General features: G+C 40.7%; 2 protein-coding genes and 1 non-coding gene across 10 annotated transcripts; 2 read left to right on the top strand and 1 right to left on the bottom strand.

Moving 5' to 3' along the window:
* The first annotated feature begins 25,508 nt into the window (after positions 1-25,508).
* On the top strand, positions 25,509-108,677 carry SLC2A12 (solute carrier family 2 member 12). 3 transcript variants are annotated; one of them, XM_077893765.1, is made up of 5 exons: positions 25,512-25,805; positions 44,032-45,363; positions 64,378-64,500; positions 68,779-68,911; positions 107,939-108,677. In XM_077893765.1, exons 1-5 carry the CDS (start codon positions 25,703-25,705, stop codon positions 107,970-107,972), a joined length of 1,725 nt encoding a protein of 574 aa, XP_077749891.1. In that variant the 5' UTR covers positions 25,512-25,702; the 3' UTR covers positions 107,973-108,677. The 3 variants fall into 3 exon arrangements, with proteins under 3 accessions (XP_077749901.1, XP_077749891.1, XP_077749881.1); XM_077893755.1 differs by lacking the exon at positions 107,939-108,677 and adding an exon at positions 78,545-80,740 and having other exon boundaries at positions 25,518-25,805; XM_077893775.1 differs by lacking the exons at positions 68,779-68,911; positions 107,939-108,677 and adding an exon at positions 65,669-65,968 and having other exon boundaries at positions 25,509-25,805.
* Positions 67,215-67,321, top strand: LOC144289675 (U6 spliceosomal RNA). The gene has a single exon (XR_013357540.1). It is a non-coding gene; the product is annotated as a U6 spliceosomal RNA (small nuclear RNA).
* Positions 81,001-120,504, bottom strand: TBPL1 (TATA-box binding protein like 1). 6 transcript variants are annotated; one of them, XM_077893798.1, is made up of 8 exons: positions 120,367-120,482; positions 91,471-91,614; positions 91,018-91,196; positions 88,581-88,663; positions 88,357-88,420; positions 85,669-85,772; positions 85,466-85,560; positions 81,001-83,008 (listed from the first exon to the last, which is right to left on the bottom strand). In XM_077893798.1, exons 3-8 carry the CDS (start codon positions 91,150-91,152, stop codon positions 82,929-82,931), a joined length of 561 nt encoding a protein of 186 aa, XP_077749924.1. In that variant the 5' UTR covers positions 91,153-91,196; positions 91,471-91,614; positions 120,367-120,482; the 3' UTR covers positions 81,001-82,928. The 6 variants fall into 6 exon arrangements, with proteins under 6 accessions (XP_077749924.1, XP_077749932.1, XP_077749941.1 ...); XM_077893806.1 differs by lacking the exon at positions 120,367-120,482 and adding an exon at positions 119,306-119,448; XM_077893815.1 differs by lacking the exons at positions 91,471-91,614; positions 120,367-120,482 and adding exons at positions 113,658-113,740; positions 119,306-119,445.
* Positions 120,505-144,179: the final 23,675 nt, after the last annotated feature.

The raw sequence follows: 144,179 nt of genomic DNA, 5'->3' as shown, positions 1-144,179 counted from the left end.
GAAAAAACTTAAAAGCAAAAAACCAAAACTACTCTATAGAGTGGTCGAGATCCTACTCTAGTTCTTTCCCTCCCATTCTCTTTTGAACCAATTGCAAAGGGCTCCTACCTTTATCATTCCACCAAAATTGTTCTTGCCAAGCTCACAATGATGACATGTTGCTAAGTTCAATAGTGAAGTTATCATTTTTCTCAACTCATTAGCAAATAAAACATAGTTTTAACATTGTTGATCACTCCCTCCTTTGTTTTTTTTTAATTTATTTTTTATTGGTGTTCAATTTAGCAACATACAGAATAACCCCCAGTGCCCGTCACGCATTCACTCCCACCCCCCGCCCTCCTCCCCTTCTACCACCCCTAGTTCATTTCCCAGAGTTAGGAGTCTTTACGTTATGTCTCCCTTTCTGATATTTCCCACACATTTCTTCTCCCTTCCCTTATATTCCCTTTCACTATTACTTATATTCCCCAAATGAATGAGAACATATAATGTTTGATTGACTCATTTCACTCAGCATAATACCCTCCAGTTCCATCCACGTTGAAGCAAATGGTATTTGTCATTTCTAATGGCTGAGTAATATTCCATTGTATACATAAACCACATCTTCTTTATCCATTGATCTTTCAATCGACACCGAGGCTCCTTCCACAGCTTGGCAATTGTGGCCATTGCTGCTATAAATATCGGGGTGCAGGTGTCCCGGCATTTCATTGCATCTGTATCTTTGGGGTAAATCCCCAACAGTGCAATTTCTGGGTCGTAGGGCAGGTCTATTTTTAACTCTTTGAGGAACCTCCACACAGTTTTCCAGAGTGGCTGCACCAGCTCACATTCCCACCAACAGTGTAAGAGGGTTCCCTTTTCCCCACATCCTCTCCAACATTTGTGGTTTCCTGCCTTGTTAATGTTCCCCATTCTCACTGGTGTGAGGTGGTATCTCATTGTGGTTTTGATTTGTATTTCCCTGATGGCCAGTGATGCAGAGCATTTTCTCATGTGCATGTTGGCCATGTCTATGTCTTCCTCTGTGAGATTTCTCTTCATGTCTTTTGCCCATTTCATGATTGGATTGTTTGTTTCTTTGGTGTTGAGTTTAATAAGTTCTTTATAGATCTTGGAAACTAGCCCTTTATCTGATATGTCATTTGTAAATATCTTCTCCCATTCTGTAGGTTGTCTTTTAGTTTTGTTGACTGTATCCTTTGCTGTGCAAAAGCTTCTTATCTTGATGAAGTCCCAATAGTTCATTTTTGCTTTTGTTTCTTTTGCCTTCGTGGATGTATCTTGCAAGAAGTTACTGTGGCCGAATTCAAAAAGGGTGTTGCCTGTGTTCTCCTCTAGGATTTTGATGGAATCTTGACTCACATTTAGATCTTTCATCCATTTTGAGTTTATCTTTGTATATGGTGCAAGAGAGTGGTCTAGTTTCATTCTTCTGCATGTGGATGTCCAATTTCCCCAGCACCATTTACTGGAGAGACTGTCTTTCTTCCAATGGATAGTCTTTCCTCCTTTATCGAATATTAGTTGCCCATAAAGTTCAGGGTCCACTTCTGGATTCTCTATTCTGTTCCATTGATCTATGTGTCTGTTTTTGTGCCAGTACCACACTGTCTTGATGACCACAGCTTTGTAGTACAACCTGAAATCTGGCATTGTGATGCCCCCAGATATGGTTTTCTTTTTTAAAATTCCCCTGGCTTTATTCGGGGTCTTTTCTGATTCCACACAAATCTTAAAATAATTTGTTCTAACTCTCTGAAGAAAGTCCATGGTATTTTTTTTTTTCTTTTTTTTTTTTAATTTTTATTTATTTACGATAGTCACAGAGAGAGAGAGGCAGAGACATAGGCAGAGGGAGAAGCAGGCTCCATGCACCGGGAGCCCGACGTGGGATTCGATCCCGGGTCTCCAGGATCGCGCCCTGGGCCAAAGGCAGGCGCCAAACCGCTGCGCCACCCAGGGATCCCAAGTCCATGGTATTTTGATAGGGATTGCATTAAATGTGTAAATTGCCCTGGGTAACATTGACATTTTCACAATATTAATTCTGCCAATCCATGAGCATGGAATATTTTTCCATCTCTTTGTGTCTTCCTCAATTTCTTTCAGAAGTGTTCTATAGTTTTTAGGGTATAGATCCTTTACCTCTTTGGTTAGGTTTATTCCTAGGTATCTTATGATTTTGGGTGCAATTGTAAATGGGATTGACTCCTTAATTTCTCTTTCTTCAGTCTTATTGTTAGTGTATAGAAATGCCACTGATTTCTGGGCGTTCATTTTGTATCCTGCCACGCTACCAAATTGCTGTATGAGTTCTAGCAATCTTGGGGTGGAGACTTTTGGGCTTTCTATGTAGAGTATCATGTCATACGAAGTATGACATGCTCGGCGAAGAGGGAGAGTTTGACTTCTTCTTTGCCAATTTGAATGCCTTTAATGTCTTTTTGTTGTCTGATTGCTGAGGCTAGGACTTCCAGTACTATGTTGAATAGTAGTGGTGAGAGTGGACATCCCTGTCTTGTTCCTGATCTTAGGGGAAAGGCTCCCAGTGCTTCCCCATTGAGAATGATATTTGCTGTGGGCTTTTCATAGATGGCTTTTAAGATGTTGAGGAATGTTCCCTCTCTCCCTACACTCTGAAGAGTTTTGATCAGGAATGGATGCTGTATTTTGTCAAATGCTTTCTCTGCATCTAATGAGAGGATCATATGGTTCTTGGTTTTTCTCTTGCTGATATGATGAATCACATTGATTGTTTTACGGGTGTTGAACCAGCCTTGTGTCCCAGGGATAAATCCTACTTGGTCATGGTGAGTAATTTTCTTAATGTACTGTTGGATCCTATTGGCCAGTATCTTGTTGAGAATTTTTGCATCCATGTTCATCAGGGATATTGGTCTGTAATTCTCCTTTTTGGTTGGGTCTTTGTCTGGTTTTGGAATTAAGGTGATGCTGGCCTCATAGAACGAATTTGGAAGTACTCCATCTCTTTCTATCTTTCCAAACAGCTTTAGGAGAATAGGTATGGTTTCTTCTTTAAACGTTTGATAGAATTCCCAAGGGAAGCCATCTGGCCCTGGACTCTTGTGTCTTGGGAGGTTTTTGATGACTGCTTCAATTTCCTCCCTGATTATTGGCCTGTTCAGGTTTTCTACTTCTTCCTGTTCCAGTTTTGGTAGTTTGTGGCTTTCCAGGAATGCGTCCATTTCTTCTAGATTGCCTAATTTATTGGCGTATAGCTGTTCATAATATGTTTTTAAAATCGTTTGTATTTCCTTGGTGTTGGTAGTGATCTCTCCTTTCTCATTCATGATTTTATTAATTTGAGTCTTCTCTCTCTTCTTTTTAATATGGCTGGCTAATGGTTTACCTATCTTATTAATTCTTTCAAAGAACCAACTCCTGGTTCTGTTTATCTGTTCCACAGTTTTTCTGGTCTCGATTTCGTTGAGTTCTGCTCAAATCTTTATTAACTCTCGTCTTCTCCTGGGTGTAGGATCTATCTGCTGTTTTTTCTTTAGCTCCTTTATGTGTAAGGTTAGCTTTTGTATTTGAGTTCTTTCCAGTTTTTGAATGGATGCTTGTATTGCGATTTATTTCCCCCTTAGGACTGCTTTTGCTGCATCCCAAAGATTTTGAACGGTTGTATCTTCATTCTCATTAGTTTCCATGAATCTTTTTAATTCTTCCTTAATTTCCTGGTTGACCCTTTCATCTTTTAGCAGGATGGTCCTTAACCTCCACGTGTTGAGGTCCTTCCAAACTTCTTGTTGTGATTTAGTTCTAATTTCAAGGCATTATGGTCTGAGAATATGCAGGGGACGATCCCAATCTTTTGGTATCAGTTCAGACCCGATTTGTGACCCAGTACGTGGTCTATTCTGGAGAAAGTTCCATATGCACTTGAGAAGAATGTGTATTCAGTTGAGTTTGGATGTAAAGTTCTGTAGATATCTGTGAAATCCATCTGGTCCAGTGTATCATTTAAAGCTCTTGTTTCTTTGGAGATGTTGTGCTTAGAAGACCTATCGAGTATAGAAAGAGCTAGATTGAAGTCATCAAGTATAAGTGTATTATTATCTAACTATTTCTTCACTTTGGTTATTAATTGGTTTAAATATTTGGCAGCTCCCACATTCGGGGCATATATATTGAGGATTGTTAAGTCCTCTTGTTGGATAGATCCTTTAAGTATGAGATAGTGTCCCTCTTCATCTCTCACTACAGTCTTCGGGGTAAATTTTAGTTTATCTGATATAAGGATGGCTACCCCTGCTTTCTTTTGAGGACCATTTGAATGGTAAATGGTTCTCCAACCTTTTATTTTCAGGCTGTAGGTGTCCTTCTGTCTAAAATTAGTCCCTTGTAGACAGCAAATAGATGGGTCCTGCTTTTTTATCCAGTCTGAAACCCTGCGCCTTTTGATGGGGTCATTAAGCCCATTCACGTTCAGAGTTACTATTGAAAGATATGAGTTTAGTGTCATCATGATATCTATTCAGTCCTTGTTTTTGTGGATTGTTCCACTGAACTTCTTCTTAAAGGGGAATTTTAAGAGTCCCCCTTAAAATTTCTTGCAGAGCTGGTTTGGAGATCACATATTCTTTTAGTTCCTGCCTGTCTTGGAAGCCCTTTATCTCTCCTTCCATTTTGAATGAGAGCCTTGCTGGATAAAGTATTCTTGGCTGCATGTTATTCTCATTTAGGACCCTGAATATATCCTGCCAGACCCTGAATATCTGGCCTGCCAGGTCTCTGTGGAGAGGTCTGCTGTTACCCTAATACTCCTCCCCATAAAAGTCAGGGATTTCTTGTCTCTTGCTGCTTTAAGGATCTTCTCCTTATCTTTGGAATTTGCAAGCTTCACTATTAAATGTTGAGGTGTTGAACGGTTTTTATTGATTTTAGGGGGGGATCTCTCTATTTCCTGGATCAGAATGCCTGTTTCCCTTCCCAGATTAGGAAAGTTTTCAGCTAGGATTTGTTCAAATACATATTCTGGCCCTCTGTCCCTTTCGGCGCCCTCGGGAACACCAATTAAACGTAGGTTTTTCTTCCTCAGGCTGTCGTTTATTTCCCTTACTCTATCTTCATGGTCTTTTAATTGTTTGTCTCTTTTTTCCTCAGTTTCCCTCTTTGCCATCAACTTGTCTTCTCTGTCACTCACTCATTCTTCTACCTCGTTAACCCTCGTCGTTAGGACTTCTAGTTTGGATTGCATCTCATTCAATTGATTTTTAATTTCTGCCTGATTAGCTCTAAATTCTGCAGTCATGAAGTCTCTTGAGTCCTTTATGCTTTTTTCTAGAGCCACCAGTAGCTGTATAATAGTGTTTCTGAATTGTCTTTCTGACGTTGAATTGTAATCCAGATTTTGTAACTCTGTGGGAGAGCGGACTGTTTCTGATTCTTTCTTTTGAGGTGAGGTTCTCCTTCTAGTCATTTTGCTCAGTGCAGAGTGGCCAAAAAGCAAGTTGTATTGGGAAAAGGAGAAAAAGAGAGGAGAGAAAGAAGGAAAGAAAAAAGAAAGAGAAAAAAAAGGAAGAAAAAAAAGAAGAAAAAGAGAAAGAAAAAGAAAGGAAAAAAAGGGTGGGGGAAGCAAACAAATCAAAAAGCAAAACAAAACAAAACAACAACAACAACAACAACAAAAAACAAAAAACCCACGGGGGAGTATCTTCTGACTCTGTATACTTTAAGTCCCTTGACTTCCCCTGGAACTGGTCCGTCTAGCTGGTCTTCTGGGGGAGGGGCCTGTTGTGCTGATTTTCAGGTGTTAGCACTTGGGGGAGCTGCTCAGCCCCCTGCCTGGTGCAGGGCTCAGTGGGGGTTGTTTACCCCGTGAGGCCCCAGGAGGAACAACAACAATCCCAGTGGCGGGGCCAGCTCTGGAGCCCTGGAGTCAGCCCCCGCAGTAACTCCGGAGCTCTCGGTCTGCAGGGCCTGGAGGCTCCGGGGCGGGGCCGCTGATCTGCTCAGCTGGGGCAGGAGCGTCCTTGCTGTCCTGGGCCCTCCTGGCCTCTGCCTGTCCCGGTGGGAGGCCGGATCCTGGGCTGTGTCCTGGCGCCCTGTGCTCCGGGGCCTGCGCTGTTAGATTCGGGATCCGGCCGCGCAGCCCCCTCCGCGGAGCCGCCGCCCGAGCCCCTCCGAGCTGCTCCGGGTCCCGCCGTGCGCGCTGCAGTCTTTTAGGGAGCTCGGCCGTGCGGTATGGCACACTCTCCTGGGGTCCTGCTCCAACTCCCTGCGAGCCCCTTTCCGCCCGGGAAGGTTGGTGCAGCTCCTGCTTCTCCGGGACGGGGCTCTCGTGTCCTGGGGACACTCGCCCCGGCCTCAGCCCGGCTCCTCGCGGGGCCCCTCTCCTTGGAGGCCTTTGGTTTCTTTATTTCTTTTTCCCCGTCTTCCTACCTTGATGGAAGCGTGAACTCTTCTCACTGTAGCATTCCAGTTGTTCTCTCTTTAAATCTCAGGCCGAATTCATAGATTTTCAGGATAATTTGAAGGTTTTCTAGGTAATTTGGTGGGGACAGGTGACTTGGGGACCCTACTCTTCCGCCGTCTTGCCCCCCCCCCTTCACTCCCTCCTTTGAATCATATCCTTTACTAGACAGCCAAGACATCATGGTATTGTAGTTTTTCCCCCTACTTCATGGGAAGTATTTGCAGGAAGAACAGGCAAGGAAATCTTCCAGAGTATAAATTAAGAGATAAAAAGTATTAAAAATAAAAACTGCAGGGGGAAGAAAAGGCAGATGAATGGTGATGCACATGGGATGCAGTGGACTAATGGTAGGTGGCTCTTCCATGATCCCCACCTCCTGGTATTTACACTCTGGTATAGTCCTCTCCCCTTGAGTGTGGGTGGATCTATAAGTTTCTCTTAGTGACTTGACTATGGCAAAGGTGATGTATGTCACTTTTGTGGCTACACTACCTTATACAAGATCTTTTCTTACTCAAAGACTGATGCTAGGGATTCTCTCTCCCCAGCTACCTTTGAAGAAGAGAATAGCCAGCCATGTTGGGATGCCTATGTGGCAAGTATCTGAGGGCGGCCTTGGGGAGTGGAGGGGAGTCTTGAGCCAAAAACCCCAATAAGCTGGGGCCCTCAGTCCTATGGAAATGAATTGTGCCAGGCTTGGAAGCAGATTCTCCCCCAGTCAAGCCTGCAGATGTGACTACAACCCAGTTTACAACTTGATTGCAGTCTTTTGAGACCCCCAGCAAAGGACTCAGCTGGACTGTGCCTTAACTCCTTACCCATGGAAACCATGAGATAGTAAATGTGTTTTGTTTTAAGCTGCTGAGCTTGTGGCACTTTGCTATAGAGTAATAGATAACCAATACGTGAGAAATGAACCCAAAGTGTGGTTAAGGGGAGTTCTAGAAATAAAAAATAGAGAAAATAAAGGTAAGGAAATAACAAATTATGCAATCCAAGAATTTCTAAAATATAAAAAAATTAACAGGGCAGCCCCGATGGCCCAGCAGTTTAGTGCCACCTTCAGCCCAGGGTGTGATCCTGGAGACCCAGAATCAAGTCCCATGTCAGGCTCCCTGCATGGAGCCTGCTCCTCCTTCTGCCTGTGTCTCTGCCTCTCTCTCTCTCTCTCTCTCTGTGTCTCTCATGAATAAATGAATTTTTTTAAAAAAAATTAATAACTCTGATTCAAAACTGTAGAGAGATTTATAGATGCAAGGGGGAAAAGATTTATACCAAGATATGAAATTCCAAAATTCCAGGAATAAATAAAAGAGTTTAAGAGATTTTGAGAGAGGGAAAAGAATACCAGTTTCTTTAAAAGGAATGAAAATTAGGTGCGCAGCCTATTGCTTGATGTCTTCAGAGTTCTGAGGAAGAATTATTATAACCTAGAGTTATATATCAATCTACACCTGTACTCCAACATGAAGGGAAAACAAAGGCATTCTAAAATATGCATAACTCAAAAGGTTTTCTACTATTTACTCTTTGAGGAAAGATGAGGATTTACTTCAGAAAAACTTAAAATGAATCCAAGAAAAAAAAAGTATGAGGTCAATAGAGAGGAGACTAACCCATGATGAAGATTATGCAGCAGAGCATAATTCATAATTTGAAAAGCAACCTGTTCAAATTAAAGCAAGAAATCCAAGCAGGTCAGTTAATTTGCCTCCGCAAGTATCTTTAAGAAGTCAGATAAAAAAAAATAAAAAATAAAATATAAAATAAAAATAAAATAAATAAAAAAATAATTTAAAAAACGAAGTCAGATGACCAAGGGATCCCTGGGTGGCTCAGCGGTTTGGCGCCTGCCTTTGGCCCAGGGTGCGATCCTGGAGTCCCGGGATTGAGTCCCACGTCCGGCTCCCGGCCTGGAGCCTGCTTCTACCTCCTCCTGTGTCTCTGCCTCTCTTTCTCTCTAAGTCTATCATAGATAAATAAATCTTAAAAAAAAAAAGTTAGATGATCTTAGTGAAAAATATGTATTTGCTTCTTTTAGGAAAATATGAGAGCAATTAGAAACAAAAAGTAAAACAAACATCCATAAGAAAATCAAAGTTCAAATATGAAGCAATAAAAAGTGTATGTCACTTTTGTGGCATACATAACTTTAAGTAATTGGTAGCGTATAAGAAAACAAATTATTTGATTTTAACATCTGGACATACTTTTTCTATTACAGCTTTTAGTGACACGAGTATATTTCTGTATGTATCTCACCACATGACTTCAATTAGTTCGATAGTGAATAATGCATTTATAAGTATCCTATTGTAAATGTGGTATGATGAATACCAGTTTTTAAAAACAAGCTATAGGCAAAGTATGAATAAATTCATTAGAGCTGAAGGCACTGCAAACATAAATGCTATAAATATTAAGAATGTAAGAATTAGTTTTAGAACTTGGAAGCTACTATAGTGAGAATTGGACACATGTGGGAAAATCCAGTTGAAGAATTAAAAAGACCTTAATGAACTGGTAACACAGTTTGAGATTGACAGGTTTGTCTGAGTGAAGGAACCGGTAAGGAAGGAGGATGCACTCTGCACTCTGTTCATCAACCCTGTGTATGAGAGGGCCAGCCTGGGGCCTAATTCCCACAAGGACTGGTACAGAGAGGAGGAGCCTCCGGGTGGACCTAGGATCCATTCCTGAGCTTCTGACAGCCCTGCTCCAAAACGCTCCAGACCGCGTGGATCTGTTGGGACAGAGGAGTGCTGCTTCTCTGCAACACTTCTCGTGCGGAAATCGCAAAAGCCCCCATTTCCTTCCCGGTTCTGGAGGAGAGCTCTGGAAAAACATTCCTCCCTTTTAGTTGCTTGGGTCTTTTCAACCCTGAGCACTCACTTCTCTTGCTCTCCCTCTTAAACAACCGAATTCCCCTCCAGCAGCCGAGGCCTGGGCAAAACAAAAGCCCGGAGGGGGATGTCTTCTGGGCTCCTGGCAACCGCTGCTTCCTGCGGCGCCGCACAAAGGCTCTGGGCTGCTTTGGAACACAAAGGCCTGGCGATCCTCTGGGACGGGGGAATAAACACGACCTACCAGCAAGCCCAAAACACAAACTGATCTTTTCAAAGAATGGTCTTATAACATTCTTCTCTACCTCCCATCTCCTCACATAACCTTGGAGTCTCTGAAAAGAAAACAGTTCCCTATCCCGTGGTCCCTCCAAGAGGACCAGGTCTAGGCTCCCCAGGATATTAGCTCCCCAACTTGAAGCAGTTCATCAGTTGGTGAGGGATCTTCCTCCTGTTCTCTGGACTACTAGGCAGGGGCATCTGGGTCCCCAGCAAGTGGATCAAAAGGCAATTCCCCAATTCATTATGTGCCCGATGCACATAATTTTCTTAGGCTCTGAAGCTCCTAGTAAACCTCAAGTTTGGGGAGCAACATTTGGCTTAAAGCTAGCTGGAGAGGAAGAGAGTCAATTTTTGATAAAACCAGATCAAATATCCTAACGGGGTGTGCCCTCTTCTTCCTCACTATTCTTTTCCCCATTTTTAGGACCTCTGTAGTGTGGAGTAAAAAGGAAAACTGAAGAAGCCAGCTAAGCCTAATTTCTTGTTGTTTGTAGTGTCTCCACTCCTTGCTGCCTACCTGATTCTCTACAATTGCTATCAACACACCCTGATTTCCTCTATTTAGTTGTACATTCATTCCTGGGTACAGTCCACCATAAGAAAAGCAAATACAAGCCCATTGTGCTTCCCTAAACCCTCAGCGGCTTGCTTTGGATCTTCCTACCATGGGACCAAGCAGGGCTCCTTGTCTCCGCTGGAGCCTACTGCATGTTTCTGTGGCTCTGCTTGGGTTCTGGGCCACTCCATCAAGGACCAAGTCAGAGCCATTTGTTGGGGTACCAGATCAGAGGATACTCTATAGGGTGCCTCAGCACTGGGCTCCCTGAAAGGGTGCCCGCACCAAGTTCCCCAAAGTCTGTCAGGGAAGTCAGGGCTTTTCGTTGCTGTGCTAATTTTCCATCTACCACAGGAGGCAAGATATGGGCCACTGAAGCCTTGCTCTTGCCTTCAGGTGAGTAGCAATAGTTTCCTCACTCCGCACCTCCACCCTTTCCTTCACCCATTTCAGTGGGTAGGAGAGCACTTGGGGCCAAAATGTCTAGTAAGGGTGAGACTGAGCAAGGTAAGACACTCTGTTTTGCACATACCCTGTTTTAAATGAGCAAATTCTGAGCTACAGGTGTCTAACTCTCCTGGGCCACCTTCTGCACCAGAAACTCTAATCTCAGTACAAATATAGACCCCGGCCTTTTTGACAGCCTTCAGATGGGTGTTCAGGAAACTGACCTGCAGTCTCCTCTAGTTTTCAGTGAATTCTAAATCCTCTTCTAAAGTTCGTAGACATTTTAATGCAGTGTCGAAAAGAAAGGTTGCTGAGAAGAGTTCTTGTTGTGCCTCTTCCCCAATTAACATATTGAAACCCTAACCCCCAGGACCTCAGAATGTGACATTATTTTTTTTTAAGATTATATTTATTTACTCGGGAATCCCTGGGTGGCTCAGTGTTTTGGCACCTGCCTTTGGCGGAGGGTGTGATCCTGGAGACCTGGGATCGAGTCCTGTGTCGGGCTCCCTGCGTGGAGCCTGTTTCTCTCTCTGCCTGTGTCTCTGCCTCTCTCTCTCTCTCTCTCTCTGTCTCTCATGAATGAATAAATAAATAAATTAAATAAATAAATAAATAAATAAAAAAGATTATATTTATTTATTCATGAGAGAGAGAGAGAGAGAGAGGCAGAGACACAGGCAGAAGGAGAAGCAGGCTCCCTGGGGGGAGCCTGATACAGGACTTAATCCCAGGATCCTGAGATCACAACCTGAGCCAAAGGCAGATGCTCAGCCACTGAGCCATGCAGGTGTCCCAGAATGTGACTTTATTGGAAACAGAGTCCTCATGGATGTAATTAGTTAAGAAGAGGTCATATTGGAGTAGAGTGGGTTCTTAATCCATTACAACTGATGTGCTCTTTTTATAAGGAGACAGACACACACATGGGCAACACCAGATGAGGATTTGAATTATTGAAGCCACAGCCAAGAAATCTTCAGAAGTAGGCAGAAAGGTCTAAACAGAGCCTTCTTTCTTTTTTTTTTATTTTTATTTATTTATGATAGTCACAGAGAGAGAGAGAGAGAGGCAGAGACACAGGCAGAGGGAGAAGCAGGCTCCATGCACTGGGAGCCCGATGTGGGATTCGATCCCGGGTCTCCGGGATCACGCCCTGGGCCAAAGGCAGGCGCCAAACCGCTGCACCACCCAGGGATCCCCTAAACAGAGCCTTCTTTGGTACCTCAAAGAGAACATGGCCATACTGATGCCTTCTTCTTAGCCTTTTAGCCTCTTGAACTGTGAGAAAATAAATTTTTATTATTTAAGCCCCTCAGGTTATGGCACTTTATTATGGCAATCCTAGCAAACTAATACAGCTGGGGTATTTCATGGGTGATATCCTTTCTGGCCTTGGACACCTGTCACCGTGAGATCATTTACTTAATATCCTCACTTCTGTCAGACTGGTAGCTACAGCCACTTCCTTCTGATTGTTTCCATCAAATCCACCCAAATCCTAACAGCTTAGCCTGTAACTCAGGTGGCATGGCCAGGTTGGGATACACTGGGGTGTTCTTAGAATTCATACAATATTCAAAAGTTGGTGGGGGAAAATATGCTCTTGGATGAATCTTTAGATGTGTATTTTTCTATCTCCAGGTATATATGAATCCCACATATCTGGTGTCATCACCCACTTATAAGGGCTCAAACTCAGAAATAAGCACCCGAAAAATAGCTTCAGCTACTCAAGAGATCTCACAAAGTAGCTGAGACTGGTTACCACGGTTTGCCATATCTGTAAACAGTGTAGACACAAAGAACAACAGCTTAAGGGCTCGGAGCTGGCTTGCTGTTAACTTTGCTGTTGTATACCTGCCTGCCTCCAGATTCAGAAGCCAACTCTGCCCCTGCTGGACCTCTAGCAGGGCTTTCCTGGGTACATCCTTGTCTTTAATTCCTGAATCCTTAATCTGTAAAGCCCCAGAGAAAGATATTTCCTTTCCCACCCACCCAATCTCACCCCAGACCTCAAAGTTTTCACTTTTGGATTCTAGATCTGCCCCTTCTAGAATGATTGTGGAAATTTCCACTTTTGCTGCCTGGAATTGCATCCCCCGTTCAGAGGGGTTGGCCTTCCTCTTTGGGCCTGGCAAGATAAGAGTATCCAGACACAGCCGACCAACGTTGCCACAGTTCTCCAGGCCAGAGTAATTTAGCCTGGTACCACAGCACCTGCCAGACACTCACATATCAATTCACACTGAGCTTGGTCAAATCTAGTCCAGTTGGGGATTTTTTAAGATTTTACTTTTCACAGCAAAATTGAGCAGAGATATGAAGATTTCCTATATTCCCCTTGGCCCTACAATCACCATCCCCCACCAGAATAACTGATAAACCTACAGTGACCCATCATTACTACCCAAAGTCCATAATTTACATTAGCCTTCATTCTTGGTGTCATATATTCTATATATTTTGACAAATGTATAAAGACATGTATCTAACATTACATTATCACACAGAGCAGTTTCACTGCCTTAAAATTCCTCTTTGCTCTACCTGTTCATATCTCCCTCCCCCTAGCCCCTGGCAACCACTGATCTCCACCATATTGCCTTTTCCAGAGTGTCCTATAGTTGGAATCATACAGAATGAAGGCATTTTATGTGGCTTCTTTCACTTTAGTGATAACTATTTAGAGTTCTTCCATGTCTTGTCATTACTTGACAGCTCTAGTTGCTGTTTAACAATTTCTTTATTATGAGATGGATGTTGGGCCTTCCTCCTTCTCATGCAAACTTCAGGTCTCAAGTCTCAACTTGTGGCAAATCTCTTTTTCTTTCCATCTTTCATCAATCTATTTTAGAACAAGAATTCAGAAATGAGAAGACTGTCACAGAAAAATGCACACCAATGTGGTTATTTGAACTCAAAAATGAGTTTAAATGTTTTATAGTGAAAAATAAATATTATTTGACTGTTTTGTTTGACTCTGAGGCCTATCATGATAGGTGACAGGTGTTATTCACTGATTGAATCCACATGGTTCCCTGCGTTTAATGAATATATTCCAAGATAATGTAATATATTATGCAGTGTCCTGGAAAATACAGACTTTACAACTCTTTAAATTCATATAGGGACGCCTGCGTAGCTCAGTGGTTGAGCATCTGCCTTTGGCTTAGGGCGTGATCTGAGGATCCTGAGATCGAGTCCCACATCGGGCTCCCTGCAGGGAGCCTGCTTCTCCCACTGCCTGTGTCTCTGCCTCTCTCTCTCTCTCTCTGTCTCTCATTAATAAATAAATAAATTCATAGTAAAATATTTAGATGTCAGCTTAGAAATGTATGAAGAGGGATCCCTGGGTGGCGCAGCGGTTTGGCGCCTGCCTTTGGCCCAGGGCGTGATCCTGGAGACATGGAATCAAATCCCACATCGGGCTCCCGGTGCATGGAGCCTGCTTCTCCCTCTGCCTATGTCTCTGCCTCTCTCTCTCTGTGACTATCGTAAAAAAAAAAAAAAAAATTAAAAAAAAAAAGAAATGTATGAAGAGGTACAGAATTTCTCAAGAGTTTTTCAAATTCTTTTATGATGTACTTGAACAAAGAACAAAGGGTCTTTGAGGGTCACCAGCTAGAAGCCACTGCATGAAGGAGCAATGGTAGCTTCATATTTCTCACATCAGTTACTCTTCAGGACATCATTGCATGACAACTGAATACAGTCACTACCCAGAATAACCCAGGAAACATTCCATCTGGTTCCTACCCTATGTCAGCTAAAGCAGGGAAGTATGTAATGCATATCAGGATGATGATTCAAGTGAAATGTCTCTCAGAATGCTCATCAAAAACTTCATTCATCTAATTGGCTAGCCACTTCAAATTTGGCCATTTTTAGATTTTTTTTAAAGATTTTATTTATTTGGGAAAGAGAGAGAGCATGCCAGTGCACGAGCTTGGGGAGGGGAAAAAGGAAGAGGCAGAAAATCACAAGCAGACCCCCTGCTAAGCAGACCCAGAGCCTTTAGATCATGACCTGAACCCAAACCAGGAGTTGGATGCTCAACCAACAATGCCAACCCAGTGTGCCTTTTTAGATTTCTAATTGCCTTCCGTGGTATTTAAACGTTTTGAAATGTAGAGAAGGAAATTGAAAAGAAACACCTGAGAGAATAAGGACAGGGAAAGTTATATTTACTAGGGCTTGATGTGAATCTTTGTCCTGTTCCTCACCTGCCTCTTGACCTTGGATAAGATTCCCTCTTTGCCAGTCCTTTGCTAGGTGTGAGACAAAAGGAGAGTTGCCTCATTCATGTTTCTAGCCCTATCACTTTGTACTGGCTTATCACTGCTGTATTAATAAGCACACAATAAATATTTGTATGGATGGATGAATGAGCTTTTGAATGCCCATATTCCAGTCACTCCAGGGCCCAAAGACACCTGGGCAGGCATAGATGCAGCACGAACAAACTGCTACCCGGAGCCACAAAAACCACACACAGCAGATGACACCAACAGTCGCACAATTAGTGAGGAGCTCGGGCACCTGGGTGGCTCCGTGGTTGAGCGTCTGCCTTCGGCTCAGGTCGTGGTCCAGGGGTCCAAGGATCGAGTCCCGCGTCGGGCTCCCTGCAGGAGACTGCTTCTCTCTCTGCCTGCGTCTCTGCCTCTCTCTATCTCTGTCTCTCATGAACAAATAAATAAACTTAAAAAAAAAAAATTAGTGAGGAGCTCTCTCTTAGTAGATCCTGGCGGCCTCTTGTTGCCATTTCCTCAGCCCCATGCAGAGGGAAACCTGCTCTTCCCTCTATCTATCAGGAGGGGGCAGCAGAGAGGAGCAAAGTCAGGTTGAGGCCTCTAAGCAAAGCTCACCCCATTGCCTCAAGTGTCTCAATGCAGATTTACCAAGCTATGTCCTTCTAAAAGGTGATGCTTTTGTTTTGCAGAGAAATTACAGATCTGAAATCAAAGAAGTTGGCAGAAATCTGCATTAAAAGTATTTAATGTCTATATGGAAAATTTTCTTAAGAGTTTTGGTGTTCTAAGAACAGCATACCCTGTGAACAATTTCTCAAACTTTCTGGATCATGAAAGAGCCCCCTCATTTTTTAATTCCTAAGAATACTTATCAACATCTCAAGGGACACCAAAACTCTGTAGAAAACAAATTAAGAAGTGCTGTACTGGCAAATCTGTTGTCTTGATGCCCAGGTTGATTCTCTCAGCCTTAACAGTGAGAAAAATCTTTATTTGGCAGAGGAGAAAGGAAGGACTACAATGCTGCCCTTTTGCTATTTTGATGAGTAAACTGTCTAAAGATGGAGCTTGAAAAATGTAGCCACACCCTCAATCCTTTATACTCAGCCCCTTCCCTTCTCACCTTCTCTCCTGGGAAGTTAGGCCAGCCCCCAGATTTTCATGTGAAAGTTAAAGATCTCACCAGGGGCCTCCAGTTGGGTATGTGGCTCTATGAAATGCTGAGTCAGGTCATGCTATTGTAAAGGCTGGAGATTCGTAGACGTTTCTGGTTTATTTCCACTGTATCCATTGCCAGTCTACTGTCATATGCTGTTTCTGTCCTTATTTAGAAATGGAGTGCATGATTGTGTTGGATAAACAAATAGATTTTCTTCCACAGTTACTATCACTGTTGCATTGGTGGATAAATTATATTTATATAGCACTTAATGGTTTTAAAGGCACTTTGAAATACTTTATCTGACTTTGTCTGAACTAAAATCCTTTCAGAGAGTTTCTGTTAGAAATCTTGGACTCTGGCCAACATTAGCCCAAAATGTCGCTTAGTTTTGGAGTGGTTTATAGAACTAAGGGAGGCAATGGCGAGGACAAAGTCTTGGGAAGAACCAGGAAAGTTCTAGAGAAATGGGTAAAATGAATTAGTGAATGGCTTTTTCTAAGTTCTGCCATCAGGAATGATGACTACTCAATCCAGGAGTATAGTCCTTGTGTCACCTCTCAAGACACACATTCCAAAGGCAGAATATCTCATTGCCATGGCAGACAGTTACAAACCTACCCCTTGGCTGAAGTGTGGTGTGCAGTAGTTGGCAGGTCCATCAAAGCAGTGTGTAATTTTCACAAAAGAAAATTACAAAAATATTGCCAAAAGAAGGGAGTTTGGTTGCTGGCAGAAGCAGCTCTGGCAAAGTAAGTATATGTCTCCCTGTCTTCAAGATAAGGAAACTGAGGGTGCCTGGGTGGCTCAGTCATTAAGCATCTGCCTTCCTCTTAAGTCATGATCACAGGGTCCTGGGATCAAGCCCCACATCGGGCTCCCTGCTCAGCAGAGAGTCTGCTTCTCCCTTTCCCTCTCCTGCTCTCACTGTTTCTCTGTCAAATAAATAAATAAAATCTTAAAAAAAAAAAGAAGGAAACAGTCTAGAAGGATGATGTGAACTACCCACAGTCATGTGGATAATAAACAAAAAATCCAACATTAAAATGTATATTATCTTACTCTAACTAGTATTTTTTCTATTATTGTCCTATATTTCTATGGGGTCCCTTGGATGTAAATAGTGACAACTGCTACTGAGTGGACTTAATATTATGGTTTATTATGACTCATTAAGGACCACTGCCTTCAGATATGGTTCTAAATACTTTCTGTATATTAATTCAGTTCACCTTTACAGAAATCTTAGGAGACAGGTGCTATTATCCCATTCTAGAGATGAGGAAACAGTCTCAGTTCCCAGTCTTGCTTGCAATCAAGCTCTAGATATCAGTTATATGCCTCTGGATGAAGGCAGATATGATGGGGAGGCTATTTTTTCTGCCTCTTCGGGGAGTTTCTGCTAGCTTATGGGATGGGGCATATATGAGACTTCCCTGAGGCAGCACTCCAGCACTGATAATATCCTGAAGAATGCAGTGAGGGGGAAGGTTAGGATCTGACCCATGGATTTAAGCAACACATTCTTGAACTCATGACTATGTTAGCTTCTGTGTGCTTAGAATCTGATTTTTCAGGCCTACTTATGATTTTATAAGCTTCATCTCCCTGTGTTAAGTTCATTCCTGCTTAAAATTCCTACACTGAGGGCAGCCCCGGTGGCGCAGTGATTTAGTGCCGCCTGCAGCTGAGGACGTGATCCTGGAGACCCTGGATCGAGTCCCACTTCAGGCTCTCTGCATGGAGCCTGCTTCTCCCTCTGCCTATGTCTCTGCCTCTCTCTCTCTCTCTCTCTCTCTGTGTGTGTCTCTATGAATAAATAAATAAAAATCTTTAAAAAAAAATTCCTACACTGAACTCTGACTAATATAACCAGTCCCTAACTTAATTCAGAGAGAGAAGATGAGAAAGAGAGGATCCTGGCCCATTCTGTTGGCTCCCTGGACAAGACCAATCTGCTCCTGGCTTAGTTATTTGTGCTGAGGTAGGATTGGAACAACCACAGAGGGGGGTGCAACAAGACCATCCAAGAGGGGATCAAGTCAAGGAGGCATGACTAGCTGGCCCACTGTTGAGTCTGAGATAGGAGGAGATTGCAGAGTTCAAGTCCAGCAGGGGGAGGAGATGGGTCTGGAGATGTCAGCTTGAGCCAGACTGTGCAGGGTATCTCAAGTCTCATTAAGAAACTTAGACCAGGGGCACTTAGCGGTTGAGTGTCTGCTTTTGGCTCGGGTCATGATTCCTGGGTCTTGGGATCGAGTCCTGCATTGGGCTCCCCACAGGGAGCCTGTTTCTCCCTCGCCTGTGTCTCTGCCTCTCTCACTGTGTTTGTCATGAATAAATAAATAAAATATTAAAAAAAAAAAAAAAAGAAACTTAGACCAATGCTAAGAACACTGAAGCTGCTGAAAGGTATAAAATAACTGGAATCCACATAAGGGTCTAGAAGTTATAAAAGAAATCTTGGAGCTATATGGAAATGGTCTCGGGGAACCCGCTGGAGATTCTGACCCCCACCCCGCACGGCACAGGCAGTCAAGTGGCCTGGATTCAGCAGAGAAAGGGAGAAGGGAAGGGATCTGAGGGATGGCTATTAAGTGTGTTCATCTGGAAGGAATTCTATTCCCAAATGTATTCATGAGGTCAGATGCAAGTTTTGTGGGGCCTGAAGTTTTTAAAAATTGGGGGGCTCTTACGTTAAAAAAATAAGAATACAAAATGAAGTACGAAAGTGGATATTTATTTAGCTAAATTATGAATACTAAAAAGCTGCCAAGCGTTACAGACATCACACAATCCAAGAACTGCCTGATACATCTCAAAATGTTTTTCCCCCATCTCCTCTTCATCCACATTTTTTTTTGGTGACATTATTTTCTACAGGGAGAATGGAAAGAATCTAGTCTGTCCTCCAGAGTGGCGGCCCTCCACGGCCCACACACTCCTGGTGCCTGGAGCTATAGAACAGGTTCACATTGAGAGACAACCTCAGGTTCTGTCCCTTTCATCATTGTGCCACATGAGTGACAATGTGGAATATGTGCAACATGAATTGTCATAATGGGTAGCAGGAGAATTCCTAGAAGTCCTTCTTTGACAAGGAGAGCTAGCAAGAGCGTAACTCTACACCAAAGTGGGTGTGAGCCATCTAAATGAAACCCAAACCAAGTATCTTTCCAGAGTAACTGCCCCTAAGCTGGATCCCAAATATTCCAGGGCCACTATGTCACCTGACACAAAGAAAATGTGACAAAGAGGAGGGAGGTCAGTGTTATGGTGCAAAGAGTTAGTCGTCTCAATTCACTGAAATTAAATATTTTACTTTTGCAAATTTTACAAGAATGTGAAAAATGATCAGGGATGCCTGGATTGCTCAGCAGTGGAGCATCTGCCTTTGGCCCAGGTCGTGAGTCCTGGGATCTAGACCGACATTGGGCTCCCTGCAGGAAGCCTGTTTCTCTCTCTGCCTGTGTCTCTGCCTCTCTCTCTCTCTCTCTCTGTCTCTCATGAATAAATAAATAAAATCTTTAAAAAAACAAAAAAATGTCTGATCATATGAATGCATTGCTGGAAGGACCAATGGGAGTGAGAGGCGCCGAAGCCTAAATTTTGTTAGCTTTGTTGTCAGTCTGCCTCTGCACACATGAAGATGGACTCCACTAAGGGAATTCAGGAACCAATTCCACCTGGAGACTCTGTAGTCAAAAATAAGTACCAAAGTCCTGCTCAGAGCTGATTCGGCTGACCCCAGGCACATACCTCCAGCGTAGTATGTAATAACCCTAAACACTGGCCCTGGCAGTCACAGCTATCATCACCATTATTGCCTGAATGGGGCCTGAGACACTTACTACTTATTACTTCTTGCCACCAGCTCCTGAAGGAAAATCCAAAGTGTGTGATGGGCTCGGCAGAACCTGGCCTTCTGTGTAAAGGACCCTATGTGAAAAGGGGCCTTCCTAGCTTCTATGTGCGAGGCAGTTGATTTTCTACTCAATGCCCTCCTCGTTGACCAGCAAATGAGGAGAACTGTGATGTAGGCAGACCAGAACTTTCAACCCGATAAAGGCTGCGGTTGTCACACAGGATTGAGCAACTTTTTCTGACATCGTGATATGAATGGAAGGATAACCTAAAGGAAAGGCTTAGTCATTGAATAAAGTTTGTGGATGCCTCCATCCAAAGACCGTGTAAGAGTACTGAGGAAGATTTAAAAATTAGAAATAATTTATATGGAAAAATAGTTGATCGAATGAAGAAGGGTGCTTATTTATATAGCTAAGCAGGACCAAAGCAGATGTAGGCTAGACTAATCAATAAGACAGTGTAATTTATTTTTATTTTTTTTAAAGATTTTATTTATTTATTCATGAGAGATAGAGAGAGAGAGAGAGAGAAAGAGAGAGAGAGAGAGGCAAAGACCCAGGCAGAGGGAGAAGCAGGCTCCATGTAGGGAGCCTGACATGGGACTGGATCCCGGGACTCCAGGATCATGCCCTAGGCCAAAGGCAGGTGCTAAACTGCTGAGCCACCCAGGGATCCCAAGACAGTGTAATTTAAAGGAAGATTATAAAGTGGATAGCCCTCATAATTGCTCAAATGCATCTTTGTGCAAATTAGAAAAAGCTGTCCCTGTCTCATGACATTTTAGTATCATTTTCTGAAAAAATTATTTTATAATTAAACAAACCAACCTGTGCTATCTGTGAATGGAAATGGTCCACCTATAGCTGTGCAATGTATAAATTGCATAATGGTATATGGTAGGTAGCCCTAAATTTGAAGTTTTTCTTCAGACTTATACTCATAGCTATACAATCTAACAATGTTAAGAAAACATTTTTTTCTGAAAATGCTTTTTACACACGATTTTCACATTATTAGGATGGGTCTAAATTTCTTAATGTGGCCTAAGATGACCTTTCCAATATTATTAGTTATTTTCAATTTTTCCAAGTTCCCTTCTAGTCTCTACCAATATGTACCTGTTTTTAAAAAGTTTCATAATGGTAATCAGCATTCAATTTTCTACTCTGATTTTCCCACTTACAATAATAGCATAACATTTTTTATTGCTATATTCTTTCTTTTAATGATGTATTCTATAATTTTATATCAAGCAAATATATTATAATAAATTCAACCACACTCCTTTTGTAATTTGAGGAACTTTAATCTGTATACTATGGTTGGTAATACTGAACACATAGGAAATAAAGTTATATTGAAAACCTTTAGATAAAGAAGTTAATTAGATAGTATAAACAGGTAAAATAACTATCCTTCGAAAAAAATCATACCAAGATGAATATTCTATTGGACTATGGTTAATGAGCTAAATTTGTATCTGGATATTTTTTGTCTAAAGATCATATTACCTCATTTGTGTTTACATTGTTGAAAATGAGCCATTTTAGGATTAATAACTCAGGAGGTACATTCCACATAAACATAGTGCAGTGAGATACACTGCAGAGAAGCAACGGGGTGTAGTGGAAAATATGTGGGTTTTGGCATCAAATGGATTTGGACCACTGTGCTTTGAAATCTTATGTTCCACAAAAATGGCTCATACCAGAATGCTCATAACAGCTTTATTTATAACACTCCAAACTGGAAACAGCCAGGTGTACATCAATAGGAAAATGGATAAATAAACTGTGGTATGGTTTAAACCCATGGAATACTATTTGGCAATAACGGAATGAACTTCTAACACACACAAAAACATGAGTGAAGCTCAAAATTATGCCCAGGGGAAAGAAGGCTTACACAACACTAGATAGTTTGTGATTCCATGACCTGAAGACCTAGAACAAGTGAAGTTAACCCATGTGAAAAAAAAAAAAAAAAAAAACAGAACATTGGTTGCTTCTAGAGGTTGAGGTGGGAATTTACTCAGAAGAGATATAAAAGAACTTTCTGGAATGACAGACATGTTCTGTAACTTAATGGAAGTTTGGATTGTACATAGGTATGTGCTTTTCTGAGATCATGTCATGACACCCTTAGGATCTGTGCACTTCATTGTATGTAAAATGTCACAAAGAAAAGAACCTAAGCAAATAATGAACTCTAGTTAATGATACACATACCTAAGTATTTCAACTTACTTTGAAATTCATAAGAATTGAGATGGATTGGTGGGTGGAAAGAAAGATTGAGGTACAGACAGGTAAAGAGCAAGCCTGCTGTAACATGTTGGTTACAGAATCTCGGTTTTCCTGTGTTATTGAAAATGTTCATGATAAAACATTGGAAAGCCTTTTTATTTTTTAAAGATTTTATTTATTTATTCATGGAGACACACACACACACACACACACAGGCAGAGACACAGGCAGAGAGAGACACAAGCAGGCTCCATGCAGGGAACCTGACATGGGACTTGATCCCGAGTCTCCAGGACCATACCCCAGGCTGCAGGCGGTGCTAAACCGCTGTGCCACGGGGGCTGCCCTGGAAAGCCTTTTTTGATCTTGGGCATTGCTCATGAACTTCTCAAATTCAATTTCTGCAAAATGGGAGTAGTCGTATTTATTTCACAAAGTTGTGAAGTTAAAAAAAAAATGGCCACAAAGATAGGCCTGTTAAATAGTAGACATTCATGTACCTGGCAATGCAACTCGCCTTCTCTCTGGTCCCCTCTTACCTGTCTTGCCAGTTTATAATATGTAAAAGATATGTCTTAGGATTCCGCAGCACTGCCTACAACCAGGTGGTTGAAAATAGCACAATTATTGGTGTTACGGGCAATGAATGGTCTACTGCCTGGGGATGATATCTTTTTTGAGTGGACAAACAGCTTTCATGGGTAGCAGTGGCTTAGACTCCACAGAGGAGGGACAGCCTGTGGTGATACTTGTTCCAAAGAGATTATTGGAAGGGAGAGAGGAAGGACAGAGTGGATTTTGACCAGTTAAAAAACAAAATAGTTCTTTAGCTCACTAAAAGCTCCATTTGTGAGCACCCACTTATTTCAGAAATGTTTATCAAGGGCCTACAGCATGCCTGGTATTGTGCCAGGAGCTGGGGGTGTAGAGATGGACGAGGCCAAGCACAGACTAAGTGCCTCTCCTCTTGGAGGTTACATTCTAGCAGGGCTAAAGTTGGTTGGATGTACAGAAATCATCTGTTAGCTTACAAGTATTTATCGACTATTCACTCGGTGCCAGCGCTTAGAATACCATGATGAACCAAACATGCTCACACTCTCCTAGAGCTTACCACCCAACAGAAAAGGCAAATTTGATCAATCCTCAGCAATTCACACAGTATAAATTATAAATGTGCAAAATACTATCAAGAAGTACAGGTTACTTTAGGAAATTTAGGCAGAAGACTATTCCCCTGTCGCTTGGGTGAAAAGAATTTCCCCACTAAACTTTTCTCAGAGTTAAGAGAGTAAGGTGAGCACAGAAAGACCAAGCCAGCCGTGGCTCACAGCAGGTCAACGATGGCCTGAAGAACAGAATCAGTTATACCACGGGGCAGTATAGTCAGTCACACTGTTTGCTCGTTCCTTTCGACTTCTTGTTAGTTTATGCCTTAGGAGTTCCAGTGTAATTTGGCCACAGAAAGCCAGGTGAGAGTCGCTTCTAGCCACTCTGAGGACTTCTAGAATTAAGTTTTTCTTATGTTTGATCAAAGATGACAGCAAACGCCCTGGCACTTCTGTGGTGCCAGCAAGCTGCTGGAGGAGACACAGGGCCTGGGATCATTCCTCAAAGCCATTATACAATTTACCTACTGTGAGAACATGACCCCACCCCCCAGTGAGGTCACTGGCTCTGGGCAGAAAAGGTGCAAGCAAAGAGAACATGGAGAGCTGATGAGAAGTCTGCATGTCACAGATTAAAAACTGCTCTCCTACAATCATAACATGTGCTGGGAACAAATAAACACTGAAGCATCACTGCACTTGAGTGGGGACAAGCTGATCTAGGGGATTCTGAAACACTCACCCCTGAATCAGGATGGGGCTGGGCTGTGTTTGAAAAACTTCCCATTCCTAGCACGATTGGCAGACATACAGCAGGTGGACAGTAAGTGCTAATTGAATTACCACAGGTTTCTTTCCATTCACTACCTGATTTCCTGGATGGATAAGAAAAATATAGAAATATCTAGTGATGAGCAAAGACAATGGACACATGGTAAGTTCATTCAGAGTTGTCAAGAAGTCAAAAGTAAGTCCTGGGTGGTTCAGCTTCTGCCTATGGCATAGATCTGCCTCTCTGTCCAGGGAAGTGACCAGGACAAAAGGGAATATTTCCTGACAGCTTCTTAAAATCAAGAAAGGTTGAAAGTGAAGGAAGCCAAGATAATCTGAGAAGGACAAGGATGAAAAACTAGGATTTCAAAGAGCTATGGCATGAGACTGCCTGGCTTCACAGTCTCAGCTCTTCCACTAACTAACGCACTATGAAACTTTGGGCAACCTAGCCTCCATTGTCTCTTCTGTAATATGGGTACCTGTTCACAAGCGTTTTTTTTTTTTTTCTCAAAAGAATTGTCTTTAAAAAAAAATCATCAGAGTTAATGCCCTTAGCACAATTCCTAGCACGTAATAAATGCTCCATAAATTTTAGTTTTCACTCCTAATGATTTTTTTCAAATGATCCCAATTTCCTCTCTAAGATTTTTCATTAAGCATGATTTGCTAAATATGTAACTGGAGATAAAATTATCACAATTCTGAAAGACCATTAGTATAAATATATTCAAAAATCACGGGGGGGGGGGGAGGGGGCGGGGGAGGGGAATCCTTTTTCTCACCCCCCTGATTTTTGTCTCTGATATCTATGGCCACTACCTCCACACAATGGGTCATTAGTCTGGTCTCTCTGAGTTGGAAACACCCTCCTCCCCCAAGCAGACTGTCACACAACTTGACTGGAGATTCAGGGTTGGATCCTCTCTCAAAGACAACTATGTGTGAATAAACTGGATTGCTTTGCTATGGTTCCAGAGTACCACAGGTCCAGAGAATGTGCACGGTCTGGGTCCCTGCGGCGGGGTCTGGGGCCTGGGGCCTGGGGCCTGATTTGCCCGCCAGGCCTTGCAGAGAAAGAGTAACAGACCACATTCACCCAGAGCAAAATCAGGCTGACACAGTGAAGATGTTTTATGCTTTGTTTAAACGGTGAGTGTCACGACTCCTGGAATAACAATCTGGCTGAACAACTGACACACACTTTTCCTTCTGGTATGCCTTTGCAGAAACTGTTCCCGGTGCTGCAAGATTAACTGATAGCATCTGTGGGCATTCCGGCCCCGTCCCTCTCCTCGTTCCTTCCGACCTGCAGGCTTCTCTTCTCCGCCTGTTTGCAAAGGTGCAGGGGCCCAAGAGCCGCTGTCCCCTCTGCCCCCCACCCCCGGCTTGCGGCCAAAGCGCGGGTCCGAGCTCCGAGCTCCGTTGCCAAGCCTGCTGACCCCTCGCTTCCAGCCCGGCCTCTGAAGGCGAAAACAATCCTCAGAGCCCGGCCCTCCCACTGCCGGTGATAGGCTGCCTGGAATAGCTACGGCCCGTGTCACCGAAAAGGGCAAAGCCTTCGGAAATAGAAACAAAGTTGGTTGCAAATCTCCCTGGCTTTGCCCAAAGCTCCCCCCTCCCTCGTTAGCAGGCGAGCATGGGGAACGTGACCGCTGCTGTCAGAGCGGGCCGCCGGGGTGGCCGGGAGCCGCGGCGGCCGCGGTGACTTCCGCGCGACCATGGTACCTGCGGAGAACCCCGAGGGCCCCGGGCTGCTGAGCCCGCGGGACACGGCGGCGGAGGCGCAGCGCAGCGGCAGCCCGCGGCCTGCCCGGGCCCGAGGTAAAGCGGGGCGCTCTCGCTCCTGTGTGTGCGTGTGCGTGTGTGTGTGTGTGTGTGCGCACGTGCGCGTGCGAGGTGCGTGCACAGAGAGAAGGGGACAGCGTCCCGTGGGAAGGAGCGGGCAGGAGGTGCAACGTGAAGATCCAGAAGCCCCGGGGCCGGCAGGTCGGGTCCACCGATGGGTTGACAGAATGTGTCACTCTTTCATTTGGGGAAGAGTCACTGGCAAGAGAGTCCCATGTGTAAACACACACACACACACACACACTTTTTCATTTATTGCCTCAAGTGGACAGTGTGTCACAAGTGGACATTCAGAACCACCAGGTTTTCAATCAGTATCTTAAGCAGGCTTCAGAAAAGTAGTTACGTAATCAATGAACACAACTTTCTTTTCTAAAGTTCCCAGCCAATGCTTGTCATGAATTTGTAATGAATTTCCAGCCTAAAACCCCTGCTCGATTTGCTCCCGCTCTCTTTCCAACTGGCCTTTCAAACTCAGGTTCCTTTCATACTTCTTCCTTCGGGAGGTGAAATTTGACAAAGTTTTAATTCATTTCAGTGGTCTTTTGCTATACCAAGTGCTGGCCGTCGCTTCCACATTCACAACTCCCACAAACACGGCGCAAGCTCCTGGCTAACCTCTCCTACTCTGTTAGTCAGTTCCCAAAGGAATAGAAAGAATCATAATAGGAAATTAAATCAACACAGATAATTCTGTGTAAGGCCTTCCCCAGCTCTGCTCCCCTTCACCGTACAGTAAGTAGATTCCCAACCATCAGTTGGAATTTCATGAATAATCCAGAACACTAAGTGACACAAAAGGCATGTACCTTCCACCTTGTGATGGCTTTATAAAGTCATGTTTGCATCCTGGGTTTGTCTGATCCGGGGCTTGAGTCCCTGACCCCCCCCCCCCCCCACCCAGAAGGCCTGGAGAGGCTCCTCAGCAAGGAGCCTCGGTCAGCCTTCCCAGCCCTGATTCCTGCTCAGCTTTGCTCCAGCTTTCCCACTTGTGGTCAGGAATGAATGCCTGGGGTCACCCTTCAGGGTGGCCAAGTCCTCTCCTAAGCAGAGCTCCTCTTCTCCACGTGTGCTTTTTGTCTCTGAGCAGCCCAGGAAGGCTTGTATTTGAGGGTTCAGGGAGAGAGCCGCAGTGTTCTCTTCAACTTCCTGAAAGATTGAGCTGCAGAGCTTGTTGAGGTGCCCAAATCAACAAAAGTGTTCACTAAATAGTTGGTGATAATGTCACAAAGAAGAAAAGAAACTCTGTCCTGAGGGGGCCTCTACAGCAACAATGAAAAATGAACTATTTAATTTCGATAGGGCTTTGAAAGCACTGTGTACTCCTAATAGGTTAAACTGTGCAAGTGCACAATTATCCTGAGGTGGGGTCACGAGTATCTGTGTTTGGAAAGATTGCAGATATGCACAAAATGCAATTAATTGCAACTGTTTATGTTCTAAAGAAGTGAAAGATGAATAAATACTGTAAGTTATTTTAAAATTTTTAAAATTTAATTCTAATGAAACTTCATTGCGTAGAAAAGGAAGCTGAAGTGTTTTCCCCAAATCTTAAATGAACAAAACTTTGATTTGTGCTATAGTTTATATTTAGATGAATACAAAACATTTTAGTACTACTTGTGCAAATTTTCCTAAGTTGTCTGAGATGGACCCAAAGGTAATGTTACATATATCTGTATCGACCGAATGCATAGTGCAAGCTCACTCTGTGGTTTGGGATTATACTTTAGTCTGTTTTATGAAGATGTTGAGGCTTAATGAAATAACGCTCGTCAAATACTTCTTTTCACTTCTTTGTATTTTAAACTTTCATAGTTTCATCCAGGAAATTCAGAGTATTTAAATATGCTCAATAATTATCATACTTGCCGTGCATTTGAAGATACAGGTTTTTCTATATTCCTACATGGGAAAATTAAAGCACAAAGAGGAAAGAGTCCTACAACTCAGGGCAAGATAATTAAATCATTTGGGATGCCAAAAAAACAAATCAAAACAAGAATTTCTAAACTCCATGATAGCACCCGTTAATGCTTCGATGTGCAATGAAAAGTGTTGGCAGATCTCATGCGGCCATCCCTGCTTAAACTGGAGAGAATGCTTTGTTCCAATGGCTAGAAGCTAAAAACACTTAAATTCCTTTTCAAAAAGTTATAATTCAAAGTGCATATATTTTCAATAAATTTTTCAGTGCTTACAGACATAAACGACCTCCTAGGCAGGACTGAGCTCAATCCTGATGCCTAGAGCTGACCACAACATAGGTGATGTTAGGAAAGTGCAGGGCTAGAACATCTCACACAAGGGAGAGATGTGTGGTTGGCGCAGGTCTACTCAGTGCTGGCACAAACTCACCTCGGTGTCTCTGGCCTGGGAGGCCTGATGCCTGCTCTTCCATCTCAGGAAGTGGGTCTCTCAGGCTCTTCCAATTTCGTGTTTCAAAAGTCTGAGATTTAAGAGATGCTCACTTGTGTTAATCAGATGAATAGCCAAAGGCAGTTGTTCTCAAATTTATTTAAATCTGTGAAACTCCTTTTTACAAATGAAAAGCTGAAGAGGTGATCTATATGTAAGAGAGGTAATCTTAGCACATCTCTGGAGGACAGAGGGGAGGCAGAGCAAGGAAAATCCTGTGGCAGGTGGCTCCCTGCTCCCTTGTTTTTTAAAAATATATTTATTTACCCATGAGAGACACCCTGCTCCCTTTCCACCCATGTATCGCTGAAGGCTGAGCAGGGTCCTGGGTGGGGCCACGTAAGCAAACCACAGGTCCATCACTTCTCCGCTCATGCAGGCCATGTCTTTGAGGTCAGGGCATTTTTACTATGCTCTTACTGAGTCTTGGATTCTCAGGGTTAGCCTAAAGCAGGCCCGCTTGGATTTAGTCCGGCTTAGCTTTCTCAGCCTTCTTTGGGCAGCTTGAGAGGAAGCCTACTTGTAAGAGAGCTGAGAAGACTTTTAGAAGCAAGCTTATCCCCAGGGAAGAGTAAGTCTGGCCAAACAGCTCCACCTCCTAACAGAGCTTGGTTGTGAGACAAAGGGTTCTAACAACAACGAACCAGTCATTTGGGGAACACCCGGGGCCTTAGCGATTACCATTTTTTCCAGGCTTTCCATCAGTGAAAGAGTGATAAATCCTGTGACAAAAAATTATTGTGTTTTAAGAACAGGCGTTATTTAATAAGTTGATAGCTGATAACAAATTAATGTATGCAGCTTGATATTGCCATGGGAATGACAGGATTTATAGGTATGCTAATCTATGAGACACTGTAGACTCTTGTCTGGAAATAAGACCAGATTTAAAGATAACCATCTCCCTTTTCACTGTAGTCAGCTTAGCTCTGACTGTGCATTTAATGTCATTTGGAAATTATATCAAAAGTCTAAATTTGAGGCTTTTTGTGACTGTGAGGCTCCAGCCAATGACTTCTCCAAGATCTAGAAAGAGAGAAGCCTCTAAGCAAACATGGCGGGACCTGTTTCACCACAAACTCTGGGTGGTGTTTGGCTCACATAGCCAGGGCTCTTGTCTCCCACTGAGATCACTGTGACCTAGAGAGGGCAGGGAGATTGCCCCTTGCCACCACAGCAGCAGACATGCATTGGTGGGACCCTGCAGGTGGCAGGGCCTGGCAGACACAGATGAAGCCATTAATTAAGCAATGTGACTGACCTGCAGGGCTGAAATTAGTCAGCAGGCACCAGTGTGCCTGAGCCGGTTTTACAGCTCATGTCTCTTTGAATAGGCCAATGCCCCTTTCCCAGTTGGTAAATATTTTTAGCATCACCCTTCTGTCTGGTAAGATTGCTAGTTGGAGCAGAGGCCTCTGAGATTCCAGGAACACACCTTGTGGTAGTCTTGAATTTACGTTGTTTGTGAATTTTCAAGGGAGTACTTTTTAGTGGGCTAGATCTTATATTAGCTGGTAAAAACAACAATAAAAAAAAACAACCACAGAAATACCCTCAAAATACAATGAATTCACCCTGGAGCTACCTAAGGAAACTACAATTTGCATGTGTAAATCAAAGGTGATTCAGCCAATTTTAGAATGCTGGTTTTAATTGCTGTGGATATATGGGATTATATTTTTCATTCAAGAATAGTTTTTTTATTTTTAAGATTTTATTTATGTATTCATGAGAGAACACACACAGAGAGAGGCAGAGACCCAGGCAGAGGGAGAAGCAGGGTCTCTGCAGGAAGCCAGATGCTGAACTCCATCCCAGGACTCCAGGACCACAACCTGAGCCAAAGGCAGATGCTCAACCAATGAGCCACCCAGGTGCCCCAAGAACAGTTAGTTCTTAAATATGGTTTTGGAGGTAGCTTCTTCTCAATTGTAGGAACAGAAGGCATACTTAGCCTAAGGGTGGAAAAAGTTCTGAGAGCTCCTAATGGCCCTCCATTAGTGTGCAATTAGCTTGTGCTTCTAGGCATTGAAATAGCTATTTACTCAGATTGTATGAGCAAATGTTGGTTGTATAGGATTCTTAAATTGGAGGGCTCCCTGGTTCAATTTTTTCTCATGGACTGTCTTCCCCAAGAAGATGAGTTATTGAATAAAATAGGGGATGAAAGCCTTGCAAAAAGATACCAAGTTATGGTGGTGAGTGAGGGGGAAAATTGAAATGGGCTTCTTCCCATGAGACTGTTGGACCAAATACCAGATAAGGATAATTTCTCATCCATCTTCCCTCAGAAAGTACCCAATCTCTGTTAAAGGCAAAAGACTTGAAATCGCCCCAGATATTTCCCAACTGAAACTTTGAGTCAACTATATAACCTTTATAATAAATCATAAATTCATAAGAGTTCTTTTAAATTCAATTTTTGTTTGTTTTGGCTCATTGGCATCATTTTACTTCCCATGTCACAGCAGTCTTTTATGCATCTGCTAAAAAGTTATGCCTCGATAATACACCAATTTTTCTATACAATTTAGGTAGACATAATAGTGAGACTAAAATAAATTATCATATTATTTTAATTTTAGTAGCTTTCATTCTTTTTGGACAATTACTCACTTTATAAAGTGCCAAAATATCAGGGAGAAAAACACAGTTCCTTTGTTTGACTTATAGGAGTATTTTTTTTTTCCCTTGGGTAAATCAAGTATAATTCATCTTTAAACTGTTAAATGGTGCTTCCCATGGAAGTAATTGTTTCTCGGCAGCACTAATGACTCAGTCAGCCTGGCATAGTTAGGCTCTGGGGGTTGTTGGTCACATCCATATTATTTTCTCCAAAATGCGGTGCTCCTGCACTCACCTGCTTCCACGCTTTGTGGAAGCTGGAGTTGGTAGCAATGTGCAATGTTAACTTAGAAGCCAGCCCAAAATGGCATCTCAGCCTCAAATGTGCAGGACTTTTATGAATAGAGAGAAAAGTTGTGATTAAGATCAATTTGTAAGGTAAGAGAGCATTCCCAAGCTAATGAAATGTTTCAATTTCCACTGGGAGACAAAACTGTTGAAACCCCAAGGCAAAAAATCACAGGAACAATTTTTTGTGATGTAAGCCCAATTATGTGTAGGTACCGCCCAAAACAAAGGAATTCAAGAATTTATGAAAAGGCATCATTGTTATGCTGGAAACAAGGTATCATTTTACTTCCTGCGCTATCAGTAAGGGAGACTGTTTCAGTTTTACTTCCTTGTTATGGCAATTTTATCTCACTGATTCAGACTAAACAAATCTCTGTTGAAGGATTATTGTAGTGCTTCTATTACTATTATCCCTTCTTATCTTTATAACAAAACTTCACAAATATTATCCCCAGTTCACAGATAAGCAAACTGAGGCTAAGAGAATTGCAGCACACATTTACTAAGGGCTTATTACCATGCGCAACACACTGTTCTATCTCATGAATTCTCATAACGACTTTATGAAGTAGGTAATGTTATTATTTATATCTTAGGAATGAAAACATAGAGGAACAGAAAGGTTAAGGGACATGTCACAAGCTAGCTGGCAGCTAACCAGGCACTCTGATTCCTGACTGTACCTTCACCATTAAGCCCACGCACCTCCAAGAGAAGCAAAGGGGCTTGCTGCAGGAAGCATGGATAGGTATTATGTGGCAGAGTCTCAGTATCCTAAGATCCACTCCAGGGGTTTGCCCACTTGACCTATAATACCATCCAGTCCTGATGTCTCTACTTCCTGCTCTGTTCTGTGATCTGATGTGGGATTTGGGGTCCCTGTTTCACTCATTTCAGAACTTTATTGCATTTTATTTTAGCTAGTTCCCTAATTTTCCATGCAACATGTCTTTGGCTTTAAGATTATAGGTTCCAAAATAAAATATATAGTCTAGTTCCTATCAGAGTTCTGAACTGACTGCAAGTACTGTGGGCTTGGAAAACCCCGTGCAGTACATTAGAGGTAGGGACTATGCCTGATCTCTGTATTTCCATCAGGGATCACATGCAGGAGGGACAGGTAACCACCATCTTAAACCATCAAATCCAGATTGAACAGTGACCACCTTGCTGATTGCACCGTTTATCCAGATGAACCTGTCACCGTCTGTGCCCAACACATAGTATTGTTACATAGCACATGCTTAATTGTTAAATGGGGAAATGAATTAAGTGTTCAGCTGAACTAAAGAACATTTAATTAATTGATTAGTTAATTAATTAATTAATTTTAAAGATTTTATTTATTTATTTGACAGAGAGCAAAGGAGCACAAGCAGGGGGAGTGTGGCAGAGGGAGAGGGAACCCAATGTGGGGTTCCATCCCAAGACCCGGAGATCATGACCTGAGCCACAGGCGGATGCTTAACCTACTGAGCCACCCAGGCACCTCACTAAAGAACATTGTATTTATTTATTTCCTTTAATATTGTATTTATTTGACAGCGAGAGTACGAGAACAAATAGGCAGAGGGAGACACAGGCTGCCCACTGAGCAGGGACCCTGATGTGGGGCTTGATCCCAAGACCCTGGGTTCATGACCTGAGCTGAAGGCAGATGCTTAACCAACTGAGCCACCCAGGTGCCCCCTAAAAAGAACATTTTAATTCAGCAATACTTACTGAGTTGGATATTTCAGAGTGAAGAAAGACATGTAAGACATTATCCATGTCTATAGATTTTACCAACTCATGAGAAAGATAAGAATCTAAGTAATTACAAGGTCATCTTAGGAAATGTTGAGTCTACTAAGAATCAGGCATGATACTAGATCCTGGGTCCAGAGGTGAATAAGAGACATCCATGCAAGGCAGATGCTCATTGCCAACTGGTGGAGAAAGAAGGGATTGGGGAACCCAAGATGGAGGAGGTGGCCAGATAAATGACACCATGCTATGCTAGTGCCCAGGGGACAGCTCAGCCAGTTTTTAATGGGTTCTGGAAGAGAGTAGAGTGAAGCTGAGTCAAGAAGGTATAACTGAGGTCAGTGCATTTCCAGAGAGCGTTATAAGCAGAGTAAATGGCTTATATACAAGTTTTGAGAAGAGAGAATAGCACATCCAGGGATCTACAGATATTTCTGTATGACAAGAGCACAGAGTTCATCCAGGGGCCAGAGGATGACAAAGGAATCTGGAGATGTAAGCAGGGACCATATCAAGAAACCTTTGTGTGCTAAGTACCATGAGAGGAAGAATTCTTAGGAAGAGGCTGTATCAGATTAGGGAAACCAAGCAAGTTTCTGAAAGTGATCATAGTGGCAATAGAATTAGGGAGTCCTAGAACCCTCACCTGCACCTTGAAATCCTCCAGCTTCCTGGGGTCACCATTCCTTTAATATGTAAATAAACGTAGCTCCAGCCACCACAGGGTCTCCTTGCTTGCCAATCCCCTCTGCCCATCCTCAAACACACACTGTACGCCTTAGGAGTCTTGTGGTTCTTCTGATCACTTTTTCTACCAGCTTCCTGTTTCCACCAGATTCTTAATTTTCACCTCGTGCAACTAGTCTTTTCTCTCATCCTTGCTCCAATTTACGCATAGGATGAGAGAATTCTTCCTTCACATTCATTCCTTCTTCCTTCACATTCTCAAATTCCATTCATACAAGCTCTCTGTGGATCATTACTATGATTTGAAGAGAGCTATAGTTCTATTAAATATTTGATGGGCCCATTCTTAAAATTCCCCTGTCAAATCCACCATAGGAAATTTATTGTAAACCAACTTTTCTTTTTTTAACAGTTTTTTTTAAATTTTTATTTATTTATGATAGTCACAGAGAGAGAGAGAGAGAGGCAGAGACACAGGCAGAGGGAGAAGCAGGCTCCATGCACCGGGAGCCCGACGTGGGATTCGATCCCGGGTCTCCAGGATCGCGCCCTGGGCCAAAGGCAGGTGCCAAACCGCTGTGCCACCCAGGGATCCCTAAACCAACTTTTCTAAAACCCACAGGCCTGTGGCCTATTTCTTTATGTGGCTACCCCCCCCCCCCCATTTTCCCACCCCCATCCCAACTCCTCCCCTACAACTTGATAACCTGTCTGTACCTTTGCTTCCATTTCTCCCATTTCTGGGCATTCTTAGCCATTTTTTAAAAGATTTTATTTATTTATTCTTGAAAAACACAGAGAAGCAGAGACATAGCCAGAGGGAGAAGCAGGTTCCCTGTGGGGAGCTCGATTTGAGACTCCATCCTGGGACCCTGTGATCACGACCTGAGCCTAAGATGCTCAACCACTGAGCCACCCAGGCTCCCCCAGCCATTCTTTCTTGAACTCTTTCTCTTCCTCTCTGTCTGTCTCTCTCCCTCCCACATACAGACATCAACATTTGTCGTTTATTAGTATATAAAACATTCTTGGCTTTTTTCTTCTCTCTCTTTCCCATTGTCCACTTGTTTATTATCAGCATGCCCCATGCGGCTCTCCCTTAATACCCAGGGGACCCTCCAGGTATTAGGCTTGATAAATAAAGTGCCCTTCCTAAGAGCTTTACACCCACAGGCTTTATAGTATTATTTGTTTCTTCCCATTTTATTTCCCTCATTTAAAAATTTTAAATGCACCAAGGATGATTCGCAGTCATTTTCAAGTATGTAGATCCCTTTAACAACTCCTTCAACAACTTTAAATCCTCACATCATAATCTTCACAGGTTTGTATTTGTTGATTGGAAAATACAGGCTGATGGAAAGCTACTGTGTAATCACTGGCACTTTGAATTTTTAAAAAATGTTTTTATCACGACTGCATACATTTGAAATATTAAGGTGCAGTTATGTATGTTACTATTTTTTCTCAACATTCACTGGTCATTGATGGGACAAGGATCCTTTTTAACGATTTTGTTAATCCTCAAATGTCCACAGCTCCCCACAGCTCACACAAACTGAGAGCCCCATCCAGGAAGCCTCAGAGGTCTCTAGGTGAGGTAGCTGCTGGTTTGCTCTCCAGATTCATCCTGTTCCTTAACTGTCAGTTGAAAATATCTGTAAAACACATGGAAGGAGATGCAAAATTACAAATACATGAGAGCCAGATATATTCATCAATAAATTAGGATTTAACCCTAAATAAAATGCAAACATGGGCCTCATGCATAAAAGGCAGTAAAATGTCCAGCTTTCCACAAACTCTCACTGGGCATCTGTAATTGAGACCATTTTCAGGAGCCAGCTAAAGGGCAGACACCTGCATGGACCCCTGGAGCCGCTCTGGCAGGGAGTCGAAGTTTTGTTCCACAGTCCGGTCTTCCCAGCCATCCTGTTACAAAGACTTCTCTTTCTCTCTTGGGGACTACAGTTTCGATGTCAGCAACTCCGGGCAGGTAGGAAAGATAGCAGCTCGCTGTGTTCCAGAACATGACATCAGTGTTAAGAAAGGACAAAGCTCGGATGAGCCACTGGAATGGTGCCTTCCAGAAGCTGTAGTTTGGCATGTACTGGTTTTGACAGGCAAAGAACTTTACTGGCCTCTTGAGATCATGCAGGAATGATATCTCTTATTCCTGCTCAGGGGACCAAAAAATGGAAGCAAAAATTCCTTCCTCAGTCCAACAGAGTCACATCAGAAAATTAACTACCAGACATCAGAAATTTGGCCAGCAGCTGCGATGTAGTTTGGTGAGGTCCAGAGCCCACTGCCAAGAGAATTCTTGAGAAGTCTGCAGTGCAAGAAGGTGGTTGTATTATGCGCAGGGACGGGACCCATGGGCAGGAAAAGCTGCTGCCTCAGGGTTGTGATGGGTGGTGATTATATTCTTGGAAGTTGGGGGATGCAAGGGAAAGGGAGGTTTTAAGGGGCAGCTGGGTGGCTCAGCAGCTGAGCTTGTGCCTTCGGCTCAGGGCGTGATCCCGGGTCCTGGGATAGAGTCCCATATTGGGCCCCCTGCAGTGAGCCTGCTTCTCCCTCTGCCTGTGTCTCTGGCTCTCTCTCTGTATCTCTCATGAGTAAATAAATAAAATCTTTAAAAGGGGGTAGGGGCTTTGAAAAGAACTTTTGTGTGCTGAAGAGGATACTGGAGGCCTTGCCTTTGTCAAGTTGTTTTGCCCTCTAGTAAAGCATCAACATGAAGATAGTTGGGAGCTCTCTTCTGGGTTAGTTAGGGTATTGATAAGAATGCTTTTTTTCCTTGTAAATCAAGAAGACATTTTGTAAACTGAAGGAGACTCCTGTCTTGCAGGATTGTGATCTCTCTTAGTTAACCATTTGTTTTTTTCCACCTTTCCCTTAGTTTTCAGGCCACCAGGAGTGCCTGAGGAATGTCACACTGGTCCCACCTGGGGGCTTGCTGGGTGTTGGCTTGTGCCTTGCCCTCAGCTTGCCTTCTGCTCCCTCATCAGCTGTACATACCTATGGGTCCTCCCGGCCTCAGAGCAGTTCCCAGCTGCCACCAGGTGGCTACAACGTGGTGTGTCAGACACTGAAAACCTGCCAGCTGCTCCAACTCCCTTCTCCTTTTCTGCCTTTCCTATCTGGGGAAACTAAAATATTCAGGTACTCATGTCTCAGCCTCTCTTGCCAAGCTTGACCATGGAACCCTCTGGTTCTGGCTAGTAAGACTTTAGGGTGAGTCTTCAGCTAGAGCTGAAGGTTACGTTGGCAAAAACAGATTAGAGGAGAAAAGCATCCACATTTATTTAAGTTCTACATGACTTGGGAGCCTTCGCCAGGAAATTAAGACTGTAAGAAATGGTTAAGGCTGAGTGTTTTTATGCTCAGCTGGATGCAGAGTGGACAGCCATGGAGCAAAGTGACAGGTCAAGCTGTTTGAGGTAAGTGTAGCAAACTAGGGGAGACTTGGCAAGGCCTGTTTGTTTGGATCCTTCGAGGCCTCTCTTCGTTTTCAGAGATGAGCTTGCTCCCTTCCTGTGGGTGTGTGTGGGGGGGTACCTCTCATGTGAGGGTTTGTTAATCTACTTCAGGGGAGATGGACAGTGGGGAGGTGAGAGGAACCTTCTGCTTCTCCCATTTTTTCAGACTCCTTCAGCTTAAAATACTCAAGAAGCCAAGGTACCACATTTTAAGGGTTGCATATCCTGAAACCCATCATCTTCTGCAGAGCTTCTGGAAAGTTCTCTCCCCCAGAAAAGGAAAAAGGCCTTTTGCCCCAAGCCTTCTTCCATTGTCACCTGCCTTTGAATTTGGTTGTGAGAGAATCGTGCCTGGAGCTGTGGCAGCCACCTTGCACATATAGTGACAAACCGGGGACAAAACCAACCCTCTGAAGAGGTAGGAACAAAGGATGGGTAGAGTGTGAATCCTTGGAGACACCAAACTCAGCTTGGTCTTCTCGCTAATTAAACAGTAAACAGTAAATGCCACAATGTTTTAAACCCTTGTTTTTTAGGTTTTGGTTTCTTATAGTCAAAAATATCGTAACTGATCTGGGGGCTGGGTAAAAGGAAGGCAGCTAATCTGGCCATTGGCAAATACATTTTAAAAACAAAGACAAAGGATGCATTTTAAGATTTCTTTTTTAAGGGAGCATATATAAATTTTGGAAAGCATCCGATTTCTGTTGTCTGTAGTTTTTGTAAAAGTGGACTCTGACAAAAAGAGCTTAGGACAACATCTGACCATGATTTAAATCGAAGTGAAGATGGGCCTGAGGACAGGTGCAGACAGACCTGTGTGAACCTGGAATGAGTGAGGGGACTCTAAAGCCACAGGGGCAGAATTATTATCTGAAATCTGTGACATGGAGGATAAATAGGAAGAGCTATTCTAGGTGCACAGAAAAAGGGCAGGGAAGACAGACCTAGGAAATGAGATGAACGAATATATATAAGGAACACAAAAATAGTTATTACTAAACAAGTAGGTGGAAAACTCAAAATACTAGATGTCTTTTCTCAGTAGAAGAATTCAGGTAGTAGCAGCAAAATTCGGAAGAAACAAACATCCAGACCTATCCTGGGGACAGTCTCACACTGAAGGAGGAAAGGAAGGAAGGAAGGAAGGAAGGAAGGAAGGAAGGAAGGAAGGAAGGAAGGAAAGAAAGAGAAAGAAAGAAAGAAAGAAAGAAAGAAAGAAAGAAAGAAAGAAAGAAAGAAAGAAAGAAAGAAAGAAGAAAGAAAAGAAGGAGAAGTCTTACCTGTAATCAGCAGAAGTAGAGAGTTAACAAAGCAAGATCCAGGGAAGGGCTAATAAGCCGGTGGAAGTAACATGCACTCTGTGCACCTCCCTCGCCACGGAATTCGGAGAAAATTGTTTTCTGGAAAGTGTGTCTGGACAAGTGCTACTGAATCAAGCCTGAGATATGCGAAATGGAAAAGAAAGCAAAGTTCTTGACTTTTTGTTTTAGAGGGGTCAAAGGACGGCAGGTGTAGAGGGGGCTGTATTTTCTGTTGGGCTGAGTTTCACTGTATGCTAAAGAGGATAAGGGGGCTCAGACGGGGGTTAGATGATGGCTAGCGCCCAGTATTGACCACCCCAGGGGGCCCTACACGTGGTCTAGGGCCAAGAGGCAGCACCTGGGACCCGGTGGAACAGCACACCTCAACTCTCCACGGGTCCGGAGGAGTTCTCTGGCTGAGCCAGTGCACCTCATCCACGCGACATCCACTAGTCTGTCCTGAGCTCTCCGTCAAGCCCCGTGTGGGTCCCCTGATGGTGACGCTCCAGCTCTCAAGGCGCTCCCACTCTAAGGTAGGTGACGGGCATAACTAAATATAGTCCACGGTACTGTGAGGCCGTGGAAGAAAAGGCAAGGGAGAGAAGAGAGATTGATGCTCACCAAAGAGCAGCCATCTGGAAAGGTTTTGCAGGGGAGGGGAGACTCTTCAAACTGTAACTTCAGGGATGACTCAGATTTCCCTAGGCCCTAAAGTGAGGGGAGAGTCAGGCCATGAGGAGAAGCGCAAGTCTGGGAAAGTGCCTGGCATTTTCCAGAAACGGCAAATGGTCAGGATGAGCTGCAGAACAGGTGCCTGGAGACTGCTGCGGAGCCTGAAAACTCGAGTCCCCCAGTGGGGCTGCTAAACCCAATCTGAACAACCAGAGACCAAGTCTGTGCATGGGGCTGCTGGGTCATAAAGTACAAATAAACGAGCGATAATGAAACAACTTACGGTGTCTATGGTGGTGCCACGTGAACAGGCTGATACTAGAGCTGGAAGGTTTGCAGCGATGCTAATACTGCGCGGCACAAACGCCAAGCGCCTCTGTGAGCCCAGAGTTGCAGGCGCTGTTTCATGCTCCTGCGGGGACAGAGCTGGCGCTGGGGAGGACAGGCCGGACCGCATCCTGGAGTGCTGTCGCTTTCATTCTTTTCTTCAATCACCCGACAAACCTTTGTGAGTGTTTACCTCATGCCAAAGACCAGAGACGAGAATATAGACCTCAGGAAGGCAGAGTTTGGGGCTTTACGGACTTTCGGTTTAACAGGGGAAGACATGTGGGTAAATAAATGAGCACGGCCGAAGATGGCAGGTGCCCTAGAAACACATTTTGGGGGCAGGAGGAGCGCAGAGGGGTTCAGGGTGAGGCTGCAGAATAAGGCAGAGCAGAGCGGCCTTCCTGGGGGAGGTGGCACTTGAGAGGACTCTTGAAAGATGGGGGGTAGGAAAGATACTCAGGGAGGAGGACTGGGGACGGGGCCACATGCGAAGGTCGATTTGGGGCTACTGCAAGTTCTTCTCGGAGCAAAGCGCGAAGGGGGTCTTTTCAAGGCCCGCGGCTCTCCCGCGGGGAAGCCCAGCCCAGTGCCCTGCGGCCCGCCGAGGCGGTGGTTGTGGTCCAGGGAGCCGCCGGGGCTCGCCCGCCGTGGTGGGCGCCTGGGAAGGGCCGGAGCCGGAGCGGCACCGCCTCAAGGGTCATGGAAACCGAGGGGGGGGGGGGGCAGCCAGCGACGCTGCGAGCCTCTGGGCCTGGGGAGCCTGTGCAGGCCGCGGCCTTTGTGCCCTCTGGTGCGTCTCCGGCGTTCAGTGGAGCCCCTCGGCGGTGATTGTAGCCTCCATTAGCACTTCAACGTTCCTACCTTGTTATAGGATCATCTCGCACCCAAAGAGCCCTGTTGTCTTCTAGCAAAGGAGCAAGGCACAGAGGGACGCACGAGCCAAGGCCCCGCGGGTCTCCAGAGAGTTGCCATGTCTGCTGTCTGCGAACGGCTGCGAATTCTCTGGGGCCCTTTTGGGGGAAAAGAATGTAAAGGAAGGGACCCTGTGAAGCAAGACCGGAGGCAAAACCGATGGAAATGCTAAATTTCTCCAAGAAAGTGAAGTGCAGGGGATCCCTGGGTGGCTCAGCGGTTTAGTGCCCGCCTTTGGCCCAGGGCGTGATCCTGGGGACCTGGGATCGAGTCCCATGTCGGGCTCCCTGCATGGAGCCTGCTTCTCCCTCTGCTTGTGTTTCTTCCTCTCTCTCTGTGTGTCTCTCATGAATGAATAAATAAAATCTTTAAAAAAAAAAAAAAAAGTGAAGTGCAGAGTGTCTGACCTAAGGGCTGGGTGTTCTTTTGAAAAGACATTGGTTGTGGAGCCTCATCCTACTGTCTCCTCTAGCCCCTGCTGCCTCTCCCGAGGCCAACTCCCTACATAGGTGATAGATAGATGATGTGATATATAACATTTTTTAGAACCTGCAGTTTCGTAAAAATGATTTTTAGTAATTCATATGGATATACTTTTGTTTTATCTCTGAAGAATTATAGCTGCTGGGTCTCCAGACGGACAGTGACAAACTGGGATGGTTTCCAGACCCTTTGTACACATCCCTATTTGTCAGTGTCCAGTGAACCCTGACTGAAAGAACAAGGCATATGAAGCTAAGTCCAGAAACTGGACAAAGAAACTGGATCCCTCTTCTGTCAGGAGCAGGCCCCCCACGGTGTAAGAAGCAGGCTTCGTGACTTGCCTTGCCCCTTGCCCCACTCCTCCCAAACTCACCACCTCGGACTCTGCCTGAAGTAGGAGGATAGCATGTCAAAGGAAGGGACTCCTATATCTCAAGGGGTCTTTCTTTTGATAGGGAAACTCTAACCTAACTAACAAAGGAGGAAAAAGGAAAACTAGGAAGGAGCAGAAGACAAGGTGGCAGGGACAGTCTTCTGCTCCTCAAATAGTTCTGGCATCTGCTCTGCCATGTCCTTGACTCAGTATCCCCGTGCTGCCTGTGTCACTTATTGCTTTAATCTGAATATCAGAGACCAGTTGCCAAAGCACATAGAGCAAATCAATATGTCAAACGTAGATAAAATAAACAAGTAGAGATACGAAGGAAAACAGTATCCTTATCCAGATGTGAGAATTTGACCTGATTCTCCTTGTGGTAAAGAAATATGTTGCTGAGGATTTAAAGATCCCAATAGGGAAAAATATGTGGAAATGCAGGACATGAATGAACCTATAAGAGGGTGCTTTAAAAGTCATTTTCCAAGTAAAAATTAAGACAGTATGTAATAAGGGATATCACCAGAATGTTAAGTTTCTTGGGGGGTGAACTATATAACTACATTGGTTTCTTTTATTGCTATAGATGTGGATCCCAGTTCCTAGGAAAATACCTGCCATGCACTGGTGCTAAATATTTGTTTTCTGATTAGCTGGTTAAATTCTTGATTTAATTTCAATTTAATGGTTTGTGTTTGCTATGCTCATGAATTAATTTTATGTTGTTGTGGATTCTTGCACTTTTATTTGCCCCTCCATCTAAATATTCAATCCTTTTTAGATTTATTTTTTGAAGTCACCTATGTCCCAGGATTCTTTGGATATTTCTGATGGAAGAGATTCAGACCAACTTTATTCAACATGCTTCTTTTCCTAGAGCTGAACAACATTTTTTAAAAGATTTTATTGGGATCCCTGGGTAGCGCAGCGGTTTGGTGCCTGCCTTTGGCCCAGGGGGCGATCCTGGAGACCCGGGATCGAGTCCCACGTCGGGCTCCCGGTGCATGGAGCCTGCTTCTCCCTCTGCCTGTGTCTCTGCCTCTCTCTCTCTCTCTCTCTCTCTCTGTGTGTGTGACTATCATAAATTAAATAAATAAATAAAAATTTAAAATAAATAAATAAATAAAAGATTTTATTTATGTATTCATGAGAAACACACACACAGAGAGAGAGAGAGAGAGAGAGAGAGACAGGCAGAGGGAGAAGCAGGTTCCATGCAGGGAGCCTGATGTGGGACTCGATCCCCGGACTCCAGGATCACACCCTGGGCCAAAGGCAGGCACTAAACCACTGAGCCACCCAGGGATCCCTGAGGTTTCAGCTTCCTTAATGACCAAACTAGATTGCTTCTTTGGCTAATCCAATTGATGTTGCACTTCCAAATTACCCTTGAATCTGCCTACTTGTCCCCACGTCTCCTCTGAACATCCAAGTCTAAGCTACCATCATCTCTTGTTAACTCTAAGGCAACACACTCTTCTTTGTTACCAGTCTTGCTCCTGGAAGAACTAGTCTGTACCCAGCAGCAAGAAACTTGGCATCAGTGCCTCCATGCCATTCAGTGTGCAATGCCCCATTATACTTGGAAAACTATAAAACACTGCCACTGTGACTTCCACAGCTCTGTTTGAAATGTCCCCTCTGTCCCTATCCAAATTTAGTGGATCCTATTTACCTCCCCAAGCTGATATGCGCCACATTTGATGAACTGGCCGCCCAACAATTCCAAAAACAGGCTTTCCTGTGTCACACTTTGTAAATTATTGTTTCCTGTGCCTGCAATGCACAGGTTCCCTTGGTTAGTTTTTGTTCTTTTTGTTTCTGTTCTGACAAGTTACAAATACAAAGACAACACCGACCTACCTACTTATGAAAATTAATGACTGTTAATACTTTGCTATTTTTCTTCAGTTTTTAACATTAAAATAATAAAACAATACAAAGTCCCTTTTGTTCTTCCTCCCACCCAGTGCCATTCCCTTGCCTTCTTACTCAGAGCAAATCATGGATGTTGTTGGCTCCCTCCCCAGCATCCATTTCTTTTCTTTCTTTTTGGTGTGACCTTAAATTTGCAAAGGCAAACACACACACACACACACACAGTACCCTCATGTTTCAACAAGAGCTGGCTTTGGCCAGATGTGGCCCAGGAGACACAAGGGCAGGTTTCCTGGTGACAGGGCTTCATTTTCCCCCAGGTTACACACGGGGAAGCCTCTAACATTTCTTTTTTTTTTTTTTTTTTTTTTTTTTTTTTATGATAGGCACACAGTGAGAGAGAGAGACAGAGACACAGGCAGAGGGAGAAGCAGGCTCCATGCACCGGGAGCACGAGGTGGGATTCGATCCCGGGTCTCCAGGATCGCGCCCTGGGCCAAAGGCAGGCGGGAAACCGCTGCGCCACCCAGGGATCCCGCCTCTAACATTTCTTAAGGCTGCTACGCTGTCTTCTCTGCCTCAAAGCTTTGCCTTTAGAGAATGGCCTGCAGTGGGACCTGAGGAACTGGGCTGTCTGAATTTTGGATCTGATGCCAGAGCAGGAACTAAATGGTGTTCTTGTTTGTCATTCTTCAACATCTGTCCTCTGCTCCTCTTGCATAGCTGTAGCTAGTACCTAAAAACAACGTCAGCATCACAAAAAGAAGGGAATGACTTCCTTAATGTCTCCACTCTTTCCTCCCCAAAATGAAAGAAAAAGGATATTTCCTTTTATAGCTAATCATTTTTGTTAATATATTATTTTGCTATATTTACGTTTGTGTTTATACTCAGTGCTCTGAAAAACTTACTTATACAAGGTTAAATCTCCATTCAGACATAAAGTGTTTAAAATAACAGCACAGAAATGAACTGTCTGTCTTTCTCTCTGCCTGTAGGTTGCGGCATGTTTACTCTCCTGTCATCCATCACTGCAGCTGTCAGTGGCCTCCTGGTGGGTTATGAACTTGGGCTCATCTCTGGGGCCCTTCTTCAGTTAAGAACTTTATTAGCCCTAACCTGCCACGAGCAGGAAATGGTTGTGAGCTCCCTCCTCATTGGAGCCTTGCTGGCCTCCCTCACTGGAGGGGTCCTGATTGACAGGTATGGAAGACGGGCTGCCATCATCTTGTCATCCTGCCTCCTTGGACTTGGGAGCCTCATCCTGATACTCAGTTTATCTTATGAGGTCCTCATTGTAGGCCGAATTGCTATAGGGGTCTCCATTTCGCTCTCTTCAATTGCCACATGTGTTTACATCGCAGAGATTGCTCCACAACACAGAAGAGGTCTTCTTGTGTCCCTGAATGAGCTGATGATTGTCATCGGCATACTTTTCGCCTACATCTCAAACTATGCATTTGCGAATGTTTCCCATGGCTGGAAATACATGTTTGGCCTTGTTATTCCCTTCGGAGTTTTGCAAGCAATCGCAATGTATTTTCTTCCTCCAAGCCCCCGGTTTCTGGTGATGAAAGGACATGAGGAGGCTGCTAGCAAGGTTCTCAGAAGGTTGAGAGCCATCTCAGATACAACAGAGGAACTCACTGGGATAAAATCTTCCCTGAAAGATGAATATCAGTATAGTTTTTGGGATCTGTTTCGATCAAAGGACAACATGAGGACTCGGATAATGATAGGTCTAACCTTGGTGTTTTTTGTGCAAGTCACCGGTCAGCCAAACATATTATTCTATGCATCAACTGTTTTGAAATCTGTTGGTTTCCAAAGCAACGAGGCAGCCAGCCTCGCCTCCACGGGGGTTGGAGTTGTCAAGGTCATCAGCACCATCCCTGCCACTCTTCTTGTAGACCATGTTGGGAGCAAAACCTTCCTCTGTATCGGCACCTCTGTGATGGCGGCTTCATTGGTGACCATGGGCATCGTGAATCTCAACATCCCCATGAACTTCACCAATATCTGCAGAAGCCAGAGCCCTATCAACCAGTCATTGGATAAGTCTGTATTTTATGGGCCAGGAAACCTGTCAGCCAATGATGACACTCTTAGAGAACTCTTTAAGGGGATCACGGCCCACAGCCAAAACCCCTTAATGCCCACAAGAAATGACATGGATAAGAGAGGGGTGACAATCTTACCAAATGCTAGACTGAATCCAGCTGAATACCTGATAGTCACAGACCCTGCAGATGTCCCAGCTTTCCTGAAATGGCTTTCCTTAGCCAGCTTGCTTGTTTATGTTGCTGCTTTTTCAATTGGTCTAGGACCAAGTAAGTATTTAATTTTTTTATTCCTTCCCTCTTTGCCCTTATGAATGTTAACATATTGCTTTTTACCATCAGCACATCTTGTAACTGTGGTACCTTTTACGTAACACTACTAGAAGTAAAATGGGAATGATACTGACCACCTGATGGTTCTACTAATGTGGAAAGTATGCTTGGCTCATACCTCCTTTGTGAAATGTACAGGGCTGGTATTCAGCAGAAGGATTAGTTTTCCATTATCTGTCACATGAGGATAATTTAACAGCAATTGATTGGGGATAAGCCAGATCTTGAAAGATATGTATTGCCCAAGAGGACATATTGTCTTATGAAAGCAGTTTACTGGAATATTTTCTGCCACACCATTCTTGAGTTCTTCATAAACGGAAGGAAAAAAGCATTTAGATTTCCTTAAAGACACACCAGTGAATGCATTCAGTAATAATGAAGAACAGCAAATGATGAGTTGGAAAGGAGGGTGGATTATTCGTTTAAGTACCTGTGTTTTATCACCAGAGTAACATCCCTGAGCACTTTACTCATTAAGTAGGAGAATGGTAGTCAAGTTACTCCCATTCAATACAATATAAACAATTTATAGGGAGATAGCTACATGGTTATTTTATTTTATATAGCTAGTCTACTCCAATGAGGAAGCTTAAACACTTCTCTTGAGCAAACTCTCTAGAGTTTTTTATAGCAGGTTGGTTCTTGCAGTTACTTGTCTTTAGCCTCGCACCCAAAGTCTAAAGTAAACCTCTATTTAGGGAAGTAAAGTGTAGTCTCTCTACCAGCCTCAACTCCTGCACCTCTCTCCCTCTCTCTCTTTCCTTCTCTGTCATTCTCTCTCTCAGACCTCTCTCCCCCCTCCCTTTCTCCTTCCTCTCTCCCACACACACAAAAATGGTGGTTGTTGTTGTTTACAAGAATCAAGGGCCAAACAGTTTTGCCCAAATAAAAGGAAATAGTGAAGCATAGGAACATGAGAGGACATAGGTTACTCTGAAGGAGAAGGAATCTCATGGACAAATTTAGATTTCTGGTACCAGGAACTGATACTGTTTCAAGAAAGAAAGTCACTTTAGGGCTTGCTCTAGTGATCTACTGTTAAGTCATTAACTCTTCATTCAGGTGATAGGTATCAAGAGGCTACTTTTTTTCAATAACAAGGAACTATGCTAGATCTTTTTTTTTTTAATTTTTATTTATTTATGATAGAGAGAGAGAGAGAGAGAGGCAGAGACATAGGCAGAGGGAGAAACAGGCTCCATGCACGGGGAGCCCGACGTGGGATTTGATCCCGGGTCTCCAGGATCGCGCCCTGGGCCAAAGGCAGGCGCTAAACTGCTGCGCCACCCAGGGTTCCCTGAACTATGCTAGATCTTGGGGAAATAGCAATGAACAACACAGACACTGTCCCTGTCTTCAAGGAGATTATGCTCGAATTAACTGAGCTATATTCTCTGTGTCTGCTTCTTTCTGGTCAGCAACCAGCAGGCTTGGCCTGCTTAATCTCTGTTAATGAATAACTAGATTTGCACATAGCCGATATGGCCTCTACTGCAGCTCTGTTTCCTCACCAGCGCAGTCCACTTTCACTTCTAAGTGAGATCAGTCTCTGAATTTTGATTCTTTCAAATTCCGGAGTGAGAGAAGGAATCTCATTGACTGCTCTTTGCTCTGTGGAGTCATAAGTGGCTGTTCAGGGACACCCTGGCCACATGGTCCAAACTATGGATGGATTAGAACTGGCCCTTCCTCTGGCACTAAGAGTAGACAGATTTGCTTATAATGGACTGTGCATGGATAAGTACAGTAAATACTGCAATACCATCAGCCTCTGATCTCTCTGACTTGCTTCTGAACCCTGGCCCTCCTTGTTAAGACTTAACAATGATAAATATTATTAATGAACAGTTTCCTAGAAACAGGTTTCTACTATTATTTCAAGATTCAGTCAGCTTGGGTGTGTACCTGTAAGACATTTGTCTTAGTCAGTTGGGGTTGCTATAACAAATCACCAAAGATTGGATGGTTTAGACAACAAACATTTATTCCTCCCAGTATAGAGGCTGCCAAGTCCAAAATCAAGGTGCTGGCACATTTGGTTGTTGCTCCGCTCCTGGTTTGTAGACGGCCACCATTTTCTTGGCGTGTCCTCACATGGCAGAGGGATGGACAGAGAGAGAACTAGCTAGCTTTCTCATGTTGCATCTCACAGGGCACTAGTTCCATCACTAGCTCTACCCAATGACCTAATTGTCTCCTGAAGGCCCTACCTCCAAATATCACATTAGGAATTAGGACTTCAGCATATGAATTGTAGGAGTGACACAAACATGCAGTCCCAACAACACTAATAAGGTTCCTCTGATACATAAAGCTAATGAAACTGGAGAAAGCCTCTTATACTTTTATGTTTAAAAACTCTTTAAAGTCTACCAGAAGGGCAAGATACAAATGTTATTTTGTACCAAGGAACAACTTAACTTTCTTTGTGAACTTTTCTATATTAATAAGTATAGTAAGTTTTGCTCATAGGATAAACTTGGGTGGTCTTGTCTCACTGATTTCCTTTGCCAGCAACTTTCCCCCCTTTATATTCATCATAAAACTAAAAATATTGTTCACATCATTTTTTTTGACCCAATCTTTTGTTGTTGTTATTGTTTTTAAAGGTTTTATTTATTTATTTATGAGGGACACACAGAGAGAAGCAGAGACACAAGCAGAGAGAGAAGCAGGCTCCATGCAAGGAGCCCAGTGTGGGACTTGATCCCAGGATTCTAGGATCATGCCCTGGGCTGAAGGCAGACGCTCAACTGCTGAGCCAGCCAGGCATCCCTGACCCAATCCTTTGAAATATAAAGAATCAACTAAGAATTTAAGGAAAGCTTAGCAAAAAGAATAGGATGCTCTCTTTGTTTTAAGTCAGAGAAACTTTCAGGTTAACAGAGATTATAACATGACACATATTATATCAAAGACATTGCTCTTGAACTTCCAGAACCTACCAATTCTTGGTCAAAGTTATCCCAAGCTCATGTTACCTTTCTCTCTTTAGTTTTTGGGTAACTTTGAAAGATGTAGCAAATTCTGTCACTAGGATATTATTTGATACATTATTGTATTAGAACAAGAGTTCTTTTCGGGAAATTCAGTTTGATTTTGGAAAAAATTATTGGGGGCTTTTTGTTATTTACCTTTTAGAATTCATTAAATTGTATTCCATACTAATTCTTTTAAAACATATTTAGGCTTTGAATTTGACTAATATTTATTGACATCTATTGTGTCAACTACTGTACTAGGAAGGCTTTACATACTTGGGAGTATTTCATTTTACCTTCACAACAAGCCTATGAAGAAAGAGTATTCACCAAATTTTATAAACGGTGGCACTGGATCTCAGAGAGGCTGAGTGACTTGCTCAAATAGTTGAAAATGCCTTTTGTCTTCTGAAATTCACTGGTAATCCCTAGTCCAGGACAAGAATAGACAGTCTTGTGTTGGTCTTGATAATAAATGTTAATAACTTTTAGTTCAGTCCACCATGAAGACACATTAGAAGTAAGAATGAAAAAAAAAAAGTAAGAATGAATGAAAGTAGTGTATCACCGTCTATCACATAAGGCTATTAAATGGGCCACTCTGCATTTTATGCAAGATACTGATAACCTCTCTTTTTCTGAAGTTCTGCTTGGTAAAAGAGCACGTACATTTCTAAGGCTGAGCTACAGAATAAGAGAGAGGGAGAATAATGATCAGCTTTGATGTGCTCGTACTTGAATAACTGAACTCAATTAAGATAACGTTTAATGTGTATTTGGTTAGAATTCAAGCTCAGCCATAACAAAGACCAAAATAACAGTGGCTGAAATAAGGTAGGAGTTTGTTTCTCTCTTACTGAGCAGCTGGATAGTTCTGGGTGCTGTGGAGGCTTCCAGGTACCAGAAACCAATAGATGGTGTCCCCAGACCTCATAGCCAGTGCTTTAATACTGGTGTTCAGTCTATCAAGATGACTATTTAAAAATATTAAGATGCATTTTAAAATTTCCTCACCCTTTTCTGATAGCTAATGGTCCCTTGAGAATAAGTGAAAGGCACAGAGTACAGTCAATTAAAGGGAGGCTGGGTGTAGAAGGGCCTGGAAAATAAGGCACTGTGAGCAATTCTGTCAGAGAAGAACCACTGTGGGTGATAGGGGACAAGGGGTTTCTTACAAGGCTTCCATTGCACACACTTGTGGAAGACACTGAGAAAGCAAAGGCCTGGAAGGAGTCAGTGAGAGGAAAAGGAGAAGGTCACTCATCGGGGCCGCAAGGAGAAGCTGGTGAAGAAGCCTGTGGAAGCCTGTTGCTCTGCATCTGACTGTGTCCTGCAGTCTCTGCAGATCAGCAGGGCCTGGGGAAGAAAAGCTGGACTTAAAGCCAGAGCGAACTGGAATCTGTGAGAAGAAACTGGAGCCTGAATCTGTCTGTCACTGCATCCACTCTGATGACACTGACCACCTTCAGAAAAACAGGTGTCCTGCTCTGTAGAGCTCTGACAGTGTAACTGGTCTGGTAGTAGGAGAGGCTGGAGGAGGGGACCAGCGCACTGGCTGCTCCCCTGGACTAGCAAGAAGAGACAGCAGGTCACAGCGACATGAACAAGCTGCAGTGATGTCTAGGACCCAGCATAGGGCTGATGGATGTGTCACTCTAGCCTTCCAAGTCTGGTTGCAAATTTATATTTCGGCCTACCCTCATACAACACTATACAGAGGAGGGAACGCTGGGAAATGTAGTTCCAGTTCAGCTAAATGGACACAGAACTGCCAAAGTAATAAACTCGGGACTAAGAAAGAATAGATGTGAATGTGGAATAAAATATTCCAGAACGTCAAGGACCCTAAATTCTATCTTCAAATGCTGTGACAGACATTCATTTCTTTTAATTAAAGCATTAATTGTTACAATGTATGCCTAGCTTCCATTTCATCTATTTCTGAAATGAGATGAGGTCATTAAATTCATGTCTTTTGGCTTTTGTTTCTTTAGCTATAAAACAAAACAAAAAAAAAACCACTTTGCTAATGCATTGTAAAAGCTTCCACATTTATTTTCTCAGGGGCATTCATGATCTCCCTTGAACTTATGACTCTCACTTATCTCTAGTTCTCTTATGTCATACGGCTTCTAGTTGCTTTTCTCCTGATGAGTACTGGATTTCTGCACTTTAAATCTTCAGTATCAGTCCAATGCTGAATTGTTTTCTCTCTTATGCCAGGAGAATATCCCTTTCTTTTCCATGCTGTCATTTGGTCTGATGCTCTGGGGCCTTTTGGTCAATCTGGTCAGTGACCAAGTGCTCTTGTATTTCCCCTCACGGATGGCTCCCGTGTTTATCTTTTCCTTCCCGTTTCTGCCACCTAGTCTACCCCTTGTGAGCTCATGCCTAGGTTCCTGGAAGTCCCTTCCTGTAGTTCTCATACCTTGCGGATCCTCGCCACGACCACCCGCCTTCCATAGGAGGGCCCCTTAAATACCAAGTTCCTGGTGTCAGCACGGCTCACCAGTCTTCCCTGGCTTCCTCCTTTCTCCCAAATCAGAGAAGTCAAATACCTTTCAAGATGAAATGAAGATTAGAAATTATCTAGTTCAACATATAACATATTTCTTTTATAGAAAATAAAGATGTCCAAGATGATTGAGATCACACAGATTTTGGACTAGAACCCCAGGCACCGGGAGCCTCATCCCATCCTCTTTCTGCTACTAACTGACCCATCTCTGAGGGTAGGACGGTGTAATTTTCAGGGCTTCCCATCATCTTCCCCAGCTTCGTCTGGTGCCGGCACAACTCTGGGGGTACCGTTTACCTGGTGGTCAGTGGCGTGCTGCCCAAGGCCACGGCTCATACAGAAGTAGCCTAGATCCTCCTGCCCTGCAAAAGGAGGGGGCCCCTCGCCGCCGTGCAACGGGCAGTGCGTTACCTGTCGCGCTGCCTTATGGCCCCTGCTCCACACCCCGGTCAAGAGACACAGCCCCCTTGGGGTCCTTTCCCTTCAGCTGTTTGTCATCTATGAATGTGCGTAGTAAACCTTGTTGTCTCACAGGGTATGGTGAGCATCAGGTGAGCTGATGCCCTCGGGAGCATTCGGGATGCTTTGAGTGTGTTGTAAGTGGAAGTCAGTATGATGACACAACTTAGTGCTTAATGATGAAGTGTATTGCTTCTGTATGTTTTTTTAAAAAATATTTTATTTATTTATTCATGAGAGACACAGAGAGAGAGGCAGAGACGGGGAGAGGGGAAGCAGGTTCCCTGTGGGGACACCCATGTGGGACTTGATCCCAGCACCCAGGGATCATGATCTGAGCCGAAGGCAGACGCTCAACCACTAAACCACCCAGGTGTCCCTGTTTTGGTTTATTAACCAAATATAGTTATTAAAATAAGCTCTTAGAGGGAAGAAATGACATCTCTATTTTTTGCTTCTTTCTCTTAAAGGAAGCACTGCATGAAAACCATGAAGGAATACATTTGTGTTTCTAAGAGGGAGGTTGGAGGAGAAGGAGTTTAAAAATGAGATACAAATATAAGAAAGGTCTCAAAGTGTGTTATTTTTTATTTTATTTCTTAAAAGATTTTATTTACTTATTCATGAGAGTGTGTAACAGAGAGAAAGAGAGGCAGAGACACAGGCAGAGGGAGAAGCAGGCTCCCTGCAGGGAGCCCAATGTGGGACTCGATCCCAGGTCTCCCATCGATTCTCGATCCCCAGGACGCCCTGGGCTGAAGGCGGCACTAAACCGCTGAGCCACCCAGGCTGCCCTCAAAGTATGTTTTTTATATGTGTCAAGTTGTCTGGGGCAGGCAAAGTGCCACGTAAGCTGGAAATGCTAGGCTGCCACGACACTGCTGTCCCTGCCAGTGACCATTGTGAGGCTTTTTGCAGAACAATCCATCACTTCAGCATATTTTCAAAAATCTTCTGGTTTTGCCTATAAGATGAGAAGTACAGAAGTTAGGAGTGCTCAGAAATAGGTAGCAGGAGGCATTTAGGGCTTTTCTTTGTTAAGTCATGAAGAGTTATTGGGAACTTCAGACTCAGTATCTAAAAGTAGCTCTGAAAAAAAAATAAATAAAAGTAGCTCTGGATTTGTCTTGGACACCTAGGCGTTTTCCTGCTGTATGGAGAACAGAGTTCCTTTTGCTAATGAGATGGAGAATCTCATGGGGTATGGGAAAAAGAAATGACCCTTCATCTTATGGTTTCTTCAACTTATAGTTGTGGTTCCAAGGCCTAAGCTGGGTTATGTGTAAGTATGGGTTCATTTTTTTAGAAAAGGGAAAGCATGGACTTTGAAGTAGGTCGCCACCTAGAGTCGAATCTCAACTCTGCCACTTGCCCGCTGTGCAACCCTAGGGAAGTTAGTTAACCTCTCTGTGCCTCATAGTTTATCATTTATAAATGTAGATACAATTAAGAGTTATCTTACAGTATTGTGAGGATTAAGTCAGCTCATAATAAAGTCCTTAAAAACGGGCCCTAAAAAGTGCCATATAAGTCCACATTGAGTAAAATACATAAGCCTAAAGAGCTGGATATTCATGCATGGGATCAGGAGGCAGTCTAAGAATCTCAGATCTTCCCCGCTAAAGAGAACAACCAATTATTTCACACCCGTAGTTTGGGGCTGTTGATTCTCCTAGAATTTTTAGAAGAGATCTGGTAATTGTCCTTGTTTTACTTGCCAAAAGTCAGTTGTTTATGCCTGTGTTTATGTTGTAGTTATTCTTTTGTAAAGAAAACATATCCTAGGAATGCCAATTCAATCACCAAAATCGTATTCTAGAGTATTGGTATAAACTGCACAAACCAGTGGGAGTTTAGAGAACGTTTTTAACAGGAACAAGGTTTGGTTTTGGTTTTTTGTATTTTTTTATTGGAGTTTGATTTGCCAACATATAACACCCAGTGATCATCCCGTCAAGTGCCCCCTCAGTGCCCATCACCCAGTTACCCCAACCCCCCGCCCACCTCCCCTGCCACCACCCCATGTTCATTTCCCAGAGTTAGGGGTCTCTCATGTTTTGTCTCCCTCTCTGATAGTTCCCACTCATTTTCCCTCCTTTCATAATCAAGGTTTTCATACCAGATTTTGAATGCATTATAAAGTGTATCAATCTGATGTGATTATTGCCCAGGTATTTCATTTAGAGAGTTTATTGCTTGTAACAGACACAAGTCCTTTGCATAAACAGTGGTATAAAGGGAAAAGTACTTGCTTTTCTAAAGTAAAATTGAAAGGGAGACTAAAACCATTTTTATTGGGCAGCCCTGGTGGCGCAGCTGCCTGCAGCCCAGGGTATAATCCTGGAGACCTGGGATTGAATCCCACATCGGGCTCCCTGCATGGAGCCTGCTTCTCCCTCTGCCTGCTTCTCTGCCTGTCTGTGTCTCTCATGAATAAATAAATAAAATCTTTAAAAAAAATTTTTATTAAACATTCTTAAATATGAGTTGGCTTAGAACAACATTCCTTAATTGTATTAGATCACAACATAGTTTCTTCAGCCAAAAGAAAAAAAAAGAAAAAAAAATTCTATTTTTAGGTTAAAGCACATGCCCTACATCATTTTACTTTCTGGTCTTCTGTTTTCCTAATTGTAAAATAACAGGGTTGCCCTAGAATCTAAATTCAGGAGGGGTCATGAATTTGGTTGGTACCAAGTAATCTCATGTATTTTATTTTATGCATTTAAAATGTTATTCAAAAGAACCCATAGTCTTCACCAGCTTGCTGAAGGATTCGTGGCCTAAAGAGGTTAGGAGCCTCTCCCCTCCATTTTTTCAGTAACTAATACAAAAACTCTTCCATCAAATGAAATCAAGATATAGACTCCATTGCTTTTATTAGAGACCTTTATTAAACATTTGACTTTCTATACCTCATTTTTCACTTCAAAAATATGTTCAAAAACTGTGTTTCTGAGGTGATCCTGATTATCACTTAGCTCTTTTTAATAGCTCCGTATTTGTCCATCATGGTTCAAACTTCAGGGTAGAACCAAGGATTCCTGACATTGTGAGGACTTAGAGCCACATGAAGATTTCTCTTCTACTCATGCTTCAAAAATAAAGCACCGATGAGCCCAAACCCAAGGCATGAAATTATTCTCTCATGAGTTCATTTGAGGTGATATTTGTATAGAAACCCAGCCCTTCTTAAATTAGCCACTATAACATAGAAAAATGTGTGTAGGTATTCTTTCCACAATAATTAGAGCTTTTCAAGATCCAAACATTCCTGCGTTCATAAATTAAGGAACCTCCTCTCTCATCTCATGACTAGTATCTCTTCATGAAAGCAGATGGAAAGAATTTGTCCAATGTCACATGTCAAGTTCAGTAATGAGTCTGTAACGGTTATCCTTTAACTACCTCTGTATTCACTCATTCAAGCAGAACCTCACACTGTAGACTGAGTGACAGGTGCCACCAAATCAACTCCTCTAAGCTCTTTTACCAAATAGCAGGAGTTCCAGCAAGAAAGCAATTTGGGGTGACCAAGAGGAGAGGGGAGAGGGAGGAAGCGATGGGGATTTGTTAATTCACTCACTTAATGCTCACCCATGATATACTGGGCCCAGTGCTAGGTGTGGTTAGCTGGGGACAGGTGAGTGAGGTCCACAGCTGCCCTTGTGGAGACAGTGGTAAGGATAGGCAATGAGCAAGAACATGAATACATGTATAATACAGTGTCAGGAGGAAAGAAGTATTCAACTCTAGGTGGAGATTAGAATGGTAAAGAAACAACAGGAAGGATAAATGAAGGAGCAGGTGTGGAGGAGGTCACATGGTCACAGAAGGCCTTCCTGGGGTGGTGATGTTGGGCCAAGGCTTATATGAAGAAAGCAGTGTGAAGATCTGGGAGCAGAGAGTTTTAAGCAGGGTTGATGGCAGATCCAGTGGCCTTGAGGGGATGTGAGCTTGAAGGTTTAGTGGAATAGTAAGAAAGCCTGTAGAGGCTGTAACACCAAGTGTTTAAATTCAGACAGGCTTTGGCACCCAGCTATCTGGCTTCCACTCTCAGCTCCAGGGTGTAGAACTTTGGGCAAGTCAATTTCTCTCTTGAGGTTTCTTTTAGTTTCCTTATCTAGAAAATGAGGCAAATATGGTCTACTTCATAGTGGTGGGGTCAAATGAGGCAACCTGTATAAAATGTTCCTAGTTCAGTTCCTGGTGTGCAGTATGGACTCAGTACAGTTAGTTCTTAGTGTTAACAAATATCAGGTTCTGGTCTAGACATGACATGAATAGTTCTGATAATGCCAGCACTGACCTCAGCAGGCATTTTGCTTAAGTCATGTCAGGACACACAGGACATGTTCCACGGCCCTATGTTGAATTGTAATGCCACGGTCCTCCTCACCTCCCTCCCATACACCATTCCAGTTGGGTCAAGACTAAAAAGGATAGATCTATGTTTTAAAATATGGTTTAATTCTGGATTACCTACAGTGAAGAGATCTTCCTAGGGAACCAGGCAGGTTTTTCCATTGGGGTGTGAAAGGTGTGATATAGGCTGAGCAATACCCAAATGTCTACTCTTCCAAGTTGGTGTAACTAATCTGGACTTTATGTCCTATGTGAATACAAACTATGTCTTTTTCACAGTTGTTTCCTCTAGCCTAACCTAGGGTCTGGCCCACAATAGGGGCTCAATAATTATTTGTTGAGTAAGTTAAAAAACGTTTCTAGAATACTCTCAGCTTCTGTGAGAGAAGGGGCAGCTCTCTCTCTCTCTAGTCTGGAGTTCTATATCCTGATCTTCTCTGGTATGTATCTGGGTCAGTACATAGGGAATCAGAAATGAATGATGGTATGTGGAATCCCATGCACATCTGACCAAAAATTGTATCTGAATAAAGCTACTCAATTGAGGACACAAGGCCATTTTCAATATTTGATAATCTAAGAAAGTTCATGTTTTAAATGTCCTAAAATTAAGGCCATTTAAAAAAATTATAATGCTAAACAAAATATTCATTTCCAGATTTCTAGCCTTTCCCTTGAAAATAAATATTGAGATTAACAATATCATGGGATAATTTTTCCTACTTTGGTTTAGTAATTAGATGTATTTAAACTTGACTCTTTATAAAAAGGACTTGAGACAATTCCTTCACAGTTTTCCAAAAGAAATATGTGAAAATCTGAACCTGGTATTTGCGGTTTGTTTTTGCTTATTTAATTAACATTAGAGTTTACAGAAATATTTCAATGGATTATCTCAGACTTAACAGTCCCATTAAATCCCTCAAGATGTAAAGGGCAGTCCATAATTAGTAATAGTAATAAAAGATCTTTGTGGAAAAAATCATACCATAGCTGTAAGTGATCAAACTCTGAAGAACTGCAAGCTGGCTAATATTTTATTCCACTTGCAAATTAACAAGTTAGCCTTTCTCAGTTTTATGGATTTTGGAAAACAACATAAGACTTCTTGATCAGACAGGACAATTTATCACTCCCAGCAACAGCAATAGCTAGAGTATCAGCATTGCATCATTCCCTCAAGCCCCAGTACCCACAGGGCAACATGAAGAGAACCAGATGACACGAGCACATATAATTGGCCATTTTTGAGAAGAGGATCGCCAAGCCTAGGGAACCCAAATCTTTTATAATAGACAGTAAGCCAGCCTGATTTCCTCTGTGGAAGAAGATATCTTTAATTTTTTGGGTAGTAAACAAGCCTTTCCTCCAGAGGAGACACTATCTCTGTCTTCTAAGGCTGTTTGTCATACAAAGAAAACCCAAAACAAAAGCAGTCAGTGCTTTTGCTCATATGACACACAGAACTGCAAGCGCCCCATGAAGAATTGTCTCTCAGGTCAAGAATCCTAAAAAGGCCACTTTTCTGTTTTAAATAAGAAACTCGAAATTTTTTAAGGTTCAAAAACTGTAGAGTCTAACTTTTTGTTTGGTTTAGTTTTATGGAGTTTAGCCAGCTTTTTGGAGCATGGGTATCAGTAGGAAGCATAAGACTCATCTGCCATAACATTTAAATTTAGATTTTTATATCCAAATAACTTTAGCTCTTCAAAAAGAAATTGTTCATGTGATGTTTGCACAGCTAAAGATTTTGACATTCCAGGGATGTGAAACAGCAGGTTCTAATTTAGAAGTTTACTTAGCTGCTTTACTCCAGGAGATGCTGGGTTTAGAACAGAGAAGCTTACAAACCAGAAGTATATCCAATGTTTCAATAAAGATTCTGATAGTCTTCAGATTTCCTCCTAGATACTAGGTCTTTAGTATTCAGAATCATCAAAGTTAAAGGCATTTTTACTGGTCATCTTTTTTTTTCTCTGTCATTCTTCTTATGGGATAATCACAAAGCTTTAGAGAAAAGGCATGTTTATTAGACTTTAAACATGAGAATTTTAGTATCAACTGTAGCCATTAGTCAATCATATTCACACATTGGTTTGTGTTAAGTATAAGTTAGGTGTTAGGTATGTAAGCTTAAGATTTTTCACATTTTTTTCCTTTAAATCTCAGGTTTTAGTTATCACCAATATTCCCATCCATCCTGTTCTTTTTTTCCAATTAGTGAAATTAAAGGCCATTTTAATTGATTAAAATGATGAGCTATTTGGCCCTCTGATGTTAATCATTAATATAATGCAAAATTAATAAAAATTAGTGTCTGAATAGTTTTATGCTAAGTTTGAAGCCAAGCAAAGGAGGAAAAACTTAAAGACATATGTGCCCTTACCTAATTAAATCCTAAAGTCCTCTTTGGAGTCAGATGATGCAACCGACCAGAACCTGACAGAACCAGTCTAAAAACTGCATTTTTGTAGGATGAGCACAACTCAACACACAGTGAAATGACACCATCAATTCCATTACTGTGGGCAATCGTTCACATAAAACAATAGAGTTGAACTTTCCTCACAGTCCTGTGCCCTTGAGAATTGTGAATTATCAGAATAGTAAAGACATTAAAGAAACAGACTAAGGTTTTAACACTATCTTAATAAACACAAGCATTCCTTTGTTACTTTATTGTTTTCCAGAACACAATGTTAAGAATTTTTCCAGGGAACATTAATAACATGAAAGACTATAATACCTTTCTGATTAAAGTCCAAAGCATCAATCATCAAAAAAGCACAAAATAACATATTACATCTGAAGCATGACATTCCAGTTCCAGTGCTAATTTAAAAAGGCTATTTTCTTATAACTCCTTTTCTTTTTCATTTTGAATCCTAGTTCAGTGGTCTGAAATTGGGATATTCGTACTCCTCGGGGTTGATTTCGCAGAGTACTGCTTCAGTCATGCATCAAGGAAAATCAATTTCTTGATTTTTAGGAAAAATCTGTTGCCTAAAATTTCTTCTTTCTCATCTTCCTAGGAATAATTGTGCTTCCACTTTAAGTGGAAGAAAGTAAACCTGTTAACCCTCAGAAAACTTATTATGATGATACATGTCCCAAATTATAAAAAAACTCAGGAGCACTAATCCAAAAGATAATTGGAAATATTGGTGTAAGTGTGGTATAGAAAAATGACTCTAATGACTGGATAGTAATCCTTTCATAGGCCTACAGTTGCCAACAATTTGCTTTCAACAAAATTAAAGGATGACCTACTAAGTGATCAGCTGATGTATCATTACAAATAACTTTTTTTGTTGTTAATTCAAAAAACTGAGTGATATTTCTATTATAAAATTTCCTCAGTTCCCCATACTTTTTCATTATTCTTGAGAACAATAAATTTCATCTAAAGAGTAGAAATGTATCATGTTATTTTTAAAATGACATTCATCCACACATACATAATTTTAAAAAAACTCCCTGTCCATTAAGAGAGATTTTTCAACAAATTTCACTTTTCATTTCTAATAGTTAATTCTAAAGATTTATAATATAGTTCTATAATTTTTATCCATTTTGTATTATTTATTGTATTAATAACTAAAAAAAATACCTAAAAGCTCTTAGGGGAAATTTTAAAAAAAGAACTAAAATTTCAGTTCAGTTTATGGTAATTTTTTTCAGAGCACTATGATGAAGTGATCAAGACTTTCAAGTTTAAAATGCATTGCAAAAGGATAAAATACTGAGTTCAATGTGAAAAACAATATAAAACTTACCTTAAATATCTTATTCCTATATTTTTTAAATAGATGATGATGAATATCAGGTATGGTATTTCAATTCTACTGGAAATATTTAAAGAGTGAGTGAGTTCTATATGTTTGAATTTATAATACAATAGAAGTTGTATTCTTTGCTGGCACCTGGGTGGCTCAGTTGGTTAAGCGTCTGCCTTCAGCTCAGGTCATGATCTCAGGGTCCTGGGATTGAGCCCAAGTCTGGTACTCTGATCAGCAGGGAGTCTGCTTCTCCTTCTCACTCTCCTTCTGTGTTCTCCCTCTCTTTCTCAAATAAATAAATAAATAGAATCTTTAAAGGAAAAAAAAATTACATTCTTTGCTATCATTTAAATTTACAGTGAAAAGAAAGTTTGATGTTGACTTATAAATGAAAGAAAGTACTTAGTTTTAAAAATTATTTTAAAGGGACACTGGGTGGTTCAGTGGATGAAGGTCTGCCTTTGGCCCAGGACATGATCCCAGAGTCCTGGGATCGAGTCCCACATCAGGCTCCCTGCATGGAGCCTGCTTCTCCATCTGCCTATGTCTCTACCTCCCTCTGTCTCTCATGAATAAATAAAATTTTAAACAATCTTTTAAAAAATAAAATAAAAATTATTTTAAAGGCTACACAAGAAAGTTTAAAGTCTACTGCCAGTAGCTTTTTTTGTGAGCAGGTGTCTGCTCACAAAAGAAAGTCATAATTAATTCTGGCATTTTTTTTTAAACTGAGAGTTATTCCATTGACTTCAATTTTCCTTGAAATATATCTAAAAAAATCATTTCAGTTGGTGTTGACTAGAAATCATTAAGATAGAAAGATTGGGGAACATTAAGGTTTTGATTGCTTTTCTTGGTTTATTTAAGTACTAGAAGATAATATTCTTGAGTAAAATATTTGCTTTAGAAGAGGCCAGGCATGAGCAAAACTCAGAGAGATGAAGAGAAAGGGGAATATGAGAAATAAAAATAAAAACAAATGAAAGCTATTGCATCATCACTGATGTTGGAGACAGTGGCCCACAGTGGAGTGTCTTCTTTTAAAGAGCAGACCGTTCCCACTTAGGGAACTTTTGAGGCCAGGATTTAAACCTCTGGTTGGAAGGAAATAGGTGTGTTTTCCTCTCATATTCACATTCAAGGGATCTCTTGGCAGACAGAGAGCTAGGTGTGCTATGTGCTTTTTGCATACACAATAAAAGCCATGGGATTTGGCTTCACCTTTGCAAAGTATGGAACACGGACTCTTTGGCAAATCAAATCATTGAAAATTCTGCCTTCCAAGTTGCCAAGAATTTTCTGGCAAGAGTTTAAGATCTCCGTGAATCTTTCAAACCTGGAACTAGTATGCCAGGAAGTTTAGGAAGCACTCAGCAGGGCAAGGCGAGGGCTGAAGTGACAGCCTCAGTGGCTCATATGGAGGGGGCAGGGGGGTAAGTGTGGCAGGTTATCTGTGGGAAGCCTAAGGCATCTCCATGGATTGCCCCAGCTAATGCAAGTCCATGTCGTCCACGGCACACAGAGACACCGCAACATATTTGTCCTTCATGGTCTTTTCATGATGCTTTGTGCAGCCATAAACCCAGTCTGCAGATTTCATCTGGATTAGGCAAATCCTGATGGGCAGCCCTGTTACTTAATATCATGTGAGATACAAGTGTCAATACTTGTGGACAAAGTATGTCCCAGCAAGTCTAAACTTTCCTGTATCCTTGCAGCACAGAGAAGGCCTCAAAGATGTACAGACTTTGACATTAAAGGAGGCAGGATTGCTGAGGTAGTTGTGGAACGCAGGGGCAAAGGGTGGAAGAATGGAGGTCAAGGAGGATTGTTTCAGGGCCTGCCTAACAGTAGTGGTGGCACTCACTTGAGAGGAGTTCACTAGGTCTCTAATACTCTATGAATTCCTCATGAGCAAACAGCACAAGCACCCCCCCCCCACCCGTGGGTCTATCTTCAGGGCAGGGGAGAACAAGGACACCTGGAGCAAGCCACCTCTTCTTCACTGTGGCATGTGGCATTAAATGACTTCCTCTGGTAGAGAAATGAGGCCATCCCATTAGAGAAAACATCAGTGATTTTCAGAAAACTTCTACTTGTCACTCTGAATATCAACATATTAAATCCCCCTGTGATAGTTTACATCTCTGTGCTCTTTACTTATGAACTGAAACAGAGTTACTCCATTTTTTTTCTACTTTGGACATCCCTAGCTCCTTTCTAGGGAACGGATTTTGGCCTGTCAGATTTTGGCATCATCTTACTCCTAAGTCGGCCATGGAGAGAGACTCTTATTCTTTCAGTAAGTTTTATCTTGCTGCAAGGATCCTTTTCAGAACTTCATTTCACTTTCTCGATTTGAAAATCTGTGAGTTTAGGGTGCTGATATCATTGTTAAAATAATATTCTCCTCGTTTTTGACTTGACAGATTCTTACTGGGAGGTTGGATCATCCTTGTCAAAACCCTTGTCAACTGCTACAACACCCAGTTTGTCAATATTAGATAAACCAAAGAATCGATTCTTGAATTCTTTCTATCAGATCAAGAAAGAAGTAGAAGCTTTCTGCAATGATACATTATTTTTTGGAAATATCAGGTGCAAGGCTTTCCTAACAAAGTCTCATTAGAGATGGAGGGCAGTCTCTCAATGTTCAGTCCATTGCTCACTGATTAGTTCAATGAACCTGGCTCAGGTGCATGCCTAGGACAGGCTTTCAGCGTAGACTGTGGGTCCTTCTAGGCCAGCCTTTGACAGTTCAGACTGAGTGCTCGTAACTAATGCTTTGTGAAACAGTCTCATTTTCTTGTTGGCGAGACCCACCATTTTCTGTAATGGCAGGATCAGTTCATTCTCATCTGACGCCAACATGAGTGTGATGGCCGCAGTGATGATTTACCAAAATCCCACCAAATAATTCCAAAAGGTGGTCATGGTACAAGGTGAGGAAGGGAAGAAGAGGGTTTCAGAGGTGATGAAGTAGGGATGGAGGTAGATCAAGAAAACCTGTGTGAGCTCATTTAGAAAAGAGTGACCCTTCCTCCACCTTCTTCCTCCTCATGGCTGCTAGAGCAAAAGGTGATGAGAAATCCTATACAGCACTGTGACAAATACGGGCAGAAAGGGGAATAGGGGTCTGTGGCATAGATTATTTAACTTCAAAAACATTGGATTTACATACTTTTATCTTGTATTTGTCCAGGGGCAGGTCATTACAAAGGCTTCGCCAGAATTAATGCGACTGTCATTCTACCCAAAGCCAGATCCCCAGTCTCACAAAACTCAAGACAAGGTCACCTGAGCACTGCAGTGGTCTCATTAAGAGCCAAGTGATCTTACCAAGGAAATAAGGTTTTGGAAGGGGTAGGAAGTAGAGGGGATGGATACAGAATTTTAACTTTGAATTCCCTATTAATTAGAGCAATAATAAACATGTTGCTTTTGTTCCAATTATCTTCTATGCTCTAATGGTAACCCTATACGGATGCACTTGGAAGAGATCATCAAGGAAAAAAAAAAAACAAAACAAAACTGTTTCTCCAGCCCTCTTCTAGAATTCAATTTATTTTTTCTTACTTTAAAGTAAGAACATTTACTATGAGCAGATGTTTTCTGTCCGGAGCCCAATCTCCTCTTGGGAGGCGAGTTGTTAAATTAGAGACACAGCTGACGGCTTGATTCCCACATAGGCAGCCCTGGTGGTGGGCGGCATGGGGACCCCTCCCCGACTTCTTGCGTCCTCCCTGCTGCCTGCCCTAGGGTAGGCCCCCAGCTGGTCTGTACCTAACTGCTGGCTTTCCATCGCATGCTGACTTTGCCAGCAGTGAGCCAGGCCTGGGGCAGCCCCCACGTCCTTCTTTCTTCAGAATCAAATGCTCATGCTCCACATTTACTTATACTAACAAATATTTATTGAGCTACCACCAAGAGAGCACTGTGATTAAAAAGCATGAGTTTCTCGGACTGACTGCCAGGGCTCAGTGCCACCCCTACTGCTTCCGAGCTCTGTGACCTTGGCAAATTATTAATGCTTTGAGCCTGAGTTTTATCTCCTCTAAAGAGGGATAGTAACAGTTCCTGTCTTATGAGATTTGGGGAGGATCATTTGAGGTAAGATTCATAAAGTACTCTGCCCTTTGCAAGAACTCGTAGCTATTTGATTGAGACAAGCCAGGTTTGATAGGCTGTGGGCAGAAGAGTGAGTTTTAGTCCCATCAGGCAGGCCCTGTAATGCTCCCTGTCACTCTCAGATAATAAAAAGTGTTCTGATTGGTTTTTGGGCCAACAAGAGTCTCCTTTCAGAAATTCAAACATGAAGTCACGTATCATAATCAAATTTGGAAGCTCTGTATATGTTAGAGCCTCTGCCCGCTTGGCTGGCCTCTGGTCCGGAAGACCTTCTCCTGCCTTTCTGGCTCCATTTCCCACCCACTCATCGTTAGCTGTGATGCTGGACTTCTCCAAGTGAGGGGCCCCTCGAGCAGGTGGAGTCCTGGTGGGGCACAGGCTTTGGGCTTGGCAGGTGCCTCTGGGTTGCTCCCCAGCAGGTGGCCCAGCCACCGCCCCTCCCGCTGGCATTTTTCAGGCCTGGGTCACATACCAGTGCTTTTTTTTGTCTCTGCCCCTACTTCCAGGATTATTGTCAGGCTCTGTCAGTGTTTCTCCTGAATCCTTTCTCCCTGGGCTGGAGATGGAGGAGGAAGCACATGAGGAAGGACACAGCCTGGCTCTCCAACCACAACCAGGCGGGGCTAGGGCAGGGGTCAGAGGGCTGGCCCTTGAATTCAATGGATTTTTGATCATTTTGCTGCCCCCTCCCCCCCCCCCAATCTTCCCTTTCTTCTAGTGCCCTGGCTGCTACTGAGCGAGATTTTTCCTGGTGGAATTAGAGGACGAGCCATGGCTTTAACTTCTAGCATGAATTGGGGCATCAATCTCCTCATCTCTCTGACATTTCTGACTGTGACCGGTAAGGACTCGATATTTTCCTCTACACCATTGTGCTCCTAGGACACATGTTAGGGAAGCACACTCACCTAAAAGACGTCTTACTCTGGACGTGTTCAAAACATTCAGAATAAAAAGAATGTACCTGATATGCTGACCACCCAATTTAAAGTTATCATTCTTGTGCTTGCTTCAGCAGCACATATAATAAAGTTATCATTCTTTTTTTTTTTTTTTTCAAAACTGGTTTTAAATACTCTTCAGGGTGGCAGGAAAGGGGACTGGGGTGAGAGCTTGTTACATGTGAATTTGGGGTTGGGGTGCCCCACCCCCTGCCCTGGGACAAGGGAGCAGAGTAGAGGCCCTCTCTGGAGGGTCCCAGGGCCAACTGGAAGCCAGCCCTCCCTAATGTTATCATTCTTAATTAATTTATAACCCCACCTGTTCTGTCCCCCAATTATTTTGAATCACATTTCAAACATGATGACATTTTGTCTATAAAATTTCCATGTAGACCTCTAAAAGATAAGACATTTGAAAACTATACCTATGATATCATTATCAAGCCTAAATATATTAGTAGTAATCCCCTGGTATCAAATATCCAGTCTGTGTTCCCATTCTTCCAATTGTCTGATAATTATTTTTGTAGATTTTGCTTGAATCACCATCCCAATACATAACTTACAGTTGATTGGCATGTCTCTTATAATTTTTAGGTTTCATCTCCATTTCTCCCTCTTCCTCCACAGCTATATATATATATTAAATATATAATATATATATTAAATATATAATATAAATATATATTAAATATAAATATATATATTAAAGATTTTATTTATTTATTCATGAAAAACAGAGAAAGAGAGGTGGAGACATAGGCAGAGGGAGAAGCAGGCTCCATGCAGGGAGCCCGACATTGGACTCCATCCCAGGTAGCCAGGATCAGGCCCTGGGCTGAAGGTGGCGCTAAACCACTGAGCCACTCGGGATTGGCCACAGCTTTGTATTTTTAACGAAGAAACTGGATTATCTGTTTCAGAGTTCGGTCCTTTGTGTTTCCAGTGAATTGCTGTTTAGATCTAGAGGCTTGAGCAGATTTAGATTTTCTCATTTGTTTCTCATTTGTTTCTCATTGTTTGTAAATAAACTCTCATGAGTTTATTTGTTTGTAAACTCCTTTACAGATGATGGTGAGTCCTGCCACAGAGACATATCATCTGTCTCCCACTTGGTAATGGAGGCTTTTTCTGAAGATCATCACCCAGATCTGTTATTTTCATTCCATTGTTCCTTCTAAATTTTGATCAAAGCTACTTCTCCAAGGAGATGTTTCTTCTCCTTAGTGATTTGCCTGCCCTCATGTGTGAATCATAAAAAAAGGCAAGAGAAAAGCTTAAAACATTTTTATTTTCCAGTTTTCCAAACAATGAGATAGTTCCCCAGCATCCTCCAAAATTGACCAATAGCTGTTTCCTTTCTTTCCTGTTTCCTCATGTATGTATATGATATAAATAATACATATATTAATTTGGAAAAGTGGATATATACTCAAAAAGGCATATATCTATATATAGCACTTCTGAATCTTGTCAACCACTTTTTTTTTTTTTTTTTTTAGTATATCTACTTTTGGAAATTAACTTTTGGAGTTATTAAGCGTGGCTTTACATAAAATTTTCAAATGTTTATGTCCCATTTTTAGAAATAGCCCAAGATTAAAGGAAATGAAAAAACTGCTCATCAGCACCAACCACACCTATTCTACTCAGATCTTATGCAAGTCCTGTGCCTTTCACCTTTACAGAGACACATAGACACACACACACACACACACACACACACACACACACGCGTTTTTCCACATGGAGAAAGAGAAATAGAAAAAAATGAAGTGATCCCAGCATAATGTATGAACTTGATGAATCACTATGTTGTATACCTGAAACCAATGTAACATTGTGTGTCAACTGTGCTTATTTTTTTTTAATTAAAAAATAGAACAAAGAATGGAAATGAGCAGGGTTGGAAAAAGAGGACACAAATCTCTGGGAAGGATAGCTAATGTAGAGGATGAACTAATGCACATCCAGAGGTTCTCCTGAATTTAAAACAAATGTTGGGAAAGCATATTCACTTAAAAATTCTGGAATGAACCTGTAGATGACATTGCATTGGACTAAGCTTGAAATTCTTTTTTTTTTTTTTTAAGATTTTATTTATTTATTCCTGAGAGACACACACACACACACACAGAGGCAGAGACACAGGCAGAGGGAGGAGCAGGCTCCATGCAGGGAGCCTGACGTGGGACTCGATCCTGGGTCTCCAGGATCTCGCCCTGGGCAGAAGACAGCGCTAAACCGCAGAGCCCCCCGGGCTGCCCTAAGCTTGAAATTCGATACAGGTTTCTCCCACTATTTGAAACTAGAGCGTCTCTAGGAAATCTTTCATAAGCCAAGACGGCTTGAAGCAGAGAAGTAGCTACCAGTTCCTAAGAGCGAAAATCCTCTTTGGATTTCTCTCCTTTAGCAAAACTGCGTACTAACGTAGATCTTTCAGAAAAGCAAAGTGGCATAATGCAAACTTGTCCAAGAGCGGGGAAACCTGTAGTTACTTTCAAAAATCAGTTTTCCAAGTAAAAGAGGTAAGTAAGGGTTCTGCTTGGCAGCAAGCCCTTGGACACCAGCCCTTTTAGTGTGACTTCAGCAATGTCCATAAAAGCAGAGTGTTGTGATCGCTTCGGCAGCACATATACTAAAATTGGAACGATACAGAGAAGATTAGCATGGCCCCTGCGCAAGGATGACACGCAATTTCGTGAAGCGTTCCATATTTTTGCTGCAGTAAAAAAAAAAAAAAAAAGCAGAGTGTTCTGGGGAAACCAATTCACTGGGCAGTGGTCATGATACAGCTGGATCGAGCTCAGCTCTGAGTAAAGTGTTTTAAGAAGATTGCTTAAATATTGTAAGAGGGTTGCCATGTGTCCATCGTGGGAGGGCACCTGGAAGCTATGCAACCTGTGGTCTGTGCAGAACGGTTGCAAAAGTTCACCTCAGGCTGCAAGAGTTCAGGGTGTTTGGGGCAAGGAGATGCCCAGGAGAGCGGTAGGGGTGCAGGCAGGGATGTGCACAGCTGTGGTGCTGGTATGAAGGGATGGAGAATGGACCCAGGGAGCGAGGCACAACCTCAGAGTGGAGGCTCCTGAAAGGGACACTTAGACTTCAGGATGGGTGAGGAAGGCCTCTGTAAGGGGTAAGGGCAGCCCACCACGCACTGAGAGTCTCTGAAAGGGGTGAGCTCCCCGTTACTGAAAGTACTCAAACAGGACAAGTTCCATGAAATAACCTTTGGTTGTAGGGTTTTTTGGTTTTTTGGTTTTATCCTCCCCTTTCTATATTCTGGGTTTCTGTCCCAGAGAGGGAAGGAGGACCCTTGCTACAAGCACCTTATTAGGCACTCACTTGGGCAAAAGACTGCCAGCCCCAAGAGAAGCCCAGCGGGACGGGGCTTGAATGAACGCCGCGCTGTCGCGCTGCCCGTTGCGTCCTCCCGCTTCTGCTCAGGCTGGTGTCCTTTCGGCTGAAAGGAAACGCTGCCACCATAAATGATTTATTTGAATCAGGGTGAAGAAGCGTGAGCTCATTTCAAGAAAAGCGCGTCTGTGCACCTGCCTTTAAAAACGCCCACCAGCTAGGAAGGAATGTGAGGCCAAGGAGCCAGAAGAGATAGTTTACCTTCTGCTTTCTAGGTTTCTCTGTCATTTGAGGTCTTTTTTTTTTTTTTTAATTTTTTTTTTTCAATGAGCATGATCTTGCCATTTTGGAAAAGAAAAGCAGCCTCACCAAGAAGATGGCATTGGGTTTAAATTGTGATAGTCACAAGGCTTGAACAGAGAAAGCTGGAGTAGTTTGTAAAAAGGAGACTTCCAGAGGTTGGCCATATCTTTAATTTGTGGTTGCTGTTTCCAGGATACGACCACCATGTTTGAAAATCACAGGTTTTGGGGCAGCCCCGGGTGGCTCAGCGGTTTAGCGCTTGCCTTTGGCCCAGGGCATGATCCTGGAGCCTCGAGATCGAGTCCCGCGTCCGGCTCCCTGCATGGAGCCTGCTTCTCCCTCTACCTGTGTCTCTGCCTCTTTCTCTCTGGATCGCTCATGAATAAATAAATAACATATTAAAAAAAAAAAGAAAGAAAATCACAGGTTTTTATATATGCCCTAAGAAGCAGCTGTCCACAAATGGGGTCAAAGCAACACAAAGCACATTTTTAATCGGTCTCTTTTGTCCTTTGTAGATCTCATTGGCTTGCCGTGGGTGTGCTTTATATATACAATCATGAGCTTAGCATCCCTGGTTTTTGTTGTTGTGTTTATACCTGAGACAAAGGGATGCTCTTTGGAACAAATATCAGTGGAGCTGGCAAAAGCGTAAGTATTATGTGCGTGCTCTCTGAACGACGCTCTGGTCAAAAAATGCAGCTTTTATATACAACTGAACAATGATCCGACATCTGAAATTATTTCAAGATATTACCTTTGTTGAGAAACTCTCTCAAAACACAAATCCAGTTTTTATGCCCCGTGTTGAATCTGGGTGACTAAGCTAAGGAATGAGAAAAACCGGTGCTTTCTAACAGGTGAACCTCTCAAAGCTCTTTTCAGTAATGTTTAAAGAACCCCTCTCGTCTCTCTAGGTTCCCCAAGCAGGAGGGTTTTTTGTTTGTTTGTTTGTTTGGGGTTGCAGGTAAGTCTTGGAATGTCTTGCACAGCTTGTGCCAGAGCCATGAGCTTCTACCTCTATCACACGTGTAGGTTGTCTGTAAACCCTAAACACCAGCTAAGGCTGTGATTATCAGGAATACCCTTGGGTTTAAGTCACTGCAATTATTCCAAATATGGCATAATCAAAATGAGCTAAGGAAAAGTTTCTCCTATGGGTAGCATCTGGAAACTGGTTCAATACATTTTACACAGAGAGATTGTTTAAACAGCTTAACTTAGATGTGGGCTCTAGAAAACTCGTCCTCTTGGTAACAGAACTCAGAGAGCTCTAACTGCTGAACTGCGGGGAAGGAGGCGGTACACAGAGGCAGAGAATGAAGGGAAACTTGTTCTTCTTCCTAGGGTTAAATCATTATGCTTGAACATGTAGGGGTAGTCGCTCTAACATTTTAATGCAATGGGAGAGTACTACTTATTCATAGTTTGTGAATTTCTTCTAAAAATACCTTCAGTTCACTAGAGAGAAATGTATGATTGCTACAGGAACTGTGGGCACAGCGATTCTTCAGCGTTTATCTGAGGGAAGAATAAACCTGAGAGGTGATTCGATGGTAGCTATACATGTGCATATTTATTTATAGTGGGATTTGGAAAACTTTCACTTTGTATATTTTACACACTTTTGGGTGGTTTGCAGTTTTAAGATATTTCACGTTAACAAGCAGCAAGACTTTTCTCTTAATTCAAGCTGTAAGTTAAATATCAAATTGTAGGGTCAATTTTTAATTATAGATAAATCCCTGTTTCTTAAAAATACAATGAAAATGAAAATTATTTATTTACAAGGAAATATAATTGTCAGGAAGGCTGGCCATCCCCTTGGCCTGATCCGCACATTGCTTGGCTCTATGCAAGCTGAAGCCAACTGACGAGATTTCTTGGAGAGCACAGAATCTGAACGAGACTATTAATTACAGATACAGGATTCAAATAACCAACAGCCTCAGGCCTTGGTGACTCTATGCATTCATCTGGAAGCTTGATTCAGCTTTAAGGCCTTTTACGGGACACAGATGCCAGGACACGGAAGACCTCCAAATCCAGTGGTCATTCTTCCTCTCTCATTCTGCCCTGTCACCTGTTTCACACTGGTTGTCTGTTTAGGTGTGACGCACCATCCCCAAACGTCACCGCTTAAAATACACTACTGCCCCCATTCCCCAGGATTCTTTGGTGACCGCGCTTGTTACCTCTGGGTGCGCTCATGCGCCTACGTGGGTGGGAGAGACAGTTGGACTGGGCAGTATGAGAGCCTCACCTGCGTGGATGAGACTGATGCTGCTCAGTGGGGAGCTTCTCTTGTCCATGTGCTGCCTTGGCCTCCAGCAGGCTCATGTGGTTTCCTCATGTGGCAGACTCAGGGCAGCCTTCCAAGGCATGGAAGCAGGAGCTATTAGGCTCTGTAAAGTGTATGTTCTAGAAGTCACACCGCAGTACCCCCGTTACTTTCTCACATCCTACAAGTACATTCTACAGCCCAGAATCAAGGGGTATACAAACTGACTTAATCTCTTGATGAGATGAAGGACACAGAATTTTTTTTTTTAAATCACATTTACTCCACCACACCTACTCTATCTTGAAATCCTCTTTTAGCTCCTATGAAACAATTTTCTTCCCTAGAATCCCTCCTACTTCACTGGCACTTATCTCTTTATCTCTGCTTCTATTCCTACATAGAGTTATCATTGAAGATTTAACCTGACATCCTTATGCCTTAAAAGATGATGCAAATCCTCATCTTTGAAGCCCTGCATAAGCTTAGTCCTGGAGAACATTCCTTTCCTGGATTTTTAACATTTTCCAGTCCCATTTTCTTCTATACTGCTTAGCTAAAACCCTAGTGGTTTCACCTCCTTAACTAAATTATAAAGTTTTGGTTTCCAGGAATGGCCTCTGCCTATTATCCTTCGTATGGAACCTCTATACCGTGCCTAGCATAATACTGATTCCCAGCAGGTGATTTAAAAGTATCCACTGTTTCATTTGATAACTTGTGAGCAAGGCCAATGCTGAACTCATTGTGTGTGGGGATTAGATTGCGGGTAACGGTATAAAGCACAAGTTTTGATCCATGGGTCACAGGATGTAATTTAATTTATGGTCTAATACATCCTATGCAATGGGAGGAGGAACAGGTATGTGGTCCATAGGAGAGACATACTGGCTGTACCACACTACTCCCTTCCTCCACTTCAGATATTATTTATTCAACTCTTGTCTGACTACCTCCTGGGCACTGGACACTGTACTAGGAAAGAACTGAGGATATAGGAGACCAAGGATGCATAGCTTCTTTACTTTGAGAGATAGGTAAGAAAACAGACCATTGCAAATATTTACCATTGTTGGCAAACACAAAGGAAAATCTCATGTATTGGAGGATTTCATTTATAAGATCTTCCTGAAAGAGGTAATACCATAGCAGAATCCTGAAGGAGTTATCTGGGCAGAGAGGAGTATGTGGGAGTCAGAGAAGATGCACACGTAGAGGACAGTATACTCACTGGTGTGATATGAAGAGGGCAGATTCCAGGTTGGGGATTGAGAGATGAGTCCAGAGCAAAGGGCAGAGAGGGAAGGGTCTCGTCCATCTTGGTAAACAGTTTGGATTTTTTTTTTTTTAACAGTTTGGATTTTATGCTGAGGGCAGCAGGGCATGTTTAAAACAATAGAGCAGGGGAGAAAAGTTACCCGATTTTCAAAGGAAGACTTCAGCAAAATATAGAGAGGGGAAGGGGGTGCTGCTGAATGAGGGAGACCCATGGGAGTGTATTGAAGAAATCATATAGAAGACGATCGGGCTAGGGGGATCCCTGGGTGGCTCAGTGGTTTAACGCCTGCCTTCGGCTCAAGGCGTGATCCTGGAGGCCCGGTGTCAAGTCCCGCATCAGGCTTCCTGCATGGAGCCTGCTTCTCCCTCTGCCTGTGTCTCTGCCTTTCTCTGTGTGTCTCTCATGAATAAATAAATAAAATCTTAAAAAAAAAAAAAGGAGACTATGGGGGCTGGATGGCATGCAGGGATGGGGTGAAGCTACATGGAGCTGGACTGGAAAAGATGATTGAGGGGAAAAGGAGACAATTGGGATCTTTCTCGGGTCCACCTTGTGCATTGTATGCACTTTTAAACTATCTGTTTATTAGTTGGGGGAGTGAAATGCCTTTAAAAATAAAGGTTTGTTAAAATTCTTGTGAACAACACTAACTACAATGTGGAGGCAGGGAGAAAGCAATTATGAATGAGCTGAACAAAACTAAGGACCTATTCTGTCATTGCTCTTGATTGAATTCTTTTTTAAAAAGCCTAACTTGAAAGTGGAATGGATAGTCTGGATGAGTTAAGGTTAAGAATCTTTTAGATCGGTTTTTCATGTGGGGCTGTCGGAATGTATCAGGTTGCAAACCAAATAAAAACTTGAGGACAAAACTTAAGAAAAGCCCATCTTTATATCTAGTAGACACCTAGAATAAGGCATTCCCTAGCAACCTATGATTTGGCTATCTAAAATGCAGCAAAATTTATTCAGAATCAGGGTGGGGAAGGCATCTGTCTAAATTAGTAAAACTCTGAGTTATGAAATGTTTTTGAAAGAATCACATTTCGTTTACTGTTGAGTCATGCACTCGTTGGAGTCATAAATCCAAACCTCAAGTTGTAAACTGCAAAGTAAGGGAAGCACAAAAGCCAAACTACTGGCAACCCTAGACAGACCACATGAGTGCTGGGTTTTGAAGAACAGGAGTAGATAGGCGGTCCAATACAGAGAAAAGATAAGGGGGCAACATAATCCTGCAGGTGTAACTCCCAGCAGCAGTGAAGGCACCTGCCAGGCGTGTTGTGAGGGCAGAGAGGAAACCTTGGCTCCTATTCCTCTAGTGCTGCAGGGTCTAGGGTTGTCTCAGCTTGAAGCAGCAGGTTGGCAAAGGCTTTTAAAATGAAAATGTGAGCAGCCTGAATGGTGTCAACTGGCCAAAGCATGTGTAGAATGTGTATGTTAAAACAAGGTTCCCCGGAGGGAAATGTCAGAGACAAAAATACACAAGAAGCTGAACGACATGGCAGTATCGAGAAGTTGTCCAAGCAGCCAAGTCGGTGCCGGCGCCGAGCGGAGGTGAGCTCGCTGGCAGTGTTCAGGGAAGTCTTCTCAAATTTAGAAGTTAATGAAGAGAGTGAATCCAGTTTTGTCACCAGGCAAAGAGAGTCCTGGCGAGTATATCCTAACAACTGTCTGAGGAGGGAGAAAGGGAACGATTTCTAGTGTGAAATCAACTTCGAAGTTGGTACTATACGCTGCTTGACATTTTCCTTTCTTTCTCACGTTTGGCGACGGGTTCTTGTACTTCCATTTCTGCAAGGCTGAGAAAACAAATATTCTTCCAAGGTTGTTAGGTTTCTTATAAAATAAACAGTGACTCAGCTGAGAGGTCAGAAAAGATTTCAGCAATAATGTAATTTGAAAGGAGTTTATTTCGAGCTTCTGCCCTGCCAGCTACAAACTCAAAATGGGATGTTTGCCATATTTGCTATTTCAGCTGTGACTTGTATGCTTCTCCGTTTAAGTGGAAACAGAGAGAAAATGAACAAGTTACTGTTTTGAAAATATTTTAGTTCTGAGACTTAGTTTAGCTTTCACTTCTATGGCTTATTGTATGTGGGCATTCATTCCTTCTTTCACCCAAACTCACTTGTTCCATGAATATTTCCTGAACATCTACTATGTGCCAGGCACCCACTGTTCAAGGTCTGACATTACTCAGAGAGCAAAAATGCCTCGAGAATTAAAACACCCGATGATAAGACAGGGAGTGATTTGGGGGCTACTTTTGTGTGGGTGATCTAAGAATGTGATTCTGAGAGGTAACGCTTAAGATAAAATCCGGATGATAATAAGGAGCCAGCAAAGATAGGGAAAGGAGAATTGGGATGGAGAGAACAGCTAGTGCAAAGGCTAGTCCGAAACACACTTGACCTGTTGTTGTTCCAGGAACAGCAAGGAATCTGTGAGATTTAGTTAGGAAGTCAGTGGAGACTAGCGTGCAGAGCCCTGCAGGCCTAGAAAGTTTGGATTTCATTCTTTCTTTTTTAAGATTTTATTTATCTATTTGAGAGAGAGAGAGAGAGAGAGAGAGATCAAGAGACAGCAGGAGAAGGGGGAGGGCAGAGGGAGAGGGAAGAGCGGCAGACACTTGCCACACTAAGCCACCCAGGTGCCCCTTGGATTTCATTCTAAGTGCAATGGGAAGCAACTAAAATATCTTAGCAGGGAGTGGTGCGAGCTGATTCACATTTTGAGGTGTGCCGAGTGAGCCTCTGCAGCCACACAGTGAACGTGGCTGAGAAAGCACATAAACACAGTGTTGGGTTTTTCTCATTTTAAATCAGGATTGTTGGGGGTGCCTGCTAACTGCCTGTCTCCCAGACAACTGCTCCATACCACTTTCTCTCTCTGGAAACCTACCCCCTTCCTTTGCCCTGCTCACTCCCACTGCTGGCCTTGTATCTGGCTTCGTGGAGGGAATGGACACATTTCCATAACCTTACACACCAACCCACACACTAGTGTTTGTATCTAAATACACCATCATCCCTCTGGGTTCTCTCTCTTAGCTCCATCATTCCTATGTTACGCTCTCATCAATTCTCCAACAGTTTTCTCTGCTCACCCCTGTGTCACGCACATTTTACCTAACTGGATCTCAACTTCTCCCCAGCATGGAAACCTTGTATGATTTTTTTCCCCCATCTAAAAAAAAGATGGTCTTAATTCCATTTTCCTCTTTAACTTATGCTGTTTCTCTGCTACCATTTATAGCAAAGTTCTAGAATGAATATACATGGGCATCAGTTCCTCTTTTCCCATTCTCTCATGAACCTGCTCCAGTGAGACTTTAATGGCCCCCACTCTAGTGAAATTGATCTTTCTAACATCCCACTTACTGCTATATTGCCAAACCCAGGGGTCAATGCTCATTCTTCATCTTAATGGCTAGCATGGCGACCATCTCCAGATCTGGACCGAGGTGAGCATGCCCTCCTTCCTGAAATAATTCCTTCCCTGCCTTTGGGGACCTGCCTCCTGGTTGTCTGCTATCAGCCACTCTGTCAACATCTGCTGGTTCCATCTTGGAAAGCCACTATTTTAAAGATTTCATGCCCTAAGACTTAGTTCTCAGACCACTTCTCTATCAGCCTTACTGGCTTATTGATCTCCAATAAAGTTATTCAACGAATGAATGAATGACTTCAATATAAGAGTAAGGCAATGAAGTCGTTAAGATGACACTTGAATTTTTAGCTTGAGAAATTGCATGGCTGGTTAAGATAAGGCAGCCAGAAAGAGACCTAGGTTTCAGGGATGGAGAGATGTTTTAGATCCATTCATTTTGAGATGTCCATTAGGCATCAGGTAGATGTACCATGAGTCAGCCACTGGATATATAACAAGTCTGAGATGCTGGAGACCCTCAGGGATAGGGTCAGACTGTGGAGGCCATGACTTTGTAGGCAGTGTTTAGGTTGTGGAGTAGATGACATCTAGTCAGAGAGTAGAGAGAAGGGAATGAGGTCCAGGACCAAGCCCTGGGTTAATCCAACATCTGGCGATCAAGCAGAGGAGGTGACAGTGAGTTTGGAGCAAGGCCAGGAGACCATGGTATCACTGAGGCCAAAAGAAGTGTTCTAGGAAGGTGGGACCAGGTGGTGCCGAATGCTCTGGAGAGGTCAGGTACCAAGAGGGAGGTGAGGCAGGTCTGTCAGGCACAGTCTCAGTGGAGTGAGAGGACAGAAAGACTGAGGCTTGAGGAGAGACAGGAAGTTCCTGAAGTGAGGAAGTCGGCTACCATCCACTTTGGAGTTCTGCCAGGAAGGGGAGCAAACAGGATGGTCATATCCTCCGACGTCACTTCTGCTCACCCTCCGCTTTCCAGCTCACCCTCTCGAGTAGCTGCACTTTGGCCAATCTTCGGCCTGGCCGTGACCTAGAATCCGCTGAGCAGCCACGTCCTCACTCGCTCTGCTCAGACCCCGGGACCACCACCGCCCCCTTTACCCTGCCTTCTTGCCTCCTTCATTCAGGCACAACCTAACGCTGATTCAACTATTTCTTTGCTTATTTTACCCCTGCACCCGCGGGGCTGAATGTGGCTGAAGAAAACACACAACTGCGCGGACTGCCTGGTTTTCGACTTTCGAACTAAGTCTCCCGTAGTAGGTCTGCGGGAATGTCCCGCAAGCAAGCCACATTGCCCGGGACTGACCTCCCTCCTCTCCAGGACGGCTCCTTCACAGCTGACCCTGCTCGAGCCCCGCACCCCTTCCGGGCTCGCCTTTTCAGTTCACTGACACGGAAACGGAGGCTGGGGAGGCCCGGGCAGCCTCCACGCCGTCGCCGTCGCCGTCGCCGTCGCTAGCCCGCCCTCCTGCATGTCCCGGCCTGTCTTCCCGCAGAGGCCAGCTCTCTGTCCGCCACCCACCCTCCCCTTCCACGAGCCTATCACGCCTCTAGACCCAGGTTCCCTCCAGGTGCTGAACTCTCCCCCGCTTGCTTCTCATTCTCCACGGCGAGTCCGCTGTGTCGTCTCCGTGTCCTCACCGCCTACTCTTTCTTAAACTCCGCTCAGACTTTCTCATTTTCCTTCTGCTGAGGCTACTTATGACCTCCACGTTACACACCTCAGTCCCTGTTACTTGACTTCCCCGGAGCACCCGCCCAGTTCCTCATACTCCCTACTTTCAAACATTTGTTTTCACTTGTCTTCTGGAATATCACACTTCTCTGCTTTTCCTCCTACCTCATCAGTCACTCTGGTATCTTTCGCTTCCTCCTCCTCCTCTACACTCAGTAGTGCCCAGGACTCCGTCCTTAGAGCTGTGCCTGTATTGTCTATATTCACTTCTTAGATCTGTCCCTAAGGCATTATAAGCCAAAGTGATGATTCCCAAATGTGTACCTCTAGTTTTGACCTTTGACCTGACTTTCCACTTTCCAGATCTGCTTATTTTACATCATTGGTAAGCATCTCTCGCTTAAAAGGACCTACACAGAACCCTGGATTCTCCGTCCTGTTCCTCCACAGGCCTTCTGCTTGGGGGTGGTGGGAGGGGCTCCTCAGGCCAGACACCTAGGATTCATCCATGATAAAGCCCACCTCTATCCTAAGTCTCGTTACATCTGTTAACAAAACATACCACGAATCTGACATTTTCAACCAGTACCATGCTCAGTCCCTACCATCTTTGACCTGAACTAGATTAACCTCTAAATTGGTCTTCCAGCCCCTGCCCTCTAGGGTCTATCCTCGATACAGCAGTTGATCTTTTAAAAAATACCACTCTTCAGCCCCAAGTCCTGTGGTTCAAATTACATTTCGAATAAAATGCATACTTCGATGGCCGCCAGCTACCGCTCTAATCGCACTGCTCATTTCTGTACTGGCCATGCTCGCTCTGTACACACGGTGCTTCCGGTTCTTCACGGGGCTTCCTCCTTGTCAGTTTCCGACCAAACGTTCCCTGAGTGATGCCAGCGGTATGATGCAGTCATCTCCCACCCGACTATTTTCATTATTTTTTCCTCTGTTTACTTTTCTCACTTTTACGACTTGAAATTATATGCTTATGCACTTGTGTCCTTTATTAAGAGGTAAGTTCCTTGAAAGCAGGAGTCCACATCCACTCTCAGTACCTGCCGTAGTACCAGGCACATTGTGGCCACTTGAGTAACTGCTTAAATTACAGGAAAATTTTTTTGAAGGAGGAGGTTCAGAGATGACCTTACTTTGTTTTTTTTTTTTTTTTTTTTTTTTCTTACTTTGTTTTTAAATAAAAATACTAGGGCATACTTTATACTGATGGGAATAATGCTGTAGAAAAGAATTTGATGCAGTAGAAAGTTGATAATGGCGAAGGCAGACAATGTACGCATAAATACTGGCATATTGCTAGTTTGAGAAGAGGAAAAAATAAAATGGGCTCTGGGATATTATCTCCATTAGTTCTATGTCATCCTGTCCTTGGACTCTGCGGATAGGAATGCCTTGATGGTATTCTGCGAAGTCACCCTCCTCACCTTACGCTTTGCATGAGATTGACCAAAGTTCGGTGGTATAGTGAATTTCATGACACATCAAGGCTTTGCAATAGAAATGTCTTTTTGGCTCAGCTAAAATATTAAGGTCTCAAAGCAATAAAAAAAAAAAAAAATAGCCTGTACCTTTTTTTCCCCCCTAAGTACTATAAACTAAGAATGACATTTTCATTAGTGCCTCTTTCTCTTTCAGGAACTATGTGAAAAACAACATTTGTTTTATGAGTCATCATCAAGAGGAATTAGTGCCAAAACAGCTTCAGAAAAGAAAACCCCAAGAGCAGCTCTTGGAGTGTCAAAAGCTCTGTGGTAGGGGGCAACCGAGGCAGCTTTCTCCAGAGACCTAGTGGCCTCAAATGTTGACAAAGTACAAGAACAATTAGAAGGGTGTCTTTGTACCGATACACGTTGCCTACTCCCATGTTTTTCTCCTTAGTGTCACGAAGCTAGTTTTAAAGAGACACCCTGAAACTATAAAGACAAACTTTAACCTCCACCTCTCAAAAGGTAAACGAGGTATAAGATCCCAAGTGGTCTCTTTCTTACTCTGTGTAGGATACCAGGTGAAAAAAATACTGGCTAGTTCAACACTTTTCACCTTTTTCACAGAGCAGCCTTTGAAAAACTATGAACTAGTAACGCGATCAACTTTTGCCTTAAGGTTTGTATGTACAGAGGCCAGTTGCAGCTTTATTATTCAGACACATACATGGCTTGAACACAAGCTTAGTTTTTTGCCCACTAAGACAGTACTTGTATTGGGCCTCTGTAAAAAAGAAATAGGACACAACATGGATAATTGCACCTGTGTTCTAGATTAGGATAGGATTCTGGCTAGGAATCAGTGATAATTCCTAATTATAGTTCAACAAGTACAAAGATTATGCAGCTTATTTTTATGAATTATGAACTACGGTGTAACGCAAAATACTGTTTTATGAATTATATATATAAAATGTTAAAAAAGAAACAATTCCGCAATAGTTGAGAAAAATAAACATTTTCCCATCCATTTAAAAAAATATGAACAGAAAGGACAATTTCCAAATCCTGGGACCATTTTTATTTAGTAGTGCCTGTTAGTAAAACATTAGAAAAGGACTCAGGCCATTAGGTTATTGATCCAAATCTCTATAATCAATTAGGTTTGAGTTACTAGGTCAAACTTCTAAAACTCTTTATAAGGCTTTCTTAATGGCTTAATGGCGATCCATTGGTTTCCTGCAATTGTTTGCACTCCTCAGGAATATCACTACCTCAGGTTACAGCATACTGGCTGTAACTGATGCTGACTTCCAGATGACTGCAGATGTAGTGAGTGACACTCAGACATCAGGACAGTTCCCTCACTATTGTTCTTCTCTATGATGAAACGGAGGTCACCAAGGGTACCAGAAACTTGGGTTTTTCCCCACACAACAATGAATTGCTCTCTTCAGCATTTCTCCAGTTGAATATTAGGACTTGGTGAGGCATTTTACCACTTTGGATATGACAGAAAATCTACAATAAAGAATCTCAATCTACTTAAGTAGTAACCCCTTAAATTACTATTATAAGCTATGGGAGGCACACAAAAACTTACATGAACAACCTAACTTGAAAAAGAATAAAACATTATGATTGGCCTGAAGAAGAATCCTAAGAGCCAAAACTCTGTTTAGATTGGAACCTTCCTATTGGCCCCTAACGAACTGTTCCAGTTTGATAAAAGGGTGTATGATCTAGTAATTCCCCTACAACAAAGTGGAAAGCCTATAAATCTATGTAAGGAATAGGGACAGTGTAATCACAGAGACTCCGGAGAATGACGGAAAGTGCTGATTCTGAAATGTATTATATAATGAAAACTGGCAGGGAAAGCTACCAGGTAGGGAGATGTGAGATCGTATTTGTACCACAGCACATTTCCTATGCAAGTGAGGACAAGTTTTTCGTTTTTTATTTTGGAAGGAGAAGGAAAAGTCTCTTCTGTAGAGGATCAGTTTAAGAAATTTATGATGAATCCTCAGTGGAATTATATGCCAAGGTTATTCTTTAAAAATCAAGATAGGTAATTGATATGTTTTTTTTTGTCAAGCATCACAGATTGTGAGATATTTAACAAAACTGTTACAGGTTTCCTTCGAAGTTCAAACACCGTATATACACATTACCAATTTCTTGTTTTAGCCCTTCATCCTAAATGGGTAGGAAACTGTTCATAACCTTTAGGAGGTTTATCACTAGTGATTTCAACTTCAGTATCTTAAACACTCTAATATTTTTCTTTTATTATCCTGAGTCTGTAACTAAATTTATTCTGTCTTCAAATTTTTACCCAGTACGCCTCTCTCTAATCAGAGCTCTTTGATTTTCAAAAATAAAAAAAAAGGGGGAATACTTACAATTTGTGTGTATATATTCACAGTTTTTATTTATAAAAAAATTTACAGCACTTGTGAAGAGCCAGCAGAAGACATCAGACACGCTCATTCTTACCAGCTTTGTTAAGTTTAGAGGGTTATCCATGACACTTTGCCAGGTGATGCTCACATGGCAGCCCTGAAACCTGAACTGGTTAGATTGTCTTTCTTCTTCTCTTCTGAGAAAGCATTTTGATGAGCTACTGATCTACCTACTTTTCAAGTCACTTGAATACTGAAAATATTACAACATCTGGATCTGCACGTTGGCCATATAATGATGTTTTCTGACCCTTTCCTGTATTTTTTTTTTTTTTTTTGTAAATGTTACAAAACAGGTCACTTAATACTGTTAGTTAAAGCTAAGTGGAAAACCTCAATTTTTAAAAGTAATCTGCCCAGAACCTGTGACTTCTTTACTGAACTGTCTCCTCCTCTATATTTTATGAGGTTTATCCTATCCTACTGGATCTTAAGATGAAACAAATAAACATAATGTAGAAAAAAAGAGTGAGTGAGAGAGAAAGAGAAGTTTGAAAACCACAATTAAATCTTTCACAAGGAAGAAAATATAAAAGTTAGCCTTTGCCCCCCTGACTTAAGTGTGAGAGGCACAGTAGGGAAAGGCATTGAGAGAAAAGATAAAAAGAAGTATAAAATAATGTATGTTGGTCAGTGCAGTATGTAGCTAGGTTTGGAAGACTTTATAATATGGTAAGAAAAATGAACTAGAATATGGAGGACAAAATGTCGCAATTTTTCATGAAACTTTCAAAACATTTTGGAAATCCAAGTTTTAGTGGAAGATGGTGTTGGAATCTTATCTCTATGAAGTTACTACTAAGAAGCTAATTGGACTCTCCACTTAGCTCTATTTCTAAGTGAAATTATTGTTGCTTATGCAAAACTCCTAATCCCAAGTGGTAGCACAAGTGCAGCCTGATCCGGTATGACTGCCCCCAGACTTGGGGGTGAGCCAGAGGGCCAAAGTTTCACAAATGCATATTTATTGTAACTTTCAGAGGAGCAATCCCAGATACTGAATAGTCACTCTTCAGCTCCATTAAATAAGACATAGCAAGGGGAAAGACACATCTTGCAAAATGGCTTTCAAGTTCAAGTTGAACTATATTATAATTATACCGTTGGCACAGAGGCAGCTTGTGGGCACTTCTTGTTAAAATAGCACAATGTATCAACTTCTGACAAAACTCTTAGGATAGCCTTCAGCACCAACCTAAGATGACTACTGTCCTACAACTAAAGTTGAGTCTTACCAGAATAATAAAAGCACATATGAGGTACAACCCATCACAGCTTCTTATATCCATCTTGTAGTAGGTACAAGGTCTTGCCTTTTAAAACTACACTTCTGTAACTTTTAAAAGATAGTTAACATTTTCTATCATATTAAATTAGCAACAGAAAACATTATGCTTAACCTATAAAGTTCTACTCTGGTTTGCTCCCTAGAATTTATATACATTTTTATTTCTAATCTGCAAGAAAAAAATTCCTATTCGATATTTGGTAACAGAGCAGTAAAAGATACTATACACATGTGGCATATATTTACAAAATACACTTCAAAAAGAAGCCAACACACTTTAGCAAAAGTCTAAGCTTGCATAGATTAAAAAGAAAAAAAAGAATTATGAATACAATTTTTGTTAAAATAGAAAATGGGGAATAAAAGTTGCAGAATGGATATGAAGAGAGATCTTTTGCAAACTTTTATTTGTGCACATTCAATTGAAAAAGATAACTTTTACAGGTTCTTTGGTGCCCATATTCAGCATACAAAAATGTAAAAGACTATTCACAAATAAAACACATTAGCTCAAACTGGGAAAAAATAATGACACTAACGAAACAGTTTAAGGTAGTGCACACTGTGACAGCTCTGCTTACGGGGACATGAGAATTACTGCGAAAATAAATAGAATGTCCTTTTGTAAAAGCAGCAATGTCATGTCTTGTAAACTTCCTTTTTATATTACAGCAAGGTCTGAAATAAAACCCAAAGGGCCTGGAGCTCACACTGCAGCCATGAATGAATATAAGAGTCTATATCCTCAATTACTGTTGGTCCAGTTTTCCTTTTGTTTTGAGTCCAATGTGCGGCAGGTTTTAAAAGGTGCTCAGTTAGGTTCTAACCAGTTGAGTGATGGATTATAAAATTTCTTTCCTGCTTTCAAACACAAATGGGTAGATCTGTTCCACAGCGGTAGCAACAGCCTTTACGTTGGGCCCTGTTAACAAACACGATGGAGGAAGGGGTGAGGAGAGCACCAGGAATGTGGGCTTCCCAGAACTGAACACATAGTTCAAACCATTGGATTAACTGCTTTAATTTTTTTTTTTTTTTTTTTTTTACGATTTTATGTATTGACGATCCCCAGGTGGCTCAGCGGTTTAACGCCTGCCTTCAGCCCAGAGTGTGATCCTGGAGTCCCGGGATCAAGTCCCACATCAGGCTCCCTGCATGGAGCCTGCTTCTCCCTCTGCCTGTGTCTCTGCCTCTCTCTCTCTCTCTCTCTCCCTCTGTCTCTCATGAATGAATGAATGAATAAATAAATAAATAAATCAAAAAAAGAAAAAAAGATTTTATTTATTTATTCATGAGAGAGGCAGAGACATAGGCGGAAGAGAAGCAGGCTCCACACAGGAAGCCTGATATGGGACTCAATCCCAGATCCCGGGATCATGCCCTGAACTGAAGGCAGATGCTCAACCGCTGAGCTACCCAGGCATCCTGGATTAACTGCTTTAAAAAAAGGTCTACGCTTCACATAATTATAAGGTCATAATATAAGCCAAGAGAAAAATTTTTTTCTGAGCCATTAAAGGAAATCGGAAACACAAAATGATGTTATTCACCCCGTTTTAGGGCATGAGTGTGAAGACCGTGCCGATAAAAATCATGTCTAATACCACTGTTGGATGCCAATTAGAGGAAGAGATGATGAACGGCACTAGACATTCCGGTCACTATCCTTTTGGGCACTGTCGTCTAGCTTTTGGTCAAGCTACTGCCTATGCTCACAGGAGTACTGGGGAACTCAGTAAAGTTAAACAAAACTGCTTCCAAAGTACTAGAAAGCCAGAGAGCTGTTATTAACTACATGGTCTAAAACTCCCTTGGATCTACTAGTACTCGCTACCTACCACATGTTTATTAATAATCTGCCCATTTATCTTCATAGCTTACTCAGTAAATAGGGAAACACACAGGTGGGAAGGAGGTGACAGTATATATAAATTAATCCATATAATGCTAGGAATAACTGTTTAAAAATGTAATCTATTTAAATAGCTAAAAAGAAACATAAAAAGACAATGAAAATATTTTCATAAAACTTATATTGAGTAAAAAAATGGTTTCACTCAAGTACACATTAATTCTTTTCATAGATCCTGAAAACACATATATTGTACCTGCTGTGATGAAGGTACTGACCCCATGTTAACTGGGTCTGCTCCTTCCTGATTTCCCTTCTCCTCCCTCCCATAGGATAGTGCTCTGCCTATGGGAACCACTCATTATCTGTTCACTGAATTGTTAATGTTTCACAGGATGTTCCAGATATAAATATATAATGTATACTAATTAATCCAGCAGATTGCCTTCAGTTTATTATGTTGTTTAATTATCTATTCACTTAGTAAATACAGATTTTACCTATGCATCGTAAACTCTATACTTAGTAGGGACTTATTGATCAACAGACTTTGGGATTTCTCAGAAGTCTGGGCTCCAAAATGTAGAAAGAGATGGCTGAAAGAAGGGAACAGATGGATTTGTTCTCCATCCCTCCATTTTAATATTGAGGCATGACGCTGGCAGGAGGCTTTAAAAGTCTCCAAGGAAGATGTGAAAACCCATAGGATGAGTCGAAACTAAGCTTATTTGTTGAGAGTCTTAAGTTGTCAATAATGTGTATTTTCCTCTAAGGACTGAAGGAATAAAAAGAAAAATCCAGGAACACCACGAAATTTTCCTGAACTCAACTTAGCCAAAAATTGGGCCAGACTCCCAAGGGATGTTTCTGTACAATTTATAAACACAATATCTTTAAAACCATCCTGTGTGCTAATGCTATGACTAGTTTTATGAAACCATCCCTTCCAAATACTTAGGACTCAAAAAATACAGAAAAGATACATGTAAGACATGACAAATAGGTACCAATGATATTTGAATATTTTACTTATGTAAAACCTCTTTACGATGTTTGTAAAATGGGTTTCTCTTGAATATTTTAAATGCAAGACATCATAAATTTTTAAAAAATCATGCTATGAAAATATATATTAGAATATTCTTAATAGCTCCAAACGGGAAACTATCCAAATGCTTACAGACAATATATTCATATACTGTGTATTATACAGCAATAAGAATGATCTATAACTACTATATTATGGGATAATATGGATGAATCTCACTATAATAATAATCAATGAAAGAAGAGAGATCCCAAGGAGCATATATAAAGTTTTGAAGTAGTAGATAAAAATAGGGGAAGCTAAACTACAGTGTTAAAAGTCAGGGGACTGGTTTGAGGAGTAGAAGTGACTAAAGTGGACAAATGAGACATTATTTCTATTTTGATACAGGCACCTCATTCAAACCATAACTGATGATAAGCTTGGTTTCTTTCTTTTTTTTTTTTTTTTTTAAGCTTGGTTTCAATACCATAAAATACCTGTTACTGTGATACTCCCTGTTGAAAAAATCTGTAATGTAGCTCTTAGAGATTTTATCCGATAGCACACAGCAGGATGAAGTTCAGGTTCATAACTACCAAAAAAAAAAAAAAAAAGAAAAAAATCACAATTAATATAAATATTTACAGGCTGACAGGTAATTATAAATTTGGTAAGTTGTCTTGATTATTCAGAGACCTACCTGGCATGAGGTCTATTGTTCTTTGTGAATTCTGGCAAACGAATTTCAAACGGCATGTTACACACTGCCAAAACGTTAACGACCTTAAAATCTGTAAATATTACCTTTAGGAGAGAAGTACGACTCAATAAGTTATTTTAAAACAAAAAAATTACTCATTAGAAAAAAAACTGCTCATCAGAACAATTGTAAATCATTATTTCAATCCTTAAGAATAAGAGCAAGAAAGAACAAGTACATCTTAAACATCAATATTGTACTTTATCAGTGATTTCTTAATACCATACAGTTGACTCTTGAACAATACAAGGATTAGTATCCCTGGCCAGTCAGATGTCCACGCATAACTTCTGACTCCCCCAAAACTCAACTACTACTAGCCTACTGTTGACTGGAAGTCTTACCTATAAAACAGCCAATTAAGACATATTTTGTATCTTAATCTACTGTATTCTTACAACAAAGCTAGAGAAAATCATAAGGAAGAGAAAATACAATTATAATACTATACTTATTCAAAAAAAATCTGCCTGTACATGGATCTGCACAGTTCAAACCTGTGTTGTTAAAGAGTCAACTCTAAAGGGAAATCAAAGGTCAAAAACCTCAAAAAATTAAACAACACCTAGGATATTTGCAGGATTAAAACACGTAGGGTCTTTTGAATCTTATGTTTAATTTTCTTAATACTTAAAATGAGATATTTAATCTAGGATAAAGAAGAAGGATGAAAAAAAATTAAAGCAGAGTTCTTCTCAAGAGTCAAAATGGAAAAGCTGTCACTTAAAAGTCAATAAATAATGAGCATACACTGAGCTCCAAGGTCAGACATTTTCTTATATGCAATAGAATAAAATGATATTTCTGTGAGTTTAGTGAGATGCTTGTTTTCTTTTGGGGGGACAGAGTGAGAAGACTGTGTTTGTAACTGGGATTTTTTTCAACATTTCTAATGTTATGCTAAGACAAGAAGCTCCAAGGCTGAGAAGGAACTTACTTCAGTCACTCCTACCAATAACTTGAATGGTTGTATCTTAGGTTTTGAAATGTCCCCAAACTACAGTTCTCCAGCAGAGTACTTGCATAAGGCAGTTGATGAATGTCACAAAACTGTCTCAAGTGGCAGCACCATCAGTCAAGACTCTCAGTACCGCCTCTTTCCTCATGCAGCAACCAGCACTTCCAGGCCTTTCTAGCATGTTCCACCTCAATGAAGACTGAAGAGGTCAGAAAGAAACTCAACTTTCCACCACTGCTCATTCAAATTTCACACAGCTTGGGCCCACCTCTTTGGGGCTCACAGCTCATCTTTACCTTTCTTTCATTTACTCATCATTTGCAAGTGACATAACAAGTCCATAATATGTACTAACTTTTACATAAATTTATGCCTCCATAAAATTATACTTGATAAACTTAACCTGCCAGACTTGATACTCTGCCAAAGAGTATCATTTTACATGTGAGAGCCCACCACCCAGTGTCTACTTTTTGTGGACTAAACCACAGATTTGACACAGGAAACCAATCTTATAAATGTCCCTTTTCATATGATGTGCATTTTGTTTTGGATTTATGTCATTTTATTTTTTTAAAGATTTTATTTATTCCTGAGAGACACAAACGGAGAGGCAGAGACACAGGCAGAGGGAGAAGCAGGCTCCCCAAGGGCGGGATCATGCCCTGAGCCAAAGGCATATGCTCAACCACTGATCCACCCAGGCATCCCGGATTTATGTCATTTTAAATACGTTATGATTGATTTTACAGAATACAGCCTTTCCTGAGTTCTTATACACAGGTGTGTAGTTGGTATTAGTTATTCATGTCAATTCTTTTCAACTTACAACATCATGTACAGTTATTTCTAAAGCACAGATTATATAAATTCTGCATATTTTTAAATAATTACAATTCCCTGTTATAATGGTAATGTTCTCACTAACCATAATATGTAGGAACACTGTTTACTCTTAGCCGTACAATGCATACATCTATGCAAGTTCCATTCTTTTTTTTTTTTTTTTTTTAAGATTTTATTTACTTATTCATGAGAGACAGAGAGAGAGAGAGACACAGGCAGAGGGAGAAGCAGGCTCCATGTAGGAAGCCTGATGTGGGACTGGATTCCAGGACCCTGGGATCACGCCCTAAGACAAAGGCAGACACTCAACTGCTGAGCCACCCAGGTGTCCCTGCAAGTTCCATTTTAATATCTTTTCTCTTCTTTATAATTTATGTGATACCTATCTATAAATAAAAACAAATACGCTTTAACTTTTTAAACATAGGGCCCTACACCCTACTCATCATCCCAACATACCACTCTTGAGATGATCAAAAATGAGATTTTTTTTGGTGAGAAGTGAACAACCTAAAGAGTTGAAGAGGCAGTTCACTTGTAAGGCAACAAGTCTCTCAATGAGGAAGGGGTTAGTGAAAAAGCCAGGATCATTTACAAGTACACACATGGGTGAGAGCTTACTATGAAATTTTTGTACTGAAGGACAGTAAGAAAAAATCTTTTTTTTTTTTAAAAATTTTTTTAAACTGAAATTTAAATTGATTACATTACTCAATCATGAGAAGAGTATCTGTGTGATTTCTTTAGTCTATTACATTAAAAAATTTAACTTTACAAATTAAATCCTTTAATATTTACAGTTTGGATGTTTTTTAAAATGTTACCTGAAAACCTAATTTCTGCAGGCTGCGAGCTAAACGTCTGGCACCAAATTTAGCTTCTTCTTCACTATGGTTTTAAGGAAAGAAAAAGATTATCAGTCACACAAGAAATAAATTTTATACTGACAAACATGACAAATTGTACATATAATTTTAAGTCTAGAAAAATGTCCTTTCCATAAAGGAAAAATTTAAAAATTAAAATAAAAAATCCAAGTAAAATTTACCTTGTTGCTCCAGTGCAAATAATTTTTCCTGAGGACCAAATTGTAGCTGTAATTCTAGGTTTTCTAAGCTTCATTAATACTTTCTGCAATAAAAAACAAAAACAGAAACAAAAAAACCATGGTTACATACTAAGTGTTAATTTTCACTTATGGCTCTACTCTATGTGGCCATTTTATTTTAAAAAATATTTTATTTATTTATTCATGAGAGACACAGAAAGGGAGGCAGAGACACATGCAGAGGGAGAAGCAGGCTCCATGCAGGGAGCCCGACGTGGGACTCAATCCCAGGACTCCAGGATCACACCCTGAGCCGAAGGCAGACACTCAACCACTGGAGCCACCCAGGCGTTCCTGTATGTGGCCATTTTAATAAAAGTTTTACTACTCAAAGCTTACCCAAGACTGAAATAATTGTTCTCCAAATCATCCATTCTGAAATCAAGTATCATACTTGAACACAAAGAATGTATTAATTCAAAAGAACATTAATTAAAAATACAAGGTCTGTACAAATCTCTTACTATATATTTGAAATCAATGTACTTCAAGTATGGAAACTTCAGCTCTCATTCCTCTCGGGACACATAACTGGAATTTGCAATTTGCATGGATCCTTAAGCATGCTGAACCTATTCATGCCTTGGGAATTTTGCAGTAATTGTTATTAACTTCATCTGGAATATTCTTCCTCAATATTCTCACTTTCATTCAAGTCTCTCATCAGATGTCAGCTAGACTTCCCTGACCACTCCACCAAAGCACCCATCCCTTCATTGCTCATCATCTCCTATACTGCTTTATTCTGCTTCATGGTACTCAGCACTATATTGTATCTTACAGTTGAGATGCCTACTACATACTTAAGTTCAATATACAAATCTTGAACACAGGAGAAATGTTGGATTCCTTAGATATGAAATGCATTTAAGGCTGTGGGTTTGAATGAAATTATCTACAGAGTGAACATAAATCAGTCAAGGACTAAGGTCCAAGAGAATAATGTGAAATTAAATTTGCATTGCGATTTTTCATTTTTGAAAATATTATATAGCCATTATGTGTAAGAGAGAAATATTTATTGAATACTGTAACATATACATGAATTGGAAATTTCTCCTTGTTACTTTCTGAGTTTCACCCTTTCTTTGTAACATATCATATTATCAAACTAAAAAGCTATTAGGTCTGGAAGGATAAAATTTACCAGAGTCAAATTAAACTTGAACTAAACGATATTATAAAATTTCATACACAAGTAGCTGAGAAACACTAAACTGAGTTTGTTCTGCATTTAATTCTTTCACCACCACCTTATTGATCAACACAGCTTTCTCAATCAACCCCTCTACAAAAAATGTCTTTCCTGTCACATGGCATGCTCAAGTTCCAACATAGTATTGGGCATTTTACTCTCTAAACTTCTTAGCAGACATATTTATTCCTTTGTTTAGGTGATGACAGCATCACTGATGAACTTGAAAATCCTTAATTGTGAGTCACTGCAATTTTTAGTTGAATTGAATTAACCTTAACTTAGTTTCTAGTATAAGAGCTAATGATAATTCACTGAGGTATACTGGCACATAATTTTTAGAGCTTAGAGCCTTCATATACATCCATAATTTTCATAATAAATGTATCAGATATATATCTCAACATCATTTGGTTTATAAAAGCTGATAAACACACATTGTCATTTGTAATGTTAATCTCAGTAAGCTTAAAAGCAAGCTATCCATGCTTTCATTTTAAATATTACAGGTCTAACAAAAACTGAAATTTAAAGTATCTAGCTAGGTTATGATATGAACCATATTATTTTCAGCTATTTGTTACTAAAGAATACCTACTATTTTGGCTAAATATAATACAAAAATTACAACATATAAGGGCATCATTCATATCATATATCATTCATGTAACTGAAAAAAAAATATATATTTAAGATTTATTTGAGAGAAAGTGAGAGGGGAAAGAGAGGATGGAGAGGGAGAGAGAAACTTAAGCAGACTGAGCTGAGAGGAGAGCCTGATGTGCGGCTCAATCACATACATGACCCTGAGATTACAACCTGAGCTAAAACCAAGAGTCTGACACTTACCCGACTGTGCCACCTAGGTACCCCTAAAAAATTATATTTGTGTAAGTATGCACTACATATAAATGTCCCCTTCTTCATTTAAAAGAAATTGGGAGAACAATCAAATTCTAGTAGCCTGTGAGTTCTTTGCTAAGACTTGGAGATCGAGAACATCCAAAAGTGGACACTTAGGGGAGGAGGGGCCACTCTCCAGGGCTCAATGTTATATTCAGTACTGCTGGCACATGGGAAGGTGCTCATAAACTAGCAGTATAGTGAATGTATTTTAGAATATGATTCACAGGACAATAAAATTAGTCTATGTGGCACACATACCAAAATTTAGATACTTACTCCAACATCACGTTTATAAATTACATTTGCTCCTTCCAAAGCAATCTTCCTTAAGTTCAAATGGCATCTTGTTCTAAAAACACAGACTACATTTGTAATTAGAATGTCCAATGCAACATCACTGTCTGCATCCATTGGGGTAGTTTAAAAACTTAGCTTCCCACCACGAAGATCACATCCTAAGAAATAAAACAAAATAAAGTAATTAAATATTCTGTTAATTTGTTTTTCACAAAGTCTTGAAAATTAAAATATAAGAAATGAATTACATTATTTTTCAAAGGTCACTCCAACCAAATCATGTCCCTTCTGTTTCCCATTTAAAAAGTTACTTTTAAAAAGATAACAAACACATCATATAAAATCTTTCAAAAGCTGGTCCTAATTTTTATTCCTTATAATAAGTAACTTTTACACCCCAGGAATTTACCAGACTTATCTCGTGCTACTTGCCTTTGCAACCACTATGTTTCAGGCATATCACAGTTATGGCAATTCTCGAAATACACCAAGTTCAAGGGCTGGACTTTGTGGTCCTGATGTCCAGTCATTCATGGTATAGTAATCCACCTCATACAATGTGCCAGGGCTAAAGGGCTAAAGGAAAGATAACCTATTTTTCCTCTACTTTGGATAGCTGGCTTACTTATTTAAAGGAGAAATATTAATTATATTATTAGAATAATTGTTAACAGGTTTTTCTCATTTACTAGCCATTCATTCATTATTCACTTATCGAGTGAGTCACTGAGGACACCAGAGAAAAAAATGAATTCAGACAAAATCTTTTTTGTCTTCAAGGAGCTCTGGCCAAGAGCCCAACATCATTTTTGTCAAGATCACAGTCTTCTAAAATATACCTTTCAAAACTGTGATACGAGCATTTCTAAAAACAAACAAAAATGAGTCCTAGTTTTTAGTAAGCATATGACCCATATCCAGCTAAAAAAAATATCTTTGACTAGGTTTCCATTTTTATAGATTTTATTTATTTATTAAAAGAGAGTAAGAAAAAGAGTGTAAGTGGGGGGAAGGGCAGAGAGAGAGGGAAAGAATCTCAAGCAGACTCCATGCCCAGCACAAAATTGATGTGAGGCTTGACCTCACAACCTTGAGATCATGACTCAAGCCAAAACCAAGAGGCCAAAGCTCAATGGACTGAGCTACCTACCCAGGTGTCCCTAGGTTTCAACTTCTTAAAAAACAAGTAACAGTAATTCAGCTTATTTAACCCACAGAAAAAACCGGAAAACAGTAATAATACCATTGTAATGACTTTTAAGATTCCTTGAAGCAGCAATATGAAAAACTAATATTCTTTATAAAGATTCAAATTATTATACGATTAAAATAATGAAGATGATGAGACACCTGGGTGGCTCAGCGATTTAGTGTCTGCCTTTGGCCCAGGGCCTGATCCTGGGGTCCCAGGATCAAGTCCCGCATCAGGGTGCCCACAGGGAGCCTGCTTTTCCCTCTGCCTGTGTCTCTGCCTCTCTCTCTGTGTCTGTCATGAATAAATAAAATAAAATTTAAAAAAGAATGAAAAAAAAAAGAAGATGCCAAGAGTTTCAATAAAGAAAATTCAAGCTTGTTTTCTTGTCTTTTAGTATCTGATAGAACACAAGTCAGACCAAGCCTTCTAGCACCTCTCTAGGATGAAGGAGCATTCAGCTCTGTGTACCCCTTGTATCTCAGGTTCATCAAGTTTTCTCACATTTATATTCCCTTCAATCTGCTTATTTTGTTGTTGTGTACGTCTGAGCAACCTCAAATAATTTTTATGTACAAGGAGTGGGGCAGGGATAACAATGGATAAAAATATGGGTACACAGATTAATAAAGAGGACTGAGGCAGTTATCAATACTGATCTTAAAAGTGGGATCAGTATCTGACTCACCACTTATCAGTTATTAAAACCTGACAAGTTATGTACTATGTCTGGGCCTCAGTCTTCTCATCTGTGGCATGGAATATAGTACCTTACCAGAAAGTATTGTGGGGGTTATATAGAACGTATCAAAAGTACTTAGCACATATATCTGGTAATAATAACACAAAAATGACAATTAATATAGATCAAACAAGTTTAAATCAAAAGGCAGAGTAGCGATACCTTAGTATCACTTTCCATGATTATATTATTACCCAGATACTCTACTACTCTATTACTCTAGTAATAATAGATACTAGGGTAGAGTATCTGGGTAATAACCTAGACCTCACCAGGTTTCCTATGTTCCTATAGAAACTGTGAAATAATGTAAAGAGGCTTTTAGTTGCTTACCTCAACATCCATTCCACCCTTCCATCACAATGAACAGAACCCAAGAGAATCTAGCTGGGTACACTGTGGGAGGACTAAAATATGACACATACTTTTAAGGCTCCCTGGAATAGGTACAGCCAAGAGGCCACATGGTCCCATCATGGTTAATGTAAAATGAATGGTTTTATGTCTTTTGGGAAGAAACGACTGCTTAGAGTGACCAAGCTAGGCCAGCAAAGACCCCTTTGGCCTTTCCACCCTTTTTCACTCTTAATGTCTGGAGTTGGATGTAAAAGTTGGAGCTCAAGTAGCCATTTGGGATCATTAGACTATGTGATAAAGATAGTGGAACAGGAAAACAGAAGCCTGAATTCCCAGTAGAGTGAAACTCCTTATCCCTGCACTTCCTAACGCCAGACTTGATGAATGTGAGAGAAAGATCAATTTCCATCTCAAGGCCCTCACATGTTGGATTTTTGTTATATGTCACTAAATCTAATCTTAATGGCTACACATTCCATGGGATAGGCTACAGAAAGCACTACCTAAAGAGAAACTATGTCAAATTTACTGTTTCACATAGATTTTTCTTTTCATCAAACAGGTTAAAACAAATTAAGGGGAGAATACAAGGGCAATATATAGGGTAAAAATAAGTCAAGAGAGTAGGTGTAAAGCAAATCTTGGTGAATGCAAAGCCTTGAAATTAATCCAGAGTTTAAGCAACTCTAAAAACATAGTTCATCTTAAGTTACTCAATGTTCATGTTTTACATGAATATAATCTGGCAAGCAGCTTTAATACTATTGCTCTCATAGGTTTTAGATCAAGGATAAAATATGAAGTCAGTATTTAAAAAAGAAAGAGGCATCCTACATGAAAGATTACACATTTTTGAAAGATTACAAACAAACAAAAAAACCCTACTTGCAATTAATTTGTCTATCCTGTAAGAGAGCAGTGCTGGATATTAACAAAGATTCACCCCACAGTTAACATCATATTGAATGGTGAACAGTTGAAAGTTTTTCCTCTAAGACCAGGAAAAGGATGCCCACTCTCACCACTTATATTCAACATAGTATTGGAAATCCTAGCCAGAACAATTAGGCAAGAAAAAGAAAATGCATCCAAATTGGAAAGGAAAAAAGCAAAATTGTCACTTTCTGTGGACATGATTTTATATATAGAAAACACTAAAGACTCCACCAAACAGCTTTAACTGATAAATGAATTCAGTAAAGTTGCAAGGTACAAAATCAATATACAAAATCTGTTCTGTTTCTATACATTAACAACTATCAGAAAGAGAAACTTTAAAGCACATTCTTTTTTTTTTTTTTTAAGTTTTATTTATTTATGATAGTCACAGAGAGAGAAAGAGAGGCAGAGACATAGGCAGAGGGAGAAGCAGGCTCCATGCACCGGGAGCCCGACGTGGGATTCGATCCCGGGTCTCCAGGATCGCGCCCTGGGCCAAAGGCAGGCGCCAAACCGCTGCGCCACCCAGGGATCCCAGAAAGAGAAACTTTAAAAACTCACTTTACAATTGCATCAGAAAGAATAAAATACCCAGGAATAAATTTAAACAAGAAGGTGAAAGACCTATACACTGAAAACTGTAAGACATTGATAAGAGAAACTGAAAACAAATACATGGATACAGCATACTAGTAGATTAAAAGAATTAATATTGCTAAAACATCCATACCACCCCAGAGCAATCTACAGATTCAATGCAATCTCTATAAAAATTCCAAGGGTATTTTTTCACAGATATAGAACAAAACATTCTAAAATTTGTATGGAACCATAAAAGCAATCTTGAGAAAGAACAAAGCTGGACTTGGTTTCAAACTATATTACAAAGCTAGAATAATCAAAACAGTATGGTATTGGCATAAAAACTGGCACAGAGATTAATAAAACAGAATATAACTCAGAAATAAAACCCATGCTTATACAGTCAATTGATTTATGAAAAAGGAGGCAAAAATATACATTGAGGAAAAGACAGTCTCTTCAGCAAATGGAGCTAGGAAAATTGGATAGCTACATTCAAAAGAATGAACCTATACTATCTTATACTATGCACAAAAATTAACTCAAAATGGGTTAGAGATGTAAAACCTAAAACTAGAAAACTAGAAAAAAAAGCAGGTGATAAGTTCCTTGATACCAATCTTTGCAGTGAATTCTTGGATCTAACTATTTTTTTTTAAGATATTTATTTATTTGAGAGAGGGAGAGAGAGACAGCACTCATGGGGGTGGGGGTGGGGGCAGGGAGCAGAAGGCAAAGAAGCAGCAGGATCTGCACTGAACAAGGAGCCATACCCAGACTAGGGCTCCATCGTAGGACCCTGAGATCATGACCTGAGCCGAAGTCAGACACTTAACCAACTGAGCCACCCAGGCTCCCCTGAGTTTTGGGTCTAATTTTAAAAGCAAAGGTTACAAAAGCAAAAACAAACAAATGAGAGATACATCAACCTAAAAAGCTTTTGCACAGCAAACAAAATGAAAAGGTAACCTACTGAATGGGAGAAAACAGTTGCAAATCATATATACCCAGTAAGAGGTAAATATCCAAAAAATATAAAGAACTCCTATAATTCAATAGCAAAAACCACAATCTAATTAAAAAATGGGTAGAGGAGGGACACCTGGGTGGCTCAGCGGTTGACCATCTGCCTTTGTCTCAGGTTGTGATCCCGGAGTTCCGGGATCGAGTCCCACATTGGGCTTCCTGCAGGGAGTCTGCTTCTCCCTCTGCCTGTGTCTCTGCTTCTCTGTGTTTCTCATGAATAAATAAATAAATAAATTAAAAAAAAAATGAGTAGAGGAACTGAAGAGACATTTTTCCAAAAAAGACATACAGATGGTCAACAAGCACATGAAAAGATACTCAATGTCACTAATCATCAGGGAAACGCAAATCAAAACCACAATGGGACATCACTGCACATGTGTTAGAATGGTTGGCAACAAAAAGACAAAAAATAACAAATGCTGGTGAGGATGTGGAGAAAAGGGAACCTTTGTGCACTGCTGGTAGTAAAGTGGGATAGGTGCTATGGAAAACAGTATGGAGTTTCCTCGAAAAATTAAACACAGAAATAACATATGATCCAGCCATTCTGCTTTTGGATATTCATCTGAAGAAAAGGAAAACATTAAATCGAAAAGATATATGCACCCCCATGTTAATCACAGTATTCTTTACAATAGCCAAGATGTGGATACAATTTAAGTGATCACACATCAATGAGTGAATGGATTTAAAAAATGTTGTATATGTATACATAATGGAATACTTCTCGGCTATATTGAATGAAATCTTGCCATTTGCGACAACATGGATAGATCTTGAAGGTATTATGTTGTGTGAAATTATTCAAAAATTTCACTTATATGTGGAATCTAAAAAACAAAACAAACACCAACAACAAAAGCAGAGACTAAAACACAGAGAAGAAGCTGGTAGTTGTCAGAGGGGAAGATGGGTGTGGGGATGGGTGACATACAAGGAAATTAAGAGGTATAAATTTCCAGTTATAAAATAAATAATTCACTGGGATTAGAAGTACAGCACAGGGAATATTAGTCAAAAATACTGCAGTAACTTTGTATGGTGAGAGATGGTAATTACATTTATCATAAGCACGTTGTAATGCATATACATGGGGAATCACTATACTGTACACTTCAAACTAATATAATATTGTATATGTTAATTATACTTCAACTAAAGAAAAGGTTAAAAGCAAGAAAGAAATACAACTACTGGAAAATAAGAAGCATGGAAATACAAATGACTTAAGCATTTGAACCAAGAAATCAATTAAATAACAGCCATAATACATAAGGAAGAAAATAATAAAAGCAGAAACAAAACCTTAAAAAGAAAACATGGTAGAAATGCAAAGAAAAATACAACTCAAATTTTTGAAATGTAAAACATTCCAATAGTTTTTTCATACAGGAAAATTAAATAATTTTCTTCAATTTTTTTGTACACTGTAGTAAAACAATATATATATTAGACTTATTACAAGAAAAATAAAGTTAATTCTATTTTGATTTCAATATAATTATCAATAACTTTCTCACTGCCCAAGGCCTAACATTAAGGCATGGTTTAATCAGGCGTTTTGTCCTGTACCTCAAGTAAATGCCTAGTATGAGTTGTCAAATATTTTCTTCTAACAAAAAGCAAAGATCAAAACTGCACCTGTCCTAACTTCAGGAAATGTCCTATTTTTAGCTTTTTATTAAATGCAATTATAATTGTGGTCAAAAGTACAAACTTGCAATTATAAAAAAAAATAAGTCCTGTGGATGTAATGTACAGTCTAGTCTGGTGACTAGTTAATATTACTCTATCCTATATTTGAAAGCTGATAAAAGAGATCTTAAAAGGTCTCATCACAAGAAAAAAAAATTGTAACTATGTGTGGTGATGGATGTTAACCACACTGTGGTGGTGTGATTATTTTGCAACTCATACATATATTGAATCAAGTTGTATAACCTGAAACATAATGTTACATGTCAACTGAATCTCAATAAAAATTTTTAAATAGTCCTAGAAAAAAGTGCATCATAGAAGCTGAAGCAGCTTCTTCCTCACTCAATGATTTTAGGGACAAGAACACGTGTGTTTTAGGATCTTTGACTTTCTAATGGTATTCAAAAACATTACTTTCAACAATCAGCACAAACTGCAACCTTAAAAGAATTACTCGGAAAACACCGCCACCTCCTGGCTTTTAAGACAAAGTACATCGAAGACTACAGGTTTGGTTCCAGACCACCACGGTAAAGCAAGTAACTCAATAAAGCAAGTCAAATGAATTGTGTGGTTTCTCAGTACATATAGAAGTTGCATGACACCATATTGTAGTCTATTAAGTGTGCAATAGCATTATGTCTAAAAAAAATCAATTTATATACCTTATTTAAAAAGTATGTTATTGCTAAAAAATGCTAACCATCATTTGAGCTTTGAGCAAGTCCATCTTTTTATTAGGGGAGGGTCTTGCCTGGATGTTGATGATTACTGACTCACTAGGTGGTGGTTGCTGAAGGTTGGAGGCTGTGGCAATTTCTTAAAATACGACAACAATAAAATTTGCTGGATGGATTGGATCTTCCTTTCATGAACAATTTCTCTATAGCATGTGATGCTCTCTGATAGCATTGAGCCACCATTAGAACTTTCAAAATTGGGAGTCAATCCTCTCAATCCACTAAGTCTACTGCTTTATCAACTAAGTATATGTAACATTCTAAATCCTTTGTTGTCCCTTCAACAATCTTCACCAAAGTAGATTTCATCTCAAAAAATGCTTTTGCTTATCCCTTAAGAAGCAACTCCTCACGCATTCAAATTTTATCATGACATTGCAGAATTCAGTCACACCCTCAGGCTGCACTTCTAATTCTAGTTCTCTTGTTTCTTCTATTGCACCTGCAGTCACTTAGTCCACTGAAGTCTTGATCCCTTAAAGTCATCCATGAGGGCTGAAGTCCAACTCCTTCTAAACTCCTGTTAATGTGGATATTTTGAGCTCCCCCCCCCCCCCCCCCAATTACAAATGTTCTTAATGGGACGCCTGGGTGGCTCAGGGATTGAGCATCTACCTTCGGCCCAGGGCATGATCCAGGAGTCCCCGGATCGAGTCCCATGTCGGGCTCCCTCCCTGCATGGAGCCTGCTTCTTCCTCTGCCAGTGTGCCCCTCTCTCTCTCTCTCTGTGTGTGTCTCTCATGAATAAATAAATAAAATCTTTTAAAAAAATGTTCTTAATGGTATCTAGAATGGTGAATCTTTTCTGGAAGGTTTTTTCTTTTTTTTTTTTAATAATTTTTATTTATTTATGATAGTCACACACACAGAGAGAGAGAGAGAGAGGCAGAGACACAGGCAGAGGGAGAAGCAGGCTCCATGCACCGGGAGCCCGACGTGGGATTCGATCCTGGGTCTCCAGGATCGCGCCCTGGGCCAAAGGCAGGCGCTAAATTACTGCGCCACCCAGGGATCCCTCTGGAAGGTTTTCAATGTATTTTTTCCAGATCCATCAAAGGAATCACTATCTGTGGCAGCTCTAGCTTTATGGAAATGTATTTCTTAAATAATAACACTTGAAAGTCAAAATGACTCCTTGATCCATGGGCTGCAGAAAGACTGTTGTGTTAACAGGCATGAAAAGAACATTAATCTCGCTGCACATCCCCATCAGAGCTCTTGGGTGACCAGGTGCCTTGTCAGTGAGCAGTAGTATTTTGAAAAGGAACCTTTTTTTTTTTTTTTTCTGGTTCTTCAAAAGTTCTTCAAAATACTAAGTCAAGTTGCGAACAGATGTGCTGTCATCTAAGCTCTGTTGTTCCATTTATGGAACACAGGCAGAGTAGACAGACATAGAGTAATTCTTAAAGGCCCTAGGGCTTTCTGAATGGTAAATAAGCACTGGCTTCAACTGCAAGTCACCAGCTGCATTCACTCCTAACTGAAGAGCCTAACCTCTGAAGCCAAGCGTTGACTTCTCCTCTCTAGCTATGAAAGCTTTAGATAGCATTTTCTTCAAACTAAAGCTGTTTTGTCTATATCTAAAATCTGCTGTTTAGTGTAGCCAGCTTCATGAATGATCTTAGCCAGACCTTCTGGAGAACTCACTGCCGCTTCTATAGTAGCACCTGCTGCTTCATCGTACACTTTTGTTATAGAAACGGCTTCTTGCCTTAAACCTCATGAACTAACCTCTGCTAGCTTCAAACTTTCTTCTGCGGCTTCCTCTCCTCTTTCAACCTTCACAGATTTGGCGAGAGTTAGGGCCTTGCTCTGAATTAGGCTTTGGCTTAAGGGAATCTGGTGGCTGGTTTGATCTTCTATCCAGACCCCTAGAATTTTCTCCATATCAGCAATACAGCACATTATTGTGTTCACCAGAGTAGTACTCTTAATTTCCTTCAAGAACTTTTCCTTTGCATCCACTACTTGGCTTAACGACACAAGAGACCTAACTAGCTTTTGGCCTATCTCATCTTTTGACATGCCTTTCTCACTAAGCATAATCATATCTGGCTTTGATTTAAAGTGAGAGCTATGTAATTCTTCCCTTCACTTGAGCACTTACAGGTCTCTGTAGGGTTATGAACTGGCCAAATTTCAATACTGTTGTGTCTCAGGGAATAGGGGGGTGCAAGGAGAGAGACAGGGGAATGACCAGTTGGTGCAGCAGATACGCACGTTATTTCTTGATTAGGTCTGCCATCTTACAAGGGTACATTTCATGGTGCCCCCAAAACACTTAGAGAGTAACATCAAAGATCACCATAACAAAAGAGGGTAATAAACAAGTCTGGAAAACTGAGAGACTTATCAAAGTACGGGAAAGATGGTGCCAATAGATTTGCTTGGTGCAGAGTTGTCACAAACCTTCCATTGCCAAAAACACAGTATCTGTGAAGTGCAATAAAACTGGTTATGCCTGTACTACATTTTATATTTTCCATGCCGGAAGAGATATTTAAACTGAAAAGGGTACAATAAACAGTGTCCTAAAAACAAGGCAAAAATACCCCTAAAATCCTGTAAAAAGCCAAAAGAACAAAACTAAATAAACCTGAGAAAAAAGTAGAATCTAGCTACTTTAAGTGTATTCAAGTTGCATCTGAGGATACTGAGGGAGGGGCCTCTAATGCTTTAACCACCAAATTACCACCCATGATTTGAGAAATGGCAGAAGTAGGGGGAGACTGAATACAGACCAATTTATAAATAACACGAACCCTCATGGTCTCCTGGAAATTGTTCTTTTCTACACGCAAGACATGCTATCCAAGTAATCTTATATTATTTAAAAAGCTCTCAAAACAGCACGTTAGGAAGTAGACGTTCTGTGTCTCTGTGTCCAGATTTCAACAGATTACATAGTCCCTCCACGCACGTCTGTGACCAAGCTAACGTTTTGCCTTTTAAAAAATGGTGGGTTTTTTTTTGCTGTTCTTTCACATCTATTTAATAGTATAGAAGAAAACTTACTTCTTAATTTTCTCTTCTGGAAATTGGTGGCATCACTGTACCTCCTAAGGTACTTTTAAAGATTAAATAGGTTATTTATGTCTAGTACATAGCATTTAGCATGTGTTCATTAAATGGTAGCTATTACTATTTGATGGATTCACAGGTAATTGCATTTTATAATCGAATAGTATTATTTAATGAACTGACACAAAATCTGAGAAGTCCACATTAACAGACAGAAAAAAAAGGAGATCACAACAGGTTAGGCAAGGGTCAGCAAACTATGGCCAATGGGCCAGTGGCTATTTTGTGAAAAAAAAAAAAAAAGTTGTTGTTGTTGTTTTTTAAAAGACTTCATTTATTTATTCATGAGAAATACGGAGAGAGAGGCAGAGACACATCCAGAGAGATAAGCAGGCTCCCCACAGGGAACCTGATGTGGGACTCGATCCCGGGACTCTAGGACCATGCCCTGGGCTGAAGGCAGGTGCTAAATCACTGAGCCATCCAGGGATCCCGTTAAAAAAAAGTTTTAATGGAACATGCCATTCTCAAGTATTTACCTAATGACTATGTGAGCAGCTGAGCAGTTGTGACAAAGACCACATACCCTCAAGTCTAAAAGAGTTACTGTCTGATCCTTTAAAAAAAAAGTTTGTCAATTCCTGGGCTACCCCAGAGAGACAAAATCAATATAATAAAATGTAACATTGACAAATTTTAAAGCCCACGTTTTGTTTTGTTTATTAAGATAAACAAAACTGTTTGTCATGGTTTGTGACTGAATCCTGGTTTGAACAAACCAGCTGCAAGCAGAATTTTGAAGGAAATCAGTACCTATCTGAGTGACAGATAATACTGGGGAATTACTGTTCATTTTGTTACATGCAATGATAGAGTGGTTATGGAGACAATATGCAATTGGGATGACCTACTCTGAGATACAGAATAGCAGATATAATTGTATTGTAAAACCAAAAAATGTCATGTTACTGTTTCATCTCTTAACAACTATTGAAACTAGGTGATAGGTATACAGATACTTGTTATATATTCTCTCTATAATTATCTGAAAATTTCCATTAACACCTTTTTAAAAAAAAAAAAAGATTTATTCACTCATGATAGACAGAGACAGAGAGAGAGGCAGAGACACAGGCAGAGGGAAAAGCAGGCTCCATGCTGGGAGCCCGACGCGGGACTCGATCCTGGGACTCCAGGATCATGCCCTGGGCCAAAGGCAGGCGCTAAACCCCTGAGCCACCCAGGGATCCCCATCCGTAACACCTTCAAAGAATGTTTAAGAAAAAGACTTTACTTCACACTAGATCATACTAAGACATGAAACTGCAATTACTTAAAAAAACAAACAAAACCTAGGCTAGATAGGAGTGACCAGAGCAAAGAAGTAGTAGCCTTCTTTGTAACTGACACATCTAGAATATCCTAACATCATTTAAAGAGGGCAATGATAACCAAATATCCAGAGGAAAGTCGAATGGCATGAGATACAAAAATAGAGTGTGAGGAAAGTCTCAGGACATTTAGCACAGGAAAGAAAAGAGAGCAGTTGTTCTCAAATATCTGAATAAAAAGGATACTGCAAACCAGTTAAAGTCACATGGAAGCAGATCTCACGAAACCACACCAATAAACAAGTACCTGTAAAGCAGTTGCTCCAAGGAAGAAAAGTATCAAAAAAAGAGGAGGCGGGGTTAGAGAATAAACCAACGGCAATTAGCAATGTTATGGAATGAGTCTTTCATTCTAGTGGAAGATGAGACTAGATGGTTCCGAAGATCCCATCTAATTCTAAAATACCAGATTCTAACATCTTAGATGAAGACATGCTATAGATAAGCTTAGGAATGATATGCTAAATTTTGACTTCAATTCTAGAGCTAGGGACGCCTGGGTGGCTCAGTGATTTAGTGTTTGCCTTTGGCTCAGGGGGTGATCCCGGAGTCCCAGGATCAAGTTCCACATCGGGCTCCTTCCATGGAGCCTGCTTCTCCTCCCTCTCCTTGTGTTGTGTCTCTGCCTCTCTCTGTGTGTCTCTCATGAATAAATAAAATCTTTAAGTAATATCCCAATTCTCAACTTCCCATTTTCCCTTCAACATGCATTTGTGTTCAAAGGGGCAGGCAGTAAAGGAAGACACCAGCACTAAGGGGCAAAGGTACAGGCACACAACTCAAACCACAAACCTTTAACTCGTGTGGCAGCGTGACCTTCCTTCATGAAGACATTTTAGTGCATGGCACAAGAGCTCTTCCTTAGCTCTTTAGGGGCCCATCCCTAGGGTTGGCATTTTTGTGTTCTAGCCACAGGAAGAAAATTTTACTAACAGGCCTGGCCTCAAAAACACTTTTATTTTCCAAAAGAAAGGATCATATATTATGCTACCCCTATTATATAAAACATTTAACAAATACTTAATTATCAAGCAAAAGTATTTGATATACAAAACCGTTATCACATTAGGTTAAACAGAATGTTAAAGTACCTTCATTACTTTTGCCTCTGCCTACTATCTACGACTCAGGCTAAATACCAGTTCTGAAGAGTGGTACGCAGATAGCATTCATGTAAATAACTTGCATCAAAACGAACTGTTGTAATTTTTTAAATCTGTATTAAGAAAACAATAAAAATACTGTTTTTCATGGAAATTAATTAATAACAACTGGGGCTTTGTCAGCAAATACCTATTTAAAAAAATAGAAAGGAAGAATTTTTATGCTTCAGTCAGTAAAAATATTTGTATCGGTGCCTAAAAGATAGCGGAGGAAAATTTAAATGATGCTGAATTTCTGAAGGAGTGCTTAGTAAAAGATATGTCAATGGTGTATACTCTCGTGAAAAAGTTCCAGTTAAAAAAATAAAGTATTTTGTGATATAAGAATACATAATCTGGGGTGCCTGGGTGGCTCAGTCAGTTAGGCATCCAACCTATGGTTTTAGCTAAGGCCATAGGGTCGTGAGATTGAGCCCCAAGTTGGGCTCCGCACTCCATGTGGATTCTCTCCCCCTCTCCTTCTGCCCCTCTTGCTCATGCTTGCAGTCTCTAAAACAAATACATCTTTAAAAAATATATAATTCAGTATCTATTTCATATTTAATGTTTAAATAGCAGCCTACTTACGAATTTCACTATTTCATTATGTACTAAAACCTACCTATAAAGTAAGAGAACTTGGATCCTAATGGAAGCTATGTGACAGTAGGCTAGCTCTGAACTATTCCCACACTTATTTGTAAAATGCGCACATTGTTTACTTGTCACATGATTGTTTTGAGAAATGAATGAACACCTCACAAATCACAATATCTCGATTAAAGTAATGCCATATTAGCCAGTGCTAACATTAACTAATGTATTATTGTGGATAACAAGAGAAAAAGTATATTTTACTGAATACAAATGAAATCTAGGGAATCAGACTCAAGAGATTAGAAATTGGGGGTATCAATTCCTTACTAAGTAAAAGAAAAATTTATTTTGGATAGATTTCTTTTTTTTTTCTTTTTAAGACTTATTTGAGAGAGGGAGAAAGTGCACATGAGCAGGAGGCAGGGCAGAGGGACAGAATCCAAGCAGACTCTTCGCTGAGCGTGGAGCTGTACACAGGGCTTGAGGTCAGGATCCATGAGTTCATGACCTGAGCCAAAATCACGAGTCTGACACTTAAATGACTAAGCTACCCAGGAATGAATTGTATAGATTTCTTAGTATTTTAAACAAATGGTCTTAATGCATGATTTTTAAGCAGAGAGCATGTCATTTTCTGATTGCATAAAAAATACTCAAAGAAAAAGTCATCCATAGTCCTATCACAGTGATAAACTAATTTTTTTTTTCCTATGCTCATGTAGGCACATGTTTCTAGGCTGCTGAATCTTTCTATTTATCTGCATCTTAAACAAGTTTGCATCATGTGTATATGCTGGCATTTAGTCAACAAAGTATTTTGTAAAAGTCTTTGACAATGTGAGTTATAAGAAAAAGTAATATTGAATTAACTGGTGAGGGCGAACTTCCTTAAATACTAATGAGGGTGAACTTGTAAAATATTACTCCTCATATTTACTCTATGTTAATTGTCTCAGATCCTTTGTTCATTTGCCTTCTGAGATTTCTTACTGATTTATACAAGCTTTTATATGTTAAAGAATATTAACCTTTGCCTGCTTATACTATTCCTTCTGCTAAAATTATTCACCTGGCTCATTCCTATTTGTTCTATAGCTCAGCATCACCTTCATTTAATCAATTCTGTAACAATGAACTGGAAATCTAAGCATTAGGCCTTCTACGAGGGTACAGGAATCCAGCAATGAACAAGACCTGGTAGAGGGAACGGCAGGTATTCTCAGCTCTGAGGTGAGTTAAGAGTACGAACTATTCATACATGAAGAAGGGCCAGCATGGCTTGAGGGGAAAGAGTGGCACAAGACCAGGCTGGACATGCAGGAAAGGGTCAAATTATGTCTTCCAGGCTGTATTAAGGATCTTCACATTCATTCCAAGAGTAATGGGGAAGTAAAAGCGAAGCAAGAAATGACATGAAGTATTTACTTTTTAAAAATATATCACTGGCACTTCTGTAATGGGAGAATGGACTGGATGTTAAGAATGGGCAGGAAACTCGGTCAGGGTCTAGTAGAGCAGTCCTGTGAGAGAGGACAGCAGTGGAGACCAGGGTGGATGAAGATGAAAAGAAGTAGACAGAAGAGTGATATTTGTGGCTGATATGAGGAAGACGAAATGGGAGATGAAGGATGACTCTAGGTTTGTGGCCTTAGATACTATTTACTGTGAGAGAAACACCAGAGGGAAAGCAGGTTGCAGAGGAGATGGGACATGAAGGAGGGGTAAGGATTCTCTGGAGAAATGTTGAAGGAGCCTGTGAGACACCGAAAGGGAGGTCCAGAGCAAAAAATCAGATAAGATTCTGTCACTCAGTATAGGCTGGTATAGATTAGAAGTGAAAATCTGAAAACCCTACTATAAAAGGTAATTAAAACCATGATGGGTAAAATAAGAAATCAAAGGAACTAAGAAATCTGATCCCTAAGACCGAGCCAAGGTATCCCTACTCTGAGTCCCATTACCAGGTTGCTATGCAAACCACTATCACAGCATTTTTTCACACTACAGTGAAATTTCATGTTTGTCTCTCCCTGCTAGACAATAGATTCCACAGACTCATATCAAATCTTACTTATTTTTATACCCAAGCCTTAGCATAGTTCCCAAGACACTAAACATATTCAATAAAATGTCTGCAAGAGCTTAACTGTTAGCTTGAGATCAAAAAGCAGTACACACACACAGACACACTAAAGTTTAAGAGTTCAGACTCTGGAGTAGATCACCTGGGTTAAATCCAGACTGGTAAATACCGTTTACCAGTCGTGTGACACTGGGTAAGTTATTTAATGCCTCTGTGCCTTAATGTCCTGATCTATAAAACAAGGCAGGTAATAGTACCTATTACAGAGTGTTGCAAAAGTTGACATTTTATGCAAAACACTTGCACATGGCAAGCATTATATATTTAGCTATTCCCATCACTACAATTACAATCTCCTTGCTTCATCTCCCAGGAATAGAGAAATGTTCAAAAATGGAAAGGATTTCCAATTATTTGTTGTGGTCCTCAAGCTGGGGAACACAACAGATCATGTTCCTTCAAGTGTAAAAGCAAGGAGTAAAAATAAAGAATATAATTTTGTTTATCTAGTAAGTAAAATTAATATTTAAAAAATAAATTTAACAGTGACTTTTAAAAAATCCCCAATAGGGGATCCCTGGATGGCTCAGCGGTTTGGCGCCTGCCTGCCTTTGGCCCAGGGCGTGATCCTGGAGTCCCGGGATCAAGTCCCGTGTCAGGCTCCCAGCATGGAGCCTGCTTCTCCCTCTCCCTGTGTCTCTGCCTCTCTCTCTCTCTATGTCTATCATGAATAAATAAATAACATCTTTAAAATAAATAAATTAAAAAAAATCCCCAATAATAAAACCATTTCAAACCAAGTATTGATTGTGTGAGGGTTTTTTGGGGGGGAGGGGCAGAGATTGGGGGGAAGAACAGGAAGAGAGAGGGAAAAACAATCTGACCAAGGCTATTACATATTACAAAATGTGTATTTTGCTAACTTACTTAGCTAGGTATGGGCAAACACAGGCAGACGGAAAAGTGACAATCAGAAATTAAATTGCAACAGAACTGTTTATCATGTTCATTTCACTTAAAGTATAAATTTATTATGTTCATTTCATTGCACTTCTAAGGAATCAGTTTTCTCCAGCAGGTCTTGTGTCTATATTTTTCCATATTATGGGTTATCATTTCAAAAACTGTTATCACTTTATAAAGAATTTTGTTATTTGTCCTAACTTACCCATAAGTAGCCACAATTTCTGAGACTAATTAATCCATTAGTTGATAATAAGCTAATAAAAGCCATGTACTTTTAAAAAGATTATTATTTTCTACGTATACATGTTAATTCCCTAGGTGGCTAAGACAAAACAAATCAAATAACCCCTCTTTCAACTTCTGGTTGGTGTCATTGGCATGCATAAAGTTCAAACTTCTCTGTATTCTGATTTTTTTTCAGGGATGTGAATGCAAGACTCAAACTTGAACACTGACAGCTCATCAAGAATTTAATCAAGAGAAAGCACGGCAAGATGAAAACACAACATGTGAAATTTTCTATTTTGACAGTTTCCTTTCAGCTGCTTTTACAGGTTTACACTTCATATAAAATGTGTGCTCGAGTGCAGACAACCCGTTTTAAGGTCTATGCCATGCATGACTGCCATTTTAAGAAAACAAAGGCAGAATTATGAAATAAGCTAGCTAGCTGGAAAATAGTATACAGAGTTCAAATTCTTCTAGGTAAAAAATAATTTTTACTATTTAGTAAAAAAGTAATATCCTTAAATAAAAGCAAACAGGATTACAGAATGAATACTCTCTCCACATGTAAGCACCATTAAGAATTTATTTTACTCAGAACTGTCAGGTTTTTAATTGACTAAGGGCTATGTCACTCAAAAACAGTAAGTATGGAGAACGTGCCTAAAGAGTAGAAGAAAGCCATAACATTTCTTAAACTGGAAATTAAGGCCTGTTAGAAAGTCTAAAAATACTTTAAATAGCACAATAGTAAGCTGAGTAATTAGATAATATACAAGTAAAAGAAAGGATTCTTACACGGAACATAAAACAAGAGTGATAAAGAAGTTTTCTAACTGGAACACTAGTTCTTAACTATTAAGAAAAAGATAAACCAAATAAAAACTACAAAAAGCCTCACCCCCAGAGATATTGATTAACTAACCTTTGTAGGGTCCTAATTTTTAAAAACATCTCTAAGCTGTTTCTAATGGGCAGCCAGTTGAGAGCCACTGGGCCGAAACGTCACAAAAGGTCATCAAAATAATGGAATTTCCCTTTTAGCAGGTCCTTAAAATGGGCTCTATTCTCATATCAGGCTTGTTTATCATTAGAGAACATCAAGACTTCTGCACTCTGTTTACCATGCATTGTTTCCTTAAGTTGATTCATGCATGAAGCCTTCACAACCTGCCTTGTTCTCTGCATGGTATGAGGTGTTTATGAATGAGTGGCTCACGGCTGAATCTGATGTCACAGTTGAAACTCCCTCCTACTAAACCTCTCCAGAAGATAAAGCCCTGGGCACTCCTGATTCTCAAAACTTTTCCTCATGCACCCCCTATTTTTTGGCTTCTGAGGCAAATTTCCTATGTTCTCCTCCCATCTCAAATACTTCCATCTGCTCCTTAACTTGGAGGTTCTTAACTGAAATCCATGACAGTTCCTGAAAAGCTCAGTAATAGGTTCCAGAGGTGAGGAACCCCTTGAAATTGTATACACACAGATTTGGATGCATATCTGAGGCCATTTTCTTTCTTTCTTTCTTTCTTTTCTTTCTTTCTTTCTTTCTTTCTTTCTTTCTTTCTTTCTTTCTTTCTTTCTTTCTTTCTTTCTTTCTTTCTTTCTTTCTTTCTTTCTTCCTTCCTTCCTTCCTTCCTTCCTTCCTTCCTCCCTCCCTCCCTCCCTCCCTTCCTTTCCTTCCTTCCTTCCTTCCCTTCCTTCCTTCCTTCCTTCCTTCCTTCCTTCCTTTCTTTCTTTTTTCTTTTTCTTTTTTTTAGATCTTCAATGAGTTTAAGATCTCTAAAGGTTATAAACCACTGCCAAAAATCCTTTTTTAAGCTTCCCAGGTTTTAATGTGCTATCTATGAGTTTATGGCACCTACATCAATCCTATATTCTTAACTAGCTGTTTGGCATATTCATTAAATTAAGCCAACATATCCAAAATTTATCAATCCCCTCTGAAATACTTGTGGTCTCTTAATTCTTCATTTCAGTTAATGGAACCACCCTCCAACACTCAGACACCTGAGTCAAAGATTTCAGAATCATTCTTTCGGCTCTTCTTTTTCTCTTATACCCAGTTAACTTTTCATGTAGCTTCCTTTCTGCATCCAGAGCACTGGTATTTTATTTCAGGCTTTCACATGTTCTTATGGCTATGGCCTTCTAATGGAACTTTGCTTGTAGTCTCCACAGTCTAGTCCATCTACCAAATAAGCTCCCAGAATTATCTTCCTACTTGTGCCACACCCTGCTTAAAGAAAAGTCTCTTGGCTCTCTTGCACAGACAAAATAGAATCTAGCTTGCTTGGCCTGGAATGCAGTGAGTTCCAAGTCTCCAATTTACCTTTTGTAACCTAATCTTTCACTTCCACAACTTAACAATCTCCACTTTTTACCATTTCTCCTACAACACCAGACCATTTTCTAATTTTGTATTGGCCCAGGATGCCCTTTCCTCCCTGCTTCAACTAACAGACTCTTATCCATAATTGGGTTCACTGAATATCCTATCCTACTGTGGCTAGGCCCTGGAATAGAGCTCAGAACAAAACAGTCAGGTAAGGAAGCCTCCTGGCAACTGTAAAATCTGACAACAAACGGACACGCAATTAAAACAATTAGAGAACGTGATCTATATTATAAAGGAAATAAGATGACAAGAGAAACTCTAGGGGGAATGATGCAAGCAGGCCTCTTAACTTCCTCGGAGATGACAAATTATTAATATGAGATCTTGCAGGATAAGGAGCCAGTCAGGAAAAATGAGAAAGGGATTCTCAGCAGAGGGCACTGCAAAAGTACTGTCTCCATCAGAACTGTGTGCTAGACCATAGGCACTGCACTTCTTGAAGAGAACTGTTGGATACAAATGTGTCTTTAGAATTTGGCTTAGCTGGCACTTGGTCATCAACTCAATAAATAGTTGCTAACTTAAATGAACAAGAGCAACTAAAAGAGAACTGTGAGGCTAAGGAATAAATAGGAAGGGTAGACATTTTTCACTGTAACAAATAAAAATCTTAGTAGCACCAAGCCACTCAAGTTCTCTGGCAGTATCCCATTATATCCTTATTTAATTTGCTGGTACATTTTGCTTAGTATTCATACACCTAACAAATTATGAATGGTTTCAGTTCAGACCCCCAAATCCTGAAGGGCAATTGTGTAAAAGCAACTGCTTTTACAAATACAGAAACATGGGGATCCCTGGGTGGCTCAGCGGTTTGGCGCCTGCCTTTGGCCCAGGGAGCGATCCTGGAGTCCCGGGATCAAGTCCCACATCGGGCTCCCTGCGTGGAGCCTGCTTCTCCCTCTGCCTGTGTCTCTGCCTCTCTCTATGTTTCTCATGAATAAATAAATAGAATCTTAAAAAAAAAAAAAAAAAAAAAGAGCTGAGTGAAGTAAGTCAGTCGGAGAAGGACAAACATTATATGTTCTCATTCATTTGGGGAATATAAATAATAGTGAAAGGGAATATAAGGGAAGGGAGAAGAAATGTGTGGGAAATATCAGAAAGGGAGACAGAACATAAAGACTGCTAACTCTGGGAAACGAACTAGGGGTGGTAGAAGGGGAGGAGGGCGGGGGGTGGGAGTGAATGGGTGACGGGCACTGGGGGTTATTCTGTATGTTAGTAAATTGAAAACCAATAAAAAATAAATTAAAAAAATAAAAATAAATTAAAAAAATAAATAAAAAACAGCAACAACAAAAAGAAACAAATAAACATGATTTTGATGTAAGGAAAGAATTATTTTAATTAAAACATACACACAAATCCTCAGCACTTTTGATGTATATATTCCCTTCTCTTTCTCCTAAGAGTTACGTTCTCCATTTTAACCCCAAGGGTCCTAATTCATCCACATCCTAAGTTCATTCCATGACAATTGGTCATACACTAGCTAACAGTCAGTTACTTTCAGCATATCAATCATCCAATTGGATGGGTATAAATGATAAAGCCACCATGCCTCTCTTTATGAAGTGAGAATGAGAATATAAGAAGACAAATTAAGAATGTAGCTTCAGACATTTGAAACTCTTCCAAATTAACAGGCCCCAAACAGAAAGCCTAGAAAGAGTAATGTAAAAGGCAAAAGCCTAGAAAGAGTAATGTAAAAGGCACACATTCTTAATGGACACACAAATAAAACAATTATCCAAGCAGTAGTGTACTATGTAGGCACTAAAGCAGATTTTCAAGATCACTGGCCAGCCAAAGGTTTCCTCTGCTATACTAAATATTTATATTAGCAACATGCTGCTAAGAGGATGATAAAAGTAATATCACATGGCTTTTTTTTTTATCAGTTATAAACTGTTGAGCTGTGTCACATACCTTACTCTAGGTCCCCCATCACCACCAAAAAAAAGGAGTAGAGAATTGGGTTAAGAAATCTAGTGCACCTTTGAGATTAGCATACCAAGTTCATGCTGAGGAAAGTCTAATGAATTGGTGACTATGCCTTCAAAATGGTTGTGCTTCCCACATCTACCCTACTCTGCCACCAGCAGAAATCCTGGGATTTAGTCAACTCATGAGCAATTAAAGGATGCTCATTACAACTTCACTAGGTTACACATGCATACAAATAATTGGAGATAGCCAAGAAGCTCACTGTAGCCATAAGCTAGTAAGAAAAAAAAAGGCTTTATTGCTCAACAAAAGTAACCTGATAAATGAAAAAGAATGGGGTGGTTCTTGTTCCATAAAAGCTTCAGGTTTACCATGAATCTTAGCTGAGGTTCAAATGATAATGGGCTCTATGAATGTTGACCAGGTCAAAAACCAAATTCCCATCTTCATATTTGTACATTTGGATTACACATTAGCTTTACTGTCTTTATATTTCAAGGACAACGACATCTATCCCTGAGAAAGTGTGGTGGGAAGAACACTAAGGAAACATTAATAATGTGTTAGTCAAACCTGTATTTCAAAAGGGGCTCTTATTCTGGACAATACTGACACTTTGGAGACCTGTTTTTGTAAAAATTTCCCATTCCAGTCCTTAAAATATCTAAAATTAAAGGATATGTGTATATGTGTATGTATCTATGTATCTATATTTCTATGGATACAGATATCAGTGAAATTGCCATGACCTTTTCTTTGCTTATCTCAATATTTTCCAGATCCAGGATCCATGATGGCTATGGGAATAAAGCTAACAATACTCTATCAATACTAAATCAATCTGGCCAATACAGTGATTACTCAACTAAATCAGCAATATTAACTAGACTTTATTCTCTTTAAATAGGAAAACAAAAGCCACATCTCCAAATACTAGCATATTGGCCAATCTTCTTACAGGGAGATGGTATAAAACAAACTAAAACAAACATGGCACAGTATGGAAGAAAGAGTTATAAAACTCTACTTCTATACATTTAGAGCAAAACGTATTTTAATAGCATGTTTTAGGGCAGCCTGGGTGGCTCAGCAGTTTAGTGCTGCCTTCAGCCCAGGGTGTGGTCCTGGAGACCCAGGATCGAGTCCCACGTCAAACTCCCTGCATGGAGCCTGCTTCTCCCTCTGTCTGTGTCTGTGCCTCTGTGTGTGTGTGTGTGTGTGTGTGTGTGTGTCTCATGAATAAATAAATAAAATCTTAAAAAAAATAAAAAATAGCGTATTTTATATAAATTTCGGTAATATACATTCTATAAAAATACTATTTCAACTAAAAACCATGAGCTTGATATTAGCCAAAATGGGAAAGAACAGTTTGCCATTCAATGTATAAACGAAAAAGCAGAAACATTTATTTTCTGTCAGCAGTTTCAAATGTCCATATAACTAAACTAAAACATTTGGATTTAACTTTGAAAAGTTAAGCATTGCAATAACAGCCTAAACAAAGCCACAATTATCAAGTTATTCCCCTGATTAAGCAAGCCTCAGTATATGGTGTTAGCCTTACCATAAACAAATAATTTTCCAGTCTTATGCAGTCACTCTTGAGCCAACCGAATTACTGGAACAGAGCAGCAGTTTCAGCTACTTCTAAAATTACAAGAAAGCTACTATGTAGAACATTTATAGTGACACAGAAAACTCGAATTAAATGGCTGGACAAAGACACCAACAAGTTTCAAGTTTACCACCATTTCAAGTTATACAAGCAAAAATAGTATCCTTTAAAGAAAGACTAATTCTGCTAAATGAAAACCATCAGGGTCTATTCCTTTTATTTAGGAGCACCATACAGCAAAACAAGCGGTCAAGTCCACAGGGTAATAGCATTTCAATAGCTGCAATGTGGTGCCAGACCAGGCTTTGTTGGCCTTCCTATTCTGAGAGATATCTCTTTATACTTAGTCCATCTGCCATAAGTGATAACCAAATGCTTGTGTGATAATTCAAAATTAAAACAAAAATGCTTCCCTCCCCCCAAAACTAACAGCAGAGAAGTGTCCAACAGTCAATGATCGCAAATCAAGAATTCCAATACTTTAACAGAAAGCTTCCAGAGGGAAGAAACAAAACATACAGCTGGTTCACCTTTTTTTTTTTTTAAAGATTTATTTATTTATTCGTGATAGACATAGAGAGAGAGAGAGAGAGAGAGAGAGAGAGAGAGAAAGGCAGAGACACAGGAGGAGGGAGAAGCAGGCTCCATGCCGGGAGCCCAACGCGGCACTCGAGCCCCGGTCTCCAGGATCAAGCCCTGGGCCAAAGGCGGGCGCCAAACCGCTGAGCCACCCAGGGATCCCCCAGCTGGTTCACCTTTAAGGTGCTGCCTAGTATCATCGCTGCTGGGAGAATCAGCTGATAGTTTTGTTTTTAAAGATTTTATTTATTTATTCATGAGACACACACAGAGAGAGGCAGAGACACAGGCAGAGGGAGAAGCAGTTTCCTCACAGGGAGCCAATGTGAGACTACTCACAATGCTGAGCACCATTCTGGTTTACCCTTAACTCTCACAGCAACTCCCATAGGCTAGTACTAATATTAACCCCATACTGCAGGTGAAGAAACTGAGGAATCAAGGCAGTGAAGTAACTTGCTCAAGGCCACATCACCAAGAAGCAGCAAAGCCACTATGTTCAACACAGAAAACCTGTATCCAGAATCCAAGCTCTTAAGCGCTGTATCAGCCTTAATCCCAAGAAAGCATAATTGATTTTAATCAACAATGTTCTGCCTCACGATGAAAACACCTGTAATCAATATATTATCAGCAAGAGGAAGTTAGCACCTGATTCTTTGGAACTATTAATAAAAAAAATTTTGACTTAAAATACTAAGAGTCAGCCATACATGTCCTAAGAAAACTCAACATACAAGCTGATTTGCAGTACTCTTGCTTGATGAATAAATTCTGCGTAGTCTAAGTTGCCAAACTTTTGTGCTGCATTTTTTTTGGTGAAATTGTAAACAGTTCCATTATAGATTCTTGCATGAAGGCTGATCTGAACTGTCCCAAAATTCACGTTAGTGTATATATATATTTTTTTTAACATTTAATGGGATCTCTAGCAGCCTATTTCCCATACAAAACAAGCCATTTAAACCAAACTTTGAATTTTATCACCAGTCACAATATAAAACCAGATGAATATAATTTCTGATACAACCCTATTCATTTTCATTAATGACACACTTCTAGAATCTTGGCTTTTCCACAACACAAACACACACACTCCACCTCTCTTCTTGATAAAAGGGTGTATCACAATACAAAAGCCAAATTTGTATACGTGGCATGGAAAGACCTTAAACATGCATATACTCTTTCTCCTTTTTGAAACTGCCCAAGGTGGTATTCATGGGACAAGAGAAAAGACTGCATCTACTCAAGGCAGTAAACCATTATTCTTATTGTTTGAACTGATTTCAGAAAAAAAAAAAAAAAAGGCCCTAATCATGTCAGACAAATTTTTGTTCCTTATAACTTGCAGCCAGCATAAAAAAGTTGAAATTGTAGGCATCAAGAATTAATCATTAATTAGACTAGATATCTGAAAGATTCCCCTCATCTACCAGATAATTACCTGAAGTGAAAAATACGTATATAAACTTTTATTAAAACGCTAATCTTCAAATATGCACATACACCTGCATGACATTAACATACAAGATGGCAACCCATAGTCCTGATCCTCAAGAAACTCCTAATTTAGCAGGCATGATGAAATCCGTACACCAACAGCACAAAAGATTTGTATGTATGTAAAAAAATATTTAAAATTCAAATTTGTGTGTCATGTTTTGGTATTCATGTACGTCATTTCTTTGCTATCTACACAAGTGCACAAAAAGCACCTGAGGAGAAACACCTTTCATCCAGCTGTACACACCTGATGTAGCATCAAGCATATAAAAGGTGAAACAAGCATCAGTATAAATCAGTATAAATTTCAGGAAATCCTTGTTTTTTAATTCAAATGTCACAAGACAGCTAAATTTTCAAAGCACTACAGGTTTTCGGTTAGAGATGCTAGAAACATTCTATAATAAATTCTTCTAAAATCAATTTAATTTTTATTTTTTAAAGCAATAATAATTTCATCACATGGTTGATGATGCAAGAGGATAATCACCAGATTATTAAAGACCTTCATTTAAAAACGCTGTCATTCACTTAACTAGATTATACAATATTTATTTTAAATGATGTGCCACATCCATGATAAGAAATAACATGCTAAAAATATTCAGTTGTGTATTTCACATGTATTTGTTCTACTTTAGAGCAAATTCTGCACATCCTATATATAGTAGTTGCCTTTCGTCTGTGGGGGATATGTTCCAAGATCTCTAGTGAATGCCTGAAACTCTACAAACCCTATATATACTACATTTTTCGCTATACATACATATTTATAATAAAGTTCAACTTATACATTAGGCACAGTAAGAGATTAACAATAGTAATAAAATAGAACAATTATAATGTGAGATGATAAAATGTCTGTGAGATGAACGATGCTGGCACTATGACCTAGCGTTAAACTACTAACATTCTGAGGATCATCTGCTTCCAGACCATGGTTGACCAGGGGTAACTGAAACCACAGGAGGCAAAACCACAGAAAAACAGGAGACAATCATATATCCACAAAGATTGTGCTACAAAAATTTTCCACATAAAGAAAAATTTGCAGAAATCACTTGAATTGTTCCCTCAAATTTGGCAAAATGTAATTTCAGTCAAATATTAAGATGAAAAAAAATTAGAAAAGATAAGAAAATTTTAGAATAAGAATTATGAAAACCTTTCTACAATACTCTCTTGCCTTTAAAAAAGTGACTGTCTACACTATACTACCACTTAAACTTTGAAAACACCTTTAATCCTGAAAAGTAACAATATTTTGTACATGCCTTACTTCAATACAATCTTTTGAGTCTCAGCATGAGGCTCTTAACCTGTTGTATTGCACAAACAGAATGAAACATGTGACATGACTGCTCCAATTTTCCAAATAAAGGTGAGGGATACAGACAGAAAATAAAACAAAGTAACATTAATGAAAAGGATATATAGACCTACCACATCTGTTGAAAGTTGAAAACTCTGTTAAGAAATAATACAAGCAGCACAAAAAAAATCATTTTGATTGAGACAGGATTTAATAAGGAGGGGAACTAAACCACCACCAAACCCTGGGAATACTGTAGTAGAGAGCAGGGAATGCCGAAATTGGGACTGTTACTAGAGGTGAAAGCTAGGGCGTGACCTCCAGTCAAGGGACATGGAAGGGACATGGAAGGGACAGAGCTAACCACAAACAGGTCTAGGGGAAGTGAGCATAATGGCAACCCCAGATTGAGGAAATTCACTAAGTCTCATTTGCACTATGAAAATCTTGGGACTCAGCATCCAACAGCCTCAAGCGTGGTCATCTCCCAGGAAATCCTTCACAGAACAGCTTTTATGAAAAGATTAAACAGCAGAGGAGACAATACTGTGTTTTTCCTCTTAGGAGTCCTAAAATGCAATTTTAAGTTTCCCAACGTTTATACTTCCACTAAAGGAAACTGCCCACCACTCTGCACATCCGTGAACTTCCTTCAAGAAGAGACGGTGAACCTCAATTCCATGAAAATCCTGAGTTAAAAAACTATTCTGGCACTACTCAACCAATCAAGAGCACTTAGTAGCAAGCAGATCATTGCAGGTTCTGATTTTGAAGGCAGAGAGTATGAAAGGAGGGGGCTGGGGACAAGGATGACACATTTTGTTTAAGAGAAGCCAAGCTTAGCAAAAAAAGTGGGAGACAAATAGAGGCTGTGGTTGGCATAATTGCTTCTGTGACTTATCAGTTTTATTTTCATCTTTAACCCTCCAATTTAAAGAAAGAGCTTTATTCTCACTGGACACAAAAATGATATTCTCTAGTAAGAATATGTAGCCACAGGGAAACCTCATCTACTGACCTGGAAGGATTTGGGAAAGTATAAAACCATTAAACAGTTAGTGATGTAAAGCATAAAGAGGTAATATAAGCTGATAAATATTTAACTGGACTTATCAAACTGAATAATTCTTCAAACGAGATAGCGAGAAAAGCCCCTTTTCCTTTTGGATAAACTGCCATTTTCTCAAACTTTAAGAGATGGCAGATTATGCTCCAATAGCTAAATCTTTTCCTTATATTTCTTTTTCAATTATCTCAAGGATTCTGTAATTGGTTCTTCACACACACACACAATCACACCAAGCTTGTTTCTTTTTTCCTTGAGCCAATGTTAAGGCACTGTCCTTAACCCTAAATACACAAGCCCACTCTGGTAAACTGCCAGTGTCGCTTTGGAACTGCAGGTGACAGATGCAGCCAGAGAGCTCACAGATGTGGACTGGCTGCAGTGTGAGTCTTGTTCCATTGAGCACATTGACAGAGCCCGCAGATGCACATCCCTGCAGAAGGAGTCTTAAAAAAACCGTCATTCCCAATTAAATTTACTTGTAGGGCTCTTACTGGCTGTCATTAAGCGCTTATTCCAATTCTCATCCTTGCTTACCCCTGCCCACAATTCGTCTTATCTTTCTTCGTTCCGGACCCTTCTTCATCAAACCTAATTTGGTTAATAATAATAACAATAATAAAGCGGGGCTGTTGGCGTGGCCAGCACCAGGAACCCGCGAAGGTGCGATCTGGGAGCCTTCCCGCCGCGGCAGAGGCCGCTGGAAGTTTACTGGGAAGCAATGGACCCCTAGCATCTTTGCAGGATCCGTCTTTCCTCTGGGTGAGAGCTTCAGGGAGCAAGCGGCGAGACAGTTGGGGGATCTCCCTTCTCCCGTCTTTCCCAGGGGTAGCTAGCACGAAAAATAAAATACCTCTTATGCTACACCCTACTCGATAACGCTCGCAGGCAGGCACGCCCCGCCCCCACGCCGTTATCCCCGAGGAGCTCCCCAAATATCACCCAGTCCTCCTAACAAGTGGACCCTCCCTCCGGCCCGCGGGCCAACTGCCCCCCACCTCCGTTCCCGTCCTCGGGTCGTCCGCCCCCGCACATCCCCGCCGCGGCACGGCCCGGCTCGCACACAGCAGCCCCGGCGCTCAGGCCGCCCGGTCGCCCGCGCTCCCCCAAGCCCAGGGTCGCCTACAGGGTTACCGTGGGAAGAGGGGGCGGCGGCAGAGAACGCGGCGGCAGCGCTGCTGCCGGTTACGTCGGACGCGAAGGATAAGCTGGAGGACAAGGATGATGATGAGGCGAGCGCGCTCCCCAGTCTCCATGGAACTCCCGCCCCGGCCCGTTGCTAGGAGCCCCCGAGGCTCGGGCTCCGTCTTTCGTGCTTTGTTGTTCCGGGTACTGGGCTGCCGCTTCTTCCCCGCGACAATAAATAGACCCGACGCAGGGGGAGCATAGAGACAGCGCGCGGAGGCTAGAGCGCCGCCGGGCTGGATGCCCCTGGGTTCCTCGCTAGCCACTCATTTCCGGCTCTCACTGCTCCCGTCATTTCCCCCCGCCCCTTTCCCCACTTTCCCTTCCTCCTTCCTCGTCCCCGGAGGCGGGCCCCTCCCGCTCTTGGCTTGGCGACGTCCGGGAATGGGGGGCAGGGACGGCGACTGGGCTACATCTTTTTTTTTTTTTTTTTTTTTTTTGCTTGAGGACCGTCTAAAAAGATTTCGAAAACACTGCGCGACCTTTTTTACGTTTTTAGCCGATATCTAAACATAAGTACCAAATTCCTGCCGACACTAGCCTACAGAGGGACTTTAATTGATCAAGACTTTAGAACTTTCTCGTTAGCTCGTTCGACTTAAAGGTCCACCATTTAACGTCGTTGGCAAAACGAGTCCTCAACAACTAAATTTATTTTCTAGGGCATTTTCTGTCTCAGAGAGTCCTATTTCGATAACATCGCGGCAAAGCTCTCATTAAGGAATTCCGATTCAAGTCCTAATATACAGCGATGGGAGAATGGATGGATGGATGGACAGACAAATGCATGGATAGACAGACGATAGATACTAGGGCAGGGAGCCTCCGGCACACTTCTGTCGCTTCTCCCTTCGCTCTTACTCCTTACTCAACTTGGGTTTGCGGTCAGAGCTCCGCCTTGGAGCCTGAGCACCTCAGAGGGTTTACGCGGTGTAGCCGGATCCGGGAAGGATGCACGGGGGGCGAGGGCGGCTCTCGGCTGGGGCCGACGGGCGTAGGCGGGCACTCACTCCAGCGCGAGCGGGGCGCCCGGGGACTGACACCCTTCCGCGGCTCTGCGCCCGAGTAGCCCTGGAGTGACCCGGGGACCCCGGGAGGCGCACTCTCGCCAGTTTGAACCGCCGCGCTGGGGCGCGGTGAGCCCTGGGGGAGGGGGGGGTGGCCTGAGACGCTGCCGGCGGAGCGAGACTCGAGTAACCGCAGGGAGCGCGGAGCAGCGCGGAGCCCCGCGACGCCGCCCGGGTCCCACCCCGGCTTGCACGGGCCTCTCGCCTCCCTCCCGAGCTCGGCTGCAGCAGAAGCCTCCGACCCCGGATGAGGCCGATGGGCAGCTCTGATTTAATTAAAGGTCTACAAGGCGGGATCATGGGTACCCCGGCCTCTGATTGGTGTGACTCCTGGAGGAAAAATGAGAAAGCCACTTGTCCTTTTGGGTGGGAGAGAAGACAAGGGCGGACGTCAAGGGGATTTGGGAGCATGTTAGCCATTTGGCTCTTTCATTATTCATTGGAAAAATATCTGAGCACTTAAAAGCCCTGTAGATGTATGGAATTTCCGTTTTGTTTCGATTTCTGTACTAACTTATTTTCAGATCTATTAAATAATTGTAGTTCGTGTTAGGTGTAAGGGAAGAAAATAAATAAGAGGCTTGATTGGGAAGTTTGGCTGTGTGTTAGCAGGGAGGGGACTTTTAGGAGGTGACATTGCAGCTGTTAGCTGAAAGGGATGGGAATAGAAGGGATGTTCATAGAGTGTTACAGGCGGAGGGAACAAGATGCCGAGATTGCTATGCTGGAGCATTACGTCGGTGGGACATCCTGATCAAATCAATGGAAAGAGTGACATGAGACGAAATTGGATAGAGCTTAAGGCCTTAAACCTTCAGTGCCTTATAGACATAGAAGGGAGTTTGGATTTTCTTCCAAGTGCTAGGGGACGTGAAGGGTTTTAAGCTGTAGCATAACATGGTCTGATATACCAACCGAATGGCGAGGGAAAGGCTATAATCCAGTGATTAGCGCCACTACTGAAAAGCCAATTTAAAGCAATGGTGACCAATTTTAAGGTCTTTATGAGGCAATTTTCTTTTAGGGGACCAACAAGATACCTGGCATAAAGCATGTCAGTTGCTTTGAAATCCCTTTTGTCATACATTAGTCAAAGACTTGTCTCACTGCCACCATTCCTCATTCTGGAAATGGATTCGGCTTTGCTGCAAGCACCATTCTCCATAGGCCTATTGAATGTCTATCCACTATCATACACACCGTTCCTCTGACCAAGGAATTCACTTCACAATGAAAGAAGTAAGACAATAAGATAAAACCTGTGGGCTTCATTGGTCTTAGAATGTGCTCCATTATTTAGGTGCCAGCTAAGATTATAATATTTTCTATTATTCAGGTGCTAGGTAAGATTAGAATATGCCATATATGTTCCAAACCAAGTCTCTCCATTAGCACAAAAATTTATACTTAACTGGGAGAATATATTTATCTGATAGATCAGTGCTACTTAAAATGTGGTGTATGGACCAAAGTCAGTCTGCAAACTGCAGTGAAATCAGCAATGAAATCGGTATAGAAATTGAGAGGAACATTTTGAAACTTCTAAGAATTTGGAAATTCTTAATATGGAATATTAAGCATGCAGTTTTATATGGAAAGTAAGCATGCAGTTTTATATTTATGAAAGCATTTGCCTTCATTGAGTTACTAACTAAAAACAAAAAGTGATCCCTCACAACAGATAGCTATGCCCACTAGGGTTTCTAGCTTAATGAGCTTGGTCAAAAAAAAAAAAAAAAATCAAGCTATTGGAATATACTAGCTACTTCTTGCTCTGTTAGTGCCACAAGAGAGAGAAACTAGTTCAGTAGGGCCATTCTGAAAGAGACAGGCAATGGTAGTGTGATACATAGCTGTTAAGAGGAGTCCTTTCTGCCAGTGGTCTCGTTATCCTATGCTGATATTGATCAGATAATATGTACTTCTGCCAATTGAAACAACTAAGTTTTATGCACACCCCCCCCCCCATAAGGTTAATACACTAACCAGAAATGCAGAGACCCAGCAGAGCAATGGAGTCAGGGATGTATCATTCCTCAGGACTCTTCTTAAATATCTTCTGCTGTGCCCCCTTATCAACTGAAAAAGGTAATTTCTACTATTATGCCAGTTGAATGGTCACAACTTAGGGGATAGTCTGAAGCTATAACCTGGCTTTACAATCCCAGCCTGTTTCTCACCCTATCATCAGATAGAGTCTGTGGCACAGACAGTGAATGAAGATCCAGGGTGATTGACAGAGTTGGTAGGCCAGTTTCCAAGAGATAGAAACAAGAAGGGCAAAGTCCCTATTCAAAGTTTGCTGTCTCAGTGAGATTTCTGATAACGACCGAATGGATTTCCCCCAAATGACATTGACTGACAGCCAAGTAAATTTTAAGGGATTGCCAGAAAACCTTCATCCTTGGAAAAGGCATCTACTGGTGTGCTGTGTCAAAGACAACATCCTGGTCTTGGTGTCAGCAGAATGATGAATTCAGTTGCCAGGGCAGTCGTAGAAAATTCCTTCTCACTACTTGCCTAAGGCAGGGTCTTTGAGAATAATAGATAAAGGGAATCTTGACACTTTGAGTGGTTGATCAAAGATCTCAATTCTCTGCTGGACAAGAGGAGCCCTTCTTACCCTTATTCTTGTCCAACAGGATATGATATATGCTCAACCATTGCACAGTGAGTCTCCTTTTTGCCCTTTCTCATCAGTTTTTGTTATCCTGTTCTCCATCCCCTCTAGTACATTGGTACATTATAGTATATATATATATATATATACATAATATATAGTATATTGGTACATTAAGGGAAAATGCATTAATTATCATTTAGCTAGATCTGGGCCTTTTCAAGACTGACTATACTCAAAGATCCTGAATTTGAGCTGGATGTAACTTTGAGTTTTCTCCTCCCACTGCATAGGGTTTGAGTAAATTTTCAGTTGCATAAGGTATAGTTGCTTTAGATTAAGAGAATTAGAGATATATAAAAAAACTCTGTGTGTGTGTGTGTGTGTGTGTGTGTATGTACACATACATGCACTGAACAATAGCCAAAGGATAACATGTAGGGAACATTTATTGTTTTGTCAGCCCAGAACATCTCTCTTCTTTTAGGGAGATTACTCTTACCACTTATTTGGGGAACTATGTTTACTTTTTACCTTCCTCCAATCTAATGCAGGTCCAAGTGGGAGTTGCAATAGTGATAATGATTGATAGAGAGGTGGGGTCCTCAGTTAAGCTGGGGCAACTGTGTATAATACCTGTACTGAAATTGCTCTCAGTTCCAAATTTACTTTATGTCTGCTCTGCGAAGATGGATCTTGATCCTTTGAATATTCTTGTTTGCTAGCTATCACAATGTTAAGTTTTGTCAGTAGAAAAGGCTAGAGAGACATTGAAGTAGGTAAGGATTTTTGCTTCCCAGTTCCAGTGTTCCCCCTGACAAGCTCCTGAAGCATGGAAGCCCTCTCTGGAATCTACCTCCTACAGCACAAGTGGTTCCCCTATGCCCACTCTGGAGTCCGAAGGACAGTCAGTGGTAAAGGAAAATCTTCCAAGTGGGCGTAATTAGAACAGTATATTTGCTTGTTCACCATGTCTAGAGTGAAGGGTGACCAGAATGGGCAATTGCTAATGGCTTTTCTAGATGTACAAGCACTTAGAAGAAATAGGATTGGAAGATTGGTGACAAGGAAGCACCAATCACACCTATCTATCACAAAGGAAGTGATAGATAGATGAATTTCTCTACATGGGCACAAACTGTGAAGATACTTGTGTCCCATTTTGGTGCACACTAAAGGTATCCATTGCAGAGGAGACTAGAAATAATCAGGTGGACAAAATGGCACTACCTGTGGATGTCAGCCAGCCTCTTTACTCAGCCATGCAGGATTTGTTCAAGGGACCCTTGAACAAAGTGGCCACGGGGGTAAGAATGTAGGCTATGCCTGTGCTCAACAACATGAATGTCTCCTTAACCAAGGCTCACCTTGCTGACATTACTGTTAAATTCTCAGGGTATTTAGAACGTGCTGTCTAATGGCAAATTGATTATACTGGACCTCTTTCATCACTGAGGGGGCAAAGATTCATTTTTATTGGCATAATCACATATTCTGAAAATGGATTAGCCTTTACTCCTTATATTGTTTCTGCCAGCGTCACTATCTGTGAACTCACAAAATGGTTTATTTGCTGGCAATGCATTCCACACAATGTTGTATCCAATCAGGGAACTCATTCACAGCAAAGAAAGTGCAGCAATGGGTCCATGGTCTATGAAATTAACAGATCTTACCATATACACCATCACTTGGAAGCAGCTGGCTGCAGTGAAATGATTTATTGAAGACTCAGCCATAGCCTTCTTGGAAGGCAACACCCTCGAAGAATGAAAATCTGTCTTACAGGATATATTTTGAATCAGAGACCATTACATGGTACCCTCTCTTCCATAGCCAGAATAAATTTGAATCAAGGTATGGGAGTAGGAATGGCTCTTCTCACAATTTCACCTAATAAGCCACTCAGAATTTTTCCTCCCTTAATCTGGAAACTTTGACTTCTGCTGTTGTAGAGAATTTAATCCCCAAGGGGAGAATGGTTCTTTCATGAGATGCATCAGTGGTTCTGCTACATCAGAGGATGAGACTCCCACTTGGCCATTTTGGGTTCCTTATGCCCCTGCAACAAAAAACAGAAACATGAGGTAATTTACTGGCTGGAGTGATTTTCTTTTTACTTCTACCAAACATTTACTGCATAAATAACATATAAATGTATAAAGACACCATTAAGACGTGTGTTTATGTAAATAAAGCATACAGAAAAGGCACACACAAATTAGAGCAATTTTGAACTCTCTCTTACACTTACTAAATTAGCAACAAGAAATAAAATCCCTACCCAAAGCTGTACACTTTTAGTGAAATGATATACTTTTTTTTTTTTTAATGTAGACTCCAATGCAGGGCCCAAACTCATAACCCTGAGATCAAGACCTGAGCCAAGATCAAGAGTTAGACGCTCACCAACTGAGCTACCCAGGTGCCCCTGAGCCCTGAAATGATACATTTAAATGGTGACACTGTTTGGAAAGCTGGTTTACTTACACATGGTGAAGGCAAGAAAGACAGTCTAGAATCCAGAAGGTTCTCTGGGGATCCTCTAAGTACCTAATATTATGTCTAATATTAAAGTTAATGAAAACTTATAGCAACCAAAAATAAACAATAGGGTGTTTGAGGACTCAGATCCTATGGAATTGAAGGTTTGGGCCCCTCCACCAAGCAAAGAATCCCAACTGGCTGAGGTTCCAGAGGATGGTAGGGGAAATATAGAATGGGTAGAGGAAAATGAAAGCTGTAGATACGAATTATGACCTTGTGAACAATTATAGAAATGAGGACTGTAGTATCTTTGCATGTTTCTATTGGCTTATTCTATCTATGTGCTTATTTGTATTTATTAGGCATTTTCTTACTTTATCCCCTTCCTACTTTTACTTTATATTCAAGTTGTTGAAAGTTGTATTAGTTTCCTAGGTCATTGCAACAATGTACCACAAATCTGATGGCTTAAAACAACAGAAATTTGTTCTCTTCCAGTTCTGGAACCCAGAATTCCAAAATCCAGTTGTTGATTCCTTTTGGAGGCTCTGAGGGAGAATGTGTGCCATGTCTTTCTCCTAGTTTCTGGTGGCAGCCTGGTAATTCTTGGCATTCACTGGCCTGTGAATGCATCACAATCTCTGCCTCCATCTTCATATTGTCTCTTCTGTGTGTGTGTCTGTGTCTCAAATTCCCCTCTTCTTTCTCTTAGGAGGACACCAGGCATTGGATTGAGGGACCGCTATAAACCCAGATGATCTCATCTCAAGTCCTTAATTTAATTACATCTGCAAAGACCTTATGTCCAAACAAGGGCACATTCACAGGTACTGGGTACTCATATCTTCTGAGGCCACAATGCAACTCACTACAGAAATTAACTCTACAATTAGTCTTTTTTTTTTAAAGATTTTTTATTTCTTTATTCATCACACACACACACACAGATTGAGAGAGAGAGAGAGAGAGAGAGGCAGAGACACAGGCAGAGGGGGAAGCAGGCTCCATGCAGGGAGCCCGATGTGGGACTTGATCCTCAGACTCCAGGATCATGCCCTGGGCCGAAGGCAGATGCTTAACTACTGAGTAACCCAGGCATCCCTACAATTAGTCTTTAAGTAACAGAATATTCAGTAGAACGGTGACTGAATTTTGAGGATTAATTAATATAGCCAGCAATAAATACAATGAGTCTGAAGACTCTGTGTCACATTATTTGATGAAAAGGGGAGAATTTCCCTTGTAAGAGGATAACAGTGTCATATCACATAGAAATACAGCATTGTTTCATTATAGAGAGGTGCAGGTGGAAGCCTTGCAGTTAGGCAGTTTCTTGTAGTGCATGTGGCTTCTACACTGTAAGCAACTTCTCTAGTGTCTGCCTCCAACAACACATGAAGCTTCCACTCCTGAAGCTCACCCCCAAAACCAGTAGGAGAATCCAGTGAGACCTCTCCCTGAGACCTGCTATCCTCAGCAGTTAGAGAGTGGATTTCTTGGGAATTCTGTCTGGGAAGTATCAAAGTAAACTTCAGTGAGCCATGGCCATGCCCTCTCCAGCAAGGTCTGAAGCTCTGTTGTATTGGGGCGGGTGGGGTGGGATGTGCACAAGGCTCCTCCTTGGCACTCCATCCCAGCCCCAGGAGTAATGCTGGCTCCTTAAGTGTGTGGTTTTTATATTATTTCCAATTTTCTTTGTTTCATGCTAGCTAACCCCCTTAATACTCCAATTTCCTGTTATAGTTAAAAATTCTTTTTATTATATTGTCTCTGCTCAAATTACCATGGAGTTTACTTCTCCTGATTGGACTCACTGCCCCACTTTCCTGGCTCCTGTGATTGGTGATAAAAAGGTAATATGACCAAGCCAGGGCAAAGAGTGTCCTACTCCAGGATTTATTGAGGTGCAGCTGGGAAAAAGAACAATTTCTTTTTCTAGTAGTAAAACTGGGAAGGTGTGGACTGAGGGCAACAGCCTGACATATCCTCTTCTGTAAGGAGAATGTTCACTAGGACCATGTTCACTAGCAGTTAACAAAGCTGACAGGAAGAGAAGCAGAGACAAAAGATGGAGAAAAGTTCTGTGTTATAAAGAAGTTGATCCTCCTTAAATGTATCTATAAATGTAAGTTATCCCTATCAATAGATAATGATAATTTTTAATAAAATTAGTCAAATTCTAAATTTCATCTGAAAAAGAAAATGCAAGAGCATAACATAGCTTTGCCAATATATACAACTGCCAGATCTGCCACACATTAAAAAGCAACAATAATTATACAGTATAGAATTGGAGCAGGTTGGATAGAAAATGAGTAGAAAAAAACAGAAAGCAGAGAAACCTGGGATCAAGTCCTGCGTCGGGGTCCCTGCATGGAGCCTGCTTCTCCCTCTGCCTGTGTCTCTGCCTCTCTCTCTCTCTCTCTCTGTGTGTGTGTGTATGTGTCTCATGAATAAATAAAATATTTAAAAAAAAAAAGAAAAAGTATATACACAGTCAGATCTTTATTTCATAACAAAAACACATTCCACATCGATTAAAGAGCTCCCCTGTCTTCAATTTTAGCCTCTTTTGGAGGAGTTCTTAGGACCTTTGTCAAATGTATGAGCTTCAAAGATCCTGCTCTATTAGGTTTTATCATCAAATCTCTATCCGTATGGTTTATTTGCAAATGACTATGTAACCTTTTTTCCCTACACAAATAACACATAAATACATTTTCTTTTTTAAAAAATTTATTTATTTATGATAGTCACAGAGAAAGAGAGAGAGAGAGAGAGAGAGAGAGGCAGAGACACACGCAGAGGGAGAAGCAGGCTCCATGCACCCGGAGCCCGACATAGGATTCTATCTCGGGTCTCCAGGATCGCGCCCTGGGTCAAAGGCAGGCGCCAAACCGCTGCGCCACCCAGGGATCCCCATAAATACATTTTCTTTGTAGAAATTCGCACAACACAAACACACAAAATGGAGTCTCCTTTGTTTCCCCTCCTGCCATGTCACTCCCTACCTCAGATTTAGTACTGTTGTGTGACACCTGCTTTATATGATTCAGAAACTCTCCACTGTTCTGGTATTCTGGGGGCACCTCAGTAATTTCTTTGTGCTGCATGAAGTAATTCTTATGTTTATATTTTTCTGTTAATGGAATTGAATCTTGAAAAGCTAGAGATATAAGTATTTTTAGGCCACCTGCTTGAAAGAAAAGTCCATTTAATCATTTAATCAATAATTCAATTTACAAGTAAGATAAATAACATTATCTTGAAATAAATAAAATAAAATATTTTGAATATGCATCTCTCCCTCTACTGGTGGGAAAGTTATCGACTTAATTTTTATTCTGGAAATTTTATCCTGTGCATTTAGCAACTCATTAATTTGGGGGAGCAGGGTGGAGGTTGATGCAGGAAAAGCATCCTCAGATTTGTATTGTTTGGAAGACGTTACATATGATCAGTTCTAGGTATTGCTGAGTTGTTAAATAAGATTACTAAAAGACTACTACTAGTATAAACAGAATAAAAAATAGAATGTATAAATTCTCATCTTGTAGAAGGCAAAAAATAAATAAATAAAACAAACAATTAAGCAAGTATAAAGAAAGTCAAGAGAGAAAAAAACATAGAAAAAGTGGAACTAAAAGAAAGCACAAAAATAGTGGAAATAAGTTATAAATTTCTACTAACCATAATACCTGTAAATAGATTAAACTCACATGTAAAAAATACCAGAAAAATATAATAGTAGATTAAAAATAATTCAACTATATTCTGTGTTTAAATATGTTGAATTCAGGGACGCCTGGGTGGCTCAGTGGTTGAGCATCTGCCTTTGGCTCAGGTCATGATCCCACAGCCTTGGGATGAATCACACATCCGGCCCCTGCAGGGAGCCTGCTTCTCCCTCTGCCTGTGTCTCTGTGTCTCTCTCCCTCTCTCTCTGTCTCTCGTGAATAAATAAATAAATAAAATCTTAAAAAAAATATGTTGAGTTCAAAACAGAGGTTGTTCTGGTGGATTAAAAAAAATAAACAAACAAAAAGAAAATACACCATCTCCAAAGATTTTTTTTTTATATTTAAAGAGTAAAAATTATGAAAATTAAAAATGAAAAAGATTCCAGAGGGTGTGGGGATGGGGTAATTGGATGATGGGTATTAAGGAGGGTACATGGTATGATGAGTACTGGGTGTTCTAGGCAAATGATGAATTATTGAACTCTGCATGTGAAACTATGGATGTACTTATTATTATTTGTTGGCTACTTGAATTTAAATTTTAAAAAATTCCGGAAAAATACTAATCACAAAAAACTAGTAGCCATATCAATAATAGCAAAATAAAAGCAAAAACTAGTAGATATAATTTTAAAATTTGACAAATTTATATCAGAGTAGATATGCCAATTAATCTTTCTGAATTATTAATAGGTAAGGCCTATTAATAGGTAGAGATTAACTAATATAATTAATAAGATTATTTGCTTTCAAGAAGAAAACCTGAAAAATCATGAGCTAAGTACCCAACTTAAGATGTTAGAGAAAGAAAAGCAGAGGAAACTCTAGAAAATAAGAAAAACACATGATAAAGATAGAAATTAATGAAATGGAAAATACACAGAAAATACAGGATTCTACTGATTTTTTAAAGAGGTCAATAAAGTAGACAACTGTTGTATAAGTCTGACCAAGAAAAACAAGAGATACAGCTTAAATAAAAACAAAAAATGAAAAACTGAGTCTTAACCTCAGATAAAGACCAAAAAGATAAAAAGAGAACATTGTGAACAACCTTATACCAATAAGTTTGGACATTTTGAAGAAACAAGCAATTTCCTAAAAAATAATAACAGCAAAAATGACTCAGGAAAAAAGGAATGAACCTCTGGATTCTGGTAATTGACCAATTAATTCTCTTAAAAAAAAAAAAAAACCTGATAAAAATTCTGGGAGAAGTATCTAGAGGCCTTCCTTTCTTAAAAGCAAATTCTGAAAAGAGAGCTAAAATTAAGACCAAGGAAGAATGGAGAAAGGTAAATGCAAATGAGAAGGTGTTCTTGCTCAGTGAGCATTGGCTAGTCCTGAGAACTGGAACTTGTCTTTTGATGTCCTCAGAGTAAGAGGCACAGCAATAGCCCAGTGATTGCACCAGTGGGAAGTTGAATAGGAGGTTTTCTTGAAACCAAGTGAGACACAAAAGAGCTATATCCTAAAGGTAAGTACCTGAAGTGTTTCCATCACCTCAATGAGCCAGGAAACTAGGCAAAATTCTTGAACAAAACAGTTCAGAAATGATAATCTCCTCAATAAATGACAAATAGAGCATGATGCCAGCTTGAAGACGAGCAAAATTAAAAAGCTCTTTGAAGCAAAGCTTTCAAAAAAACAATAAAAACATTTTTTTATAAGTAAGGTTATTATAAACAAAAAATCCAGGATAGTATTTACTTTATTAGGAGGAAGACAGGGTAGCTGAAAATTCAAACTTTGAACATTTTAATGTCTTCGTGTTTATATTATGTCAAGCCTGGACTAGCAGAATATTCATTAAAGTAGAACTAAGACAAGGACATTTCTTATCAACATTATTTTCTCCTCTTTGTTCTAGAAGTTCTAGTCAATAAAACGAGATAAGAAAAAGAAAAAAATTGTAATAAAGGCAGAGTAAAATGACTTTTATTTGCACATGATGGTGTTGTCTGAAAACCCCAATTAAAATCAATTAAAAATCCACCCAAACTAATAAAACCTCAGTGAAGGGATCAGTTAACGGTAATATCTGCCATTTGCTGGTATCTACTATGTGCCAGAAACTCTGCTTGACACTGTACATTTATTTTCTCAATTAGCCCTCACAAACAACCCTCTGAGGTATGTTAGTATCTCTACAAAGATAAGGAAAGGAGTCAAGTTGAGCAACTTATCCAAGTGGAAGGACAATTTGAACTTGCATGGTCTAATTCCAAAGCTTGTACTCTAAAACACTTTGCTATATTGTCTCCAAATAAATACTGAAAGTGAGATACTTTCTCTGTAACAGAAATAATCAGTGATCAGGACGTTTCTTCAAGGAAGAATACTTGGATACTTTTAATGGCAAGCATTATCAAAATAGGGTAGAAAATATCTTGCCTAAAAGTGCATGAACTTCAGATGGACCAAATATGTAATGAAATATGATCAAGACTTTCTTTCCTGAACAAGGCTGCAGATGAGTCTGAAATTCTTCCTCTTTTTGGACAGCATGCATATTGCTATCTTTCTCTTAACTTGTTTTTTTCTTCAGAATAGTTACAATAATATTATTGATCAGGTAATGATTGTCCTTCTGAAACTATGCCTTGATTGGCTTGGGGTGGTTTTTGTATTTCTCCTCTAAGAAGCTGTTAGAGTTACTTCTGTTAGCAATTGATTTTTTCTAACTTTCCTCTGAGATGATAGTTTTATATATAAGGATTAATTTTAGAATATTTTCTAGGGTGTGGAAATTAAATACTTACAACTAGTGTTTTCTAGTTCATTTATAACTTCCATCAGAATCTTCATTAATTCCTTTTGTCCTGCAGACTCTCAAACTTTCAGAGAGGCTTGCTGAGCTTGTTACTTTCTTCCCTTCTGTTTGGAAGATGCTGGGAACAGTTTCACCTTCTGCCCTCCCTCACTACTTCCCCCATCTGGCACATGCTTTTTCAGCTTTTTCAGCTTGCCTGGGAAGACTCTGTCCCACCATCCCCCTCCCACAATCTTAGATTCCAGTTCAGTCTCAAGTCAGCTTTGGAATCATAAATGAGAGTTAAAAGGGTCTTTGGAGATCAATCTGGTTTTATAAATAGGAAACAAAGGCCCACACTATTTTTCCTACTAGTTTCATCCAGAATCTGGTTCTGCATCAGTTGGTTTCTCCCGAAAACCAATACCTTGTCAGTAACATGAGGATTCCTGTTGTGAATACAGAGCTGCAAACAAGAAACAAGGCTGCCACCCTGTGGTGTGAACTTGAACAGAGAGGAAGGATTTATACAGAGAATTTTGAGAATTGAGAAAATTATGCTTGGTGAATTTTCATTAATTAGAACAGTAATGACCAACTTCTGTCATTGTTATGGTGATTCATTTATCGAGATTTATAAGACTGTGAAATTCTCTTTAGGCTATGTGGGGAAATCCTGGTACAGCCATTAGACTGGGAGCTGCCTGAAGTCCCAGGAAGATATAAGTGACTCATTGATGCTCACAGACCGAGAGATCTATGGAAGTAATATACATATTTTTATCTTAAAAATAGGTCTAAATGTGCACAGTTTTATCTTATAAAACTGAATTAAGTAAGACAGTATGTTCTAGGTCATTAAATTCTTAAATTTCCCTTTGTCCCTACCTTTTTCCCCAATCAAGTACTTTTGGCATAATAGTCATGTTATATAAATGAGATAATTTAATTAAATAGAATTTAATGAAATCTAAGTGAAGCAAACACTTAAATATTAAATATTTAAATGGATTTGCTTTCAGTAGTTATATAAGTGTTGTTCTAGTTTGAGTGTCACAGAAATGTGCACTGAAGAGATCTATTCTGGGCTAAACATAGAGTGGAAGCCTAAGGAGACTCATTAGTTGAGGTGCACAGAGGTCCCCTTGGTGGATGTGATGCTTTCAGCAAGCAGACACAGGGTAAGAAATGAGGCCATGAAACACAAGTTTGCCAAAAATATTTACTATATCAGCAACTATCCTCATCCAAGACACTTGCAAATTGTTTGTGTCAAGTACCCATGGTCTGCCCTGTGTCACCTGGAATTAATGAGACTGGACAAGACTCCGTCCATACTCCGGAGTATCAGTGACTCCGAGAAATGGGCTGCTCACCATAAGACAGCTTAACATTCTTAAATGAGCCTGATAATCTTCAGGTAGTAATTTCTTCTACTAATTTAATGTAGCTAAAAAATATATTAACCCCGTTTTGTGTTTTTAAACATAAAAATCAAGAGTGTTTGTAATAAATCCTATTTGGGTTCAAATCCTACTGCTCCTCCTTAGGTGATAACTTTGGTCAAGTTATATTTAACCTCTCCAGCCTTTAGTTTCTCATTCTGAAAAGAGTCCCCACTGGACTGTAATGAGGATTAGGCAGGAAAAGGTTTGCATGGCACTTAGCACAAAGCCTAGCACTCAGCGCTCCATAAACATTGGCTGCTAGAACCGCCCAGCAGTGGGGATGTGGGTACAACCAGACTCTAAGTGTGCCCACAATGGAGCTATCAAATTTCATAGGGAAAACCATAACTTCTGTTGCATTTTTTAGGCATTCAAGGAAAAGATGTGTCAGACGAAAAGAAAACTGATTGCCAGCAGGGGTTCTCAAAGGCATGGCACTGCATTTGCAACCTGGCACCTGGAATTTCTTGGCACATCAAAAAGTAATTAGTCTGTTGGTGAGAAATTAAGGCTGAGTTAGTGAAAGGAGTACTGATTTTCTAATCAGATGGTCCCAGGTTCATATTTTTAGATCCATACCTTACTAGCTATGTGTTCTTGGACTTCCCATATGTGAAAATAGAACGAATAATACCATACACTTACCTGATACTTATTGCTTAGTATAGTGGTTATTATAGCATCCTATATTAGGAGATCATGTATGAAAGCATCTACTCTAGAGCAAGTTTCAATAATTTTTTTTTTTTTTTGGCTCCCTTTAGCATTCTTTGGTGACGGTGATGGCAATAGCTAGAGAAATCCTGCGATTTAAGTACTTGAGAAATTGATTTACAAATCCATTTTGTCTGGTGCATAGAAAAATAATAACAGGAAGAGAATGATTTGGGCAGCGTGCACCTTACCAGTGAATTGCTTTCAGCCCCAAATCCACTGTCTCACAGCTGGATTTTATAGGCATCTCTCCTTTGCAGCTGGCACAATGTTAAACTTTGTCAGTAGAGGGAGCTGGAGGGACATTGCAGGAAGAAGGGGCTCCTTTTTCAAATTCGCTTACTGTGCTCCTTCCAAGCAGAGACCTTTGATGGACCAGCTCGGGCTCCTATGGCACTGGCACTGCTGCACTGGGCAGCAAGCAGTGTTTGGTGGCCAACACAATACAGAGCCTTCCTGTGGACACCTGTACCCAGGATCTCCTCTGGTGGTTTTACAACGACTTCTGAGGTGTGGCGCCTCTTGTGGAAGGCCTTCCCATGCAGGATTCCCAGAGGGCAGATTCCCAGTGAATCCTTACCATGGTTCCCAATTTGCCAGCCTCTGTTCTAGTCCTGCTGGAATTCCTTGCTCACCAGTCTGTGATCCAGTCAACTATGGACCAGGTCTGGCCCAGAACAATCCATGGATCTTCTCTGTCCTGTGGACTTCTCCAATAAGTCAGGAGTCCTAGCCTTGGGAAGAGGGTCTCTTTCCCAAGTTTACTGCCTCTGGGGGTATACTTTCTCAGCCCCAGGGTTCTTTCTTGCTAGTTAATCCTCTGCTGCAGTTAATTTTTTTATTTTTATTTTTGGTAGTTAACTTTTTAAATTAAAATTTTGTTGTTTAGGTTCCCATGTGGTTTCTGATTGGACACTGACTTTAAAAGTGGGTCTTTAATCCAATCTCTGTGGAAACTCAATTAACTCTATTCCATCCTAGGAGTGACTGTCTCATGACAAAACTTCCTCCTGCTTCTCATATTTTCTTGTAAAGTTCTGAATACAGAATGGAGATTTTTGTTTCCTCATGTCAATCACGTCCCAATTCATCCTTGACTCAGATGTGTACATTTCATTAAAAGGTCAAATCAATATTAATGGGAACCTGCAAATGTTAAGTCTCTCCCAGTTATGAGTTGATTTAAGTAGGCGGATGTGTATGATTCTAGAACCCATGTTATACTGCAGCGAAACCTTCAGAATGAGGCAATTGAGAAAGGCTTCACGGAGCTGGCAGCATTTGAGCTGGACTTTGAAGAAAGTGTAGGATTTCACAAAATTGAAATACAGCCACAGTCAGGGGAATATTTCAAGCATAAGGTAGATGATACTTGTTTATCTGGAACAAACACACTGGCTAGGGAAAAAGTAGGAGTAGAATTAAGAAGAAGATCGAGTCCAATTGTGGAGGGCCTTGAATGCCAGGCACAGAAGCATGGAGAGATCTTCGTGTAGCCTTGGATTCAGTGTAGAATAAATTGAACTGGAAAGTGATGCTAAGACCTAATCAAGGACTTTTCTAATGAGAAAACTATTATATTAACCAAAATATGAAGCCATCTGGACCCATAATAATGGAACAAGGGAGAGTAGGGGAAATGGAAAAGAAGACCCGGAAGTAAACAAACTACATAAGGGAGGAATACATCAGGGACTGAATGGGTGGATATAAGAGATGAAATCTTGATGATTCTTGGTGTCTGGATTATGCGCAGCACAGAAGCAGGGGATCATGGGAAGACATTTGTGTCGATTTTCCAACCTCGCTGGACTATGCTGTGAAGAATGATGGAAGGTCTCTATAATAAATATAACTGGTCTGCTGATGTAATTCAAACACTTTATTTACTTATTTATTCATCCATTCTCCTATTGCCTCTTTAAAAAGTGTTCAGTGAGGAATTGCTTAATCCCCTGAACAAAAATTTGCCAAGTCCTCTCACTGTTGTGCTCATTCTTAGATAGTAGACAGTGCTAAGTGTCACGGAGTCTCAATCCTGTAAGTAGAATATCCAATACAAGATATTAATAGAAATTCTGGACTATATTATATGTTAAACCTCAACTCCCCAGCACAGACCAATTGAGGCTACAAGAGGCAAAGGGGCATAGAGGTGGCCTCATCTCAGTTTCTCCTTCCTTTTTATTTCTTCCTTCACCTTCCACCCTCCCAGCTGCCCACCTCGAAAAGTGGAAACAGAAAGGAGTTGCTCCAGAGACTCCTAAGGGAAAAGGAAAGTTCTCATAAGAACAGGTATCATTATAATCTGACTCAATGTGGTCTGGACCTGGCAGACATTTAGAGCCAAGCTTTCTCTTATGGACACTGTCCTTTGTCCCAAATAGATGCATCTCCACTTTTGGAGGCCACTTGAGGCTCTATGTGTGGATTTTTAACTTACTGCTTGTGTCTCTTTGCCCCTCCAGGTGGTCAATTGTAACCTATGCCTATTCTCTCTCTCCTGGGGGTGGGGGGCAAGTTCTGGATATATAGATCCTAGCACAGTATCCCACTCCTGGCTTTGCCAAAGATGCCAACCCTCCTGCACACCCCTCAAGGAGAAATAAAACACTGAGCTATCTGAGTAGCCCTAGGGAAACTTCCTCACCCCATGAAATAGTTGTTCTTCCTCTCCCTCTTGGGGTTGGAGTGGGATTGGGCTCTCAGCTTAGTCCCATACCTCACACCATATCTTCTTCTAACTCTCCCCACACTTTCCTGTCCCTTTCATATTCTTGATTTGGTTGAGAGATTCGAGGGTCATCAAACCATTTTTTCTAGACAATTTTCTTTTAAAATTTTTCATAAGGGGACCATGTCATGAATCTTAGCATTGATTTTATTGTACTGTCTCAGTAGAAACTTTATTTTATTTTTTAAAAGATTTTATTTATTTATTCATGAGAGACACAGAAAGAGAGAGAGAGAGAGAGAGAGGCAGGGACACAGGCAGAGGGAGAAGCAGGCTCCATGCAGGGAGTCTGATTTGTGGGACTCGATCCCGGGACTCCAGGATGACGCCCTGGGCCAAGGCAGGTGCTAAACCGCTGAGCCACCCAGGAATCCCCTCAGTAGAAAATTTAATTTGGATAATCTCTCACACAATACTAATCCCAATGGTATTTTTTTTCTGAATTTCTTTTATAAAGAATAAATTAAGGGGTGCCTGGGTGACTCAGGTTAGGCATCCAACTCTTAATTTTGGCTGAGGTCATGGTGTCAGGCTCATGAGATCAAACCCCATGTTGGGCTCCATGCTCAGCAGGGCGTCTGCTTGAAATTCTCTCTCTCCCTCTCCCTCTGCTCCTCCCCCTGCTTTCTCTAAAATAAATAAATATTTTAAAAAGGAATAAATTGAGTCAATGCTATAATTTTTTGTATCAACATTTATATAAATACATTTACATTTTTCATAAATCTGGTATATTAGTTTCCAATTGTTGCTGTAACAAATTCCCATAAATTCAGTGGCTTAACACAACACTAACTTATTATCTTGTAATCTGGAAGGTCAGAAATTTGAAATTGGTTTCCTTGGGCTAAAATCAATGTGTCAGCTAGGCTGCATGTTTTCTGGCAGCTCTAGGGAAGATTCATTTCCTTGTCTCTGCCAGCTTCTAAAGCTGCCAGCATTTTGGCCCATGTTTGCTCTCTATCTTCAAAGCCAGCAACAGCAGTTGAGTCTTTCTCATGCTGCGTCACTCTGCCATGGATCCTTTTGCCTTTCTTTTCCATATTTAATTCCCCCATGATTGTGTTGGGTTCACGCAAATAATGCAGGATAATCCCCCTATCTTAAAGTCAGCTGCAATTGCTCAGCAAGCTTAATTCTATCTGCAGACTTAATTCTCTTTTTTTTTTCCAGACTTAATTCTCTTTTGCCATTTTATACCAGTCAGTTTCAACCAGAGAAGCAGGACCAGTAGGAGATATATATCAAGAGACTTATTCCATGGAATTGTTTATGCAATTGTGGGGGGCTGGTTAGGCAAGTTAGGAGGGGTAGCTGAACATCTTGGGCATGGCCAAAATTGCTATCCACAGGTGGAATTTCTTTTTCTTCAAAGAAGCCTTAACTCTGCTTTTAAGACCTTTCAAATAGTTGAATAAGGCCCATACAAATTATGCAAGACAATCACTCTTACTTAAAGTCAATTAATTGATTATGGACTTTTGGTTTAATAACTGGGCCTATAGTCTAGGAAAGCGGACATGTCAATTAGACCATTACAGTTCACTTTTTGTCAGTTTGGCAGCCATACGCACCTCTATAAATGATACTTATGCTGCAAATAAAGGCAATGACAAAGTCACACTTCCACTTGACATCGCATCACACATCCTGCATACATACAACTAAGACACACTAGCCCTTTCTCCAGAAGAGGATATAATGTGTTTGGGTGATACTCACTGTTTTCTTTGACATACTGTAACTTAAAAGATGTGACACAAAGTTAACTTCATTTATACATCTTCTTTTATATGATAAAGGGATAAGAGAGAGAAGAAAACAAAAATAAATGGTTAAAATGCATACAAACATATTCATGACAAAACAAGGAAGAAATCAGTACAATAATAGTCATCTGTCTATTATAGCTCTGATTTCTGCAGCTGGTTACATGTCTTCATTGGCATTTGTAGCTATCTTCTTCCCCTACTACATTCCGTTTCCTTTACCCTCAGCAAACACTGCATTGATTTTGGTTCTTTACCTGGTGGGGTGACCCAAACTTTCATTCCTCAAGGGTCTGGGCCATTAATAATCCTGACTGAACTGGATTGTTGCAATTTTCCAATTACTTTATTCCAGGGTGTGATGTTTAATTTAATGTGCCAACTTAACTGGGCCACAGGGTGCTCAGATCCTTGTTTAATCATTATTTCTGGGTGTGTCTGTGAGGGTGTTTCCAAATGAGATTAGCATTTGGATTGGTAGACTGAGTGAAGCAGACTATCTCCCCGATGTGGGTGGGCACCATCCAGTCCATTGAGAGCATTGAGTTAGAAGAAAACAGCAGAAGAAAGACTTTCCTCTCTGTGCCTGACTGCTTGAACTGAGATATAGGTCTTTTCCTTTCTTCAAATTTAGACTTAAACCATTAGGTCCCCTGGTTCTCAGGTCTTTGGACTTGGACAGAAACTTACACCATTGGCTGTTCTGGTTTTTAGGACTTCAGATGCAGACTGAAACATCACTGACTTTCCTGGGTCTGCAGCTTGCAGATGACAGATTGTGAGGTATCTTAGCCTCCATAATTATATAAGCCAATTCCTTACAACAAGTATCTAGTTAGATAGCTATTTTATTGATTCTATTTATCTGAGGAATCCTTACTAATACACAGGGCAATAGGTCAACCTTCATTTTTTAAGGATTCCATATTTGCAAATTCACCTATACTAAGATTTATTTATAATCCCAAAAACAACGTTTTCAGGTTTTTATGTTCATTCTTGAAATGCACAAAGAAAAAATTGAATTGTCACCGGGCTTATTTCTAGATGAGCTTACAAACAGGATGATGCTCTGCCTTCATTTCAGTTCCCATACAGAGACGACCAGAGAATGGAGTGAACAGGGGGATAATTCAGTGTTGTGCAAGAAACTCTGACTCCAGGGCCAGTAGGGCAGGGTTTGGATCTCAAATCTGGCACCTGCTAGTGGAGGAGACTCAGGTAAGTTACTTAACATTTCTGAACCTCATTTTCAGTTTATTTTTTTTTTTAATTTTTATTTATGATAGTCACAGAGAGAGAGAGAGAGAGAGAGGCAGAGACACAGGCAGATGGAGAAGCAGGCTCCATGCACCGGGAGCCCGACGTGGGATTCGATCCCGGGTCTCCAGGATCGCACCCTGGGCCAAAGGCAGGCGCCAAACCGCTGCGCCACCCAGGGATCCCCCTCATTTTCAGTTTTAAAAAAATTAAATACTTTCTTTTGAGATGGTTGTAGCATTTTCACTTTTGTAAAATAAAGAAAAATAGAGTCTACCAAGATGGGTTGTTTTTGGACTTAAAATTGCAACCTATGTTAGAAAGGTGTGGATATATATGAAATATATTCATCTGTCTCCTAAAAGCAATGGTTCAATACCTGCTAACTCTATTTACAGTGGCTTTGTAGAACACAACTGCCACAAATAAGGAGAGCTGACTCTACTAACAGATGCCCCAGGATAAGTCCTATATATTCTTCTTTACTTCCACTGTGTAGAGGTAATCCAATTTCTTTGTCAATCAGGTCAAATCACTCCAGCCAATACAGTAACCACTTTTTTTTGCATGTTTTTCAGTCATGGGGACCCAAAAGTGGCTGGATTGCAGTCTCACTTTCCAGTTCAGTGGAGTAACTTTTGTGTTTCCCGGTTAGAACTATTCCTTCCTTTGGTATGCAGTGTTCAAGACCTGCAGTGTGTAAGGTCATATAGACACATAACAAAAATTTTGTTAGAGAGCCACTAGGGAAAATAGTGAGTGGAGCAATCCCATTTCCACTCTTTGATTCTTGGACCTAAGAATCCTGACTATGGGAAGCATAGCATCTATTAGATGCTGACTTAGAGCATGTGCAGCCTCTTGGAGGACATTGTCCCAGCTCAGCAAGATATTACTACTTAACTGGTGCTATAACTGTCGTAAAGAGGCCATTCTACCATTCTGTGAAAGCTAGCTGATTCAAGATAGTGGGGTACATGGTGAGGCCAATGATCTCCACAAATATGGCCCCATTGCTGCATTTATTTGTTGTGAAGTGAGTTCCTTGATTGGAAGCAATGCTGTGTGGAATCCCAACGGTGGATAAAGGCTTTATTCTATAAGTGCACTCTTAGGCAGACTGAATCTTCTGTCCATAGGTGGAATTTCTTTATCAGGAAAACTCTGATTTTAAGGGGTTTCATCTGATTGACTCAGGCCCACCCAGATTATCCAGACAATCTCTCTTACTTCAAGTTAACTGATTATGGACTTCAATCACATCTACAAAAGACCTTCCCACTAACATTTAGATTAATGATTAAATAATCTAAAGTAATGTATCCACATCCAGCTTCTTATGTACAACAATGTATTCTTTTTTCCTCAGTTCATCTAACTGTCAAAGCAACTTTATAACTTAAAGGACAACACAAAGTAGTATGCTCTATGTAAATTTCAGTTATGATAATCAACAACTATAGAGAATAGTCAAAAGCATATACAATCCATTCCAACTGTCAGATACCCTAAAACTTGACCCAGGTTGTACAGTGAAAGGAGAGAACTGGTTATGAGCCACTTCAAATTATCCCTAAATAACTAGGGACTTTAAGCTAGCCAAACTGGCGTGTCAAAAAGAACATCACACCATGTAACATAATGTATTCACAGATTCTAGGGATTAGAAGGTGGTCATCTTTGGGAAGTTATTATTCTGCTTAATGAATATGGATAATACAAGACAGTATAAAAATGAAAAATAAGTGAGAAAAGAGAATATGACAAAGGGGTAACAGGAGTGAAAAAAACTAAGATAATAATAATCCTTTGGTGAAGTCAGTGCATCAAATTGGCCACATGGCCCTGATTATTTGCTATTATTTTTCTACTGGTGATTTGTCTGTAATCTTTCAAGCGTCCCTGTAAAGAGAGACACATTATCTCAGTCACAGTATTAAGAAGAGAAACAAACCAGTTGGCAGGAGAAGTGAAACCATGCCTAATATTCTGGAACATTAGGAAATTGATGAGCATACTCTTATAGGTACCTAACAACACTCTTAAAATGAAAACAGTCACAGAGGGTAGAACTCTGTTTTATATATTTAGTATGTAACCAACACAGTTGAGTAAATGGAGCTTACCCACAGATAATTTGAAGTGGCCCACAACCAGCTCTCTCCTCTGTACAACCAGGGGCAAGTTTTAAGGTATTGACAGTTGGAATGGATTGTATATGCTTTTGACTATTCTCTATAGTTGATTATCATAACTGAAATTTACAGAGAGCATACTACTTTGTGTTGTCTTTTAAGTTATAAAATTGCTTTAACAGTTAGATGAATGGAGCAAAAAGAATACATTGTTATACATAAGAAGCTGGCTGTGGATACAGTATTTAAAAGAAACCACCTCACCTTGTCATACAAATAAGACAGTAGACAGTTCAAAAACAAGTCCAAGTATATGTGGGAAAGTTGGCATGTCAAATTAATTGGCAAAGAATGAAATATTTAATAAATTATTCTGGGACAAATGACTCCACTTGGAAAAATAAGTTAAAATACATGTTTATATAACATGCAGAAATAAATTCCAAGCTTACCCAAGATTTTAGAAAAGTTTAATAATAATCCTAGAATATGGAATACTTTCTTTAGAACCTGTTGAAATTCTATATTTTACTTAATTTCTGTCTGGTTGTTCTACCAGATGTTGAATGAAGGGTGTTAAATTCTCTAACTATAATCATGGATTTGTTTCTTTCCCCTTTCAGTTCCATTAATTTCTGCTTCACATATTTTTTACCTGTGTTGATTGGTGCACACACATTTAAGATTGCTATATTTTCCTGGTGGACTGATCACTTTATAATTATATTAATGTCTTCTCTGTCTCTGGTAATTTCCTTTGCTCTGAAATCTGTTTTTTATAATACTGATATAGTCACTCCTCCATTTTTGGATTGTTTGCATGATACGTCTTTTTCCATCCTTTTACTTTCAATTTGCCTATATTGTTATACTTGAAGAGATTTCACTTGAAGGGATTTTAATTTATATATTTAGATCAGTTATATTCCTAAATAAATAAAGATGCTGTCTTAGCATTTTTTGTAAAAGTAAAAATAATTAGAAAAAATTCACAACAGATAAATGGTTAAAAATACTGTATCATGCAAACAATAAAATTATATGCAGCCACGACTTTTTATAAAGTAAACTGCAAAATAATGTATAGCGTGTTCTCATTTGTCATACAAAAATTGTTGAGTGGCTTTTTACTGTCACTTAGAATTGGCAACTAAGGGTATACACTATGGATAAAGGAACATCAAGTGTCCTATTCTATAGTGACACCCTCCAAGGAAACTCAAACATTTGTGGGCTAACACCTCTATTACAGCTTACAAACAATTGGGCAGATTAGCCCTCTTGCCTCCAATCATTATCCTAGCACATCACCCACCCCTTGCTTTCAACCTCATTTATCACCCTAGTGCTTCTTACAGTCCTATAAACAAAAGACCTGAGATAGTGGTAGAATAGGAAAGTCTTTGGAGCCAGATGCTGTTGGCTTACATGGGAACTCTGCTTATTTTCCATTGGCTCCCCATATCCCTTACACAAATCAGGTAAAGGGGGGAGAGTCAAGGTAATTGTTTAGAGACCTTAAGAGTACTTTAAAAACTATGAGACTGACATTTTATTCTCCAAAGATGTTCTTGGGATTTTAGTATAAGCAGCAGAGTCATCAATCTGCTTGTGTGATTATGTGAACGGAGAAAGCAGAGCTAGAGACAGATGGCAGACAGATGAGAGCTGATCACAGGGCAAGGAGACACCAGTGGCAAGAAGGCAGGAGCTGAAAGCATTGAGCAAGCTAGAGAGGAAGATATAGAGACAAATTCCATGTCAGAAATCAATGCAGATGGGTGGCCTTATGGCACTCTCTCCTCCCAGTGCATTCCCATCCAGAAAAGAGACCGAAGAAGCACTTACTCTTGATCCTAGGTGAAAAGGCATATTTGAACCCTTGCTTCATAGAAGGCAACCAGGGCAAGCAAGAAACAACTTATAAAAGACCCCACAGTGGGCAGTCAATAAAGAAGCATCCTCTTTCATACTGCTTTTCAACAGCCACTACCAGAGAAATAAGTACGTCCTTTGATAAGATAGACATATCACCGTGGTGGAGCTTGTAGGTGTGTTCCCAACCCTCATTGGTAGGATAGGAGCAAAGATTATGCC

Source organism: Canis aureus, chromosome 1 (genome assembly GCF_053574225.1).
Source record: "Canis aureus isolate CA01 chromosome 1, VMU_Caureus_v.1.0, whole genome shotgun sequence".
Classification (NCBI taxonomy): Eukaryota; Metazoa; Chordata; class Mammalia; order Carnivora; family Canidae; genus Canis; species Canis aureus.
This window is presented reverse-complemented; position numbering and strand designations above follow the sequence as displayed.

Excerpts from the sequence above, each read along its gene's own strand:
- SLC2A12 (XM_077893755.1), top strand. The coding sequence starts at position 25,703 with ATGGTACCTGCGGAGAACCCCGAGGGCCCCGGGCTGCTGAGCCCGCGG. Across the intron at positions 64,501-68,778 it reads GACATTTCTGACTGTGACCG|ATCTCATTGGCTTGCCGTGG; the intron begins GTAAGGACTCGA and ends TGTCCTTTGTAG. Across the intron at positions 68,912-78,544 it reads TCAGTGGAGCTGGCAAAAGC|GAACTATGTGAAAAACAACA; the intron begins GTAAGTATTATG and ends TTTCTCTTTCAG.
- TBPL1 (XM_077893820.1), bottom strand. The coding sequence starts at position 91,152 with ATGGATGCAGACAGTGATGTTGCATTGGACATTCTAATTACAAATGTA. Across the intron at positions 85,561-85,668 it reads AACAATAGACCTCATGCCAG|TTATGAACCTGAACTTCATC; the intron begins GTAGGTCTCTGA and ends TTTTTTTGGTAG. Across the intron at positions 83,009-85,465 it reads AGGGAGTATCACAGTAACAG|GGCCCAACGTAAAGGCTGTT; the intron begins GTATTTTATGGT and ends GTTTGTTAACAG.